Here is a 141,362-nt window from a genome sequence, read left to right on the forward strand (position 1 = left end):
ACTCGTCCTTGCTTCCGAGCATGCGTGTTTGTACTTTGGACTTTTGTCTGACGGACTTGTGTACACACACACTCGGAAAATCCGACAACACACATTTGTCCGCAGAGAATTTTAAATCCTGCCATCCAACATTTCTCTGTGGAAAATCCAACAATTGTCTGATTTAGCGTACACACGGTCGGATTTACCGCAAACAGCCTGTCATCGAACATTTCCCGTCAGAAAATCCGATCGTGTGTACGTGGCTTTGTATGTGTTTGTGATTAAAAATTGTAATAAAAAGATTTTCAAAAAATAAAATAAAATGTGTACTTTTTTTGAAAAAAAACTGCGTTTGAAAAACCGTTGCACAAATACCACGTGACATAAAAAATTGCAACGATCGCCATTTTATTTCCTATGGTCTCTGCTAGAAAAAAAATATATATTGATTTGGGGTTATAAGTAATTTTCTAGCAAAAAATACTGACAAAACAAAAGTACCGGAAAAGGCCTGGTCTTCAAGTGGATAAAATTATACTAAAGTCTTTTTTTTAGCTGAAATAAAAAAGGATGTTCTACATACCTTCTCTGAGAAATGATATTACACAAAGCGGTCCCTTCCCCCTCTTCTGTATCAACGATCGCCATTTTATTCCCTACTAAAAAAAATGTACAATGTTTGACCGTTATAAGTCATTTTCTGCTAAGATACTGATTTAACCACTTCATTTTTTGCGCTACGGCACTGCGTTACTTTAACTGACAATAGCGCGGTTGTGCGACGCTGTATCCAAATAAAATTTACTTTAAAAAGCCCCCCCCCCCCACAAATACAGCTTTCTTTTTGTGGTATTTGATCATCTCTGCGGTTTTTATTTTATTGCACTATAAACCAAAAAAGACTGACAATTTTGAAAAAAAAAAACAATATTTTTTACTTGATGCTATAAAACATACCTGAATTAAAATAAAAAAATCTATTATTATTATTATTATTATTCATTAATTTAGGCCGGTATGTATTCTAATACGTTTTTGGTACAAAAAAAATAAATCCCAATAAGTGTATATAGATTGGTTTGTGCAAAAGTATCTATATATATATATATATATATATATATATATATATATATATATATATATATAGATAGATAGATAGATAGATAGATAGATAGATAGATAGATAGATAGAGATATATATAGTATCTACAAACTATGGGATATATTTATGGAATTTTTATTTAAAAAATGTTTTTTCTAGTAGTGACGGCGATCAGTGATTTTTAGCAGGACTGCGATATTGCGAGGGACATATCGGACACTTGACACTTTTTGGGGATCAGTGACACTAATACAGCGATCAGTGCTAAAAAAACATATGCACTGTCACTGTACTAATGACACTGGCTGGGAAGGGGTTAACATCAGGGGCGATCAAAGGGTTGTGTCCCTTGCTTTGGTGAAATATCAGGGGTCTAAATTGACCTCAGAAGTCTCACTTTTGAGACAGAGAAAAGGAATGAGGATCCAGCCCTCAATCTTCATCTCTGCAGCCTCCGCTACACAGAATGAATGTGTCAGAAACCATGAAATCAGACTGAGACAGAAGTACCGTTAAATCACACTTGTTCAATAATAAAAGTAAAAAGAACAAACGTAGTCAAAACATAAGCAGAGTTCAGTAACCGGAACGGATAGTCAGCCAAGGCAGAAGTCAGGGATCAGTGTAGTGGAACAGCAAGCAGGATCTGGAGCCAGAAGGGATGTCAGCAAAGCCCGTCTTTAAACAGGAACGCAGACGATCTTCTCTGTGATGTTGACCAAGGTGAAGGCAGAGCTCCTCCAGACTTGACGGCTTAACTAGGCAGGACTGATGAGCAGGATATCATCAACAGCTGAGTACCTGTGGAGAGATAGGACCTGGCAATTAGCTGACAGCTGAGCGGCCGGCTCTGAGAAGGAAGGGCTGGGCCCAGCCCTGACCGAATGAACAGGAAGAGCTCCGCACAGCCTTCCTGTTCATTTCATATTACGAAGCTTAATTTATGAATGGACACAGTGACTGATTTGGGACCAATCATTCATTGTGTTCATTCAGAAAAGGAAGAGGCTGGTAAATGAAGACATTTACTGGCACCTTCCCTCTCTTTCCATCTTGAATATCCCCAGTTGCAGCCAGTTGGAATAAAGAAGAAAGAAGAAGAAATGGCTGCACATCGGTAGATTCCAAATGCCGTTTATTAGTCACCAAAGTGACACCAACACACAGTCTTGTAGACGCGTTTCACACAGTTGCTTAATTAAGCACAATTGTACTGTGTGAAACGCGTCTACAAGACTGTGTGTTGGTGTCACTTTGGTGACTAATAAACGGCATTTGGAATCTACCGATGTGCAGCCATTTCTTCTTTATTCCAATACACCTACGGAGGCGGGCCGGGGCTAGCACTCTATTGGATTTCCCATCAGGTATTATTAACTCACCTGGAGCAGCGAACCTTTCATTTCTATCATGCAGCCAGTAGGAGAGGTGGGGCGCCGGTAGCGCTGCGGGGAGGTGGGGGGAAGTTCAATACTTCACAGAAGGGGGTGATTGGTGTGGTGAGGTGGGGGGGAGGGGCAATAACAAGAACCGATCCCCTGCATGGCTCTCTATGGGAGGGAGAGGAGAAGAAGACGGGTTTCAGAACCTGTATGTAGAGCCATACAGGGGATCGATTATCATAACTGCACCCCCCTCCCAAAACCTCATACGACAGGGAGGCCGCACCGGTTCCCCCGGACCATAGGCAGTATTGCCATTCGGACCAATGCAACCCATGAAGCTCCGCCAGTGCTAATGCACACAGGGTGATTAGGAGGGCCCAGGCACACCCCAGGCACACCCCGTGCACACCCCAGGCACACCCCGTGCACACCCCGTGCACACCCCAGGCACACCCCAGGCACACCCCGTGCACACCCCAGGCACACCCCGTGCACACCCCGTGCACACCCCAGGCACACCCCAGGCACACCCCGTGCACACCCCAGGCACACCCCGTGCACACCCCAGGCACACCCCAGGCACACCCCGTGCACATGCCTATGATAACAATGATGATAATAATAATATGCAATGCAGAGTCTTCAAGTCTCTCGGGGGCCTCATTCACCACCTCAATGGGACATGATGAATCCGGAGGTAAGACCTTCATTGCTGGCAGAGATCTGAGTCCTGCAGTGTAGTGGAGGATGGGAGATGGAGTGGAGGACGCCACAGGCAAGGAAGACACTGAGGGGGGGAGGGGGTGGTTGGTGTGGTGAGGTGGGGGGGAGGGGGTGGTTGGGTTTTGGGGGGTGTACAGTTGGGGTGATGAGCTTGTCTGCCAGTTCCTTTATTCTCCTGCAGGTCTTGTGGTCAGCGATCTTCTCTCCTGAAACCTGTAGAGTAAAATCCAATACATTTTATTTTCTACACACACAGTATATACAGGATATATACACTCACCGGACACTTTATTAGATCCCCCTTGCTAGTAGCGGGTTGGACCCCCTTTGGCCTTCATTCTTGGTGGCATAAATACAACAAGGTGTTGGAAACGTTCCTCAGAGATTTTGCTCCATAGTGACATGATAGCATCACACAGTTGCTGCAGATTTGTCGGCTGCACATTCATGGTGCCAATCTCCAGTTCCACCACATCCCAAAGGTGCTCTATGGAAAGAGATGTGGTGAGTGTGGAGGCCATTGGAGGACAGGGACCTCATTGTCCAGTGGTGAGATGATTGGAGCTTTGTGACATGGTGCATTATCCTGCTGGAAGGAGCCATCAGAAGATGGGGACACTGTAGTCATAAAGGGATGGACATGGTCAGCAACAATACTCAGGTAGGCCGTGGTGATTAGACCAATTGGTACTAAGGGACCCAAAGTGTGCCAAGAAAATATCCCCCCCACCATTACACCCCCACCACCAGCCTGAACCGGTGATACCCCATCCCCCACATCATTACACCCCCATCACCAGCCTGAACCGGTGATACCCCATCCCCCACACCATTACACCCCCACCACCAGCCTGAACCGGTGATACCCCATCCCCCACATCATTACACCCCCACCACCAGCCTGAACCGGTGATACCCCATCCCCCACATCATTACACCCCCATCACCAGCCTGAACCGGTGATACCCCATCCCCCACATCATTACACCCCCACCACCAGCCTGAACCGGTGATATCCCATCCCCCACACCATTACACCCCCACCACCAGCCTGAACCAGTGATACCCCATCCCCCACACCATTACACCCCCACCACCAGCCCAAACCGGTGATACCCCATCCCCCACACCATTACACCCCCACCACCAGCCTGAACCGGAGATACCCCATCCCCCACACCATTACACCCCCACCACCAGCCTGAACCGGTGATACCCCATCCCCCACACCATCACACCCCCACCACCAGCCTGAACCGGTGATACCCCATCCCCCACACCATTACACCCCCACCACCAGCCTGAACCGGTGATACCCCATCCCCCACACCATTACACCCCCCACCACCAGCCTGAACCGGTGATACCCCATCCCCCACACCATTACACCCCCACCACCAGCCTGAACCGGAGATACCCCATCCCCCACACCATTACACCCCACCACCAGCCTGAACTGGTGATACCCCATCCCCCACACCATTACACCCCCCACCACCAGCCTGAACCGGTGATACCCCATCCCCCACACCATTACACCCCCCACCACCAGCCTGAACCGGTGATACCCCATCCCCCCCACCATTACACCCCCACCACCAGCCTGAACCGGAGATACCCCATCCCCCACACCATTACACCCCCACCACCAGCCTGAACCGGTGATACCCCATCCCCCACACCATCACACCCCCACCACCAGCCTGAACCGGTGACACCCCATCCCCCACACCATTACACCCTCACCACCAGCCTGAACCGGTGATACCCCATCCCCCACACCATCACACCCCCACCACCAGCCTGAACCGGTGATATCCCATCCCCCACACCATTACACCCCCACCACCAGCCTGAACCAGTGATACCCCATCCCCCACACCATAACACCCCCACCACCAGCCTGAACCGGAGATACCCCATCCCCCACACCATTACACCCCCACCACCAGCCTGAACCGGAGATACCCCATCCCCCACACCATTACACCCCACCACCAGCCTGAACTGGTGATACCCCATCCCCCACACCATTACACCCCCCACCACCAGCCTGAACCGGTGATACCCCATCCCCCACACCATTACACCCCCCACCACCAGCCTGAACCGGTGATACCCCATCCCCCACATCATTACACCCCCACCACCAGCCTGAACCAGTGATATCCCATCCCCCACGCCATTACACCCCCACCACCAGCCTGAACCGGTGATATCCCATCCCCCACACCATTACACCCCCACCACCAGCCTGAACCGGTGATACCCCATCCCCCACACCATTACACCCCCACCACCAGCCTGAACCGGTGATACCCCTTCCCCAATACCATTACACCCCCACCACCAGCCTGAACTGGAGATACCCCATCCCCCACACCATTACACCCCCACCACCAGCCTGAACCAGTGATACCCCATCCCCCACACCATTACACCCCCACCACCAGCCTGAACCGGTGATACCCCATCCCCCATACCATTACACCCCCACCACCAGCCTGAACTGGAGATACCCCATCCCCCACACCATTACACCCCCACCACCAGCCTGAACCGGTGATACCCCATCCCCCACACCATTACACCCCCACCACCAGCCTGAACTGGAGATACCCCATCCCCCACACCATTACACCCCCACCAACAGCCTGAACCGGTGATACCCCATCCCCCACACCATTACACCCCCACCACCAGCCTGAACTGGTGATACCCCATCCCCCACACCATTACACCCCCACCACCAGCCTGAACCGGTGATACCCCATCCCCCCCACCATTACACCCCCACCACCAGCCTGAACCGGTGATACCCCATCCCCCCACCATTACACCCCCACCACCAGCCTGAACCGGTGACACCCCATCCCCCACACCATTACACCCCCACCACCAGCCTGAACCGGTGATACCCCATCCCCCACATCATTACACCCCCACCACCAGCCTGAACCGGTGATACCCCATCCCCCACACCATTACACCCCCACCACCAGCCTGAACCGGAGATACCCCATCCCCCACACCATTACACCCCCACCACCAGCCTGAACCAGAGATACCCCATCCCCCACATCATTACACCCCCACCACCAGCCTGAACCGGTGATATCCCATCCCCCACACCATTACACCCCCACCACCAGCCTGAACCGGTGATACCCCATCCCGCACACCATTACACCCCCACCACCAGCCTGAACCGGTGACACCCCATCCCCCACACCATTACACCCCCACCACCAGCCTGAACCGGTGATACCCCATCCCCCACACCATTACACCCCCACCACCAGCCTGAACCGGAGATACCCCATCCCCCACACCATTACACCCCCACCACCAGCCTGAACCAGAGATACCCCATCCCCCACACCATTACACCCCCACCACCAGCCTGAACCGGTGATACCCCATCCCCCACAACATTACACCCCCACCACCAGCCTGAACCGGTGATATCCCATCCCCCACATCATTACACCCCCACCACCAGCCTGAACCGTTGATACCCCATCCCCCACACCATTACACCCCCCACCACCAGCCTGAACCAGTGATACCCCATCCCCCACACCATTACACCCCCACCACCAGCCTGAACCGGTGATACCCCATCCCCCACACCATTACACCCCCACCACCAGCCTGAACCGTTGATACAAGGCAGGATGGATCCATGCGCCAAATTCTGACCCCACCATCTGAATGTCGTAGCTGAAATCCAGACTCATCAGACCAGGCAACGTTTCTCCAATCTTCTATTGTCCAATTTTGGTGATCCTGTGCCAATTGTAGCCTCAGGCCGCGTACACACGCGGGGACTGTTCGCTCAACTTTGTCCGCTGAACAGTGTTTCAGTGGACAGTCCGCTCGTGTGTGGGCTTTCAGCGGACAGTTTCAGCGGACAGTTTGACGAACAAAGTTTTTCGGAAATCCCGAAAAACTGTCCGCTGAAACTTGGTTTGAGCGGACAGTCCGCCCGTGTGTGGGCCAGTCCGCTGTACTTTCGAAATGAGCGGACTGTTCCCGCCCGGAGAAAAGTCTGCTCATTTCGAGCGCGTCTCCAGGTAGGCAGGAATGGACTTAAAGGGGAACCCCAACGCCGAAAAAAATCGGCGTGGGGGTCCCCCCAAAGTCCACAACAGACCCTTGTCCGAGCACGCTACCCGGCTGGCCAGGAAAGGGGGGCGAGCGAGCCTCCTGAGCCGTACCAGGCCGCGTGCCCTCAACATGGGGGGTGCCTTGGGGAAGGGGGGGCCGCGCGGCCCCCCCACCCCAAAGCACCTTGTCCCCATGTTGATGAGGACAAGGGCCTCTTCCCGACAACCCTGGCCGTTGGTTGTCGGGGTCTGCGGGCGGGGGGCTTATCGGAATCCGGGAGCCCCCTTTAATAAGGGGGCCCCCGGATACCGGCCCCCCACCCTATGTGAATGAGTATGGGGTACAATGTACCCCTACCCATTCACCTGTAAAATAAAAGTACCCAAAAAAAACACAGCACACGAGATAAAATATTTTATTGCACAGCTCCGGGGGTCTTCCGTCTTCGGGGTCTTCTCGCCGGACTCCTCCGCTATCTTCTTGTAGCTCTTTTGCTAGCGAGGAGTCCGGCTTTCTTCCTCCCCGCCGCCGGCCTCTTCTCCCGACTTCGGGGGTCTTGTCCCCCTCTTCGGTTCTTCTGCCGGGCCACCGCGCCTTCTTATAGCTCTTTTAGAGGCGGTGGCCCGGTTTTCTGTCGCCACTGTCGCCGCCGCCGCCGCCGCCTTCCGTTCTTCTTCTTCTTCTTCTTCTTCTTCTTCTTCTCCAGGAGATGTTGACACGTCGCTCTCTCCGGCCGGAATGCCAGAGCCGCGCTGTGCGGCCACTTATATAGTGACAATGGGGCGGTGTCACATGGTATATGTCACATGGGTTGGTCACATGGGTTGATGTCACATGGGGACTATGACATCGTAAGGGGGCGGGGTCACCATGTGACCAACCCATGTGACATATACCATGTGACACCGCCCCATTGTCACTATATAAGTGGCCGCGCAGCGCGGCTCTGGCATTCCAGCGGGAGAGAGCGACGAGTCAACATCTCCTGGAGAAGAAGAAGAAGAAGAAGAAGAAGAAGAAGAAGAACGGGGCGGCGGCGACAGCGGCGTCAGAAGACCGGGCCACCGCCTCTAAAAGAGCTATAAGAAGGCGCGGTGGCCCGGCAGAAGAACCGAAGAGGGGGACAAGACCCCCGAAGTCGGGAGAAGAGGCCGGCGGCGGGGAGGAAGAAAGCCGGACTCCTCTGCTAACAAAAGAGCTACAAGAAGATAGCGGAGGAGTCCGGCGAGAAGACCCCCGAAGACGGAAGACCCCCGGAGCTGTGCAATAAAATATTTTATCTCGTGTGTTGTGTTTTTTTTTGGGTACTTTTATTTTACAGGTGAATGGGTAGGGGTACATTGTACCCCATACTCATTCACATAGGGTGGGGGGCCGGTATCCGGGGGCCCCCTTATTAAAGGGGGCTCCCGGATTCCGATAAGCCCCCCGCCCGCAGACCCCGACAACCAACGGCCAGGGTTGTCGGGAAGAGGCCCTTGTCCTCATCAACATGGGGACAAGGTGCTTTGGGGTGGGGGGGCCGCGCGGCCCCCCCTTCCCCAAGGCACCCCCCATGTTGAGGGCACGCGGCCTGGTACGGCTCAGGAGGGGGGGGCGCGCTCGCTCGCCCCCCTTTCCTGGCCGGCCGGGTAGCGTGCTCGGACAAGGGTCTGTTGTGCACTTTGGGGGGACCCCCACGCCGATTTTTTTCGGCGTTGGGTTTCCCCTTTAAGTTCATTCCAGGCGGCGGAGCCCGCGACGTCTCCGTCGCGGACCCCGCCTACCTTGACACGCGCTCGAAATGAGCGGACTGTTGCCTCGTGTGTGGGCGAGTCCGTTCATTTCAAAAGTTGCGCGGACTTAGTACGACGAACTTAGTTTGCCGTATTTGTCCGCTCAAAAAGTGCCGTGTGTGGGCAAGTTTGTTCATTCAAAAGTTTGAGCGGACTGTTTGACAAACTTAGTTTCGGCAGACAGTCCGCCCGTGTGTACGCCGCCTCAGTTTCCTGTTCTTAGCTGACAGGAGTGGCACCCGGTGTGGTCTTCTGCTGCTGTTGCCCATCTGCTTCAAGGTTGGATGTGTTGTGTGTTCAGAGATGGTATTCTGCATACCTTGGATGTAACGAGTGGTTATTGGAGTTACTGTTGTATTTCATCTCCAACCAGTCTCCCCGTTCTCCTCTGACCTCTGTCACATATGTATATATCACATATACCGGACCTGGACTGGAGACTTTATTCCTCCTAAAACTCTACACAGTCTTTGGACTCCAGGACATGTGTGGTGAACACTGTTAACATTTGCATATGCAACTTACGTATGTATTCACTTCTGCGCGCGAGCACAGAGGGATGGGGGATGGGGTGCTTGAATTTTTTTTTCTTATTTTTATTTTTTTATTTTTTTACATAGTCCCTTAAATTTTTTATTTTTTTTTGGATCACATTTATTCCTATATCAAGGAAAGTAAACTGGTAATAGAAATAAGGGATGACAGGTCCTCCTTATGGAGAGGTCTGGAATCAAAAAGACCCCAAATCTCTCCTTTAGCTTTAAAAGCAAAAATATATATATATCTTTTGCTTTAAAAAAAAAACAAGTTTACTTCCGCCCTAGACAGGAAGTGACATCATGACATCGCTCCGGTCCTCCAAGGCCATAGAGGCGACCAGAGACGATGTGGTCTCTGTTTGGCTCTGTGACTAGCCGGCCGCACCGTCGGTCCTTGGACACACCAGGAAGAACCTGAGGAACACCGGCGAGTAGTGGGGGTGGGGGGGTGGGGGGCCCCTCCCACTGCTTCTGAAAGTAATCCAGAGGCTAGTTAGCCGCTCTGATCTCTTTCATGAGAAAGCCAGCCGCCGGCTGAGAAAAACAATAGCGGGTTATGGCCGATATCTCCACCCATAACCGTGCAGAGCCCCGGTAAACCTCTTGTGTATTGTGGCCAGAAAGTGATTATGAACTTCAAAAAAGAACGTTTATTTTCTCCACATCAGACAGATTCACCCCAGATTCATTGACCCCAGAGACCCTCACCGTGTCTATGGGAGAAACCTCAGTGACCGCTATGCCCCACCAGCCAGTGCTTCACTCTATACACACTCTGTATGCAGGGTGAATGTAGGGTGAATGTGGGGCTAATGTCTGACGAATGCGGGGTAAATGAGGGGTGAATGTGGGATGAATGTGGGATAATTGTGGAATGAATGTTGGGGAAAAGTGGGATAAATATGCGGTGAATGTGGGATGAATGTAGGGTGAATGTTGGATGACCGTGGAGGGAATGCGGGATGAATGTGCGGCTAATGTGGGATGAAACTGGGGTGAATGTGGAATGAATGTGGAGGGGAATGTGGGATGAATGCGGGTTGAATGAGGGGAGGAACGTGGGATAAATGCGAGGTGAACGTAGAATGCATGCGGGGTGAATGTGGAGTGAATGCAGGCAAATATGGGGGGGAATGTGGGATAAGGGTGGGATGAATGTTGGGGGGAAAGTGGGATGAATCTGGGGTGAATATGGGATGCATGTTGAATGAATCTGGGGTGAATGTGCAATAAATGTGGGATGAATGCGGAGTGAATTGGGGCGAATGTTGGATGAATGTGGAGGGAATGTGGGATAAATGTGAGGTGAACATGGTGGAAATGTGGGATGAATGTCTGGCTAATGTGGGATGAATCTGGGGTGAATGTGGGGTAAATCTGGGATGAATGTGGGATAAATGTAGAATGAACTAGAATGAATGTGGAATGAATGCGGGGGTGAATGTGGGGGGAATGTGGGATGAATGTGTGGTGAACGTGGGGTGAATGCGGGACAAATGCAGGATAAACGCAGGGTGAATCTGGGATAAATGTGGGGCAAATGTCGGGTGAATCTGGGGTGAATGTGGGATGAATGTTGAATGAATGTGGGGGGAACATGGAATGAATGTAGGATGAATACGGGAGAATGTGGAGTGAATGCAGAGTGGATGTAGGATGAATCTGGGGCTAATATGGGATTAATGTAGGGTGAATCTGGAGCAAATGTGGGATGAACATAGAATAAATGTAGGGTGAATGTGGGGGGAATGTTGGATGAATGTAAGTTGAATGTGAGATGAATGTGGGGGGAATGTGGGATGAATGCGGGCTGAATGTGGGGGGAATGTGGGATGAATGCAGGGTGAATGTGTGGCGAATGTGGGATGCACGTGGCGTGAATGTGGGGTGAATGTGGGATGCACGTGGCGTGAATGTGGGATGAACATAGAATGAATGTAGGGGAATGTGGGGTTAATGTGGAATGAATGTAGGGTGAATGTGGGGGAATGTGGAATGAATGTGGGGTGAATGTGGGATGAATGGGGAGTGAATGTGGAATAAATGTAGGGTGAATGTGGGACCTATGCATGGTGAATGTGGGATGAATGTGAGGGGAATGTGAGATGCATGTGGGGTGAATGTGGGATGAATGCGGGGTGAATTTGGGATGAATCTGGGGCAAATGTGGGGTGAATGTGGAATAAATGTGCAATGAATGTGGGGTGAATGTAGAATGAACGTGGAATGAATGTGGGGGAATGGAGGGTAAACATGGAATGAATGTAGAGTGAATGTGAGGGGAATGTGGAATAAATGCAGGCTGAATATAGGGGGAATGTGGGATGAATGTGGAATAAATGTAGGGTGATTGTGGGATGAACGTGGGAGGAATGTGGGATGAATGTGGGGTGAATGTGTGGTGAACGTGGAATAAATGTAGGGTGAATGCGAGATGAATACGGGGTGAACGTGGGATAAAGGCAGGGTTAATGCAGGCTGAATGTGGGGAGAATGTGGAATGAAAGCGGGGTTAATGTGGGATGAATGTGGGAGGAATGCAACGTGGAATGAATGTGGGGGGAATGCGGGCTGAATGTGGTGGGAATGCGGGAGTAATGTGGGATGAATGCAGGGGGAATGGGGGATGAATGTAGAGGGAATATGGGATGAATGTGGGGGGAATGCAGGGTGAATGTGGAATGAATGTATGGTGAATGTGAGGGGAATGCGGGGGGGATGTGGGATGAATGCAGGGGGGATGTGGTGGGAAGGCAGGGGGAATGTGGGATGAATGTGGGATGAATGTAGAATGAATGTGGAATAAATGTAGAGTGAATGTGGGATGAACGTGGGGGGAATGTGGGATGAATGCGGGGTGAATGGGGCAAGTGTGGGATGAATGTGGAATGAATGTGGGGGGATTGCAGGTTGAATGTGGGGGGAATGTGGGATGAATGCAGGCTGAATGTGGAATAAATGTAAGGTTAATGTGGGATGAACATGGGATAAATGTGGGGGCAGTGTAGAATAAATTCGGGGGGGAATGTGGGATGAATGTGAGGTGAATATGGGATGAATGTGGAATAAATGTAGGATGAACGTGGGATGAATGTGTGTGTGGGGGGGGGGGTGGGATGAATGCAGGGTGAATGTGGGATGAATGTGGAATAAATGTAGGATGAACGTGGGATGAATGTGGGGGGGGGGATGTGGGATGAATGCAGGGTGAATGTGGGATGAATGTGGAATAAATGTAGGATGAACGTGGGATGAATGTAGGGGGGGGGGGTGTGTGGGATGAATGCAGGGTGAATGTGGGATGAATGTGGAATAAATGTAGTGTGAATGTAGGATGAACGTGGGATGAATGTGTGTGGGGGGGGGGGGGGGGATGTGGGATGAATGCAGGGTGAATGTGGGATGAATGTGGAATAAATGTAGGATGAACGTGGGATGAATGTGGGGGGGGGGGGGATGTGGGATGAATGCAGGGTGAATGTGGGGGGATTGTTGTGTGAATGTGGGGTAAAACCATTATTTAATCATTGCTCCTATGACTAGTTCTGGTCCTCCATGTGTTGGCGGAGTGAAGTCAGAATCTGGGGGACGCTCTCCATCAATGGGGGACTCCGGAGGGTCCATGGAGGGATCTCTAGACCATAAGAAGGAAGAGCAATCTGCAAAATCTGAGCCAATCCGGTGAGAATTTTATTTCAGGACACAAAATTGAAAAGTTGACATGTTTCGGGGGCTCAGGACTCCCCTTCATCAGAGACCCCAAAATAATCCAACCCATCGATAACTGGCTCTCCACAATGCAGCCTATTTCCTGACTTTAGCGCCACCTCTGGCCGAGAGCCGCCAATACAGACTGAGGGTGACAGCACGGGACAGACTAATGGAAAATCCTGACAGGGGTACTGACCTTCCATCCGCCACCCAAAACTAAAACATTCCATCTGGCTGAAGGTAAAACTTCCCTGATGAGTGAATCCTGGAGCTCAGAATACGTTCTGATGGATGGCACAGCGACGGCTGGGTGAATGTCACATGGGAGTCCTGGTGCTTTTGAAGTTCCTTGTGGTGTTCACAAATGTCTGACACAGATCAGCCTCATCATGGTATTCAGTGTATTCTTTCCCATCTTCTCGCTGGTCTTGGGATCGCCCCGGAGGCCTCATCACATTTATTTTTTGGGATTCGGGATCTCCGCTTTTCTTACCAGGTTTAGATGTGGGCATTTATATAACAAACCCAGCCCCCCCCCCCATCACCAAGACACAAACTTCCCGGAATGTATCAGCCGTTGTCTCTCACAAGCAGACGACATTCATCACACTCAGCGCAGAAAGAGTTAGAAAGTCGATTTTCTTGTTCTCAGTTATGAGCAAAGCGTTCGATTTCTGTGCAGAACATTACAATCGCTCTACGCCTCATTGAGACCATGTTACTGCTAAACCATCTGTGTCATTGTTTACCAGGAATGCCAAGAATCTCCGAACTTCACTGAATTCTGCTGCAGAATCATCCGCATTCTATATACAGAGAATAAATTACTACAATGTATATAATGAGAGCACCGAACAGCAGAAGAGCGACCCCCGGTGGTGGAGAGTGGTCACAACATCCACATTCTATATATACAGAGAATAAATTACTACAATGTATATAATGAGAGCACCGAACAGGAGAAGAGCGACCCCCGGTGGTGGAGAGAGCGGTCACAACATCCACATTCTATATACAAATCATATACATGGAGAATAAAATACTACAATGAATAGAATATGAGAACGCCAAACAGGACAAGAGCAGCCCCTGGTGGTGGGGAGTGGTCATAACATCCACATTCTATATATACATACGTTCTATATACACACAACAGGGCTCATAATTTCAAGTCCTGAGCTACTAGCCAGACCCCAAGGGTTATTTGCTACCAGTTGCCCCACCCAACTCCTACCCTGCCCCACCCCCCAATTCTGCCCCTAAACACGCCCTCATAAATTATCTCATGAAATTACACTTTATGCAGAATGAAGTAAGAAAAATAAACATTGACAACAACTTTATCAGTGCAGCCTACCTGTATATATCAATGCTGCTGCACCTGTGTCCATCACTGCCACCTACCTCTGCCCATCAATGCAGCCTACCTGTGTCCAACAATGCAGCCTACCTGTGCCCAACAATGCAGCCTTACCTTACCTGTGTCCATCAATGCAGCCTCACCTGTGCCCAACAACGCTGCCTACCTGTGCCCAACAATGCTGCCTACCTGTGCCCAATAATGCAGACTCACCTATGTCCATTAATGCAGCCTACCCGTGCCCAACAATGCCAATTTACCTGTGCCCAACAACGCTGCCTACCTGTGCCCAACAATGCCGTCTACCTGTGCCCAACAATTAAGCCTACCTGTGGCCAACAATGCCGTCTCATCTGTGCCCATTAATGCAGCCTCACCTGTGTACATCATGCAGCCTCATCTGTGTCCATCATGCAGCCTCACCTGTGTCCATCATGCAGCCTCACCTGTGTCCATCATGCAGCCTCACCTTATTTGCATTTTTATTTAATATTTTATTATTATTTTCATTTTTATTTGTTTCATTTATTTTATTTTTATTTTTGTTTATTTTTATTTTTGCATTTTTGCATTTTTGACTTTTATCTTTATTTTTATTATTTTTGTTTCTGTCATTATTTTGATTTCTATTCTTATTTTCATTCTTATTTTCATTTGTATTCATTTTTTCCTTATATTCTTTCCCTTTTTTTTTTTTTTTAAGTATTGATGTTCAGATAGATGTGCATAAAAACTGTGAAAAATAAAATTCATTCTTGGTGAAGTTTTTTAAAATTGACTGTTGTTTTAAATTATTGAATCAAAATGTTTTGGGGATCCAAAGTGTGGAAAGAATGAGTTTAAATAGATAGTTAGGGGAACGACAATTTATGGCTCCTAAAATATAGATATAATAGCGTGGGTCGGGATTGCGAGTAAGGAACAACGAGAGTAATGGGATGAGGTGGGTGCGTTTCTGTTACATGATTGGAATGGCCAGGGGTCAAGTCCTGGGGAAAAAAGTGTGGGAACTCCCACCCAAGATCCCCTCCCCCACCAAAAAAAAGGTACGCTCATATGCACATATATTTCACAGAAAATACAGTACAACATTTATTGTAAAGTGCCAGTTTACAAAAACAAAATAAGTTAACTTTTCAAACAGAATAATCAACACAATGGGTGATGATCTTTCCCTCGCAGGGAATTTCTAACACAAATACACCCTGTTCCAAATTCAAATACAGCAAATTAGAAAATATCCCACAAACTGGAATAATGTTGCCCTTGCCGTGCAAGATTATCGACAACGGATCAAAAAACTCACGGATCGGATCATTCCTTGGATCAGAGTCACGGATCGGATCATTTTTCGGATCAGCAAATAATAATTGAATTTGCAAAAACCTGTGAAAATGTCACCTCCATATAGTCCCCACTGCAATATACATCTCCCCCACTGCAATATACATCTCCCCCACTGTAATATCCACGTCATCTCTCCCAATAATATTTTGGCTGAGCATGGATGGGTATGGCTGGGTATTAGCAGAATATGTATTGGCAGGGTAAGTATTGGCAGGGTATTGCAGAATATTGGCAGGATAAGTATTGGCAGGGTATTGCAGAGTATTGGCAGGGTATGGCAGATTATTGGCAGGGTAAGTATTGTCAGGGTAAGTATCGGCAGGGTATGTATTGCAGAGTATTGGCAGGGTATTGCAGAATATTGGCAGGATAAGTATTGGCAGGGTATTGCAGAGTATTGGCAGGGTATGGCAGATTATTGGCAGGGTAAGTATTGTCAGGGTAAGTATCGGCAGGGTATGTATTGCAGAGTATTGGCAGGGTATTGCAGAGTATTGGCAGGGTAAGTATTGGCAGGGTATGTATTGCAGAGTATTGGCAGGGTATGTATTGCAGAGTATTGGCAGGGTATTGCAGAGTATTGGCAGGGTATTACAGAGTATTGGCAGGGTATGTATTGCAGAGTATTGCAGAGTATTGGCAGGGTATGTATTGCAGAGTATTGGCAGGGTATTGCAGAGTATTGGCAGGGTATGTATTGCAGAAGATTGCAGAGTATTGGCAGGTTATGTTTTGCAGAGTATTAGCAGGGTATTGCAGAGTATTGCAGAGTATTGGCAGGGTATGTATTGCAGAGTATTGGCAGGGTATGTATTGCAGAGTATTGGCAGGGTATTGCAGAGTATTACAGAGTATTGGCAGGGTATGTATTGCTGAGTATTTTCAGGGTATGTATTGCAGAGTATTGGCAGGGTATTGCAGAGTATTGCTGAGTATTGGCAGGGTATGTATTGCTGAGTATTGGCAGGGTATGCATTGCAGAGTATTGGCAGGGTATTGCAGAGTATTACAGAGTATTGGCAGGGTATGTATTGCTGAGTATTGGCAGGGTATTGCAGAGTATTACAGAGTATTGGCAGGGTATTGCATTGCAGAGTATTGGCAGGGTATTGCAGAGTATTGGCAGGGTATGTATTGCAGAGTATTGGCAGGGTATATATTGCAGAGTATTGGCAGGGTATTGCAGAGTATTGGCAGGGTATGTATTGCAGAGTATTGGCAGGGTATTGCAGAGTATTGGCAGAGTATTGCAGAGTGCAACTTAATAACACACTAGTGACTAACCTGGTATCCTCTTCCCTTCTCGGGAGAGAAGTAAACTGGTAGCAGTGCAGCGGCTGTGTCCCCAGGAGGCCAGGACTGTCTGGCACTGGGTAGAGGGGAGGGAGGGGACAGTCCAGATCCAAGCGGCGTGTGTCTGTCGCTGGCTGCGCTGGAGGCTGTATGTGCACTGCCCACTGACTCCTGCCAGTGCGTGACCGGTTGCTAGACGCGGAGCGGCCCTAGCCTAGCAACCAGTCACTTGGGCGGCAGAGGAGCGGCGGACTACGCGCTGAATAGCCTCAGGCGGCTAATGGGAACGGCGTTCCCGTTGTGGAAATAGTACGGGAACGCCGTTCCCATGCGTTCCCGCAGGACTCGAGCCCTGGGATTGGCCAAATAATTAACACCAAGGGCATGAATACCATTTAAAAGATGGCGCAACCAGCGTCCTGATGACGCATGCGTGTATGCGAAATGTGTAGAGGCTTCTGGGTAATTAAGGCCATCACTTCCTGTCGCTAACCCGAACCAAAACAAGGCTTGGAGCTCCCACCGGGAAGGAGGAACGAAACGGCGCAATAGAGCCCCATAACAGAACGCTGGATAGACTTAGTGCTGGTCTAAGGCACTATAAAATGCGAGTGAGCATTCTTTATGTTTTTTACTGGCTACAAATACATCTCTTCTATAAACATACTGCGCAATGATAAATATTTAATTCTTATGAGATACCAATATTGGGCATGGAGAATTAAGGAACGAGTGGCTAACTAACTGGAGGAACGCCAGGATAGTGGGATGTACTAAACTGCATATTGGGATGATGGGATGATTGGATTATTGGCTGCAATACTGAGAACTCTCACTAGATGTCAGTGTACTTTATACACAAAATATGTTATTCTTTCCTGCAGTACTTGATACAATGTTGCAAGAAGCATTTGCTAATGTTTAACTGCTCACTTGCTAATGGAAAAATTACATTTGACCTGTTATTGATGGGTAGAATTATTGTTTCTCATGGGGTTTAGGGGAGGAATATCTTGTTAACACCTGACAATGAACATATTTAACCCATTACTGATAATAATATGTACGTCCCTGGATAGTGGAGTGGTTATCGTTATATGAACCAAAGGCAAAACCTTTTCTAGGCTCTGGTGAGTGCCCATTTTAGAAGGTGGTGGTGGCACAAGAAGTGGTGAAAAGTCATGGTTATTCAGCCATGGATGAGAATTAAAGCACTTTGAACATATATGTTAAATGGCAATGGACATTGGGGATTAATACTATATGTCTTTGGTTTAAAATTGTTATTCGTTTTTTGACTGCACTTTATAATAACTGGCACTTTTATTTTCATGTTGCACTTTTAACAGTTAGGTTGGCACATAAAATCGAAACTTATAAACACCGTATTAGTGGTAATAGTATATAAGCATTTGTTTGGATTAGCGCAGTTACATCATTTGAATACACCCCTCCCTATACAAGGTATCGGATATTTTAACTGCAGCAGATCAACTTTGTAAATATATATATATTTTTTTAATCTTTTTATTTATATCATATTGTTTGGGCCGGTGATATTATTTCACATCATGTGGCCCTTAGTTGCATTATGTGACCCTCAGTTGACTTTATGGAGCCCTCAGGAGACATTAACCACTTCAGCCCCCGGACCATTTTGCTGGTCAAAGACCAGACCGCTTTTTGTGATTCGGCACTGCGCCGCTTTAACTGACGATTGCGCGGTCATGCGACGTGGCTCCCAAACAAAATTGACGTCCTTTTTTTTCCCGCAAATAGAGCTTTCTTTTGGTGGTATTTGATCACCCATGCGGTTTTTATTTTTTGCGCTATAAACAAAAGTAGAGCGACAATTTTGAAAAAAAAAAAAAAAAAAGCATTCTTTTTTACTTTTTGTTATAATAAATATCCCCCAAAAATATATAAAAAAACATTTCCCTAATCGTCTTTCAGGACAGCCACTATGAGAGATAGACTCCTCCTCTTCCTCTGGAAACACTGCGCCAGCCCATAAATTCTTACTTCCCCTGCCGGACCTCAGTTATTAGTGTTTCCTCCGGCGGGGAGACACTGTGCGAGGAACCAGGCCGATCAGTCGGGGAGGCTGTGGCTGTTTTGTCGTTAAAAGAACCCAGTTGAAAGAAGCAGGGGCTTCGTTTGGAGAAAGCTGGGTTCAAACCGTTCGAAACCAACGTCCGCGTGTCGGACAGGTCGAATGGTTTACTTACCTCACCAGGTACTGCCACCCCTTCCGAGTCGAGCGCGGCTTCAGGTCGTGGGGGACTCCTATCGCGTCTACAGGGACGCAGCTGGCAAGCCGTTCGGAAGATTTCCCTGTACATGGGTACAGTCCGCCCCTTTTTTTCTTTGAACCGAGCGGGCCGAACGACGGGCGACGTCGTATCCGGCGGAAACGAAGGCTTGACCTCGAATACGATCGACTTCCGGTTCCGGGTCGTGGAGCTGATAGGAGGGCCGGGCACAAGCTGGAGATGAGTTCAGAACGCGCACAGGCAGCGTGGAACTCTGTAGTAAGCAGCCACCTGCAGTCATGTCGGAAGCTGAGGCTCAAACGACAGACTCTATCTCCAGCATTCCTAAGGTAAGAGCACCCTGGGGAGGGGTACTCTCTATCTAGGTTCCCCCCACCCCAATGTATGGTTCTATCATGGGGGGGGGGACAGACCCCCTGGGTGGCCAGGGGGGAGGGGAGGCTCAGATCCCTTTGTTTAAAAAAAGGGTCTAGTGCACTCCCAGGGTTGTATCCCGAGCTTTTGATTGACTTTGTCTTTTTCTGTTTTTTCTTTTTTCCTTTTTTTTTTTTAGAAAGCTACGGAAAAAACTAGGTCTACGCATAGCTCTAAAAAGAAGTGTGCCTCCTGTAGGGACATTTTAGGGGAATCTTGGACCAAAGTGTTGTGCAAGGGGTGTATTGACTCCCTCGTTAGGGCTTGGGAGGACGGCGAGTTGACTCGATCGTCCAACTGGAAAGAATTAAGGGCAGTGGGACTAGCCCTCAAATTCTTCAAAAAAGAGCTAAAGAGCTCCGGGGTCACCACATTCAGGTGCGGTCGGACAACTCTTCCGTAGTGGCCTATTTGAACAAACAGGGTGGCACGAGAAGCGGAGCCCTGTTGTCTTTAGCGACAGAGATCCTGTCCTGGGCCGAAACCTACACCCTTTCGCTCTCAGCAGTTTTTCTGAGGGGAGAGAAAAACGTGGTAGCAGACTTTCTCAGCCGAAAGAGGCTGAGGGAGGGCGATTGGGTTCTCAACCAGGAGGTCTTCAATCTCATAATAAAGAGATGGGAGTCTCCGGAGGTGGACCTGTTCGCGTCCAGAAACAATGCAAAAACCCCCTGTTTTTTCTCCCTAAAAAGGGGAGAAGGAGCCTTAGGGTTGGACGCTTTGAGCCAGAATTGGCACTTCAGAACTTGCTATGCCTTCCCACCTCCAGCGTTGTTGCCAGCAGTTCTGAGAAAGTTTCAGATGGAAAGCACATCTCTGATTCTGGTGGCTCCACATTGGCTCAAGAGAGCATGGTTCTCAATGCTAAAGCAGTTGGCGGTAGAACCTCCCTTACTCTTGCCCCCTCGGGACGATCTCCTCTCTCAGGGGCCAGTCCTCTGCCCACAGGTACGCCAGTGGAAGTTAGCGGCCTGGCTACTGAGGAGGGTTTATTAAAATCTAAGGGATTTTCACAGAGACTAGTTTCTACCCTCCTGGACAGTAGGAAAAAGGAAACTCGCCAGATCTATGAAAAGGTCTGGTTGCGTTTCAACAAGTGGTGCGCAGAGAACTCTTTCCCAGTACGGAGCTCCTCCGCAGTGTTGGAATTTTTACAATGTGGGGCAGATAAGGGCTTATCCATTAGTACCCTTAGGGGTCAAGTATCAGCCCTCCGTGTTTATTTAGAAGATCATTTGGCTGCCAACCCATGGGTAGTCAGGTTCTTTAGGGCCCTGTCCAGACAGAGACCGGTCCAGGGTCTGTCCTTTCCCAGATGGGATTTATCTTTAGTTTTGCAGAGCTTAACTGGACCCCCCTTTGAGCCTTTAAAGGAGTGTTTTCTGAGAGAGCTTACTCTGAAGACAGTGTTTCTGGTAGCAGTAACAACGGCCAGGAGGGTCAGTGAGATGGAGGCCTTATCAGTCAGGGCTCCCTTTTGCGTTATTTTTCCGGATCGGATAGTTTTAAAGACCGATCCAGCCTTTTTGCCGAAAGTGGCATCCAGCTTTCATAGAAGCCAGGAAATTGTTTTGCCCTCTTTTTGTCCCAATCCCTCCGGTGAGAAGGAACTAAAATTCCATTATTTGGATGTTAGGAGATGTATCCTACACTATCTGGAACTGACCAAGTCATTTAGAAGGTCAGATTCCTTATTTTTTTTGTTTTCCGGGGCCAGGAAAGGTTGTAAGGCGTCCCGGCGCACTATTGCTAGGTGGCTCAGAGTAGCCATCGAGCAGGCTTATTTAGTTGCAGGGAAAGAAATCCCAGTGGGTATTAAAGCACACTCCACTAGAGCTATGGCAGCCTCCCAGGCAGAAAGAGCGGGAGCAACGCCAGAGCAGATTTGCAGAGCAGCAACATGGTCCAGCTATTCCACTTTTGTAAAACACTACAGAGTGGATCTGGTGTCGGCAGGTGAGCAGACCTTTGGGCGAAAGGTTTTGCAAGCTGTAGTCCCACCCTAACTGGTAAGTGCTCGCTTATCCTCTCATAGTGGCTGTCCTGAAAGACGATTAGGGAAAATTAGAGTTACGCTTACCGGTAACGTCTTTTCCAGTAGTCTTTCAGGACAGCCCTAGTTCCCACCCGAAAATTGGGGGGAGTCTTACAAAAGACCAGAGCGCAGCAAGATAATGGTATTTGATAAATATGTTATTAATGTGTTCTTGTGTCTCCCCAGCTGGCCGGAGGTATTCTCGATATAAACTGAGGTCCGGCAGGGGAAGTAAGAATTTATGGGCTGGCGCAGTGTTTCCAGAGGAAGAGGGGGAGTCTATCTCTCATAGTGGCTGTCCTGAAAGACTACTGGAAAAGACGTTACCGGTAAGCGTAACTCTAATTTTTTTTCCCTCAGTTTAGGCCGATACGTATTCTTCTACATATTTTTGGTAAAAAAAAACGCAATAAGCGATTATTGATTGGTTTTCGCAAAAGTTATAGCGTTTACAAAATAGGGGATAGTTTTATGGCATTTTTATTAATAATTATTTTTTTACTAGTAATGGCGGCGATCAGCGATTTTTATTGTGACTGCGACATTATGACGGACACATCGGACATTTTTGGGACCATTGTCATTTATACAGCAATCACTGCTATGTAAATGCACTGATTCCTGTGTAAATGACACTGGCAGTGAAGGGGTTAACCAGTGGGTGGCAGTGTAGGGGTTAAGTGTTCCTAGGGGTGTGTTACTAACTGTGGGGGGCTGGGCTTTAATTTATTGAACACTGATCTCTGCTCCAATCACACGGAGCAGAGATCAGCCTCACTAGTTGCTAGGCAGAACGAGGAAATGCTGTTTACAACGGCATTTCCTCGTTCAGCCGCCCCGTGAGACGATCGCGGGTATGCCCACGGCGATCGAGTCCACGGGACCCGTGACCAGACGCGCGCTCAGGTTGGCAGGGCGGCATTAAAGATTGGACGTACCTGTACGCCAATATGCTTGCCCGTGCCATTCTGCCGACGTACATTGGCGTGCGCTGGTCAGGAACCGGTTAATGGGTTTTTCGACCAGACTCTAGTCCATCAGAAAGATGTGAAGCAAGTTTTAATTCTAGGTCAGCCGGACTTTTGGGAAGAAAAAGTCCGCTGGAGCCCACACGCGATCGGACAATTAGATCGCTTGTGGGCTCCAGCGGACTTTTTCCTCCCCATAAGTCCGGCGGACCTAGAATTAAAACTTGCTTCAAATCTTTCCGACGGACTCGAGTCCGGTTGAAAAATCCGGTCGTCTGTGTGCCAGTCCGACCGGACTAAAACCAACACTATGGGCAGCTATTGGCTACTGGCTATGAACTTCCTTATTCTGCGTCATCACGTTCGAATCCATCGGACTTTTGGAGTGATCATGTGTGGCCAAGTCCATTCCTTTGAAAGTCCGGCGGACCTCCGCTGCAAAGTCCGTCGGATTGTCTGCCGGACCAATTCCCTTGAAAAGTCCGGTCGTGTGTAAAAGCATAAGAGGCCCTCAGTAGACATTAAGAGGCCCTCAGTAGACATTATGGGGCCCTCGGGAGACATTATGGGGCCCTCGGGAGACATTATGGGGCCCTCGGGAGACATTATGGGGCCCTCGGGAGACATTATGTGGCCCTCGGTAGACATTATGTGGCCCTCGGTAGACATTATGGGGTCCTCAGTAGACATTATGGGGCCCTCGGGAGACATTATGTGGCCCTCTGTAGACATTATGTGGCCCTCGGTAGACATTATGGGGTCCTCAGTAGACATTATGTGGCCCTCAGTAGACATTATGGGGCCCTCGGGAGACATTATGGGGCCCTCGGGAGACATTATGGGGCCCTCGGTAGACATTATGTGGCCCTCGGTAGACATTATGTGGCCCTCGGTAGACATTATGGGGTCCTCAGTAGACATTATGGGGCCCTCGGGAGACATTATGTGGCCCTCTGTAGACATTATGTGGCCCTCGGTAGACATTATGGGGTCCTCAGTAGACATTATGTGGCCCTCAGTAGACATTATGGGGTCCTCAGGAGACATTATGGGGCCCTCAGGAGACATTATGGGGCCCTCAGGAGACATTATGGGGCCCTCAGGAGACATTATGGGGCCCTCAGTAGATATTATGTGGCCCTCAGTAGACATTAAGGGGCCCTCAGGAGACATTTTATGGCACTTATTAGACATTATGGGACCCCATTCAGTTTTGCACAACTCCTGTATTGGGGGGGGGGGGCACCTCACTTCTATAGAACGCCCCACGATAGAAGATTGTGGTTTATGTAGAAATCTATAAAAAGAAGACACAACACACACATACAAACAGTTGTTTTTTATTAAAGAAGGAAAACTATTACATTTCCAGATACAGATTCGACTCCCGACGTTAACGCAGATCCTTCATCGCCACTAAAGCTGCGTTACGTCCTGACGCTCCCATGACTCCGCCCCCTAAAGTAAAAAAAAAACATAGTTCAATGTCTTTATAAAGTAGCACTCCGCAGTCAGGGAGATCGTATGGAGAAATGTTTGATCGGTTATTTTGTATTTTATTTTCTCCTTTTCTTATGCTTGTTGATCTGTAGAGGGGGTGGAGCTCCAGACATGGATGGTGATCATGTGATGGCACATCCTGCATTCTAAATGTCGGGGTCCGGATCCCTCTGACCACCAAAGTTCCTTTGTCTTAATTGTTTTTTATTTAATGTCAAAACTTGATTTCATTGTGTATGGGATAGGGGAGGGTTAGCAGCTCTGTCATGTTTTTATTGATGTCTGATTTGGGGGATTTCCTGCACTTCTGTCACTATGATGTCTATGTGTTCCTGCCCCAGTGACAAATGCCCTTCCCCCTTCCCAGTGGCGTAACTAGAACCTTCAGGGCCCCGATGCAAGAAACCATGAAGGGCCCCCCTGAACCCCAGCCAGGGCCCTTCCCTCCGAGTCCGGCGGTGGAACTCCAGGGCGTGGTCACAGGTATGACCTTTGTGAGCCCTGTAGTTCCACCACTGGTATCAGTATTTTTATTTTTATTATTTATTTTTTATTTTTAGGTGCCCCATTGGGGGATTGTCCCTAGGCAGGATGGGGTCCCCGTCCCCAGAAGAGATGAGGTCCTTTTCTCCAGGGCAGATGAAGTTACTGCCCCCAGGTGAGAAGGGGTCCCTGTTCCTAGGGGAGGTGGGGTTCCCTGTCCCCACGTGAGAAGGGGTCCCTGTCCCCAGGGGAGATGGAGGTGGTATGTAATGGTGTGTGGGGGATGGGGTCCTCTCACTCACCGTGACCAAGCTGTAGGCCGCGCACTCATCCATGTTGGCCTGGGCTCCATCCAGTGTGCTGGACGGGCGATCAGCATATCTCCCAGAAAGACCTTTTGACGAGGGAGGAGGGGGGCTGGCAGACAAGCCTGCAGTGTCCTCCGGGGAGCTCTCATAGGGCTGCACTGCATCTGTGTGCTTAAAGTTTGTTTACCCGGGAGAAGTATGAAGTGCAGTGTGGGCTGGACTCGGGGTGGGCGGGACTCTGGCTGGGGAGAACAGACATCGGACGGAGCGGAAATGCATGGAGCAGGAGAGGGGTACTCTGAGGAGTCGGCCGAGGACACAGGTCATGCGGGGAATGTACAACTAAAGAGCAGCCAGTGCGATAGTCGAGCATGGAGCTCTGCTAGTCACCCTCCACCTCCAGCCCCCCGTGTGCATGGTGCACTGGTACCCCTAGCTGCCTATGCTGCTGCCAGCCATATGTAGAGGGGGCTGCATGGGCCCCTTGCATCACAGGGCCCGGTTGCGGTCGCCCCTGCCCCTTCCATTTATTTCATAAACATTACAAGGGCAGGAAGTGAGAGGAAATCTCCCCTATTGGGGGGGGGGGGGGGGGTCACACATAGACATAGAGGCGTACCTAGGGCCTCCAGCGCCCTTGGCAGGAATCTTGTATCGGATCCTCCCTCAGCACCCCCCCCCCCCCCCCTTCATTAAAGTGTTAGAATTTCAGTTGTTTGTTTTTTTTACATCAATTTCCTTTCATTTTTAATTGTCTGCATATCCATTAACTACTTAAGGACCTCATGCCGATGTAGGTTGGTAGAATGGCACGGCTGGGCACAAGCACATACAGGTACGTTGCTCTTTAAGTGCCTAGCCGTGGGTCGCAAGCACGCTGCTGGTGGCGCACTCACGACCCGGTCCTGAGCTCTGTGACCGTGGCCAGCGGACCCAATCGCCACCGGCGTCTCGCGATCGGGTCACAGAGCTGAAGAACGAGGAGAGGTCTGTGTAAACAAACCTTCTCCCCGTGCTTCCTACTGTGCCTGTCACCGATCGTCTGTTCCCTGTTATAGAGAAAGACGATCAGTGACCTCAGACGTCAAGCCACGCCCCCCCTACAGTTAAAAAAAAACACACACAATTAACCCCCACACTGCCCCCTAGTGGTTATCCCCTTCACTGCCTGTGACATTTTTACAGTAATCAGTGCATTTTTAATTGCACTGATTGCTGTATTAAAGCGGGAGTCCACCGGGACTCCGCGTTTTTTTTTTTTTTAAAAGCCAGCAGCTACAAATACTGCAGCTGCTGACTTTTAAAATAGTGACACTTACCTGTCCAGCGCGCCTGCGATGTCGGCACCCGAAGCCGATCTCTAGGTCGCCTGTCGGGTCCTGCCGCCGCCATCTTGGGTATGGGAATCAGGAAATGGAGCCTTTTGGCTTCATTTCCCGGTTCCCTACTGCGCATGCGCGAATCGCGCTGCGCAATAAGGACGCTCCCCGCTGCCTCTGGGATCTGTGTGTTTCCCAGCAGGCAGCGGGGCACTTGCGGGAAGGGGCGGGCACTTGCGGAAAGGGGCGTACGTTATGCCCCTTTCCGCAGAGAGCTATCCCGGAAGTGGGTGCAGTTATCTGGATTATCCAGGTATCTGCACCCCCCTCCCCCCTGAAAGGTGCCGATTGTGGCACCGGAGGGGGGGGAGGGTTCCGATGAGCGGAAGGTCCACTTTAGGGTGGACCACCGCTTTAATGCCAACGGTCCCAAAAATATGTCAAAATTGTCCAACGTGTCCGCCAGAATGTCGCAGTCACAATAAAAATCGCTGATCGCCGCCATTACTAGTAAAAAAAAAAAAATGCGCAGTAGGGAACCAGGAAATGAAGCCGAAAGGCTCCACTTCCTGATTCCCATACCCAAGATGGCGGAGGCAGCACCTGAGAGACGATCTAGAGATCGGCTTCGGGTGCCGACATCGCGGGCGCGCTGGACAGGTAAGTGTCACTATTTTAAAAGTCAGCAGCTGCAGTATTTGTAGCTGCTGGCTTTTAAAAAAAATAAGAAAACGGCGGACTCCCGCTTTAAGTGGTTAAACATAATGTTTAGGATATACAGTCCCTTTTCAATGGTTTTGACTTTTGAAAAAAGATATTACATATAAATATAGTAGTCAGATGAGATTTAGGCTGGGTTCACACTGCTGCGGGGGGGAGATCCGGATGTGATTCGCACCGCAAATCACATCCGATCTCCGTAGCGATGCGAGTTCAGCCATACAGATAGTATGGCTGAATTCGCATCGGTCCCGCAGCAAACTCGCACGGGACCCTTTTTTTGGTCCGCAACAGAATCGGATCGCATGGGGGTTCACACCATGCGATCCGATTCCTGTGCGAGTCGGCAGATCGCACTGCGATATGCGGACGGATCTGGGGGTGTCATTAACATATCATTGACACTCCCAGCCGTCCGCATAGGGCAGTGTGAACTGCCGGCGGGAGTAATGCGATGCGGGAAAACGCCGCGGATTCGCGGCGTTCCCGCATCGCAGCGGTGTGAACCCGGCCTTAGGATAAACATGTGGTTTCACATTCAGAAGAATTAGAAAACCTTATAAACCTTAATAGGGTTTATATTTTTTCTAATATAACTCATTTTACATTTTTAAAGGTGCTAAATATAATAAAATATAATAATCTGTATTCATATTATGCTTATGCTTCATATTGTGCTTAGCTTGGCTATCCAAAATTTCAACGTGACCTCAGAAGAGGTCCCTGGTGTGCGCTGGGAAGGGAACACAGTGATGTGCTTATTACAATGCATCGCACTATTCAGCTTTTTCTTTTTTTGATTTTTGCAGCTTTTTGAAATGTCACAAACTGACATGTCATTCCTGTTTATGCCCCGCTGTACACAGTGTTGTAGTGCGCCAATAACAGTATAGTAATAAAGAACGTCCTACTTGTTTTCACTCCAGTGGTGTGAACTGAACACACGGCACCAGGGCCGTCTTTAATATTGATTGGACCCTGGCCAAAAATTTTCTTAGGGCCCCCCTCCCCCCATGCAATTTCCCTCTCCGCCTTCTCTGAGACATACAATAAATAGCAGCTAGACTTAAAATCAGTTTACTGTATCAGATCAGGCATCGATTGCAATTGGTTGCCAGAGGTTACAGCATATCATTACTGTTACTGACTGGTTGCTAGAGGTTACAGCACTCCTTAAGGCTCACTGATTAGTTGCTCGAGGTTACAGCACATTTCTGCTTGTTGATTGGCTGCTAGAGATTGCTGTACAGTAATACTGCTCACTGGTTGCTATAGGTTACAGCACATCTTCTCCTCACTGCAGGGGGGCATGATATACCTATGAATACCACCTTTATTTACATATCGATGCAGTTGGCCTCAACTATTTACATATGCATGTCAGTGCTATTTACATATGAATGCCAGTATTTACATGTAAACACAGGTCTGCAGGTGAGTCATCTGTACACAACAATAGGGCAGAGCTGGGCAGCATTAGTAGCAGCACAGGACTAAAACTTCAAGGGACAAGGGAATGTAAACCAGAATAGTTGGCAAGTATGAGGCAGCTGCTTTGGGCCCCACAACAATGACAGGGCCCAGGGCAGCTGCCCCTTTTGCCCTGCCTTAAAGACGGCCCTGCATGGCACACAAAGCAAATTGCCCCGTCTATCCGCTACACATCACAGCACAACGCAGGGTGGTGTGAATGGGCTTGGTTGGCACTATTGCTTGCATGGATGCCTCTCTGCATACTCTTGCGCATAGGACAGCCCATTCATTTTAACGCACTCCCCTACATGTGAAAAACACGGAAAACATGCTGCATAGAACCGCATTCTGCTGCAGCACCATTCAGTTTAGGATGTGTGTTTGCAGATACATGGGGGGGGTGCCATTGACAATTAGTGGCACCCCCACTCAAGTGCGGTGCTTGTGTTGGGAAAGCATGCAATTTTGTGGGCTTTCCCAGCACACGTAGATATGGATCTAGAATGAATTTTCTATTTAAACCAATAGGAATGTCCTGTGTTCTACACAATCAGCAGCACCATAAAAGCTGCCCCTGTTATCGAACCATCACCTGTTAATATTCTCCTGGCAGGGTATGAGTATTATTAGTGTCACGGTTGCCAAACAATCCAGAATAGGCTGATGGTAAAAAAAGAGAAAAAAAAAAACTGTAAAAAAAAATAAAAAATCGTATTTACCCAAATTAAATAAAAAGTGGAAAGCTCTTCTAAGTAGGGCCCTCCTAATGCTTTTGTATGTTATTGTATTATAACTGTATTGTCTCCCTTTTATTTTCTAAAGTGCTACAATATAAATTCTGTATAATAATAGCAATAATAATAATAATAAATGTTCTAGTTCAGGGGGAGGCAACGTTTTGAGCACAGTGTGCCAAAAAATGTTTTCAAAGAAATCGAGAGAGCTGATTTTATAACAAAAAAATGTTAACTTCACATTCTCATTTACTAAAAGGATTTTTTATAAAGTAAATGCTGTAAACTACTTTAGTAGTGAGAAATTAACATCCTGCACTCTCACACCTCAGATCAGCCCCAATTTCTGCAACTCCACACCTCAGATCACTGTACCCCCCTGCTCATCTGTACCACCACTGTACCCCCTGCTCATCTGTACCACCACTGTACCCCCCTGCTCATCTGTACCACCACTGTACCCCCTGCAAATCTGTACCACCACTGTACCCCCTGCTCATCTGTACCACCACTGTACCCCCCTGCTCATCTGTACCACCACTGTACCCCCTGCTCATCTGTACCACCACTGTACCCCCCTGCTCATCTGTACCACCACTGTAACCCCCCTGCAAATCTATACCACCACTGTACCCCCTGCAAATCTGTACCACCACTGTACCCCCCTGCTCATCTGTACCACCATTGTAACCCCCTGCAAATCTGTACCACCACTGTACCCCCTGCAAATCTGTACCACCACTGTACCCCCCTGCTCATCTGTACCACCACTGTACCCCCCTGCTCATCTGTACCACCACTGTACCCCCCTGCTCATCTGTACCACCACTGTAACCCCCCCTGCAAATCTATACCACCACTGTACCCCCTGCAAATCTGTACCACCACTGTACCCCCCTGCTCATCTGTACCACCATTGTAACCCCCTGCAAATCTGTACCACCACTGTACCCCCTGCAAATCTGTACCACCACTGTACCCCCCTGCTCATCTGTACCACCACTGTACCCCCCCTGCTCATCTGTACCACCACTGTACCCCCCTGCTCATCTGTACCACCACTGTAACCCCCCCCTGCAAATCTGTACCACCACTGTACCCCCTGCAAATCTGTACCACCACTGTACCCCCTGCTCATCTGTACCACCACTGTACCCCCTGCAAATCTGTACCACCACTGTACCCCCCTGCTCATCTGTACCACCACTGTACCCCCCTGCTCATCTGTACCACCACTGTACCCCCCTGCTCATCTGTACCACCACTGTACCCCCTGCAAATCTGTACCACCACTGTACCCCCTGCTCATCTGTACCACCACTGTACCCCCTGCAAATCTGTACCACCACTGTACCCCCCTGCTCATCTGTACCACCACTGTACCCCCCTGCTCATCTGTACCACCACTGTACCCCCCTGCTCATCTGTACCACCACTGTACCCCCTGCAAATCTGTACCACCACTGTACCCCCCTGCTCATCTGTACCACCACTGTACCCCCCTGCTCATCTGTACCACCACTGTACCCCCCTGCTCATCTGTACCACCACTGTTCCCCCCTGCTCATCTGTACCACCACTGTACCCCCTGCTCATCTGTACCACCACTGTACCCCCCTGCAAATCTGTACCACCACTGTACCCCCTGCAAATCTGTACCACCACTGTTCCCCCCTGCAAATCTGTACCACCACTGTTCCCCCCTGCTCATCTGTACCACCACTGTACCCCCCTGCAAATCTGTACCACCACTGTACCCCCTGCAAATCTGTACCACCACTGTACCCCCTGCAAATCTGTACCACCACTGTACCCCCTGCAAATCTGTACTACCACTGTACCCCCCTGCTCATCTGTACCACCACTGTACCCCCTGCAAATCTGTACCACCACTGTAACCCCCTGCTCATCTGTACCACCACTGTAACCCCCTGCTCATCTGTACCACCACTGTAACCCCCTGCTCATCTGTACCACCACTGTACCCCCCTGCTCATCTGTACCACCACTGTACCCCCCTGCTCATCTGTACCGCCACTGTACCCCCCTGCTCATCTGTACCACCACTGTACCCCCCTGCAAATCTGTACCACCACTGTACCCCCTGCAAATCTGTACTACCACTGTACCCCCCTGCTCATCTGTACCACCACTGTACCCCCTGCAAATCTGTACCACCACTGTAACCCCCTGCTCATCTGTACCACCACTGTAACCCCCTGCTCATCTGTACCACCACTGTAACCCCCTGCTCATCTGTACCACCACTGTACCCCCCTGCTCATCTGTACCACCACTGTACCCCCCTGCTCATCTGTACCGCCACTGTAGCCCCCTGCAAATCTGTACCACCACTGTACCCCCTGCAAAGCTGTACCACCACTGTACCCCCCTGCTCATCTGTACCACCACTGTACCCCCCTGCAAATCTGTACCACCACTGTACCCCCTGCAAATCTGTACCACCACTGTACCCCCTGCAAATCTGTACCACCACTGTACCCCCTGCAAATCTGTACTACCACTGTACCCCCCTGCTCATCTGTACCACCACTGTACCCCCCTGCTCATCTGTACCACCACTGTACCCCCCTGCTCATCTGTACCACCACTGTACCCCCCTGCTCATCTGTACCACCACTGTAACCCCCTGCTCATCTGTACCACCACTGTAACCCCCTGCTCATCTGTACCACCACTGTAACCCCCTGCTCATCTGTACCACCACTGTACCCCCCTGCAAATCTGTACCACCACTGTACCCCCCTGCTCATCTGTACCACCACTGTACCCCCCTGCTCATCTGTACCGCCACTGTAGCCCCCTGCAAATCTGTACCACCACTGTACCCCCCTGCTCATCTGTACCACCACTGTACCCCCCTGCAAATCTGTACCACCACTGTACGCCCCTGCAAATCTGTACCACCACTGTACCCCCCTGCTCATCTGCCCCACCACTGTACCCCCCCGCTCATCTGCCCCACCACTGTACCCCCCTGCTTATGTGTTCCACCGATGCACCTCCTTTCTCCTCTACCCCACCGCTGTACCCCCTGCTTTTCTGTTCCACCGCTAAACCCCCCTTCTCATCCCTTCTACCACTGTACCTACTGCACATCTGCCCTACCACTTTACCCCCCTGCTCATCTGCCCCACCGCTTTACCTCCCTGCACATCTGCCCCACTGCTTTACACCCTATGCTTTTCTTCCCCAACACTGTACCTCCTGCACTGTCTCACCTCTGTGCCCTCCCCAGTCTTCAGCCCCACCTCTGTACCCCCTGGTTTTCAGTCCCACTTCTGTACCCCCCCTTTTCTTCAGCCACACCTCTGTACCCCCCTTTTCTTCAGCCACACCTCTGTACCCCCTGTTCTTCAGCCCCACCTCTGTACCCCCCCTGGCCTTCAGCCCCACCTCTGTACCCCCCTGGCCTTCAGCCCCAACTCTGTACCCCCCTGGCCTTCAGCCCCAACTCTGTACCCCCCTGGCCTTCAGCCCCAACTCTGTACCCCCCTGGCCTTCAGCCCCACCTCTGTACCCCCTGGTCTTCAACCCCACCTCTGTACCCCCTTGGTTTTCAGCCCCACCTCTGTACCCCCTTGGTCTTCAGCTCCACCACTTTAAAGCATGCTGGGACTTGTAGCCCTGTCACAGGCTGTAATGCTCCTGCAGAGCATAGTGGGAATTTTAGTTCTATCGTAGGCTGCAATGAAAGTGCAGCACATGCTGACACTTGTAGTTCTATCACAGGCTGTAAGGGAGGTGCAGAGCATGCTGGGACATGCAATTCTATCATAGGCTGCAAGAGAGGTGCAGAGCATGCTGGGACTTGTGGACCCCCCCCCCCCCAGCAACAATAGACACCTCTCTTAACAGTAGATCCCCAGAGCAACAATAGATCCCCCCCATCAGCAACAACAAACCCTCTCAACTATAGACCCCCTCCCAGCAACAATAGACCCCCCCAGCAGCTTGAATCAATAAATCCTCCAGCAGATCCCTGAACCCCACTCCATTACATACATTCAATGCTAGTGGTGCCAGAACTGCGTTCCCGCTTGAAAAAAAATCCCTGCCCATAGGGGAGATTTCCCATCGACATCCAAGTGTATCCGCTCCAATCAGCATTCTCGCTTGCTATGAACACAGATTTCTCTTCTTCAGAAGGAAAGTTACACAAGAGGAAAAAGTCCTCAGACCGGCCGGGGTGTGGGGAGCAAGAAAAGTGACACTCAGAAGTTATAGACGCCAAATAAAGAAATGTGAACAGTGCGCCCCGCTCAGAGTGACGCTTCAGAGGCTTTCGTTTGGTGTTTATGTAGAGTTCTCCTTTAAAGCCTCGTTCTCATGGGAAGAATTGAGATAAGCTTTCTTATTTCTAGGTGTAACCTGGTTTGCAGGTTGCTCTTCAGAGGGCGATGTATGTGTAAACCTCTGAGATAAAAAGCTCTAAGGAGCAGGGCCCTCTGATTCCTACTCTATTAAGTTGTATTATAATTGCACTGTCTGCCTTCATGTTGTAAAGAGCTGCGTAAACTGTTGGCGCTATATGAATCCTGCATAATAATTATTATTATTATTAACAAGCCTTTGCATACAATGGGATTCTGCATGTGGAGTGTAGTCAGGTGAAGGGAGACTCGCTACCAATCACTGGAGCATCAATGGGAGCTTACTGGAGAATTCCCAGCCTTGACTATGGCGACATCTAGTGGACAATTTAAGAAATGACACCATGCACATTCATACCTGCCTACAGTGCCTGATTAGAACTCCTGATCGCTTGTTCAGGTCAGTGACACAGAAACTACAGAAAGAAAGGATCAGCAGGATAAACACACAACTAGTATTTAAGGGAAGCAATGGCGGCTTACATATTTTCTTCAAGTACCCAGATATAGAAGTGAGTGACCAGTACTGTGACAACACGGGGCGGCACGGTGGTGTAGTGACTGGTGAGCACTTTCACCACCCAGCAGCAAAAGAGTCGCTGGTTCGAATACCGACCACAACACTAGCCGCCTGGAGTTTGCATGCTCTCCCTGTGCCTGTGTGGGTTTCCTCTGGGTACGCCGGTTTCCTCCCACACTCCAAAGACATGCTGGTAGGTTAACCACATGCCGACCAGCGCACGCCGATATACGTCGGCACAATGGCACTGCTGGGCAAATGGGCGTACAGGTACGTCCCCTTTAAGAAGTGGCAATGTTGGGGTGTGCGGCAGACTCGATGTCCGCCGCTGGCCCGCGATCGTGTCACGGGGCGGCAGGACGGGGAGATTAGGGTTGCCACCTGTCCAGGATTCACCCGGACAGTCCGGGTTTTGAATCATGTGTCCGGGTTTCAGGCAGACTGAAACCCGGACACATTATTCAGACCGGGCTGTCGCTTGCTAAGTAAACAATATAGTCACACACAAATCTGTTGCTGTCTGGAAGCTGTGGACAGCTGTCTGGGGGCAAGTTCAGCATCACTCGGGGGCACGGCGATGATGTCGGCAAGGACATTTAGGCCACACCCACTGTTCGCTGTGACACTCTATGTGCATCGAATTACTACTCTCCTTGGGGTGTCCCAGGCCGCTAAAGTGTTCGGGTTTGGCTTGAAGAAAAGGTGGCAACCCTAGGGGAGATGCCTATGTAAACAAGACATGTCCCCGTTCTGCCTTGTGACATGACAGAGATCACTGCTCCCTGTCAGCGCCTAGAGGCGATTCAGTTCGCATTGTGCGCTATACAAGTATTTCATTCATTCATGTCCTAGGTAGCCTCATTAGTTAGAATCACTCCCTAGGACACACTTAACCCCTTGATCCCCCCCCCCCCCCTAGTGTTTAACCCCATTCCTTGCCAGTGTAATTTTCACATTAATCAGTGCATTTTTATAGCACTGATCGCTGTGTAACTGACAATGGTCCCAAAATAGTGTCAAAAGTGTCCGACATAATGTCGCAGTCACAATAAAAATCGCAGATCGTTACTAATGAAAAAAACAATTAATAATAAAAACGCTATAAAACTATCCCCTATTTCTGGGATATGCAATTAGCGGACCTCCAGCTGTTGCAGAACTACAAGTCCCATGAGGCATAGCAAGATTCTGACAGCCACAAGCATGACACCCAGAGGCAGAGGCATGATGGGACTTGTAGTTTTGCAACAGCTGGAGGTCCGCTAATTGCAGATCCCTGAAAGCAGAGGCGGCTCTCTAATTAGGCAAATTAGGCGATTGCCTAAGGCCCCGCAGTCTTAAGGGCCTCGCAATCGAGTAATTTGCCTGTAAATAATCCGGTGGCAGCAAGTGCGGGGAGCGGGACAGTAGAGTCCTCTAGGTGGCGCAGCGGCTGGATGACAGACTGCATGAGGGCTGCATATCCATGTGGGACCCTCACTTGAGCTTCTCTCTTGTACCGCTCACCAGACCTCTCCTCCGCACCTGCCTCCTATTTGGTTCTGGGCTGGGGGGTGTTTCTGAAAAACCGCCCAGCTGGATAGTCCCACCATGAGTGTGAAGAGGGAGGAACTCTTATGCTGCCGACCAGAGCAAAGGTGAGTGCCCGTGCCGTGCAGCCTTCCCTGTGTGCCTGAATAGGAGGAGCGGTGGGGAGACTGCACATAGATAGTGGAATTCATTTTTACATATTACTCCATACAGCCGCTGAATGTCTGCAGGGAGGAGAGGAGGAGAAGTGATCATTCAGCGGTTGCATGAAGGAATATGGAAAAATCAATTCCACTATCTATGTGCAGTCTCTCCACCGCACCGCTCTCCTATCTAACTTTTTCTGCATCCCCGTTCTCTCCGGCCCCTCCGCTCCCTGGCTCCGCCTCTCCGTGCGCTCCCTGGCTCCGCCCCTCCGCCCCTCCGTGCGCTCCCTGGCCCCGCCCCTCCTGCTCTCCAGCCCCCTTTGTGCTCCCTGGCTCCGCCCCTTCTTGTACTCCCTTTCTCCACGCCTCCTGCTCTTTAGCCCCTCCCTTTGCTCCCTGGCTCCGCCTCTCCTGCTCTCCAGCCAATTCTTGTCCTCCCTGGCTCCACCCCATTTCGCCAGCACCCCCTGCTCTCCAATTCTTTCTGCTTCCCCTCTCAAGCTCCCCCCAGCACTCTCCACCCCCCACCCTTAGCACTATCTGGCCCCCAGCACTCTCCACCCTACACCCCCTACTTCTCTCTCTTGCCCCCATCACTCTCCACCTTCCACCCCCAGCACTCTCCACCCCCAGCACTCTCTCTGGCCCCCAGCACTCTCCAGCCCCCACCCCCAGCACTCTCCACCCCCAGCACTCTCTGGCCCCCAGCACTCTCCAGCCCCCACCCCCAGCACTCTCCACCCCCAGCACTCTCTGGCCCCCAGCACTCTCCAGCCCCCACCCCCAGCACTCTCTGGCCCCCAGCACTCTCCAGCCCCCACCCCCAGCACTCTCCGCCCCCCAACCCCCAGCATTCTCTGGCCCCCAGCACCTTCCAGTCCCCACCCCCCGGCACTCTCTGGTCCCCACCCCCCAGCACTCTCTGGTCCCCCACCCCCAGCACACTCTGGTCCCCACCCCCCAGCACTCTCTGGTCCCCACCCCCCAGCACTCTCTGGTCCCCACCCCCAGCACTCTCTGGTCCCCACCCCGCAGCACTCTCTGGTCCCCACCCCCAGCACACTCTGGTCCCCACCCCCCAGCACTCTCTGGTCCCCACCCCCCAGCACTCTCTGGTCCCCAGCACTCTCCTGTCCCCACCCCCCAGCACTCTCCGTCCCCACCCCCCATCACTCTCCTGTCCCCACCCCCAGCACTCTACAGCTTCCTCCCTGCTCTTTTCCCCCAGGGACTGCAGACAGGGACAGATCTCTAGATCTCTCTCTCCCCCTTTTCCCTCACCCTCTCTTTCTCACCTCCCCCTCTCTCTCTCTTACCCCTCTTCCCCCTCTATCTTTCTCCCCCTCTCTCTTACCCCCTCTCTCCATCCCCCCTCTCCTCTTACCCCCCTCTCCCTCCCCCTCTCTCTCTCTCTCTCTCTCACCCCCTTCCCACCCCTTTCCTCTCCCTTTCCCTTCTCTCCATTCCTCCCTTCTCTCCCTTCCTCCCTTCTCTCCCTTCCCTCCCTCCCTCCCTTCTCTCCCTTCCCTCCTTCTCTCCCTTCCCTCCCTTCCCTCCCTTCTCTCCCTTCTCTCCCTTCCCTCCCTTCCCTCCCTTCTCCCATTCCCTCCCTTCTCTCCATTCCCTCCCTTCTCTCCCTTCTCTCCCTTCCCTCCCTTCTCTCCCCTTCTCTCCCTTCCCCCCTCTCTCCCTTCCCCCCTCTCTCCCTTCCCCCTCTCTCTCCCTTCCCCCCTCTCTCCCTTCCCCCCTCTCTCCCTTCCCTCTATCCCCCCTTCCTTCCCTTCCTCTCTCCCTCCCTCCCTTCCTCTCTCCCTCCTCCCTCTCTCCGTTCCCTCTATCCCCCCTTCCCTTCCTCCCTCCCTCTCTCCCTCCCTCCCTCTCCCTCTCTCCCTCCTCCTCTCCCTTGCTTCCCTCTCCCTTGCTTCCCTCTCTCCCTTGCTTCCCTCTCTCCTCCGCTTCCCTCTCTCCCTCCGCTTCCCTCCCTCTCTCCTCCCTCTCCCCTCCTCTCTCCCCCTCCCTTCCCTCCTTCTCTTCTCCCTTGCTTCCCTCTCTATCTCACTTCCTTCCCTCTCTATCTCACTTCCTTCCCTCTCTATCTCCCTTCCTTCCCTCCCTCTCTCCTCCCTTCCTTCCCTCTCTCCCTTCCTTCCTCTCTATCTCACTTCCTTCCCTCTCTATCTCCCTTCCTTCCCTCCCTCTCCTCCTCCCTTTCTTCCCTCCCTCTCTCCTCCCTCTCCCCTTCCCCTCTCTATCTCACTTCCTTCCCTCTCTATCTCACTTCCTTCCCTCCCTCTCTGCCTTCCTTCCTTTCCTCTCTCTCCCTTCCTTCCCTCCCTCTCCCTTCCCTCTCTCTCCCCTCCCTTCCTTCCCTCCCTCTCTCCCTCCCTTCCTTCCTCCCTCCCTTCCTTCCCTCTCTCCCTCCCTCCCTTCCTTCCCTCTCTCCCATACCTTCCTTCCCTTCCTTCCCTCCCTCTCTATCTCCCTCCCTTCCTTCCCTCCCTCTCTCCCCCTTCCTTCCCTCCCTCTCTCCCCTCCCTTCCTTCCCTCCCTCCCCTCCCCTCCCTTCCTTCCCTCCCCTCCCCTCCCTCCCTTCCCTCCCCTCTCCCCTCCCCCCTCCCTTCCCTCCCCCCCTCCTTCCCTCCCTCCCCTCCCTTTCCCTCCCTCCCCTCTCCCTCCTCCTCTCCCTCCCTCCCTCCCCTCCCTCCCTTCCCTCCCTCTCTCCCTCCCCTCCCCCCTCCCCTCCCTTCCCTCCCTCCCCTCCCCTCCCCTCCCTCCCTTCCCCTCCCTCCCTCCCTCCCTCTCTCCCTCCCTCCCTCCCTCCCTCCCTCCCTCCCTCTCTCCCCTCCCCTCCCTCCCTCTCTCCCCTCCCCTCCCTCCCTCTCTCCCCTCCCTCCCTCTCTCCCCTCCCTCCTTCCCTCCCTCTCTCCCCTCCCTCCCTTCCCTCCCTCTCTCCCCTCCCCTCCCCTCCTTCCCTCCCTCTCTCCCCTCCCCTCCCCTCCCTTCCCTCCCTCTCCCCCTCCCCTCTCTTCCCTCCCTCTCTCCCTCCCCTCTTTTCCCTCCCTCTTTCTTCTCCCTTCCCTCCCTCTTTCTTCTCCCTTCCTTCCCTCTCTCTCTTCTCCCTTCCTTCCCTCTCTCTCTTCTCCCTTCCTTCCCTCTCTCTCTTCTCCCTTCCTTCCTCCCTCTCTTCTCCCTTCCTTCCCTCCCCTTCTTCTCCCTTCCTTCCCTCCCTCTCTTCTCCCTTCCTTCCCTCCCTCTCTTCTCCCTTCCTTCACTCCCTCTCTCCTTCCCTCTCTCCTCCCTTACTTCCCTCCCTTTCTTCTCCCTTCCTTCCCTCCCTCTCTTCTCCCTTCCTTCCCTCCCTCTCTCCTTCCCTCTCTCCTCCCTTCCTTCCTCCCTCTCTCCTCCCTTCCTTCCCTCTCTCCCTTCCTTCCCCTTCCTTCCCCCTTCCTTCCCCCTTCCTTCCCCCTTCCTTCCCCCTTCCTTCCCTCTTCCTTCCCCCTTCCTTCCCTCTTCCTTCCTCTCCTCCCTCTCTCCTCCCTCTCTCTCCCCCACCCCTCCTCTCCTCTTTCACCTCTCTCTCCCACTTTTGTGCACCCTTTATCTACCCCCCTCTCTGCCTCCCTCTCGGTCACCACTCTCCCTCTCACTCACAATGTCTTTCTCCCTCCCCCTCTCTATCTTTCCCTCCCCCTATCTCTCACAATCTCTCGCTCCCCCTCCCCTCTCTCCACCCCTTCTCTCTGTCTCCCTTCCCTCTCTTGCTCCCCCTGCACTGTGCTGGGATCCCCCCACTCTACTTCCTCTGCGGATGTGGAATGGCTCAGTGACAGACCCTCCCCATTCTCCCAAGACACAGGAAATTCTTAGAGGGGTTGCCACCTTGGTGGGCCCCAGATGTTTTAATGGCTGCATATGTCTGATGGGTGAGGAGAGTGCCCTGGAAGTGGTGCAGATGAACTGTTTGCTAGATCGGTGCATCTTTTTTGCAGCCATTTTTATTGCTTGAATTTTTTTCCCATTATGGGCGTGATTGGGGCCTCATGTGTAAGTTTCGCCTAAGGCCTCACAAAATCCTAGAGCCGCCTCTGCCTGAAAGGGAATACAAAGCAAGGAGCTCATCATATTTGTATAGATTAGATCCCCCGCCCCCTCCCTCGGTGATCAATCACCGGTACTGTCCATAATACTTCCATAGACTCTGCAAGGACTGTTGTATGATTTGATCTTACACATACGGCAGGCTAAACTGGTCCAGTCTGGTTTGGCTCTTTTACAACCCTAACACTGCACTGTAATCAGGTCCATCTTTAATAATTGATTGGACCCTGGGCAAATATTTTCTTGGGCCCCCCCGAGTCCACTTATCAGCTATTTGCGGGCAGTGCAGGCTCAAGGGTAAGCTGCCTTGGGCCCCCACAACAATGACTGGTCCCGTGGGGGGTGGGGGTGGGGCAGTTGCCCCTTTTGCTACTTGTTAGACGGCCCTGACTGTACTGTTCTCCATTCCTATAGGTTCAGCTCAGGTCATCCATCATATCTCACCTGGATGAGCTCCACTGCCGCACAGGTACAGCCCTCGTATAGGAGATCTGTAATCGGAGAACCCGGGCCCCGGGCGTGCAAAATATAACTGATCCAGGGACATACTTCCATGGAAAATATTCTGTGCAGGAAACAAAGGAGAGAGAGAGAGGGGATCAGAGCCAAGCGGGATCCTCCGTTCAGGAGGAAGTCAGTCTCACAATATGCGTTTATACATGTGTGCCGACCCCGATATCCAATCAGCATTGAGAGATAAAGCGGTTGTAAACCTCAGGCATGAAATATGAACAAAGCAAATCCCTCTACAGTGTGTACTTATCTCAATCCAGAGCACTAAGTGTCGTTTCTGTCTGCTGCCTCCTTCCTCTGCTATCAGCATGAATCACTTCCGACAAGTTTTCCTGACAGATAAAAAGTGACAAGGGAGGAGCCCCAGCACACAGTCTGTGTTTGACAGTCTCAGCTCTGTTCCTGTGTGAAGGGGGGGGGGGGGGAAGGGGTGTCTCTGCCCCTCCAATCAGTTCTCACCGAGCTCTGCAGAGTGTAACTTCAGCTCCCCAGCTCAGAAAAACGGAATTCTGGACCTTAAAGTGTTGTTCCACACACAAAATAAAAATGGCTTAAAATGAATAAAAAAAAATAAATAAAAAAAAAATGAATAAAAAAAAAAATGATTAAAAAAAAAATTTGGAAAAAAAAAAATGTAACTCGCGTCTAAATGCCTGTTGCTAGGGGGTCCCTCGTAGTCTGCCTCCTTCAGTTCCTGGGCTCCTGACGTCACTTCCCCTCGGCGCAGGAAGGGCTCAGCTCCGCCCCCTCCCTCCTGTCAATCATCTGGGACACGTGACAGCGACCTCTGTCATTTCCCAGGCAGCCCATCCCCCCTACAGTTAGAACACACCCAGGGAACACAGTTAACCCCTTGATCACCCCCTAGTGTTAACCCCTTTCCCTGCCAGCGTCATTTTTACATTGATCGATGCATTTTTATAGCAATGTAATAATGTTACTGGTCCCCAAAAAGTGTAAATTGGGGTCAGATTTGTCCGCTGCAATGTCGCAGCCCCGCTAAAAATTGCAGATTGCTGCCATAACCAGTAGAAACAATAAAAATAAATAAAAGTCCTTAAAGTGGGAGTTCCGCTGTTTTTTTTTTTTTTTTGGTTAAGTCAGCAGCTACAAATACTGCAGCTGCTGACTTTTAAAATATGGACACTTACCTGTCCAGGGCGCCCGCAATGTCACCACCCGAAGCCAATCTGTTGCTCGGCCCGGATCCAGTTGCTCGGATGCTGCCGCCGCCATCTTCGGAATGGGAATCAGGAAGTGGAGCCTTGCGGCTTCACTTCCCGGTTCCCTACTGCGCATGCCCAAGTCGCGCTGCGCAATACGGATGGTCCCTGCTGTCTCTGGGATCCGTGTGTTTTCCAGCAGACAGCGGGGGTGGGAGGGGGACAGGAAGTGGCGTAAATACCCGCAGATTCTGCGGCTATCTATGGCCAGAAGTGGGTGCAAATACCTGTATATTACCTGTATGTAATACCTTTATACAGGTATCTGCACCCCCCTCCCCCCTGAGAGGTGCCAATTGTGGCACCGGAGGGGGGAGGGTTCCGATGAGTGGAAGTTCCACTTTAGGGTGGAGCTCCGCTTTAAATCTGTCCCATAGTTTGTAGACGCAAACCAATCAATCAATATACACTTATTGTGATTTTTTTTTTTTTTTTTTTACCAAAAATATGCAGAATACATATCAACCTAAACTGAGGAATAAATTATTTTTTTATATATTTTTTTGTATATTTATTATAGCAGAAAGTAAAAAAAAAAATAGTTTTTATTTTTTTTTCAAAATTGTTGCTCTTTTTTTGTTTATAGCGCAAAAAAATAAAAACCGCTGATATTACCAAAAATATGTAAAAGAATATATATCGGCCTAAACCGAGGAACAAATTCGTTTTTTTATATATTTTTTTTGTATATGTATTATAGCAAAAAGTTAAAAAATATATATATACATTTTTTTTTTTCAAAATTGTCTCTCTTTTTTTGTTTATAGCGCAAAAAAAATAAAAACTGCCGATATTACCAAAAATATGTAGAAGAATATATATTGGCCTAAACTGAGGAACATATTCGTTTTTTATATATTTTTTTGTATATGTATTATAGCAGAAAGTAAAAAAAAAATAGTTTTTTTTTTTTTTCAAAATTGGCACTCTTTTTTTGTTTATAGCGCAAAAAAAAAAAAAAAAACTGCTGATATTACCAAAAATATGTAGAACAATATATATCGGCCTAAACTGAGGAACATATTTTTTTTTTAATATATTTTTTTGTATATGTATTATAGCAAAAAGTAAAAAAAAAATATATATATTTTTTTTTATTTCAAAATTGTCGCTCTTTTTTTGTTTATATAGCGCAAAGAAATAAAAAATGCTGATATTACCAAAAATATGTAGAAGAATACATATCAGCCTACACTGAGGAACAAATTCGTTTTTTTATATTTTTTTTTGTATGTGTTTTATAGCAGAAAGTAAAAAAAAAAGAGTTTTTTTATTTCAAAATTGTCAGTCTTTTTTTGTTTATAGCGCAAAAAAATAAAAACCGCCGATATTACCAAAAATTACCAAAAATATGTAGAAGAATACATATCGGGCTAAACCGAGGAACAAATTCATTTTTTTATATATTTTTTTTGTATATGTATTATAGCAAAAAGTTAAAAAAAATATATATATATATTTTTTTTTTCAAAATTGTCTCTCTTTTTTTGTTTATAGCGCAAAAAAAATAAAAACTGCCGATATTACCAAAAATATGTAGAAGAATATATATTGGCCTAAACTGAGGAACATATTCGTTTTTTATATATTTTTTTGTATATGTATTATAGCAGAAAGTAAAAAAAAATTGTTTTTTTTTTTTTTCCAAAATTGTCGCTCTTTTTTTGTTTATATAGCGCAAAAAAATAAAAAATGCTGATATTACCAAAAATATGTAGAACAATATATATCGGCCTAAACTGAGGAACATATTTTTTTTTTAATATATTTTTTTGTATATGTATTATAGCAAAAAGTAAAAAAAAAATATATATATTTTTTTTTATTTCAAAATTGTCGCTCTTTTTTTGTTTATATAGCGCAAAAAAATAAAAAATGCTGATATTACCAAAAATATGTAGAAGAATACATATCAGTCTACACTGAGGAACAAATTCGTTTTTTTATATATTTTTTTGTATGTGTTTTATAGCAGAAAGTAAAAAAAAAAGAGTTTTTTTATTTCAAAATTGTCGGTCTTTTTTTCTTTATAGCGCAAAAAAATAAAAACCGCCGATATTACCAAAAATTACCAAAAATATGTAAAAGAATATATATCGGCCTAAACCGAGGAACAAGAATATATATCGGCCTAAACCGAGGAACAAATTCGTTTTTTTATATATTTTTTTTGTATATGTATTATAGCAAAATGTTAAAAAAAATATATATATAATTTTTTTTTCAAAATTGTCTCTCTTTTTTTGTTTATAGCGCAAAAAAAATAAAAACTGCCGATATTACCAAAAATATGTAGAAGAATATATATTGGCCTAAACTGAGGAACATATTCGTTTTTTATATATTTTTTTGTATATGTATTATAGCAGAAAGTAAAAAAAAATAGTTTTTTTTTTTTTTTTAATTGTCGGTCTTTTTTTGTTTATAGCGCAAAAAAATAAAAACCGCCGATATTACCAAAAATTACCAAAAATATGTAGAAGAATACATATCGGCCTAAACTGAGGAACAGATTTGTTTTTTTTATATATATTTTTTGTATATGTATTATAGCAGAAAGTAAAAAAAAAAAATGTTTTATTTTTTTTCAAAATTGTCACTCTTTTTTTTGTTTATAGCGCAAAAAAAAAAAAAACCCGCCAATATTACCAAAAATATGTAGAAGAATATATATCGGCCTAAACTGATAAAGAACTTTTTTATTTTTTATTTTGGGATATTTATTATAGCGAAAAGTAAAAAATATTGTTTTCTTTTTCAACATTGTCGGTCTTTTTTTCGTTTATAGCGCAAAAAAAGTAAAAACCGCCGAGGCGATCAAATACCACCAAAAGAAAGCTCTATTTGTGGGGGGGAAAAAAAGGACGTCAATTTTTGTTTGGGTGCAACGTCGCACGACCACGCAATTGTCAGTTAAAGCGACACAGTGCCGAATCGCCAAAAAAACGGCCTGGTCATTAAGAGGGTCAAATCCTTGCGGTCCTTAAGTGGTTGTACTTTTTGCATGTTCCAGCATGTTGGACGGCCCATTAACAATGGGCTGCCTAAAATGCGTAAAAAATGTCTATATGATGTGAATGGGCCACTAAAAGAACCTACAACCACCAGCCATTGATCCTGCCAGAAATTCTCAGTCCTGTGCACTGAACTGATAACGTTGTTTGAGTTATCGGCCTATCAGCTATCTTCTGAGATACAAAACACCTCCCCCTATGTAATAAGATAAGAAATGGGGGGGGGGCGGTGTTTGAAGTCCAAATCAGAAGAGCAGCCTACGGTGACAACGTTGCTCCTCCATAGATACAGTGAGTGAGCGTTGTCACTTGAGGACAGGAAGTGTGTTGCTGGCAGGATCACCAGGCCACAAATTTAGGGGAAAAAAGCCTGAAAAGTAAACTAACGGAGGCGCCTCATCTACAGAGGGGTCAGCCGCAATATATGACATTTGTGTTCTTTTGTCTTGCTATTAGGAAATGAGTGAAGACACAAGTATAAGACGCAGACGGTGCAATCCCTTTCTACATACTCCTCCAGGGAGGCCGAATATCCTCTCCAGGTCGGGCGGTGTCAGGACATCTCTGCCAATCACAGACGACTTGAACCCCGGAGCGTATTTCTCTATCCAGCCGAACACTGAAAAGAATGGAAGGAAATTATAAGGATGCAGGTTGTCGGTTCGGAGGGTTTCAGGAAAATTGGTGTGCGGCTCTACAACATCGCCCGCCGCTATCAGCCGGAGCCCAGCGGTCCGCAGCGCCCAACTTCTACAATAACGTGTTATTCATTTGATATGAAATTACAATTATCCACTTGCCGACCAGCTCACATACACTTACCTCTGCCAAGTGGCTCGTTCCCGTGAACCGCCGTACCTCTACGTCGGCCGTACCGGTACGTCAGCTTCTTTAACCGATTCAGCCCCCCGGAAGATTTTACCCCCCTTCCTGACCAGAGCACTTTTTGCGATTCGGCACTGCGTCGCTTTAACTGACAATTGCGCGGTCGTGCGACGTTGCACCCAAACAAAACTACGTCCTTTTTTTCCCACAAATAGAGCTTTCTTTTGGTGGGATTTGATCACCTCTGCGGTTTTAATTTTTTGCGCTATAAGCAAAAAAATAGCGACAATTTTGAAAAAAAAGCAATACTTTTAACTTTTTGCTATAATAAATATCCCCCAAAAATATATATAAAAAACATTTTTTCCTCAGTTTAGGCCGATACGTATTCTTCTACATATTTTTGGTGAAAAAAATAAATAAAAAAAATCGCAATAAGCGTATATTGATTGCTTTGTGCAAAAGTTATAGTGTCTACAAAATAGGGGATAGAGTTATGGACTTTTTATTATTAATTTTAATGGTGGCGATCTGCGATTTTTATTGCAACTGCGACATTATGGCGGACACTTTTGACACATTTTTGGGACCATTTTTTTTATACAGAGATCAGTGCTATCAAAATGCACCGATTACTGTGTAAATGACACTGTCAGGGAAGGGGTTAACCACTAGGGGGCGATCAAGGGGTTAAATGTGTCCTAGGGAGTGATTCTACGGTGGTGGGGGGGCTCCCGATGACAGGGAGCAGTGATCTCTGTCGTATCCAAAGGCAGAACGGGGAAATGCCTTGTTCACATAGGCACTTCCCTGTTCTGCAGCTCCGTGACACGATCGCCGGGAGACTGGCGAACATAGAGTCCGCGGGTCCCACGGGCACAGTCACGTTGTATGTGGCAGGCGCATGTGCACCTGCTAGCCCCACCAATTAAAAGGGACGTACAGGTAAGCCCATTTGGCCATTGTGCCAGCGTGTATATGGGTGTGCAGAGGTTGGAAAGTAGTTAAGAGCCATAGCAGGCGCACACGCGTCTGCTGCATGGCGGGGGGCCCCGGAGCACAATTCCAGCACAAGAGCCAGAACGGGGATTTGTGTGTGTAAACACACAAATCCCTGTTCTTACAGGAGAGGAGAGACAGATCTGCTGTTCCTACTAATTAGGAACAGCGATATGTCTCCTCCTCCAGTCAGCCCCCTACAGTTAGAAGCACACACGAGGAAACACATTTAACGCCTTGATCGCCCCCTAGTGTTAACCGCTTCCCTACAAGTGACATTTACACAGTAATCAGTGCATTTTTTATAGCTCTGATCGCTGTATAAATGTCAATGGTCCCAAAAAAAGTGTCAAAAGTGTCCGATCTGTACACCGCAATGTCGCAGTCCTGCTAAAAATTGAAGATCACCGCCATTATTAGTAAAAAAAAAAAAATAATAATAATAATGCCATAAATCTATCTCGTAGTTTGTAGACGCTATAACTTTTGCGCAAACCAATCAATATACGCATATTGTGATTTTTTTTTTAACAAAAATATGTAGAAGAATATATATCAGCCTAAACTGATAAAGGTTTTTTTTTATTTTGTGATATTTATTATAGCGAAAAGTAAAAAATATTGTTTTCTTTTTCAACATTGTCGGTCTTTTTTTGTTTATAGCGCAAAAAATAAAAACCGCCGAGGCGATCAAATACCACCAAAAGAAAGCTCTATTTGTGGGGGGGAAAAAAAGACGCCAATTTTGTTTGGGTACAGAGTCGCATGACCACGCAATTGTCAGTTAAATTAACGCAGTGCCTTATTGCAAAAAAATGGCCTGGTCATTAACTACTCGTTGCCTAAATGACGGCAGGGCAGTGCAGCTCTCGTTCTGGGATGGCGTCATATGACGGCATCCCAGAACGGGCACGCAGCGTAGCAATCACAGCAACACGGCACGACCCGATCTCTGTAAAGAGACGTGTCCGCGGCTCTTTAACCATGTGATCAGCTGTGGCCACAGCTAATCACATGGAACAGGGCTGTGGTTGGCCCTGCCTGTACCATGTGATCACATTGACCAATCACAGGTATTAACACAATTGTAACAATGAATGGAATGAATCAAGGCCATCCATTGTTTATAGCCAAGGTTTTACGTGGTTGATCAGAAGGATGGAGACAGCAGAATAGTCAGAAGCCAGGCCAGGAGAATCAGAGTCCTTAAACAAGCTGAAATCACAACCAGAGAAGTCAAGCATAAGGGTCGTGTGATCTGCTGTGATTGGTCACAGCAATCACATCGTACTTTCAGAGTGCCGCTACACTGTGATCACGGACAGATCACGTCCGTAGTGTGGCCACACGTGTCTCTTGTTCCAGGAGGACGTCTTATGATGTCCACCCACAACTAGGAAAGTCCCGTACAAACTACTATAGGCCCGGGCAGGAGCTGGTTAAGAAAAGTTTTCTATTCCGTTCCTCTGAATTTTTCTCTCACTTTGGTCAAAGAACATCAATTTGACACCACTAATGCTTAAATAAATCGAAAGAACGGTCGTAAAACAGAAATTTTTTAAAGAAAATCTATAGTAAGGCCAACATAAGGCTGGTGGTTCCTTCAAATTAATCTTGGACTAATAGTAAGGCCAACAAAAAGGCTGGTGGTTCCTTCAAATTAATCTTGGACTAATAGTAAGGCCAACAAAAAGGCTGGTGGTTCCTTCAAATTAATCTTGGACTAATAGTAAGGCCAACATAAGGCTGGTGGTTCCTTCAAATTAATCTTGGACTAATAGTAAGGCCAACATAAGGCTGGTGGTTCTTTCAAATTAATCTTGGACTAATAGTAAGGCCAACATAAGGCTGGTGGTTCCTTCAAATTAATCTTGGACTAATAGTAAGGCCAACATAAGGCTGGTGGTTCCTTCAAATTAATCTTGGACTAATAGTAAGGCCAACATAAGGCTGGTGGTTCCTTCAAATTAATCTTGGACTAATAGTAAGGCCAACATAAGGCTGGTGGTTCCTTCAAATTAATCTTGGACTAATAGTAAGGCCAGCATAAGGCTGGTGGATCCTTCAAATTAATCTTGGACTAATAGTAAGGCCAAAATAAGGCTGGTGGTTCCTTCATATTAATCTTGGACTAATAGTAAGGCCAAAATAAGGCTGGTGGTTCCTTCAAATTAATCTTGGACTAATAGTAAGGCCAGCATAAGGCTGGTGGTTCCTTCAAATTAATCTTAGACTAATAGTAAGGCCAGCATAAGGCTGGTGGTTCCTTCAAATTAATCTTGGACTAATAGTAAGGCCAAAATAAGGCTGGTGGTTCTTCAAATTAATCTTGGACTAATAGTAAGGCCAAAATAAGGCTGGTGGTTCCTTCAAATTAATCTTGGACTAATAGTAAGGCCAAAATAAGGCTGGTGGTTCCTTCATATTAATCTTGGACTAATAGTAAGGCCAAAATAAGGCTGGTGGTTCCTTCAAATTAATCTTCGACTAATAGTAAGGCCAAAATAAGGCTGGTGGTTCCTTCATATTAATCTTGGACTAATAGTAAGGCCAAAATAAGGCTGGTGGTTCTTTCATATTAATCTTGAACTCACCCAGGAGGTGATTTAATTCTTCTTCTAAGTCAAGTCAAGATTTTTGCAAATAAATGCTTTATCTCAAAGCCTTTGCAGAAGGAAAGGAGACATCGGTGGCATGTGGAGGAAAGAACCCTTCACCATCAGTGAAGGAAGGGGGTCTTTATGGTTACAGTGGTTTAGCAGTGGAATGTCCTACCATGTCCTACCATGGGATAGCAATGACAAGGACTAGATACTACTAAACCATGGTATGGTAATGGATTTGATTTGACTGTTTTTATGGTTCATGAAGAATATTGATCTCATTGAATGAGCGAATATTGTCATTACTTGGAGGGGGAATTGGTCTTCATCAGGACCAAAACTGATGGAGCCAGCAATGGGTTGAACTGGATGTGACATTTCCAGGCCCAGAGCACTCTGTCTACACTTATTGATGACTTCTTCTGCTAGAAGTAGACAATGAAAACCTAAATGTTTATAAGATAAGTGATGATACTCAATAGAAATTCATATGGAAATATAACACATTAAACATAATTCACCAGCAGAGCCATCACTTACCATTATCTGCATATCTATTCTTTTCTTCTTCGCCCCACTGCCGGCCTCCAGTCAGAGTGTATGGAGTGTATTGGGAGAAGATGGAAATGACATGACATCCAGGAGGAGCCAGAGTCGGGTCTAGTGATGAGGGGATACATAGCTCCATCATAGGCCTGTGAGAAGTACAAGACTAGAGTCACTTCCATGGCTGGCATGCACACAGCTACTTATACCGTGTAATAGATTTACTACTTCCGGTTCTGCTTACGCATTGTTATAATTTGTTCACAATCAGCTCAATATTGCCTTCAATTCACCTTCTCCTATCTGATCCCTCTCCTGGACCTGAGTAATGGGACATTTCTACAATTTACTGAAAGCCATTGTCACATACCTGGTTGGAGGCTGAAGTGAGGAGAGAACTTCCCTTGCGGCTGAGGTCTGAGCACCACTGGAGGCCATGACAGGGAGGAGTGCAAGGCTCAAAGGAGCAGGGGTGCCAATAGACTTGTTTACTTGTGGCTGTTGCAAGAAATGTCCAACTGATAGTTCTCAGGCAGACCTGCAGGAGCGTCAGCAGGAAGACCAGGAGCACCAGTGATAGAGCAGGTCAGGTTTCAGCAGGGAAGACATAACAATGAGGTCAGGAACCAGAGTGTAAGAGTTCAGGGCTTACTACGCAAGCACCAATGGCACGTTGCCGCAAGAGGAAATCCGTGCCAACTGAGCATGCGCCAAAGACCCCTCAGGGCACCAACCCGCACTTGAGCAGAAGACTTGATGGAAAAGGGCAGGAAAATGCTCAGGATGTGCACAGGAAGTGACCTCAACCTGATGGGAAAAGGTGGGAAAATACCCAGGAGGCGCACAGGAAATGACATTTACCTGATGGAAAAATGTGGGAAAATGCCCAGGAGGCGCATAGGAAGTGACCTCAAACTTCCCTATATAAGCCCAGCCCAAACACAACCAAATTATCTTCAGTCCCCCCTTGTTCCTGTGCTAGTGTGTGATCTGTCTGAACCTGTTGTAACCTGAAAACCTATTTGACTACTCTTAATTGCTGCTTGCCAATGACCTCGGATATGTACCTTAACCATTCTACTTCTTTGCCCCTTTTCTACTCAGCTGCCAGATTGGAACCGACCCCGGCTTGGATCTCAACCATTTTTCATAACCCCTTTATGCTTCGTTGCCCAACTGGTACCTTGACCTCGACTCAGATCTCGGACTAAGGCTTGCACGGTGCTCCGCACCCCTGGTACCCCTGCCACTTGGTGTCCACCAAGTCTCTGTCTCCATCTCCATTAAGGATCCGAGGTGCAAGGGAGGCCTCCCCACTACTTTGGTCTCACATCAGGTACGTGGCCCTTGTGACAGCGGCAAGAAAAGAGGTTGGAGGAGGTGTGGTCTGTGCTCTCTTTCTCCCCTTCTGTCTCATAGGCTTTCATATAATGAAGCGGGGGGAACAATTTTCCATTTTTGCCTTGGGCGCTGACTGATCTTGTCCCACCACTGGCCCTACCCTGCTTTTATACGTGGGGTTACTCTAAACCAAATAACCTCTCTACAATGGCCACAGCCGAACCTACTCACTTTAAGTGTACCTATGCTCTCCAGAGTACATAATGCATAGGCCACTGCACAGAATAACAAAAACCACCCTCTGTCAGTACAAATTGAACCCCCCCCCCAACCCATAGCCTCAATTCCCCCCCCCCCCAAGGTACATATCTTCCTGCCACAGCCTTGAATCCACCCCCCCCCCCCCCACCCAGGTCACCACCTCAGTACAGACCCCCTTCCCAGCTTAATCCCTCTATACAGACACCTCCATCCAATACAGACCTTCTCAGTACAGACCCTCTTCACAGCCTAATCCCTCTATACAGACACCCCCATCCAATACAGACCTTCTCAGTACAGGCCCTCTTCACAGCCTAATCCCTCTATACAGACACCCCCATCCAATACAGACCTTCTCAGTACAGGCCCTCTTCACAGCCTAATCCCTCTATACAGACACCCCCATCCAATACAGACCTTCTCAGTACAGGCCCTCTTCACAGCCTAATCCCTCTATACAGACACCCCCATCCAATACAGACCTTCTCAGTACAGGCCCTCTTCACAGCCTAATCCCTCTATACAGACACCCCCATCCAATACAGACCTTCTCAGTACAGACTCTCTTCACAGCCTAATCCCTCTATACAGACACCCCCATCCAACACAGACCTTCTCAGTACAGGCCCTCTTCTCAGCCTAACCCCTCTGGACAGATTCCCCCCCGAGTACAGACCTTCTCAGTTGAGTCCCCTTTCCCAGCCAAACTCTTCAGTCTAGACCCCATCCGTAAAGACTATCTCAATACACATTTCGCCCCTTGGAGCTTAATCATGGTGATTGTGGGATGATCCCCATGTTTAAGGGCCAAGGGGCGGAGCAAAATGCATTGGGGGCGTGGCCTGTCTGGAGCCTGTGCTGAGGCTGCCATTCACCTCACTTCATGCACATGGGTCTGTTTCATGATGGATCTTTTCCTTTGACATTGTTGCAGCTTGGAGCAAGGGCGAGCCCTGCCTGCACTCACAGCGGTCTAGTTGGGCTTTACTCTCTACCTGAGCACCACCTACATTTTGTCTTTTTGGATCTCAATATACACCCAGTCTCCAGTCCAGACCACTCTCCTAGCCTAAGGCTTTAGTCCAGACCCCCCTTAACTGCAGATCTTTTTACCAGATGCAACAACAGTTGAAAGTTTGGGAAGTTCTCCCCTTGGCTCTATCACGTGACCTGAGCCAAGGAGGAGCATTGCCTTGGCTCTGAACTGCCACTGACAGACAAGTAGATAGCTATGAAGCTGGCACTACAGCACCACCTCTTCCTGTCTGACAATGGCAGTTCTATAGTCTGAAAACATTACAGCACTTTTCATTGGTGTACAGTAAGTGTTGTCACCCTCCCCATACTACTTGTGCATACAGAGTATAAACAAGGAACACTGAGCACCGATAATGAAAAATAATAAGAGACTATGCAATAGAATAGAAATAAGAGATCATATATTAAATTTACCTTTTGGGGGTAACACTGAGAACCCAATCATTAAGCGTAGTTATCATTAACCACAACCCCTAACAATAAGTAAAATAAAATACTGAGTCATTGTAGAAGCCAGAGGAGGATAAGGATCACACAGACTTTCCACTCTCAGGAATATTTTATATTGCCCGTTAGACATGTGCAATTCAATTATTTCCGAATATTCTGAAAATTCGAAAATCTGAAATAACTAACTAATAATAACTATTAAATTGTAGGTATTGGAATTTCCTTTCAAATTTTTCTGTTAGTGAACGTAACGAGTACAAATTTATCCAAAGTTACGAATTATCTGAAATAACGAATGCCGTATCTAGAAGAATGGAACGTAACGATCTAATAATAATAAATAATAATAATAGGGCTGTGAAAATTAAAGATTAATTCCTCGATAAATCGTTAAAATTTTTGATCAAAATTTTTTTGATCGATCAAAATACTTACCTCTCCGCTGGCTTCCGGGTCTTCAGGGAGTTCCATCAGACATCCAGTGACGTCACGGACATCGACGTCACCGGGCTCCTCCCCCCTTCCTCAAGTGCCCCCGTCTGCTAATGAAGGGAAGGGGGGAGGAGTCCGGTGACGTAGACGTTCTGATTGAACGTAACACGTACGGGGGAGGAGCTACGCATGACGTTACCCGCTGCTGTCCTACGGAACTAATACGATTGCCGGCTTTACATGCTGTGTTTTTATCATCTTTATGTGAGTAGTTTGTGTTTGAACACAAAAATCTTATACTTAAGCGGTGAGCACTTTGATCTTTTCTTTCTACCCATGACCCGGCGTCCTTTCTGAGATCTAAGGAGACGTGAGAGAAGTTTATGGTCCGTGTTAACCCTTTTGATAACCGCTTGCATGACCACCTGTTTGCACAGGGGTCCATGCCATAAGGTGAGAGTGATTAGTTAGACTGGAGGTGGAGGGATTGTCGCGCTACTGTGGGGAAAAAAATTGACTTACGCCAGTACTACAGTTTGGATTTAAAACGTATTTGTGTGAACTGTGAAGTTAAGTCATGGATTGTGGAAACTAACTAATGTCAGGTGATTGTATATACTGTATACCACATTTACCACTGACTAATGCAGAGTTGCAATGCAAGGAGATCAGCTAAAAGTAGTTGGATCTGTAGGTGCGTTATAATTAATCGAAATTAGTCGATTAATCAATTTAAAAAAAAATTGATTAATCGAACAAGAAAATTTTAATCAGTAACAGCCCTAAATAATAATAATAAAACCTTTTTATTATTAATTTGTTCCATTCCATTTGTTTAGATGCAGCATAAGTTATTTTGGATACTTCGTAACTTCAGATAAATTTGGATTCGTTACCTTCACAAACAGCCAAATTTGAAAGGAAATTCTAATACCTATAATTTAATAGTTAGTATTATTATTAGTTAGTTATTATTTCAAATTTTATTGATTTTCTTATTTTTCAGTAGGGATGAGCCGAACACCCCCCTGGTTCGGTTCGCACCAGAACTTTCGAACGGACCGCAAATTCGTACGAACGTTAGAACCCCATTGAAGTCTATGGGACTCGAACGTTTGAAATAAAAAGTGCTAATTTTAATGGCTATTATGCAAGATAGTGTCCTAAAAAGGGTTTGGGGACCTGGCTCCGGCCTCAGGGGACATGGGTCAATGCCTAAAATGTTTTTAAAAATGGCCGTTTTAGCAGGAGCACTGATTTTAATGACGATTAAAGTGAAAAAAAATGTGAAATATTCCTTTAACCACTTGAGATCCGCGCTATAGCCAAATGACGGCTACAGCGCGGATCTCCTTTGCCGGGACTACGTCTATTGACGTCGTCCCGTGCACGAGCGGCCTGCGCGCCCCCTGAGGGGCGCGCGCGGCGCGCTCTTTGATCGGCGAGTCCATGAGACTCGCCTGATCACCGATCCGTGCAAGGGGTCGATCCCGACCCCTTATCACGTGATCAGCTGTCAGCCAATGACAGCTGATCATGTGATATAACGGAGCCGGTAATCGGCTATTATTCCTCCTCGCGCTGACAGCGCGAGGAGAAAAAAAAAAGCCGATCACGGCCAGCCCTGCTAGTGCCCACCTGCCCCCTGCCAGTGCCCACCTGCCCCCTGCAGTGCCAAATGTTTAAAAAGTAAGTGCCCCCCGTCAGTGCCACCCAGCAGTGCCCACAGTGCCACCCAGCAGTGCCCACAGTGCCACCCAGCAGTGCCCACAATCTGCCTCAAAGGTGCTGCACCCCAGTGCCACTTATCCGTGCCCATCAGTGTCATCTACCAGTGTCCAGCAGTGCCGCCCATCAGTGTCCAGCAGTGCCACCTATCAGAGCCACCTATCAGTGCCACCTATCAGTGCCCATCGGTCCCATCTATCAGTGGTACCTATCAGTGCCCATCCGTGCCACTCATCCGTGCCACCCATCCGTGCCCATCTTTGCCCATCAGTGCCGCCTTATCTGTGCCCATCGGTGACGCCTTATCTGTGCCTATTAGTGCCGCCTTAACTATGCCTATCAGTGCCCACCAGTGCAGCCTATCAGTGCCCACCAATGCAGCCTATCAGTGTCCACCAATGCAGCCCATCAGTGCCCACCAATGCAGCCCATCAGTGCCGCCTAATCAGCGCACTTCAATGAAGGAGAAAAATGACCCGTTTGCAAAATTTTATAACAAACTATTAAACATGATTTTTATTTTTTTTGCATCTTTTTTTGTTTGTTTAGCAAAAAATAAAACTCCGAGCTGTAACTAAATACCACCAAAAGAAAGCTCTATTTGTGGGAAAAAAATGATAAAAATGTAATTTGGGTACAGTGTTGTATGACCGCGCAATTGTCATTCAAAGTGCATCAGCGCTGAAAGCTGAAAATTGGTCTGGGACTGAGGGGGGTTTAAGTGCCCAGTAAGCAAGTGGTTAAATATGGTGCCTGGGGGGTGTCTGTAGTATGCCTGTGAAGTGCCACGTGTTTCCCGTGTTTACAACAGTCCCTGCACAAAATGACATTTAACAGAAAAAAAGTGATTTCAAACTGCTTGCGCTTTTAATGTTATATCTGGTTCCGGCAATATGGATGAAAATCATTGAGAAAAATGGCATGGGTAGCCCCCCCCTGCCCATTACCAGCCCCTTTGGGTCTTGTACGCATATTAAGGGGAACCCCGTACCCATATTAAAAAAAGGAAATGCGTGTGGCCCTCAGGCCCTATATACTCAGAACAGCAGTATACAGGCGGTGCAAACAAGACAACAGGCACAATCTCCTACAAACTGACTGCAAGCTCTATTACAAAAGAGCAATATAGCTAGCTATATAGGTGGATATAATGGTGTATACTGCGGTCAGGGCACGCATACAACACCCACAAACTCCTGCAGATTGCTAACAGCTCAATTGCAGAAGAGCAAGAACACAAAATCGGCCGATAATGAACGGTGTATACTGTGTTGAAGGTACACAGAGAACACCCACTAACTCCTACAGACGCCAACACACTACACAAGGCCACCGTGCTGGCGGCCTTATATAGTGTGGGGGCGTGTACTACACCGCCTGAGCTATGATTGGCCACAGGCATCCTGCCTGTGGCCAACCATGGCTCTCCTCGCTGCCGGCGCTGTGATTGGCCAAGCATGCGGGGTCACAGTCCATGCTTGGCCAATCATGAGCCAGCAATGCACTGCGATGGTGCAGTGCATTGTGGGCCGTGAGCGCCACACGAATTTGGCGCAAACGTACGGTATTCGCCGAACGGGCGAACAGCGGATGTTTGAGTCGAACGTATGTTCGACTCAAACACGAAGCTCATCCCTATTTTTGCAGATTCTCAGATTATTCAAATTTTTGAATTTCCGAATTTTCGAATCACCGAACTTTCAAATTTCCGAAAAAAGCACAAAAACTAATGAAACAAAAAACGAAACCGAACAAACTTTTTGTCAGTGCACATGTCTATTACCCGGTACTGATCTCCAGGCTGATTTATCATAATCAGCAATTTAACAGGTGTAACAAACCATAAAGGGTGAAGGATTTAGGAGGATACTTTCCATTCTGCGTTATAGACGTGATATCAGTGAGCGTCATCATTACCTTGTTGATGGGTTTCCCTGACAGGCCTCTTCATGGGCCTCATCCAGAAGGTTCATACGCTCAGTGTTCAGGAAGATGGAGCATTGGTGGTGGGGCATTGGTCTACCATCCGCTGTGTTTGGTATAGAGAGGAAGTTTGGTAACCGATCTACAGCCACTGTAGGGGAAGCACAACGTTCATTATTCATTATTACGTCATAACTGAGTTCCTGATAGATCAATAATTGTAGATACCTCTAAGCCCTTGTACACATTCCGACGGAAAATGTCCGATCGGACCGTGTTGTCGGATAATCCGACCGTGTGTGTGGGCTCCATCGGACTGTTTCTGTCGGAATATCCGACCGACAAAGTTTTAGAGCTGGGCTATAAAATTTTCCGACAACGTGATCCGATCGGACATTTTACGATCGTTTTGTAGAGAATTCCGATCGGACAAAATGCCACGCATGCTCAGATCAAATTCCTAGACCAAAGCTATTGGCTACTAGCCTGAACATAGTCCCGTCCTAATGAACGAACGTCATCACGTTACGAACAATCGGATTTTCCGACAACTTTGTACGACCGTGTGTATGCAACACAAGTTTTGGACAAAATCCGTCGGACAAAATCCAACGGATTTTATTGTCGGAATGTCCGACTGTGTGTACAAGGGCTAATGAGAAGACTTGTCACAGGCTACTTAGAAGATTTATTGAAAGCTTCCTTGCAAAATTTTCTAGGAGAGGCAGAAAGAAAATGGGGAGGTTGTAGAAAGAGAGCATTGCAAATACAGTGCCTTGAAAAAGTATTCATACCCCTTGAAATTTTCCACATTTTGTCATGTTACAACCTAACGTTAATGTATTTTATTGGGATTTTATGTGATAGACCAACACAAAGTGGTACATAATTGTGAAGTGGAAATGATAAATAGTTTTTCAAATGTTTTACAAATATCTGTGGGGGGTACATTTGTACGGCGCCCCCCGGAGTCAATACTTTGTAGAACCGCCTTTCTCTACAATTACAGCTGCAAGTCTTTTGGGGATGTCTCTACCAGATTTGCACATCTAGAGAGGGGCATTTCTGCCCATTCTTCTTCTTTGCAAAATATCTCGAGCTCTGTCAGATTGGATGGAGAGCGTCTGTGAACAGCAAATTTCAAGTCTTGCCACAGATTCTCAGTTGGATTTAGGTCTGGACTGTGACTGGGCCATTCTAACACATGAATATGCTTTGATCTAAACCATTCCATTGTAACTCTGCTTATGTTTCGGGTCGTTGTCCTGCTGAAAGGTGAACCTCCGCCCCGGTCTCAAGTCTTTTGCAGACTCTAATGCCCCATACACATTTGTATATAAAAACTGTTGTGATGCTGTGGCAGCCTAGTGTGCAAGCTGTGTTGCCTGTATTGCCTGGATGGAAGCAGGATGTGGCTGAACACCACCGTAACCAGCGTGGAGCCCAAGATGGCGCCAGCCCTGACATGATGTCACACAGAGGGCATGATGGGCGCGCTGACGTGGCGTTAGCGGCACTATATAAATGCCGGCAATAATTAACCAGTTCCTGCCCAGCCTTTAGCAAGTTGACGTCCTCCCGAAACAAGCCGTGTTGCAGGCGCGATTTGTCAATGACTGTGTCCAGAGGACACAGCCAAAGACTGATCAGTGTACTGGTCTGCTGCCAGTACCATGTAATCACTGTGACCAATCACAGAAGATCACATGACAGTTGTAAACAATTAGTACCTTTTTTTTCCCCATGACATTCATTGTTACAATTGTGTTGGTAAAAACCCAGTGGTGTTTAACTTCTTGAGATCCACGCTATAGCCAAATGACGGCTACAGCGTGGACCTGCTTTGCCTGGACTACGTCTATTGATGTCGTCCCGTGCACAAGTGGCCTGCGCGCCCCCCGAGGGGGGCGCGCGGCGTGCTCTGTGATCAGTGAGTCTATGAGACTCGCCTGATCACAGATCGGAGCAAGGGGTCGATCCCGACCCCTTACCACGTTATCAGCTGTCAGCCAATGACAGCTGATCATGTGATCACAACAGAGCCAGTAATCGGCTATTTTTCCTCCTCGTGCTGTCACCTGGGGACAGCTCATCAGTGCCCACCTGCCCCATGCCAGTGCCACCTAAAATGGCAAAAAGTGACACCCATCAGTGCCCTCAGTGCCACCCATCAGTGCCCACAGTGCCACCTATCAGTGCCCACAATCTGCCTCGCACACACAGTGCTGCACCACAGTGCCACATATCCATGCCCATCAGTGTCATGTACCAGTGCCATCAGTGCTCATCAGTGATGCCCATCAGTGCCCAGCAGTGCCACCTATCAGAGCCACCTATCAGTGCCACCTATCAGTGCCCATCAGTCCCATCTATCAGTGGTACCTATCAGTGCCACCCATCCGTGCCATATTATCTGTGCCCATCTTTGCCCATCAGTGCCACCTTATCTGTGCCCATCAGTACTGCCTTATTTGTGCCTATCGGTGGCACCTTATCTGTGCCTATTAGTGCCGACTCAACTGTGCCTATCAGTGCCCACCAGCGCCGCCTATCAGTGCCCACCAGCGCCGCCTATCAGTGCCCACCAGCGCCGCCTCAACAGCGCATTTCAATGAAGGAGAAAAATTACCTGTTTGCAAAATTTTATAACAAACTATTAACCGGTTCCCGACCAGCGCACGCCGATGTACGTTGGCAGAATGGCACGGGCAGGCATATTGGCGTACAGGTATGTCCATTCTTCAATGTCGCCCTGCCATCGCGAGCGCGCGCCGGTGGCGGCATGCTCGCGTGCCGGCGGCGGCGTGCTCGCGTGCCGGTCGGGACCCCCGGATCGTCTCACAGGACGGCTGAATGGAGGAAATGCCGTGTAAACAGCATTTCTCCATTCTGCCCAGCAACTAGTGACGCTGATCTCTGCTCCATGTGATTGGAGCAGAGATCAGCGTTCACTAAATGAAAGCCCAACCCCCCCACAGTTAGTAACACACCCCTAGGAACACTTAACCCCTACACTGCTACCCACTGGTTAACCCCTTCACTGCCAGTGTCATTTACACAGGAATCACTGCATTTATATAGCACTGATTGCTGTATAAATGACAATGGTCCCAAAAATGTGTCAAAAATGTCCAATGTGTCCGCCACAATGTCGCAGTCACAATAAAAATCGCTGATCGCCGCCATTACTAGTAAAAAAAAAAAAAAAAAATTATTAATAAAAATGCCATAAAACTATCCCTATTTTGTAAACGCTATAACTTTTGCGCAAACCAATCAATAATCGCTTATTGCGATTTTTTTTTCATACCAAAAATATGTAGAAGAATACGTATCGGCCTAAACTGAGGGAAAAAAATGTTTTTTTGTATATTTTTGGGGGATATTTATTATAACAAAAAGTAAAAAATAATGCGTTTTTTTTCTAAATTGTCGCTCTATTTTTGTTTATAGCGCAAAAAATAAAAACCGCAGAGGCGATCAAATACCACCAAAAGAAAGCTCTATTTGTGGGAAAAAAAGGACGTCAATTTTGTTTGGGAGCCACGTCGCACGACCGCGCAATTGTCAGTTAAAGCGACGCAGTGCCGAATCGCAAAAAGTGGTCTGGTCTTTGACCAGCAAAATGGTCCGGTCTGTAAGTGGTTAAACATGATTTTTTTTTATTTTTTATTTTGCATCTTTTTTTGTTTGTTTAGCAAAAAATAAAACTCCCAGCTGTGATTAAATACCACCAAAAGAAAGCTCTATTTGTGGGAAAAAAATTATAAAAATGTCATTTGGGTACGGTGTTGTATGGCCGCGCAATTGTCATTCAAAGTGTGACAGCCCTGAAAGCTGAAAATTGGCCTGGGCAGGAAGGGGGTAAAAATGCTTGGTATTGAAGTGGTTAAATAAAAGACCTGTATTGGGGAATCGCACAGCAGCCAAACTATTTCCATTATTATTATGAATGGATTTGCGGAGTTTACAGTTGCATTATCCCCCATGTCTCAGATTGGATCATTAACTAAAATGTAAATATATTTTCTTTCATCAGCTGATTGCTGTAATTGAGCTCAGAAAAAACCTACCATTTATTTTGGTAACTGGGGATTTGGCGTCAAACTGCGAGATCATTGTTATAAACTCCTCTGGCAATTGCTCCTACAAATTAAAAAAGAAAAAAAAAGAAAAAGGACATCGTCTTTCCTCCAGGAAATAACAAAATAATAAATAAATCACCTGTGCTAACTCGGGATGAATGTGGCTATTGCTGAGCGATTAACTATTTCCCATCCGGGCCAATTCTAACACTTCGCTCCTGTACATGTACAAATCATCTTTTATTTTTTTATTTTTTTGGTAGAAAATTACTCAGAACCCCCAAACATTATATATATAATTTTTATTTTTTTAGCAGACTGCCTAGGGAATAAAATGGCAGTCATGGCAACTTTTTAATGTCACATGGTATTTGCACAGCAATTTTTCAAACGCTTTTATTTGGAAAAAAAAAAGTTTAACGAATTTAAAAAAAAAAAAAAAAAAAACACTAAAGTTAGCCCTATTTTTTTAATATAATGTGAAAGATGGTGTTACGCTGAGTAAATAGATACCTAACATGTCACGCTTGAAAATTTGCGCTCAGTCGCGGAATGGCGTCAAACTTTGGTACTCAAAAATCTCCATAGGCAACGCTTTGAATTTTTTTTTTACAGGTTAACTGTTTAGAGTTACAGAGGTCTTGGTACAGAATTATTGTTCTCACTCTAACATTTGCGGCGATACCTCACATGCGTGGTTTAAATGCTGCTAACATATGTGGACACGACATACGTATGCGTTTGCTTCTGTGCGCGAGCTCGCGGGGACGGGGGTGTTTTAAAAAAAATATTATTTTTTTATTGTTTCTTTTATTTAAAATTTTTATTTATTTATTAATTTTTTTACACTTTCCCTTTAAAAAAAAAAAAAATGGTATCACATTTATTTCTATTACAAGCAATGTAAACTTCTGTTTGACGTATGACAGGTCCTCTTTATGGAGAGATGTGGGGTCTATAAGACATTGATGCAGTAATTTATGCAAAAAGCATACTATACTGTACATGGACATACTTTTCAGTAGGCCAACATTTCTGTCTTAAAAATCCTTTTTTTTTTTTTATTGGTCTTATGTAATATTCAAATTTTCAGAATTTTGGGTTTTCGTTAACTGTAAGCCATAATCATCAAATTAAAAGAAAGAAATGCCTGAAATATATATATATATATATATATATATATATATATATATATAAAATATATACACACACATACACATACATATATATATATACACACATACATACACATATATATATATATATATATACATGCACACACATACATATATATATATATATATATATATATATATATATATATATATATATATATATACTCTGTGTGTGTAAGGCCGCGTACACACGGGCGGACTGTATGGCCTACTTAGTCCGTCATACAATCCGACGGACAGTCCGTCATACTTTCGAATGAACGGACTTGACCACACACGGATGCACAAACAGTCCGTCGAAAGCTTGCGCGATGACGTGTACGGCACGTACGACGGGACTAGAAATAGGAAGTCCAATACACTGCAATGCAACCTTCCGCCGTGTAAATCCTTTGAGCATGCGCCATTCTTAGTCCATCGAACTAGCCTACTGACGAGCGGATTGTCCGCTGAAACCAAAGTATGACGGACAGAATTACGGAAAATCCGAAATACTTAGTCCGCCAGACTGCACGCTGAAAAAGTCCGCTGAAGCCCACACACGAGCGGACTGTCCGCTGAAATGTGTTTAGACGGACTAAGTAGGCCATACAGTCCGCCCGTGTGTACGCGGCCTAACACATCTATAAAATATGAGTTACACTTTTTGAATTAAATTACTGAAATAAAATAACTTTTTGACGGTATTCTAATTTTATGGGATGCACCTGTATATTGCACCCACTTGTCAGGAAGCTAATACTCATACAGCTATTGTTAATGCACATGTTCCAACGCCCAGACAGACTCTGGCCAGTAACCAGCCTGCACTGATATGTTGGCACGTCCGTGCGGATTGGTGCACACACCCATTCCAAAGAATGGCACCAAGCTGCCTGTTTAACCTCCCTGGCGGTACGATTATTTCGGATTTTAGGTGCTGAAAGCGGTACAATTATTTTGCATGGAAATTTGGCGTTTTATATTGTAGGCCTGCAATTCTTAGGATTCAGAATAACTCTTAAATCTGTTCAAACAAGAGTCTAGTAGACATCCTGGGTATGATAAAGTTTATAATATAATAAATAATGATAATAAATAATAATAAAAATTATTCGATAATGTAATCAAATCCAAAAACACTGAAAATTTGCTCATTTGCAGAATTGTCGCTGTCATTAGATTTATTGTTTCATGACGAATTTCCCCACAAATCGCTATCGATCAATTGTGCAAGTGATTCTAATTTATTATCGCAGTTTTCTAGTTGGTCTAAACTCACTTTTGACATAAAGGGACAGTTTTTGGTTGCTATGGACAATCTCCAAATTCCAGGCAAAAAAAAACAGTATTTATAATATAAAAGTGCATGCAGGACACTGCACAGACCACTAGGGACAAAGGGGGTGTGTAATTTTTTTTTTAATACAGTAATGTAATCTGTAAGATTACAGTGTACTGTATGTGTTTTGTGTATTTTTACTTTTTTGAATTTGGCGCCGATCTCCGCTCCCGAGCGTCGTAACGTCGCAGGGAACGGAGCTCGGTGGCACTCGGGCACTGTGTGAATCGAGCGGAGGACGGCTCGCACACACAGCGCGGAGGACATCGCTGGATCCAGGGGACAAGGTAAGTAAGTCTCCCTGTATCCAGCGATGCGATCTGGCTCGGGGTTACCGCTTGTGGTACTGAAATCCCAACCCGAGCCAGACTCAGGATTACCGCCAGGGAGGTAAAAGGAGGCCCTGATGTGTTCTGAATGCTGGTTGTTCTTCAGCTTCCCATTGGTACATTGGAGACAGTACAAGTATATGTACAGTATCTCGCAAAAGTGAGTACACCCCTCACATTTTTGTAAATATTTTCTTTTCTTTTTGGAGAAAAAAAAAAAAGGAAAAAAAGCCTCCACATAGAGCAGGTCACTCCGGTAAAAATATGTTTTAGTACCCATTACCTCTATTTCTGATGTCAGTTTGTCTCCTCTCTGCTGTATGTTGGAAGAGAAGTTCTATGCATCTTTAAAGCATCCCACACATTTGAGTTTAATTGTATGAAACAAATGTGATGCCTATGTGGAGGAATCTTTATTGTTTAACCGCTTAAAGCGGGATTCCACCCTAAAGTGGAACTTCCGCTGATCGGATCCCTCCCCCCCTCCGGTGTCACAATTGGCACCTTTCAGGGGGGAGGGGGGTGGAGATACCTGTCAAAGACAGGTATTTACACCCACTTCCGGGCATAGACTCCTGTGGGAGTCTACGCCATTTCCTGTCCTGCCGCGCTGTCTGCTGGGACACACACGGGTCCCAGAGACAGCGCGGAGATTTCCTATTGTGCTGTGTGACTCGCGCATGCGCAGTAGGGAACCGGGAAGTGAAGTCGATTCGCTTCACTTCCTGATTCCCTCACCTAGAATGGTGGCGGCAGCAGCCGAGAGCCGAGCGATCGATCGGTTTTTGCTGGAACCCGGTTCAGGTGAGTGTCCATTTATTAAAAGTCAGCAGCTGTAGTATTTATAGCTGCTGGCTTTTAATATTTTTTTTTTAGGTGGAATCCCTCTTTTAGGACCGCCTCACACCGATATACGTCGGCAGAATGGCACATCTGGGCACAAGCACGTACAGGTACGTTGCCCTTTAAGTGCCCAGCCGTGGGTCGCGAGCGCGTGCCGCCAGCGGCGCACTCGCGACTCGGTCCTGAGCTCCGTGACCCACAGACCCGATTGCCACTGGTGTCCCACGATCAGGTCACAGAGCTGAAGAACGGGGAGAGGTAAGTGTAAACAAACCTTCTCCCCGTGCTTCCCAGTGAGCCTGTCACTGATCGTCTGTTCCCAGTTATAGGGAAACACGATCAGTGACATCACACACTAAGACATGCCTCCCTACAGTAAAAAACACACACACACACACACACACACACACTTAACCCCTACACTGCCCCCTAGTGGTTAACCCCTTCACTGCCAAGTGACATTTTTACAGTAATCAGTGCATTTTTAATTGCACTGATCGCTGTATTAATGCCAATGGTCCCAAAATTGTGTAAAATTGTCCGACGTGTCCGCCACAATGTCGCAGTCACAATAAAAATCGCTGATCGCCGCTATTACTAGTAAAAAAAAAATGATTAACAAAAATGCCATTAAACTATCCCCTATTTTGTAGACGCTATAACTTTTGCGCAAACAATAAACGCTTATTGCAGATTTTTTTTTACCAAAAATATGTAGAAGAATACGTATCGGCCTAAACTGAGGAAAAAAAAATGTTTTTTTATATATTTTTTGGGGATATTTATTATAGCAAAAAGTAAAAAAACATTGCATTTTTTTCAAAATTGTCGCTCTATTTTTGTTTATAGCGCAAAAAATAAAAACCGCAGGGGTGATCAAATACAAGGAAAGAAAGCTCTATTTGTGGGGAAAAAAGGACGTCAATTTTGTTTGGGAGCCACGCTGCACAACCGCACAATTGTCAATTAAAATGGCGCAGTGCAGAATCGCAAAAAGGGGCCTGGTCCTTTAGCTGCAAAATGGTCCGGGGCTTTAAGTGGTTAACGAACGTTATCTGAACTATACAATTCTTCATCCATATTTTTGACACTCGGATGTCACCAATTTCCTTTTCCTATTATTTATTTACAACGAATATAAATTTTGTTTTTATGAAGTTAGTGGACACTTTTCACTTTCACAGCTGTTTCGTGGCTCATTTCTCATATTACTAATATTACTTCGCAATGGACACTTTTCATTTTCACAAGTGTTTTGCTGTTTCACGTTAATATAGGCATTGATAAGGTTTTCAATACCTGTGTGTGTGTATATATATATATATATATATATATATATATATATATATATATATATATATATTTTTTTTTTTTTTTTTTTTTTTTTCACAGGTTTACTAGATATATGCAATATATATGCCCTGATTGGATATATTACTTTCATTCGTTTGTTTTTACTAGCGCTGCATTTTAAATTTTTTTAATTTTATCTTCACAATTGGATCATTGTTGATGCTGGCTGCTATATTTCATTCTTGACCTATCAGTAGCGCAACTATATATTGTTATTATTTACTATTTTACATGTGTATTGTTTCTTTTTTTGCATCAATAAAATTATGCTTTTTAATCACCACAGGCTTGGAAAAGGAAAATACTCAAAAAATTCCAAATATGCTTCAAAGTACCTACCTGTGGAGTCAGTTTTAAAAATGTGTGATGAGGTGAGGCATTGGACAGGACCAACCTGCTGCGCACTTCTGTCCCATCTTGTAGAACAACACCATAAGCTTTTCTATTGTTATCCACCAAGATCTTCTCTACTACCTTTGAAAGATTGAAAAAGTTTTTAGAGTCAATGAAAAGCCTTCATCTTCTCTTACTTCTACAAGCTGACATGGTTGAAGCCGGCCTTTCATTTAGAACTAAAGCCAGGGGCGCACTGACCATTCGGCCACTCGAGCACCGCCCAAACCACTAAGGGGCCCCATCAGAGTTGCCAGCCTCAGTAAAACCAGGGACAGTATGTAAAAATCTGTGTTTTTTTTACATCTGTCTCTGAAATGTCCCTTACCGACATCCTTTTGGTCTAAAAATCCCGAGATTATAGCTGCCCCACCTCTCCAGTACCTTCTCAGCCAATAGAAACATGTCTGTGTATACTGTGTGATTGTATACTGTGTGTGTATACTGTGTGGCCCTATAATCTCCTATTGCCTGGGGGGCCCATAATCTCCTATTGCCCGGGGGCCCCATAATCTCCTATTGCCCGGGGGCCCCATAATCTCCTATTGCCCGGGGGCCCCATAATCTCCTATTGCCCGGGGGCCGCATAATCTCCTATTGCCCGGGGGCCGCATAATCTCCTGTTGCCTGGGGGCCCCATAATCTCCTCTTGCCTGGGGGCCCCATAATCTCCTATTGCCCGGGGGCCCCATAATCTCCTATTGTCCGGGGGCCCCATGAGTTCTCAGTCCGCCCCTGACTAAAGCCTCCCATTAAAGAAATGCATGCTGCAGCACTTAGTTATAAATGCATCTTCACTTACAGTTTTGCCCCCCCCCCCCCCCACAAACCCCTGAAAATATCTGTTGATCCTGCCAGTGAAGTCAACTTAATGCAGCTTCCTCTGATGGGGTGACAACAATGCTGCACTGCTCTTGAATTCAGAGCAGAGTTATCACCGTCATGTAGGCTGTGCCTGCTTCCACTCTCACTGCTGATTAACTCATAGGCATGTGCAGCCTATTGCATTAGGGTCTGTACCCCAAAGCTCATACACACATACATGTATATATACACATATACACACATACACACATAAGTCCGATGGTTTTGTGTACACACAATCGGACTTTGCTCCATCGGACTTATGTTGTCAAAAAGTTTGTCCGTTCGCATAGCCAACAAAAGTCAGATGAAACCGAAAAAGTTTGTCCGATGTAGCGTACACATTGTCGGATGTTGCCTTAAAGAGGAAGTAAACCCTGATGCGTTTTCTTCCTCTTTCATTCCCTGCAAATGCAAAGCATAATGGACTACTATGCATCACATCGCATCGCATAGTAGCCCATTATGTGTCACTTACCTGACACAGGAGCCAGCGAAGTCACCGCTGTTCCCTGTAGTTCCGAGCGTCCATCTTCTTGGTGAGTCTCCGTGGGTCTCGCTGCTCCGGCGCTGTGATTCGCCGGAACAGCGATGACGTTACTCCCGCGCATGCGCACGGGAGCTGAGACGCGAGGCATTGCGTGGCATCTTCGTCATCGACGATGCCCCGCTCAGTGCGCATTCGCGCCGCTGTCTACGGCGCATGCGCCGTAGATAGCGGTGCCCGTCTTCGGGCAAATATCTCCTAAACCGTATAGGTTTGGGAGATATTTCTTGGACCTACAGGTAAGCCTTAATCTAGGCTTACCTGTAGGTCAAAGTGGTTTGTAAGGGTTTACAACCACTTTAAAACAGCTAATTTGCATGTTTGTTGTGAAAAAGTCAGATCATGTGTATGGGCCTTTAAGTTGGCCATAGATAGATTGTTTTCTGATCAGCCAATGGATTTCCCCATCCACACAAGCGAGGTGTATGGAGGAATCTCCCGCCTTGTCCCCATTGTATTTTAACCGTGGGGACTGCATGTGCTAATCGAATTCAAGTTTTTCAACAGTCCAACCATTAGATCAATGTCTCTTGAATTAGAATGGCCATAGATGGATTTGGCCCGCCCCTGCTGAACCAGTCTAATTCCGATCCGTCTATGGTCAGCTTCAGAAGATTGGCTAGACGTACCTTGTCTGTGTATATCTCAGCTCCTGCTTCCGTCGCTGCTTTGGCAATTGCGTTGGACACCATGCCCATTCCTCCTTCTACATAACCCCACGAGCCTTTCCTTCCCTCTATATCTCCCATCACGTGATGTAGTAAAACATAGCTGTCATAGAGGAAACACAAGCTGCAGAAGTCTTTCCAGAACATTTTTTTTTTTTTCCAGAAGAAAAATTTTATTGTAAATAAACAATCAGCTTACAGTAGAACAAGGCCTTTACATTGCAATAATGATAGAATAGTCATGGTGCGATGTAAGAAAGCAATTAAGATATAAACATCGTTAGGCTAACATCATCACAGGTGATGAAGTTTTGAGTCATTAAGGCTAAGTCGATATGCTATCCAATCAAGTATAACATCAAACTACTAACAAAGGCAGAACATAGTAAATATAGGCATGCGCCATTTCTGTGAACATATTATAGATTCTGCCTGCAACCTTTACGAACAAAATCGCATAAAACAAAAACTAAAATAACTGAGAAAGTAAAAGTATCTCGTTATTACTTAGGCACTTTAGGATCAGCAGGAAAGATGGAGGGATGCGGTCACGGACCTCTAGCGATCCCTCTTTAAGAGACATCTTGAAAGAAAACAGTGACTCAGCCCATAAAGGGTGGAGGGGGTACAGGAAAAGCAAGGGAAAAAAAAAAAAAAAAACAGGCACAAAAAAAAAAAATTCCCATAAATGGGAGGAGTGGGGAGTGAGGAGTGTATGGGATATACCTACGATGGGGTGTGTTAGTCCTCACACACACATCTAAGTAATGTTAGCGTCTTCAACCAGAGAGAAGCTATAAGGATTTAATCCTGCCCAAAGAGGGTAAGGGGATTATGGTTTGCCTGTATTTTGGTTCTTGGGGCTACACCTCTCCATCTGTGAGTAAAAGTTTATATTCATTGGACAGTTTAAAGTGAGTCCAGCAGGACCAAACATTCCTATATTTGGTAGCTGTATCTTTAGCTTGATGAATGAGCTCCTCCATCTCAGCAATTCTGGAAATGCGCCGAAACCAATCTGCTGTCGTGGGAGTTTTCGTAGATTTCCAGAATGAGGGGATGCACATCTTTGCCGCATTGATTAGGTGCAAAGCAAGTGATCGGTGGTAGTGGCGAAAGGGAATGGAAGAATAATGTAGTAGCATTTGGGCTGGGGAGAAATCAATATGATAAGTCGTGACATTAGAAGTAATTCTGTGGACTGTTTTCCAGAAAGGTTGGATTCTAGGGCAGGACCACCATATGTATACTTTCACAGCATCTCCAACAGGTGGGTGGGATGGATGGGGAGATCTTGTTCAACTTAGTTGGGGTTTTGTACCATTTAGAGAAAATTTTGAAGCCGTTTTCTTGGGCTGTCACATTGATGGATCCCTTGTGAATAAGAGTATAAATGTTTTCCCAGTCTGCAGAGGAAAGATTGAGGGAGAGGTCCCTTTCCCAACTTTGGGTGGCTATGTTGGATTTAGGGTCATGGGTTGAGAATAGCAGAGGGTAAACGCTTGAGATTAAGTGCCTTTGCTGTTCCGTTTGCGAGCAGAAGATCTCAAATGGGGAAAGTGGTCTAGAAAAGTCTCCACGTTTGTGGGGGTCATTAAGAAAGTGTCTCAGTTGGAAATACGTCCATAAAGGGCAAGATAGATCCGGAGCCCGCGAGGGTATATCAGAAAGGTTCAGAAACTTCCCGTTAGCAAAAAAGTGTCGTGCCTGAATCTCGGCATAAGGCCAGAATTCATTCATAAAGAAAGCAGATAAACCTATCGGAAGTCTGGATTCTGCCTGATTGGGGTCAGGGGGCTCTGTATCGAGGAGAGATGATGAAGTCTGCATGCCTTCTGAAATGCTTTTAGAGTACTTCCTATGAGCGGGTGTTGCTTGCATGATTGGGGGGTATGATTTGGGGCAGTCCAAGGTAGCGAACCTAGCGGGAGTCGAGCAAATTCCTGTTCTATGCTAGTCCAGGCTTTCGAACGCCTATGTACATTCCAGTCTATGATACGTACTAGTTGGCAAGCCCAATGGTATTTGGCCACATCTGGCAATCCTATACCACCCTTCAATTTGGGTAGGGTGAGTCTATCAAGGCTGAGTCTGGGGCGTTGTCTACCCCACAGGAATTGACTGATAGCAGCCCTATAGGAGGCAAAAAATGTCGGGGGTACCTGAATGGGGATAGTCTGGAAAATGTAAAGCAGCCGTGGGAGAATGTTCATCTGAAGTATGGCAGCCCTTCCAAACCAGGAAAACATACCAGACGACCAAGCTTTAAGATCCTTCTGAATGTTTTGGAGCAGGGGGATGTAATTGGATGAATATAGATTGGACAGGCAAGTCGGGAGTCTGATTCCTAAATAAGTAATGGTGTAATTTACCCATCTAAAAGGGGAATTTGCTTTGCACCGCGAAAGAGCAACTGGGTGCAGGGAAACATTCAGGGCTTCTGACTTAGTGAAGTTAATTTGGAGGTTAGATAGGGTCTTGAAAGTGGCAAAATCTGCGAGTAGGTTAGGAAGTGACGTGTGGGGTTCTGTCAGGAAAAGGAGGATGTCGTCCGCAAAGGCGGCAAGTTTATATGTGGTGTCTGCTATTGTAACTCCTTTAATGTCAGGATTGGCTCGAAGTCGTTGAAGCATCGGTTCAAGAGTTAATACGAATATCAGGGGGGAGAGGGGACATCCTTGGCGCGTTCCATTTGACACGGAGAAGGCGTTCGACAGGGTGCCATTAACACGCACTTTCGCGGTTGGGACTGAGTAAAGGGCTAAGATATATCGGAGCATGCGATCGCGCAGTCCTATCTTTTTGAGAACTGCCGACATATAGTCCCAGGCTACCCTGTCAAACGCCTTCTCCGCATCAAGGGACAAAAAGAAACCTTGTTGTTGGGAATATGATAGCCAGTGGTGAATGTTGATAGCTTTGGTTGTATTGTCTCTTGCCTCTCTGCCCGGAATAAAACCTACCTGATCTAAGGAGACCAGGTTGGGCAGGAGAGGCAAGAGACGGTTAGCAAGTATTTTAGCGTAGATTTTAAGGTCCACGTTTAGCAAGGAAATGGGCCTATAATTAGTCACTAGGGAAGGGTCTTTATTTGGTTTGAGGATCACGGAAATGTGGGCTGTTAGTAGGTCTCTAGGAGGAGGGGAACCAGAAGCTAGAGAGTTGAAGGCTTTCAGAAAGTGTGGTTTAAGGGAATCTATGAAAGTCTTGTAGTACCCTGTCGTCAGTCCATCCGGACCTGGGCTTTTTCCAGGTTTTAATTGTTTGAGAACTGTATCCAGCTCCGTTGGTGACAAAGGTCGTTCCAAGTCCAATGCTGCGTCCTCTGATAGAGGGTCGGGGGCGTAAGAAGCAAGGAAGTCTTCAATCAAATGAAGGCGAGAATCATCATGTGTGGGGGGTGCGTTAGAGCGTGGATTATATAGTTGGGAATAGTAATGTACAAACTGGTTTGCAATTTGATCATTAGCCGATAGTTTCTTACCTTGAGGGTCAACTATAGAATGTATGGTCATGTCTGCTTTCTTCTTTCTAAGCGCCCTGGCTAGATATTTACCAGCCTTATTGCCATACTCGTAAAAGGTTTTATGTGCGAGGGTATAGTTTCGTCTTATCTGAATGTTTAGAGTTTCTAGAAGCTCTTTGCGGGCCCGAAGTAACTCTGGAAGGGCTGCCAATGCCAATGAATTTTTATGGGCGTTTTCCAAAACGTGTATCCGCTTCGACAGATTAGAGATGTGTGCAATTCTGTCTTTTTTCCTTTTGGCTGAAATTGCTATAAGTTCTCCCCTTATAGTACTCTTGTGTGCTTCCCATAACACCATGGGGGAGATCTCTGGTGAGGAATTTTCTAGAAAGTATAGATTCAGTCGTTGGGTTATGTTAGTAGTGACAGTTTCGTCCGTAAGAAGTGATGGATCCAGTCTCCAAATAGAAGATCTGTTGGGGAGAGAGTGTGCTATGTCTACAGTCAATGAGATCGGATTATGATCTGAAAGATACATGGGGTGGATCGAGGTGGCGCGTATTGATGGCAGGTCAGCTTGTGAAATGAACATGTAATCTAATCTGGAATACTTATTACGAGGAGGTGAATAAAACGTGAAGTCCTTGACATTGGGGTTTAACGTTCTCCAAGAATCATGCACTGCTAGTTCACGCAGTCGCTTCTTAATTGACTTAAGTGCATTGTAGGGTACAGATGAAGCACCATTAGAAGTGTCGAGGGAAGGGTTCAGAGGGACATTGAAGTCCCCTCCCAAGATTAATATACCCTCCTGAAACACGGCAAGTTCTCGTAGAGTCGCACTGAAAAACGGGACTTGACCAGTATTGGGTGCATAGATATTGGCAAAGGTGACAGGTTTGCCATAGAGCGTGCCTTTAACAAAAAGGAATCGCGCTTCCTTGTCAATACAAGTATCCTTGATTTGGAACAGGCAGTGTTTCGCTATCAAGATGGACACCCCTTTGGTTTTTGCCGAGTGGTTAGTGGCATGGAATGAGGTAGGAAAGCGGGAGTTAGAAAATTTCGGTGTGGACCCCGTTTTAAAGTGCGTCTCCTGGAGAAAGGCCACATCTGCTTTGTATCTGTGGAGCCCGAGTAGAACTTGGGAACGTTTCTCTGGCAGATTCAACCCTCTAACATTTATAGACACTATGGTAGTGAGTAATTTGGTAGAACTACAGTGGGGTTTCGTCATTGTTACAGGGTCAGAGTAGGTTACCTATTATCCTGAAGACGTTTTAACACTAGTGTAGAGGAGCAAGTGGAATTTGTGAGAGGAGCAGGCCCAGAACCAAAGGCAGGAAGCTGGACAGGTGCGTGAACCAGAAGGACTAAAAAAAAAAAAAAAAAAATAAAACAATAGCTGCAGAAAGGGAAAGGGGGAGGAAGGAACGGATGGGCTATGGCAGGTATCGGAAAATGGAAACCAATAAGAAGAACCGGTAAACACAACTTGCAAAGACTTCCACGATAAGTCAATGGTAAGGTAGTTGGCTATTAGCAAGAGCCTGCTTGCTAATCAGTTGGAAACAGATAGACTGATCCCAAACAAATATACCAAAATGAGGCAGTGGAGAGAATTAATACAACAATTGTAAAAACCCAAATGATAGGTCCACTTAGCGGGGTTGGCTAGAGTCAGCGGGGAGTGGTGAAGAGACAATAAAGGACAAGCGTTAGCCGACTAGAGAGAGGTCAGAAATTAGATTAAGGGAGGATAGTTGATCAGGAGTAGGGGCAGTCAATTGTAGGCTCGCCCATAAGCCAGGACCTAAACACAGCAGATAAGAGTGTTCGTCAGTGATTCGGCCACGTCAATACTGTTGGTGGGGCAGTGTGTATGCCTAGTGAGCAAAAACATGGACAAAAAGAGAGAAAAAAGAAAAAGAAAAAGAGGGGAAGCCCTCCTTCCCCTCCCCTCCCCCTCCCCTTTTTTTGAAGACCTCAGAAAGCTAAAGGGTTAACCTTTAGTTAGCAAGGGAGAGCCCAAGGGGGTCATGTCAAAAAGAACAACCTACCGCCGTGAAAGCTAAAACAGGACCTCCGTTGTCATGACTAGATCTAAAGCACCGTTCATAATAACCTAATGGCAGGGATTAAAGAGGGAAAGAGGGTGGGGCAGTAATAATTAGAGCCCCTGTGGGTCAAACCAGTTATATTACAAAACATTTCACCACGGGTATTGTCGTGTTAAAATGAACCTCTATTCCCTGAGTCTTGAGAGCACTAGAAGATCAGGCAGGCTGTCCCGGGGCATCAGGTGCGGGCGGACGTCAACCCATGCGTTATCTTTTAGGAAAATTGCAATTTTGTGCGGTGAAATAGAAGACACTGGGAGATTGAACTCCGTCAACTGCATAGGCTGTCTAGTTTGCTAGAGCTACAATCTGGTGAGAGTACACTGGTCTAAAGCTTTAGAGTGTGGTATTGCAATAATACCCTCAGGATAAATAAACAGGATATGTGCAGGAACGCATGGGGGGTGCCCTGACCTGGACCGACACCCCGAGACAGCATTATTCTAAGAAAGGAATATATAGAGTTCTACTATCAAAGAATAATTGATCAACATGTCATATGAAACAGAGAGCAGCTCCAAGTAAAACAGTGAACTATATAATGTCTTACCCAATTGACATTGAGAGGAGGGGGAAGGGGTGACAGAAGCAGGAAAGAAGGTCTAAGCAAAATCCATTAGTAGTTACCAAGGGAGAATGCAAAGGAAGGGAAGCCAGAGTAATGGGTCACAGATTAGGACTGAGATAGTTCAGAGCAAAGTCAGGCTCTAGTGACCACATAGCAGAGTTAGCGGGGCCGTTCAGCAGTGCAGGTAACTTATCTATCCGATGAGATTTTTTGACACCGCTCCTCAGCGGTCTCGGCATGCTCTCCTGGGGTGAGGAGCCTTGGTCGGGCTGAGTCCATGTTGCGGTCCAGCAGGAGCGGGGTGTTCTCGGGGATCTGAGGGGGATCTTCTCCTCCTGGAGCGAGAATCTTGGGCATCCATTCCTTCGTCGATCGGAACAGATCTCCTGAATGCCGCCGGTCTGAAATCCGCATACCAGTCGGGAACCGCGGTGAATGGTATTTCAAGTGTCTCGCAAAAGTAGCGCAGATCTTCCGGAACTCGGAGGAGAGCAGATCGGCCGTGTGCAGATGCTGATAGGCCGAACGGGAATTTCCAACGATAGGGAATTCCCTTGGCCCGTAATACTTCCAGGAGTGGGCGCAATTCCCTGCGACGCTGCAGAGTGATGTTCGACAGGTCCTGGAACATTTGTATAGTGGCCCCATTATGAGCAAGTGGGTTTGCTTCGCGAGCCCTCCTCAGAATTTCCTCCTTCAGCTGATAATCAATCACACAGCAAATGACATCTCGAAGAGGGTCGGATTCTTTACCCCTCAGGCGTAGAGCGCGGTGAATACGCTCCATACCTATCGGGGTAGATGAAGGCCTGTCCAATAAGTTATTAAAGAGGGATGTTACCTCCATTTGTAAATGCTCTGCATCGATGGTTTCAGGCATGCCACGTATGCGTAGGTTGTGCCTCCTGCCGCGGTTATCCAAGTCCTCGATGTGGCGGTTGAGGTCTCTCATCTGCAAGGTGTGCGTATCAATTGCCTGACAGGAGCGACGAAGCACTGTGGAATGAGTCGCCATTACTGTCTCCACCTCCTGCACTCTTCCAGCAATGGCTTGAATGTCCACTCTGAGGTCAGAGATTGCCGCCGTGAGGGCCGCGGTGAGGGTCTCTTTAATATCGGCAGCCACCGATCTAAGGTCGTGTAGGCTCGGTTGTTGCTGTGGCGTGAGGACAATGCCATCATCCTCCGGGGGGTTCCGCAAGCGAGCAGAATGAGATCTGCCTGAGGCTTGTGAGGCGCCTCGTGGCGCCGCCATGTTGCTGGCCTGGCTCCGGAACATTTCAGGAATGTTCTGACTCGTGCACCCGGTATGTTCTCTAGGAGACCTGGAGCGGGATGCCGACGAGCTGCGGGAAGACGTTCCCATGGTTCGTGAGCTGAATCGGGTATAAGAATCCTCCGTTAGAGGCTGATGAATCTCTCAGTCGGCCGGAGCTAAAGAGTTAGGCAGCCATTCTCCGCCGAGGTCAAGCCACGCCCCCCCCTTTCAAGAACATTTTTATTCCATCAAACCCTTATCATCGACACCTAAATCATTTTGTAACTATACAAAATACTAATAAAATGGAAAGCCCATCTGTACATGACGATCACTATATACAAAGCAGCGTATAGATCTACGCTGAGATTTGTGGTAGGTATCCCCCAAAATGGCAGTCATTGGTGGGAACTCCCTGGAGATGTGTCCAATAAGCGACTTTGCAACAGTTGAGGAAAAATGGTGAAGTGACAACAAAAAAACATGCCTCCCTTTTCAAACATGGAGATCTTAAAGCGGGAGTCCGCCGGGAGTTCCGTCGTTTTTTTTTTTTTTTTAAAAGCCAGCAGCTACAAATACTGCAGCTGCTGACTTTTAAAGTAAGGACACTTACCCACCCAGCGCGCCCGCGATGTCGGCACCCGAAGCCGATCTCTCGATCGTCTCTCGGGTGCTGCCGCCGCCATCTTGGGTATGGGGATCAGGAAGTGGAGCCTTTCGGGCTTCATTTCCCTGTTCCCTACTGCGCATGCGCGAGTCGCGCTGCGCAATAAGGATGGTCCCCACTGCCTCTGGGATCTGTGTGTTTCCCAGCAGGCAGCGGGGGACTTTCGGAAAGGGGCGTAATCTACGCCCCTTTCCGCAGAGAGCTATCCCGGAAGTGGGTGCAGATACCTGTACTGTAGAGGTACCTGCACCCCCCTCCCCCCTAAAAGGTGCCAATTGTGGCGCCGGAGGGGGGGGGATTCCGATGAGCGGAAGGTCCACTTTAAGGTGGACCTCCGCTTTAATGCATCAAATCTGGTTTCACATTTCATTTCATGCAAAGATTGAGGTGTTTGAAGCAGTATTTGGGGTAAACCTCCTTTTTCTAGGGTCCAAGCAGCAGTGATAGACAAGGGTAAAAAAGCGATAATTCATAGTTCAAAGGTTTTCCTCCTTTCTGGAGTATTTTCAAAATCCCATTTAAGAACCACACTATTCACGTCCTCCATTGAACGATCTCTTGAAGGCTACTTATGTGGCTGATTTTTATGGGTTGATGTGGCTGTACAGTTTGCAGCATTTGTTGTTGTATGGTTGTGTAGCACCCTGATGTTTAGGCCGGGTTGCTATTAAATTTATTTGCCAAGTGATATTTGCCTTGGCCAGTTGTCAGGAGGTCAATTGATTTCACCCTAATTCTGGAATTGCTGCTCTTCTCTCTTCTGCGGCTAGGTGGCCGGGTACTCAGTGGCATTAGATAAGACAAGGGCATTGTAAGGACAGAATAAGAATGATTGGGGTGTCTCAGGCAGGGATCTTCTTGGGTCCCTTGGCCTGCTGGGAGAGCCTATTAATTTAGGTGGAGTTAGGTGATCGGGGTTCTGTGCCACCTGAATGGCAGTCTGGGTAGACGCGTGTCGTTTTGCCCTGGGCTGCTAGGCTGTAAGCCTGAGGCCTATCCTGGGGACATCTGGCTGCTAGGCTGTCTGAGGGCCAATCCAAAAGCAAGAGAGCAACATAGGGTTGGGACTGCGGCTCGAGGTCCAACCAGAAGTAATGGTTCTGCCAGCCGAAGAACCAACTGTGGTTGGAGGTAGAGGGGAAGCTGGGGGGAGGGGATCATCCACCTTGCTACCGGGGACCACTGTGAATAGCTGAAGCAAGTACCTCAGCAGTATTCTCACCAACCAGGGACGACGGTTGCGTCCAAAGACACGAATGCCGGACTCGCCCCCTCCCAGAGTGGGGCCGAGTCTGGCATTCGTGTCTTTGGACTCAAATGCTGGACTCGGGAGCACAGCCGCAGGGTAACCCCTCAGAAGAGTGCTTCTCCTAGGCATTGCCGGGACAAGGTCATCCAGAGCCCAGGGCAAACACGCCAAACTGCTCCCCCTCGCCCCCAATGTGTATGAGCATTATGTGTCATCAAAAATCTCCCCCCCCCCCCCCCCAAAAACAAAAAACAAAAACTGAGCACTAATCTTTTTCACCCCCCTAAGCATAAATTCCCCCTCCTCCCAGTGCAAATCTGTTCCCCTGCTGAAATTCACCCTCCCAGCACAAATCTAACTCCCCCATATCCCTCCAATTCAAGTGCCCCCCCACAAAAAATAAAAATAACTCCTCCTAGCACATATTATCTACCCCTAAAATTGCCCCTCCCAATAACCCCACTGCAAATCCCTCCTTCCAGCACAAAGCGCCCCAATCATCCCTCCTAGCACAAAGCCCATAGCCCATTCCTTCTCCCCTTAAATTTTAGCATACCCCCCCAATTCCCCTCCTAGAACAATACTTACTCCCTGCTGCTCCCCCAAAATCCTCCTTTCCAACACAAATCCCCTCCCCCCAATTTCCTTGTGGTGGCCCCCCCCACCTCACATGATACCACAGTGCCCAGGGTAGCCACCCTTTCTGGCCACCCCTTGTCCCGGCCCTGCTCCTAGGGGTTATCTGAAGTGAGGAGGAGCAGCGAGATCCGCTGAGGGACCCCAGAAGTCGAAGATCGGGGCCACTCTGTGCAAAACGAGCTTCACGGTGGAGGTAAGTATCATATGTTTGTTATTTAAAGAAAAAAAAAAAGAGCCTTTAAAATCACTTTAAAGAAAATAATTCTGACTTCTGTGGCCAATAACATGCACTCCTTTGAATGAATCAGCCACTTGGTGTGTAATATTATAAAGCTAGGCAGGTAACGAACAGTCCTTACTGCGGAGATCTACAGATAAGTGACAATCAGCCAATCAGAAAGTGAAGTGTAGAAAAACAATAAAACTATACAAATACAGATGACATACCCACTTCCGGGTGTAGATGGACCGACCATTGCACCAATAACGGCATCTACAGCCAGAGTGCCTTTCAAAGGTTCAGACTCAAACCACCGATCCAGGATCTGGAAGACAAGTCACATCATCCTACATGTTATTTTAGGGAATTGGGTCATTCTGGAATAAGATGATTGGTGATACATGATCTGGGATGAGCGGCTTCTGTTGCAAAATGAAAATGTCTCTTCTTTACTGTTTCTATTCTTTACGCTTCCATTTCAGATCTAAATTTCTTCTAAAAATATAGGACAGTGCAGTGCTAGCCCCAGTGTACATAATGCATACATTCACATATATCATGAGAAATTCATAAATAAAATAGCAAAACAAAATAAAAAAAATGATCAATGTGTAAATCCAGTCCCAAAAGACCAAAAATAGCATAAAGCCTGTGCTACAGTCTTAGCCCTTGTACACACGGTCAGACATTCCGATGGACAATGTCCGATAGGACCGTGTTGTCGGATAATCCGACAGTGTGTGGGCTCCATTGGACTGTTTCCGTCGCGGACCAAGTTTTCCAGCTGGGCTATAAAATTTTCCAACAACATGATCCGATCGGACTTTGTCCGATCATGTGTAGAGAATTCCAATCGGACAAAGTGCCACGCATGCTCAGATCAAATTCCTAGACCAAAGCTATTGGCTACTAGCCTGAACGTAGTCCGTCCTAACGAAATAATGTCATCACGTTACGTACGATCGGATTTTCTGACAACTTTATCCGACTGTGTGTATGCAACAGTTTCGGACAAAATCCGTCGGACAAAATCCGACGGATTTGGTTGTCGGAATGTCCGACCGTGTGTACAAGGGCTTAGACCCTAAATATAAACAAGGATAAAAGAAAAGTCCAGCAAGATCAAAAGCATTGCTCCTCAAGAAGTCATGCAGTGCTCAGGAATCACCCAGTTTGTAGTCCACATTGACGTATTAACAGGTTAAAAAGTAAAAAGAACATCAGCAGCTTAAAAAATAATACTGTGTTTCCCCAAAAATAAGCCTTACCCCGAAAGTAAGACAAGATTTTCGGGGGAAGGCTGCAATATAAGCCCTACCTCAAAAATAAGCCCTAGTAAAGTCCATGTAAAAATACATAATCTAATTTTTATATAATGTCCACTGCGTCTCCTTTTATAACTTTATTGCTGAAAATACCTTATTTATAGCGCCGCTGGGCGCTCACCTGAGCCGCTGGAGATCTTCTTCTCTCTTTCCAGCTAACGTCAGCGTCCACTCCTTCGCCAATGCTCAGTAGCGAGGCTGATGTCAGCAGGCATCTTGGCCCCTCCCTCGGCAGTACTCAAAACAGGGGAATAAGAGCTCCGGCATTTAAAGAGGAAGTAAACCCTGATGGGTTTACTTCCTCTTTCATTCCCTGCAAAGGCAAAGCATAATGGACTACTATGCATCGCATAGTAGCCCATTATGTGTCACTTACCTGACACAGGAGCCAGCGAAGTCGCCGCTGTCCCCTGTAGTCCGCCGCATCCATCTTGCTGGTGGCGTCTCGCAGCTCCGCCGCTGTCATTCGGCGAAGCCGCGATGACGTCACTCCCGCGCATGCGCACGGGAGTCGACACTCACGGCAGCTCCATTCTTGGAAATGCTGCGCTCAGTGCGCCTGCATGCCGCTGTCTACGGCGCATGCGCCGTAGATAGCGGTGCCTGTTTTCGGGCAAATATCTCCTAAATCATATAGGTTTAGGAGATATTGCTTGGACCTACAGGTAAGCCTTAATCTAGGCTTACCTGTAGGTCAAAGTGGTTTGTAAGGGTTTACAACCACTTTAACATGAGCACCCAGCGGCGCTGCAAAAAAGATATCTTCGCCATTAAAGTTACAAAAGGAGACCAACTGGACATTATATATTATTTTTCCAAACGGATTACATATTCTTTTTTATTTTGTGGATAAATGATGTCATAATGATGACTCCTGTGATGTACAATTAAGAAATTAGGATTTTTGGTTCACCTGTAAAATCTTTTTTCGTAGTGTACATCACAGGGCATCTCGATTTTCATGACTATATGGGGTGTCCCAAAGTACCAAACATGAGGGGAGGGCAATACAGCAATCGTGGTGATAAGCCCAACCCCCCCCCCCCCCAAACAGAACAGAGAAACCCCCACTAGAAAGCCACCTGCAAGACCTTCTGCCCAAAACTTGTGTTTGAGATGTGAACATCTACATCAGTGATTCTCAACCAGGGTTCCTCCAGAGGTTGCTAGAGGTTCCTTCAGCATTGAGTAATTTCTGCCTCTCAGATAAGTTCCCACTCACACCATTGATCTTTTTAGCTATCTGTAAGGAGGTAATTTTTCCCAATGACCACAAGTGTAAGCCCTTGTACAAACGGCCGGACATTTCGACAACCAAATCCGCCGGATCTTGTCCGAAACTGTTGCATACACACGGTCGGACAAAGTTGTCGCAAAATCCGATCTTTCAGAACGTGATGGTGTAATTTCGTTACGACGGGACTACGTTCAGGCTAGCAGCCAATAGCTTTGATGTAGGAATCTGATCTGAGCATGCGTGGCACTTTGTCCGATCGAAATTCTCTACACATGATCGGAGTATGTCCTATCGGACCAGTTTGTCGGAAAATATTTCCAACATGTTGTAAAATTTGGTCCGACGGATATTCCGACGGAAACAGTCCGATGCATACCACACACAGTCGGAATATCCGACAACACGGTCCGATAGGACACATTCCGATGGATTCTCCGACCCTGTGTACAAGTGTAAGGACCATTCTTCCCACTGACCATCACACTAATGTATCATGAGTTGTAGATTTCAAATTTTCAGCAGGGGTTCCCCGAGACCGGAGAACTATTTCAAGGGTTCCTCTGTGTTGAAAAGGTTGAGAAAGGCTGATCTACATGGTGGAATTTAGTATATGTATGCAGAGAAGACCAGTTAGCAGCCTTACAAAACATGAAGAATAAAAGCTTAATGTTGAATCACCAAGGAAGCACTGACACTCCTGGTTATATAGGTCTAGACTGGAAAAGGAGGAACCTTACCCCTAAGGTCATAGGCCTGAGAGATGAGTTGACGAATCATTCCAGAAATAGTGGATGGAGAAGAAGCCTTGCCCTGTGATGACCCTCAGGCATAGTAAACAGAGTCAGACTACTGAAATGAAGCTGCAGAATTGTCACGTACCTAGTTGAAAGGGCGTCCCTTGCAGGTGAATGCATAGCACCCCTGAAGGTGGAGACAGGAAGCGCTATGCCCAAAGAAGCATGGGTTGCCAGCTGTGAACTTGCAAAGAATATGAGTTGATATGAGTAGATGAGGCACCAGAAGGAGACTTGGCCATGGGCAGTGACACTCTAGATGAGCAGGTGAAGTCTTGACTGTGCAGAGGTACCAGTAATGCCGCGTACACACAAGCAAATTGTCCGGCGTACTTAGTCCGGCAAACAATCCGGCGGATAGTCCGGTGGACTTTCTACCGAACGGACTTGGCCACACACGGACACATAGAAAGTCCAGCGTTTGCTAGCGCGATGACGTGCAGCACGTACGACGGGACTAGAAAAAGGAAGTTCAATAGCCAGTAGCCAATAGCTTCCTTTTTCGTACTTGCTTCTGAGCATGCGTCATTCTTAGTCCGCCGGACTAGCATACTGACGAACGTATTGTCCGCTGAAACCCAAGTCCGGCGGAAAGATTGGACTGCAAAAATACTTTCTAAGTCCGCCGGACTTTGCGCTGAAAAAGTCAGCTGAAGCCCACACACGATCGAATTGTCCGGTGAAATGCGTTTCGGTGGACTGAGTACGCCAGACAATTTGATCGTGTGTACGCGGCATAAGACAGGAGTAACTGTAGACACAGAGGAGGATCTTAACAGGTAAGAGATACCATACAGGTCAACATACTCCTGACCCTCTCCCCCTCGTACGGGGACATGCCACCTTTTACCGACAGCTAGGATTTATGCAGCATCCCTCCCCCCCCCCCATACACAAGAAGTCACACCTGCTTCTGATCACCCCCCCCTTCTCCCCCCCCCATGGTTATTCTATATTCCTTATATAGTATATTCTCTGTTATCCTGGAGCTCCCTGTTACGAAACATACCATGGTACCCTACGATTACCAGGTCCATCCAGTTGAGGCCTCCCCTTCTCCCTCCTTTGGGAGAATGGTAGGTCTCCCTTGATCACTGTACAGAATGTTTTGTTCCTATTAAAATCTAGGTCATATGACTGTTTTTCACTCGATCTGTACACTACAATGAGAAAATTCCTTGTCCTTGTAATTTTGTATTCTCTGTTATATACCCTTTTCAATAAAATTTTATTAAAAAAAAAAAACAGGTAAGAGATTTAGGAAGGAGAGAGAAAAACGATCCTGCACACAAGGTCAGTCAAGAACAGGAGTAGAAGCGTGGGCAAGATCAAGCTGAGGTCATACACAGGTGGCAGGTAATAAGCTAAGTCTGGGAAACAAGCTGGGTCAGCAACAGGGGATTCAAGAAAACAGCAACACAGAAGTACAGGAACAGGCCAGGGCTGACGATCATCCAGCAACTTGTGGACCAGACTGCTGGCTTTAAATAGGTCACTGGGCACCAAGATCTGTCACACTTTGCGTGGACGCATATTCACACGGGCATACGCTCAAGCACCCGCACACAATGTCTGTGTGCATTTCTGTGCAAATTAGCATGGCCATGTTGAGTGTTGGCATGATGACACCCTGAAACAGTAACTTTTCCAGTACTGCAAAGATAACCACTGTTTTTTGCGGCTCCAAAGAGACCTGTGAGTGCAAAAAGCAATCGTCTCCCTTGTCTAAGTGCTGGAAAACATGTCCACAATAAGTCCTGATAGCCAGGGCGTGCCCACCAGGATGCCCAGAAACAGTTCCACAGCCCCGGATGCATAAAATACATTACACCACTCATTTCTAAATGACCTACCCCAGATCCAGCTCAGATCCAGGTTACCAATTGGCATATCTTTAGCAGAAATAATATAAAAAGCTAATAGTATAAAGTTGGCAGTAGCCGGGGGGGGGGGGGGGGGGGGGTGGCAAATGCTTTATTATGCACCTCTCAAGTACCAGCCATGGCAAGATAAGAATTATGTCCAAGAAAGTTCCATATTCTGGCTGGTGAAGATACGTCTGCATGATCTGTCCGATACAATGTTCCCACGGATGCACCACTGTTCTGGGGACTTCCTGGTTGCATAATCCCGGTGGATACCCACAGGGCCGCTGATAAGGCAGTACAGCCAGCCCTCCAGTAGGGGGCCCGAGCCTCATCAGTCCAAAAGGGGGCCCGGACAAGTGCAGGAGAGGAGAGCTGGCTGTTCTGCCTTGTGACTCCTGTGCTTTATCCCTGTGTTCTACTTACTTGCCTACAGTGCCTTTGTTTAGCAAGCTGTCCCATGCTGGCTTTATTCTCGGGCTGCATCCTGATTTTAGAGCAGCAGGGACAGCTGCACACTGTCTCTCTGCTTCTGCCTTGAAATCATTACACTGCCCGTGTTCTGTGGGTCCTTAAACTCCCCCTCCCCTCCCCCTTTGCAGCGTTATCTTGCAAAGAAGAAAGATTGAAGCTAAGAAGTTCTCTGCCTGTTCCTCCCTGATGAGTCCTGAGCTCTGCTCTCCTGACCTCTACTCTGTGCTCTGTGTGAATTGTGGCTGTAGGGTTTGAATGTTGTAGTGCTTCTAATGGAAAGGGGTGACTGAGGAGGTGGGGTGTGAAGCTGCAGAAAGTTCAGAATTCCAGCTGACAAACATCTCCACCAGCCACAATGCACCAGCTATTTCTATATGCCACTCCTGAGGCCCCATTTACACTTAGCATAGCGAGAACACATGTTCCTGCATTTATTTTGAATTTTTTTTTTTTTTTTTTTTTTTAGATTGTTTATACATAGGGCAGCCCATTCACTTGAATGGGCACCCTATATTTGACAAACGCACCATAAAAGTTCTAGAACATTTTCAGGCTTGCAGCTTTGCAAGTTTGTCACATGACAAAATGCAAGCTGTTTTTGGGGTGCCATTAACAATTAACGGCACCACAAGCACTATGCGAGATTGCAGTGCATTTCTAAAATTAATGCAAAGCATGCGTTTCCCTTACCCTTTGTCACACGGTCAGGAAATACAAAGTGGAAATGCAGCCTAAGAGCCGGTTCACACAGCGGGCGATGCGAGGCGACAAGACTCGCCTCGCCTCGCTCTCGCAAGTCGCCCCCCGTTCTGTACAATGGAACCGTTCTGAGAGGAGCGACTCGAGTCGCTCCGACTCAGAAAAAAGGTTCTTGTACTACTTTTGGGCGACCTCGGGGCGACTTGCATTGACTTCTATACAGAAGTCATCTGCAAGTTGCCGCTGAAGTCGCGGCAGGTCGCGGCGAGGCAAGTCGGAGTCGCCTCGCCTGCAGTGTGAACCGGCCCTAAGAACTCTTTCACATGGTTGGCTGAGCCGTGGATTTATCATCACCCTAGCTGCACACCCAAATCCTAACAATACCGTCAGACAGGGCTGTACACATGATGTAGTTGCAATGTTTTACTACACAGCTGCGACATTTTAACACAGGCTGCAGAGTTTGACAGGCAGCACCACCTATCAAACTTCCCATTGAATTCAATGGGGCCACTTTGCAACTGCAAGCCAAACACTTGGCTCACAGTTGCAGCCAAGAGTTGCTCACAGTTGCAGCCAGTCTCGCAAAGAAAAATTACTATTCAGCAATTTAAAAAAATTATAAAAAAAATACAGATGTCAGGAGGCAGTAGTAGCAAAGATATCATTTCTGCCATGGCTGCAAAACGGCATTGCTACCATCGCATTTTAGCAAAAATTGTATTTGATATTTTTTTTTGGGGGGGGGGGCCCTGTCAGGTAGGCTGTATGGGGCCCTGTGATTTCTAACAGCAGCCCTGGATACCCATGCCCAGTCAAAGGGTTTCAGGATCTGGCTCTCCTCCATGCTCTGATCAGGAGAAGCAAAAAAAATCCCCAGTCTCCTCCATGGGCCATAATCAATGGGTAGAAGGCAAGTCTATAGTCCCCTTCAAAAGCTCCTGTCCAGGATGGGTCTGTCACAACTGGGTACTGTACCTCTTGGCCTCAGATCTTATCAAGATACAGAATTCCCCCCTACCTACTTCATAAATTCTTTCCCAATTCCACTGATCAGTGTTGGAGATGCCAGGAGGGAGAACGCTACTCCATATCTTTTGGTCTTGCCCTAAATTAAGATACTTTTGGAAAGAAGTCTGTAGAGTTCATCAAATTCACTGAATTCACTGAATTCTTAGGATCCACGATCCAGCCTTCTTCTTATTCAATATCTCGAGCATTCCAACAAAAATATATAAAAAAAATCAATCGTGCGTCATTTCTGGTTACTTACGTTTCAAGAACACCTATTAAAAATTGAGTGTCGGAAGCCTCATGGGCTCAATACACCTTTAGGCCGGGTTCACACCGCTGCGATGCGGGAACGCCGCGAATCCGCTGCGTTTTCCCGCATCGCACACCTCCCGCCGGCAGTTCACACTGCCCTATGCGGACGGCTGGGAGTGTCAATGTTATGTTAATGACACCCCCTGATCCGTCCGCATATCGCAGTGCGATCTGCCGACTCGCACAGGAATCGGATCGCATGGTGTGAACCACCATGCGATCCGATTCTGTTGCGGACCAAAAAAAGGGTCCCGTGCGAGTTTGCTGCGGGAGCGCTGCGAATTCAGCCATACTATCTGTATGGCTGAACTCGCATCGCTACGGAGATCGGATGTGATTTGCGGTGCGAATCACATCCGGATCTCCCCCCGCAGCAGTGTGAACCCAGCCTTAACGTGATCCCACCAAGTTTAAAATCCATATTTACATTTATTTGTTCAACAATTACTCTCTCTTTCCCGTTCCCCTTCTTCTTTCTCCCCCCCCTTTTTTTCCTTTGTGGAGAAATGGGTGTGTAAATAATCGTACCAACTTCCCTACTCTCCTTCGGAAATGGTGGTCTCTTCATCTGGGACACACGCTGTGAAGGAATGTAAGTATTGATGGCTTGATTTGATATTATAAGATATGAAATAGGAACGTTGTATCCGCCCCCACACTGTGGTCCTTTCAAACCCCTTCTTCCCCTTTCTCCCGTTTCCCCCCCCCCCCCTCCCTTTTTTTTTTTTTTTGGAACACCTCAGCATTTTGATAGGTGATATAATGAAATATGTTATGTATATTTGGATATATGTATTTTATATGTATGCTTATATATGTGTTTTTTTAGTATTTCATATATATATATGTTTTTTCCTTTTTTTTCATTCATTTTTTTCTCCTTACAATTTAGAACACTGTTATCAGCTCCTGAAGAAGCGTCATTACAGACGCGAAACATGTAAAGCACCAAAAATATATGTAATTGTTGACTGTATTGTATGGTTGATATCCTTGATTCTATATTTATATAGATATGTACTTTGTTTTTTCCCTTTTGGAAATTTGAAATGGACTTTACTACCTTTGATAGGATGTCAATTAGGTCTTAAATGTGTAGTTATAAGGAGAAAACATTTCTCTTTTTTGTAAAAAGGAAATTGAATTTTTTATTTATTTTCTGTTTTTACTTCTGTTCTAATAAATAGAAATAATTATTTTTGAATATATTGGTTGTGTTTACAACTTCTTTTATGCCTAAAAAGTCCAACTGAACCCACATTTTTTCGAGGTCTTTTATGTGAAGGTTCTTTTAATTTTTTTATTTTTCTCCCCAATTCCCCTTTTTCCTTGTCAATGTTTGCATTTACAATCGTGCGTCATCTCTTGACTGCAACCAAATCCTGTGCCCCCCCCCTTAATTGCAAAAGTACACAAATCACTGACTATTGGCTCCACAAAGTAGAGGAAATAAATAAGATGGAGGACTTAATCCTCACAGCACAACACAAACAGAAAAAGTATTCTCAAATGTAGAGAATATGTCCATCTCTTCTGAAGAGGGGGCAGCTCTTTTTTGAATATGAACCTACTATTAGGTAACAGCTTGGGCTTCTGATTCATTCCCCTCCCCCCTTTTTTTTCCTCTCGCTACTCCTCTCTTTTCTTTTTCTATCTCTCTTTCTTCTTTCCCTCTCTCCTGCTGGTCTATATTCTTCTTCACACTGATGCCGCGTACACACGACCGGACTTTCCGGCAGACTAGGTCAGACGGTCTTCCCGACGAACTTTCGGCTGCGTTCCAACGGACTTTCCGAATGAACGGACTAAGTCTGTTCGAAAGTCTGTTCATTTTGAGTGTGAAGACGTAAGATGGGAAGTTCAACGGCCAGTAGCCAATAGCTTCCCTTGCGTCGTATTTGGTCCGTCGGACCAGCACACAGACCAACAGTTTTCGCGATAGGAATTGAGTCCGTCGGACAGATTTGAAAAATTTTCTATTTCTAGGTCCGTCTGATTTTTTTTTACGAAAAACGACTGGATTAGCCCACACAAGATCGGATTGTCCGATGGACTGATTCGGTCGGACCTAGTCTGCCGGAAAGTCCAAGTCTTGTGTGCGCGGCATTAGTGTAAAAAAAGAAAGATGGATTGGGTAATCCCATATGTTCCCCCAAATGGCCATTACCTGGAGACCTTTTGGGTTTGCTCAAGAGTTTGGTACCTCTCTCATCAAAGAGTTTATTTTGCTGATTTATTTTTGAAATGCTCATTTTTCACTCACAGTTGACACATCTATACCAGGGGTCTCCAAACTTTCTAAACAAAAAGCCGGTTTACTGTCTTTCAAATTTTAGGGGGGGTGGGCTGTGGCCATTGGGAGTAGAAAAGGATCCCGACATCATTGAGAGAAAAATAATGCCCCATTGTGCCCCATCTATGGTGTCACTGGGAGAAATTGTGCCCTATCATTAGTGTCAGTGGGAGGAATTGTGCCCCATTGTTGGAATCACTTTGAGGAATTGTCCCCTATCATTGGTGTCAATGGACCCCATTAGTGGTGTCATTGGAAGAAATTGTTCCCCATTGTTAGTGTCATCGGGAGGAATTGTGCCCCATCATTTGTGTCACTGGGAGGAATTGTGCCCCATCATTTGTGTCATTGGGAGAAATTGTGCCCCATCATTAATTTCAGTGGGAGGAATTGTGCCCCATTGTTGGAATCACTTGGAGGAAGTGTTCCCTATCATTGGTGTCATTGGACCCCATTATTGGTGTCATTGGAAGAAATTGTTCCCCATTGTTGGTGTCATTGGGAGGAATTGTGCCCCATCATTGGCGTCATTGGGCCTCATTTTTGGTGTCCTTGGGAGAGAATGTGCCCCATCGTTGGTATCACTGGGGAGGGAATAGTGCCCCATCTTTGGTGTAATTGGGACAAATTGTGTCCCCTCATTGGTGTGAGAGGGGGATTATGTCCCATTGTTAGTATCAGTGGATGTAACGTTCCCCCAAGGGCCACATAAAAGCAAGCAAAGGGCCACGTCTGGCCCCCGGGCCACAGTTTGGAGAAGACCGATCTATACTATGTGGATTAATGTACCATTGTTTTTTGTATGAATGACTTGGTAATATGAAATTGCCTTTTTTTCCAGTTAAATTAAATATTTGAAAAGAGAAAAAGAAAAAGAAAAAGGTAAGTGGTAAAGGTAAAAAAGGCGAGCAGGCCACACAAGGCAACATGCAAATGCCACAGGAAAAAATCTTGAGACTTCACAGGCACATCGATCATGACATCCCTCAAAACTGGGAATGAGCTGTACCAGGGGGGTTATGCCGGTGCAGAGAAGCCTGACAATTCTTGGCTAGTGCTCATATACCTGGAGGTGGCAGCATAACCCAATAGTCATGAAAATGAAGATGCCCTGTGGCATACGATAAGAAATCGTAGTTTTGTACAGTGCAGTTATGTGGTTGCATTTGCTCCCTGCAATGACCTTCATGTACATTAACTCTACGATGACTTCATGCACAGTGTATATTTGATCTGAAACAGAATACAACAAGCATCTCATCTTGTTGGCCATAGCGGGGATCGGTTTCCTTCCTATCACACTACAATGAAACATGTAATCTTCTTACAAACCCCAAGTTTCTTGTTTGTGTAGCGGCCATAACTCATTGCAGGGCGGCCTTGACTTTATGGGCTTACCAGTTACCTTCTCTCGGCCTGCTCTTCCACTTCTCGGGGTTCCCAGGGTTGATACCCAACGATTTGTACACTGACACAGATGAAGTCCTTTTTCAAAATGTTTATTTTGCAATAAGAACTTTCAAATAACACAGTCTCTTTGGGAACAGAGGGTACGGGTGAAGAACTCAGGCACCTTGAACTGCAGGTCTAGCAAAGTCTCTATTTCCACCCAGAGAGTAGCCACTCGCAGCTGGGTACTTCAAGGCTGAACAGATCTCTAGCCAGAGATCATGGCAGTCAGCTAGTTGACTCAAAACTTGAACAATCAACTGAGGGTGAACAGGAACCTTTTTCCTCTGTACCTGGAACGTTTCCCGTCTTCTCTATGGTACTGGAAAAGTGTGAATTCGTCAATGTCCTTCCCAACTCAGTAACCAGGCACTTCCCAGGATGCCACTTGCCGGCCCTCCTCCAAAGAGTCCTCCCCCGGTCACTTCCACGAGCTGTGGTGTCCCTCCAACTTGAGAGCACACCCGGACACCTTGAATCCTCCCTCAGTTACTGCGCCTCGGACCAGCCGGTTCCAAGACTCGGGAACAGACAAATCCCTACCCCAGACCAGGCGGGTCTATCAGGGGCCACTGACAGGAACATGTTGCAGGATGTTGAACACCCCATGACCGGACCCCTCACGGGGCTACCCCAGTCCTGGAACCAGACCAGACCACACGGGTCTCACAAACAACTCCGGAACCTTGAACACGTGACCCACACCCCCTTTAAGTACCCCCTCCCAGACTCCTCAGTGGGCCCCAGCACTCCCACTGATTGGCTCAGAGAAGGTCGATACCCCAAACAACCAATCAGACCTGGTTCTGGCCTGTCATGTGCTCCTCACCGTCCACATGACCAGGCAGAACTTCCAAACACAGCCTGGCCAGACTGGTGTTAAGGCCTAACCTACACAATTACCCCTCAGAACCTTTATTGTCCTGAGACCAAAAACTAAATTTACAGGCGTGTGACATTTGGTCCCAAATGTCATCCGCTACATTTGCAAAATTTTACAATAAAAAAAGTTGGTTACCTTGGATACCGGACCAGTAAGAACTTCGTAATACTTAGGAAACTGACTTCCCAGTGTAATTCCTGGCATGTGAAGATAGAAGAAGGAGAAGTGTCAAGGTTACCAATAAATCGCTATTCATTTAATATATTACCTCTGAAAATCTTTCTCAGAACATGATAAACAACTACTATTAGCTTAAAAAAAACAAAAAGGTAGTATACTGTGCCAATCACACCAGGAATTCGTTTCTGCATCTTCTGCCAACTACCATCTCAAATAAAATGGAAAAGAAAAACCTACGACATTCCTACAGAAGTATAGAGTAGCAATCACCTGCTTTGATTAAAGGTTGTAGCGATCTAAGTGACTTCACTCTCTCTAGTAGTGACCCCTGAGTAATGGCCGCCATGTCTACTGGAGGAGCATCAAGAAGAGGATCTATTGCTGACACCAAGCGATCCATAAAGTCCAGATATTTTGGGTATGCCTATGGAGAAAGAAGGGGAAAAAAAGGGAAGCAAGCAACCAGTAAGGGCTCATATCAAAATCCTCCTATCAGTATTAACAACAAATTTTGGTCATTTGTCAACAAGGGTCTAATATATGTTTATATATATATATGGCGGAGCTGTGGTTGAGCTTTCTTGGGTTCAAACTTTCAAAAAGGGGGACTTCATGTCCATCAAACATACAGATAATGTTAATATTGAGCTCCTCACTAAAAAGTTTCTCAATAAATGTCAAGTGAAGTACAAGGGCAGTCATCAGTAGTCTGCACTTTAACTACCCTTGTACGTTGTGTATTATCTTCAGTTCGGTTGCATCAAATTGATCCAAATAGACTGCAAATGTATAAACTAGAAGAATCTGATTTATTCTCCCAAATGTTTGTTTTTTTCATTTTCCTTGCTGTGATTGGGTATTCTTTGCAATGTAATTGGGACACCATTCCTCCCACTGTCACCAACGATGGGAAACTATTCCTCCCACTGTCACCAACAGTGGGACATTTTTTCTCCATTGACACTAATGATGGAACACCATTTCATCCACTGACACCAAGGATGGAGCACTATTCTCCCCACTGACACCAAGGATGGAGCACTATTCCTCCCACTGATACCAATGATGGGACACTATTCCTCCCACTGATACCAATGATGGGACACTATTCCTCCCACTGACACCAATGCTAGGACACTATTCTCCCCACTGACACCAATGATAGGACACTATTCTCCCCACTGACACCAATGATGGAGCACTATTCTCCCCACTGACACCAATGATGGAGCACTATTCTCCCCACTGCCACCAAGGATGGAGCACTATTTTCTCCACTGACACCAATGATGGAGCACTATTCTCCCCACTGATGCCAGCGATGGGGCACTATTTCTCCCATTGACACTAATGATGGAACACCATTTCATCCCACTAACACCAATGATGGAGCACTGTTCCTCCCACTAACACCAATGATGGAGCACTATTCTCCCCACTGATGCCAGAGATGGGACACTTTTTCTCCTATTGACACTAATGTTGGAACACCATTCCTTCCCCTGACACCAATGATGGGGCACTATTCCTCCCACTGATGGCAATGAGACACTATTTCTCTCATTGACACTGTATGATGGAACACCTTTCCTCCCACTGACACCAAAAACGCGAAACTATTTCTTCCATTGACACTAATATTGGAACACCATTTCTCCAACTGACACCAACAATGGGACACTTTTTCTCCCATTGACACTAATGACAGAACACCATTCCTTCCACTGACACCAATGATGGAACACCATTCCTCCCACTGACACCAAAAATGGGACACTATTTCTTCCACTGACACCTTTTAAAAGGGGATATGATTACAACGTAGAAATACATATATGTTCCATATGGTGAATTTGGTGCAGTTATTCACCTCAAGGTCATTGCAGAGGACAAGGGCGGACTCTTCATGTCTGGAGGAAAAGAGATTTAATGATTGATTTACAAAAGGCAAAGAGACTGTGCACTTTGCAATTGCTTCAAAACGTAGTAAATGAGGGGAAGCTCTGCTGACATCCATCATCCAATCAAAAAAGCAAGCCAAAATTTAGTTATTTTTATTTTCCTAGCAATGGATTGGGTATTCTTTACAAAGTGAAGCTTTACCTCATTTACTAAGCTCTGGAGCAACTGCACTTGCAGAGTGCACAGTCTATTTGCCTTTATTAAATCAATCCCATAATCTCTAAACTGTAAGAGCCCTGAAAACAAGGCATAGACTCCCTCAAGAACCTGGTCTATCCAGCTCACTTTTAAAACCTTAATGTATTTCTAAATACCATGAATATAACTGGATAATAATATTTATTTAAGTATTAACACCAGAGATTGTTGATCCAGAAATTGCCTTACAGTAGTGGTCTCCAACCTGCGGCCCACGGGCCAGATGCAGACTTTTTCTTGCCTTTATCTGGCCCCTGGGGCACTATTCCTCCCACTGATGACAGTGATAGGACACCATTTCTTCCACTGACACCAATGGAGGGGCACTATTCCTACCACTGACACCAATGATAGGACATCATTCCTCCTACTGACACCAATGATGGGGAACTATTCCTCCAACTGATACCAATGATGGGACACTATTCCTCCTACTGACACCAATGATGGGACACTATTCCTCCTACTGACACCAATGATGGGGAACTATTCCTCCCACTGATACCAATGATGGGACACCATTCCTCCTACTGACACCAATGATGGGGAACTATTCCTCCCACTGATACCAATGATAGGACACCATTCCTCCTACTGACACCAATGATGGGCCACCATTCCTCTCACTGACACCAATGACAGGGCACTCTTCCTCCCACTGACACCACTGGGGCAAAGTCGCCTCCACAGTGTTAGCCCCTGTACCGCTATCTGGCGTTTCCCTGGAAGTCTGGTTTGTCATCCACAGTGAAAGCCCTCATTCATATGGTTCATAGAAAAAGGGAAATCCATAGTGCAGTATGTCTTTATAATATATTTATTACAAGAGGAAAAGTACTCACATATTACAACTGGTATGCTTGCAATGTATAAAAAACTCCCACCGCCGGCCGCTGCGGTTTACCAAAGAGAGGTCACATCCTTATGGTCACGCCCTACCGGTTTCGTCAAGCTGACGTCATCAGGAGCTCTTGTCCTCTTGTAATAAATATATTATAAAAACATACTGCACTATGGATTTCTCTATGGATTTCTCTCTTGATATACCCCCCCCCCCCCCCCCCAAGTTGGATGAGGCCTATTGAAATTTGAAAAGAAAATTGGGTAGAATTGGCGCTATACCTTTAAATCAATAATACATTTCAACATACAAAATCCTATAACCATTAGTGCTGTGAAATGGCTGCTAAGTGAATTATTTAAAAATGATTAATATATGCGTGCCCTTTATTGCAAGGGCCCCTTACTAATATGAATTTCAAGTGCACCTTCTAGAAAAAAAAAAATTGGTAAATAAAAAATATATATGTATGTGCAAATCTAAACGTTATAAGTCATTAATCAACATTTATAACCCGTGACAGTGATTGTGCCAAAAAAATAAAAATATATAATAGAAAAATTAACACAATCAGGTGAATTGTAATGTGCAAAGAGTTCAAAACTTCCAAATTCCTTTGCTATAAGTGAGGAAATATAGACAGATGCTTTAAATGATGCAAAACAATTCCCGGCCAAAGTTTCTATTTCCAAGTGGTGACATGTGCAAATTCCAGAACAACTTCCCGGTGCGCTTTGGTGAAATTAAGTTCTATTGCGCTCACCAGATCCTCAGCACTAGGGATGAGCTTCGTGTTCGAGTCGAACGTACGTTCGACTCGAACATTGGCTGTTCGGGCGTTCGGCGAAATCCGAACTCTTGGTCCGTTCGCGTCAAAATTCGTATAGCGCGCGCGGACCACAATGCACTGCGATGGCGCAGTGCATTGCTGGCTCATGATTGGCCAAGCATGCACTGTGACCCCGCATGCTTGGCCAATCGCAGCGCCAGCAGCGAGGAGAGCCATGATTGGCCACAGGCATCCTGCCTGTGGCCAATCATAGCTCAGGCTGTGTAGTGCACGCCCCACACTATATAAGGCCGCCTTTGAGGCGGCCTCGTGTAGTGTGTTGGCATCTGAAGCAGTGGGTGTTCTGTGTACCTTCAACACAGTTACACACCAATCGTTTTTGGCTGATTTCGTATCTTGCTCTTGTGTAGTGGTTATTGTCTGTGCCCTGACCGCAGTATACACCACTATATTCACCTCACCTATATAGCTAGTGATCTATCTTTAACCACTTAACAACCGCCCATTTCCGATTAACGGCTTCAGGGCGGTTGTTTAACTCTGAGAGGCCGTTAATTAACGGCCTCCCAGAATTCTGCTCTCGCGCGCCCCCTGGGGCGCGCACTCGAGAGCATCCGTGACCGCCGGGTCCACAGGACCCGGCGCATCACGGATCACGGTAAACAGCCGCTCGTCGCGGCCGTTTACTACGTGATCGCTCCGTCAAATGACGGAGTGATCACTTGTAAACAAACCGGCGTCATGTTATGACGCCGGTTCCTCCCTCCCCTCTCTGTACCGATCGGTACAGCGGAGGGGAAAGAGATCGTGTCAGCAGCGATGTGGGCTGCATCTGCAGTGCCCACATCGCTGCTCACCGAATTTAACCCCTCAATTCCCTGCCAATACTCTGCAATACCAGTGCATACTCTGCAGTACCCTGCCATTACTCTGCAGTACCCCGCCATTACTCTGCAGTACCCCGCCATTACTCTGCAGTGCAGTACCCTGCCATTACTCTGCAGTACCCCGCCATTACTCTGCAGTGCAGTACCCTGCCATTACTCTGCAGTACCCCCCATTACTCTGCAGTACCCCGCCATTACTCTGCAGTGCAGTACCCTGCCATTACTCTGCAGTACCCCCCATTACTCTGCAGTAACCCCCATTACTCTGCAGTACCCCCCAATACTCTGCAGTACCCGCCATTACTCTGCAGTACCCCGCCATTACTCTGCAGTGCAGTACCCTGCCATTACTCTGCAGTACCCCACCATTACTCTGCAGTGCAGTACCCTGCCATTACTCTGCAGTACCCTGCCATTACTCTGCAGTACCTTGCCATTACTCTGCAGTACCCTGCCTTTACTCTGCAGTACCCTGTCATTACTCTGTAGTACTCCCCAATACTCTGCAGTACCCTGCTATTACTCTGTAGTACCCCGCCAATACCCCGCCAATACTCTGCAATACCAGTGCATACTCTGCAGTACCCTGCCATTACTCTGCAGTACCCCCCATTACTCTGCAGTACCCTGCCATTACTCTGCAGTACCCTGCCTTTACTCTGCAGTACCCTGCCTTTACTCTGCAGTACCCTGCCTTTACTCTGTAGTACTCCCCAATACTCTGCAGTACCCTGCTATTACTCTGTAGTACCCCGCCAATACCCCGCCAATACTCTGCAATACCAGTGCATACTCTGCAGTACCCTGCCATTACTCTGCAGTACCCCCCATTACTCTGCAGTACCCTGCCTTTACTCTGCAGTACCCTGCCATTACTCTGTAGTACTCCCCAATACTCTGCAGTACCCTGCTATTACTCTGTAGTACCCCGCCAATACCCCGCCAATACTCTGCAATACCAGTGCATACTCTGAAGTACCCTGCCATTACTCTGCAGTACCCCCCATTACTCTGCAGTACCCTGCCTTTACTCTGCAGTACCCTGCCATTACTCTGTAGTACTCCCCAATACTCTGCAGTACCCTGCTATTACTCTGTAGTACCCCGCCAATACTCTGCAATACCCTGCCATAAATTGCCATACCCAGCCATACTCGGAGATACCCAGCCATACTCGGCGATACCCTGAAATACCCAGCCATAGACGCCCCCCACCCCTCACCGCCCTCCGATGCTTCTACCAACTCGCCAGTACGATCAAAGCCAGAATCTTTTTTTTTATTTTTTATTTCAGGCTTCCCAGCCTAGAGGTGAGATGTGGGGTCATATTGACCCCCAGATTTCACTGTAAAGAGGACCTGTCACCCCATATTCCTATTACAAGGGATGTTTACATTCCTTGTAATAGGAATAAAAGTGATCAAAAATATATTTTTTGGGAAAAAAATGTCAAACTAAAATAAATAAAGTAAAATGAACAATAAAAAAAAATAAATAAAAATTAAAGCGCCCATGTCCCCATGTGCTCGCATGCAGAAGCCAACGCATGCGTAAGCCCCGCCCACATATGAAAACGGTGTTCAAACCACACATGTGAGGTATCGCCGAGAACGTTAGAGCGAGAGCAATAATTCTAGTCCTAGACCTCCTCTGCAACTCAAAACATGTAACCAGTAAAAAAAAAATTATGAAGAAAAAATTACTAATCTGCTAAATTTTATAACAGAAACAAAGAAAAATTCATTTTTTCGCAGAATTTCCGGTATTTTTTCTTTTATAGCACAAAAAATAAAAAAAACTGAGAGGTAATTAAATACCACCAAAAGAAAGCTCTATTTGTGTGAAAAAAAGGACAAACATTTCCTATAGGTCCAGTGTTGCATGACTGAGTAATTGTCATTCAAAATGTGAGAGCACCAAAAGCTGAAAATTTGTCTGGTTATTAAGGGTGTTTAAGTGCCCAGTGGTCAAGTGGTTAATAATAGAGCTTGCAGTCAGTAGTGTTAGGAGATAGTGCGTGCTGTCTGCGTGCTCTGTACCCAGTACATACCGCTATAATATAGGGCAGGCCCCTACTTTCAAACATCCAACTTACAAACATCTCCTACTTGCAAACGGAAGGAGACAGCAGCAAGTGAGATGAAAAAAGATGGACGGCAAAACAAATTATACAGGGGTGATAACCCTTCCCTATGTTTTCCAAAAAGCTTAAAAATAGTTTTTTTTGACTGGAGCTACACTTTAAAAATGTACCGGTTGAAAATTACAAACAGATTCAACTTAACACAACAAACCTACACAGTCCCTGTCTTGTTTGCACCGCCTGTATACTGCTGTTCTGAGTATATAGGGCCTGGGGGCCACACGCATTTCCTTTTTTTAATATGGGTACGGGGTTCCCCTTAATATGCGTACAAGACCCAAATAGGCTGGTAATGGGCAGGGAGGGCTACCCATGCCATGTTTCTCAATGATTTTCAACCATATTGCAGGAACCAGATATAACATTAAAACCACAAGCAGTTTTAAATGGTGTTATTTCCGTTAAATGTCATTTTGTGCAGGGACTGTTCTAAACACGGGAAACACGTGGCACTTCACAGGCATACTACAGACACCCCCCAGGCACCATATTTAAAGGAATATTTAACTTTTTTTTTTCACTTTAATCGTCATTAAAATCAGTGCTCCCGCCAAAACGGCCGTTTTTAAAACTTTTTTTTGCATTGACCCATGTCCCCTGAGGCAGGAGTCAGGTCCCCAAACCCTTTTTAGGACAGTATCTTGCATATTAGCCGTTAAAATTAGCACTTTCCATTTCGAACGTTCGAGTCCCATAGACTTCAATGGGGTTCTAACGTTCGTAACGAACGCGGGGGCCGTTCGCAAGTTCTGGTGCGAACCGAACCGGGGGGTGTTCGGCTCATCCCTACTCAGCACATTATTCTGTTATAGGAAGCTATTAATTTACAATCCACAGGTACACTACACCATGAGTACACACTTACCTCATACCCCTCTCACCTGAAATGCCACTTACCTCTGAATCTTTCTTAGAAAACTGAGCAATCTGCTGCTGGTTCTTCACCATATCCGCCCATAGAAGAAGAGACCTTGGTGGACGTCCATCCACACTCTCCAACAATGGAGTAAATGAATAAGGATCTCGAAAGTAAATTTTTAACCCATGTCTCTGGAAAAATAAAACAACAATAGAAAGTACATGTTACAAAGTATATACATTAATACATGTTGTTAATATTTTATGAAGTACAGAGATGCACAAACAATGAGATGTAGTCATAACCATGAATATCACAATGCAAGAGAAGGCAAATTTCTGTGTTATTAATGACAAAGTTTAATAATTGCTCATTTTTTTATATTGGCATATACAGGTATATTGATATTATAGGTGTATGTTAAACAACATGCACTGTTTAATTGGGCCACTATGTGATAGAGGAGATTTAATGTTGAAAAATATAAAGTTATGCACTTGGGGCCAAGAACATGCATGCATCATACATACTAGGGGGAGTACAAATTGAGGACTCAATGGTGGAGAAGGATCTGGGCGTTTTGGTAGATCATAGGCTTGCAATGCCAAGCTGCAGTTTCCAAAGTCAGCAAAATCCTTTCTTGTATCAAGAGAGGTATGGATACCAGAAGGGGCGGACTGAGAACTCATGGGGCCCCTGGGCAATAGAAGATTATGGGGCCCCCAGGCAATAGGAGATTATGGGGCCCCCAGGCAATAGGAGATTATGGGGCCCCCAGGCAATAGGAGATTATGGGGCCCCACAGTATACACACACATACAGTATACACACACAGACACGCAATATACACACACACACTGAAAAGGTACTGGAGAGGCGGGGCAGCTATAATCTTGGGATTTTTAAAAAAACACAACTTTTCACATACTTTTCCTAGTTTTATTGAGGCTGGCAACTCTGATGGGGCCCCTTAGTGGCATGGGGCCCACAGGCAGTGCCCAAGTGCTCGAATGGTCAGTCCGCCCCTGGATACCAGAGATAGAGAGAGACATCATCTGTACGAATCATTGGTAAGACCTCATCTGGAATACGCAGTTCAGTTTTGGGCTTCAGAGAAGTGCAGAGAAGGGCAACCAAACTGATAAGAGGCATGGAGGAGCTCAGCTATGAGGAAAGAGGAACTTAAGAGGAGATTAAGGGGGGGGGGGGGGGTGTGATCACCATGTGTAAATACATACATCCATATAGTGAACTTGGTGTTGAGTTATTCACTTTTAAGGTCATCACAGAAGACAAGGGGGCACTCTTTAAGTCTAGAAAGGTTTCTTCACAGTAAGAGATGTGAAAATGTGGAATAGACTCCCTACAGAGGTGGTTCTGGCCAGCTCAGTAGATTGTTTTAAATAAAAGCCCTGGATTATTTCCTAAATCTACATAATATAACTGGGTACTGACATTTATAGGTAAAATTCATCCAGGGAATATCCAATTGCCTCTTGGGGGATCAGGAAGGAATTTGTTCCCCTGCTGCAGCAAATTGGATCATACTTTATTGGAGGTTTCTTGCCTTCCTCTAGATCAGCGGTTCTCAATTCCTGTCCTCAGGACCCACTAACAGGCCAGATTTGAAGTATTACCTTGGGGGAGATGCAGACTAGAATACGGCAATCACTGAAGAGCAAACAATATCACCTGTCATGTATTTCAGTTACCTTGCAAACCTGGCCTGTTAGTGGATCCGGAGGACAGGAGTTGGGAATCACTGCTTTAGATCAATTGTGGTTATAGGATTGTGTATATGGCATTCTATGATTTTTTTTCCCCTTTTATTGGTTGAACTAGATGGAATTGTGTCTGTGTCTTTTTTTCAAGACCAACTATGTAAAATAAAACAGCAACCAAACACCAATGGGGGGGGGGGGGGGTGACAGAAGGAAAGTCAGCGCATTTTGAGCTGTTCTAGTACTTAATCATGATCCCTATTGCAACAAGTACAAAAATACAATAACTCTCATCTCTTCACGTAACAAGAGGAGCATATAATCAGAGGGGAGTATATAACCAGAAAGAAGCATGTAACCCGAGAGCAATAATCGCTTATCTAAACTTTTTGATATAGGAACAAAGGACACCTATTTGCAAAAATATGTAGGCATAGGACCAGGGGCGTAACTAGAAATCACAGGGCCCCATAGCAAAATGTTGTATGGGGCCCCCCCTTCAAACAGCCCCCCCCCCCCCCCACAAAAAAATGGCGGGGCTTAAATTAAATAGTGGGCTTGGTTTAAAATGCGTGGCTCAAAGGGGGTGTGGTTCGAGTCTGAGATGAAGGAGGAAAGAAGGAAGGAAGCAAAGAAAAGGGATGGAGGGACAACAGGCCCAGATCCTACACCACAATAGCAATATACATATTCCAGAACGTTTAACAATCAACAGATAAAGATACTCCAAACAGCTGGTGTTAGCGCTTCAATAATCCTCACCTGTACCCAATGTGGCCTGCCTGTTCCCAATGCAGCGTGGCCTGCCCATGCCCAATACTGCCTCACCTGTGCCCACTTGTGCCCAATGCAGCCTGTCCAGTGCCCAATACAGCCTTACCTATGCCCAATGCAGTGTGGCCTGTGCCCAAAGCACCCTCCCCTGTGCCCAATGTAGCGTGACCTGCCTGTGCCCAATGCAGCCTCACCTGTGCCCAATGCAGCGTGGCCTGCCTGTGCCCAATACAGCCTCACCTGTGCCCAATGCAGCCTCCCCTATGCCCAATGCATCGTGACCCATGCCCAATACAGCCTCACCTGTGCCCAATGCAGCGTGACCCGAGCACAATGCAGCCTCACCTGTGCAGAGGGAGAGGCGAGCCAGTGGCGGAACTACCGGGGAGGATGAGGAATGCATACTGGAGCCCTCAAATGGCTGCTGGCAAGTGTGGGGCTGCCTCACAGTGGGGGGGCTCTGGCTCTACATCCAACTCCTGGCATGTCTCTTCCAGAGCTTTCCACTGTGATTTCCACTCACCGACACCTGGCCTGGATCCCTCCTGAATGACTTTAATCAGGACGTGCTGACCACGCTGGTCGGGACCCCCGTGAGTCCGGTCGCGGGACCCGCGGACTCGATCGCCGCGGGCATCCCCGCGATCGTCTCACGGAGCGGCCGAATGGAGGAAATGCTGTATAAACAACATTTTCCCATTCTGCCTAGCAACTAGTGACGCTGATCTCTGCTCCATGTGATTGGAGCAGAGATCAGTGTACACTAAATGAAAGCCCAACCCCCCCACAGTTAGTAACACACCCCTAGGAACACTTAACCCCTACACTGCCACCCACTGGTTAACCCTTTTTACTGCCAGTGTCATTTACACAGGAATCACTGCATTTATATAGCAGTGATTACTGTATAAATGACAATGGTCCCAAAAATGTGTCAAAAATGTCCGATGGGTCCCCGACAATGTCGCAGTCACAATAAAAATCGCAGATCGCCGCCATTACTAGTAAAAAAAAAAAATAATAAAAAATTAATAAAAATGCTATAAAACTATCCCTATTTTGTAAACGCTATAACTTTTGCGCAAACCAATCAATAATCGCTTATTGCGATTTTTTTTTTACCAAAAATATGTACAAGAATACGTATCGGCCTAAATTGAGGGAAAAAAATATATGTTTTTTTATATATTTTTGGGGGATATTTATTATAACAAAAAGTAAAAAATAATGCGTTTTTTTCAAAATTGTCACTCTATTTTTGTTTATAGCGCAAAAAATAAAAACCACAGGGGTGATCAAATACCACCAAAAGAAAGCTCTATTTGTGGGAAAAAAAAGGACGTCAATTTTGTTTGGGAGCCACCTCGCACGACCGCGCAATTGTCAGTTAAAGCGACGCAGTGCCGAATCGCAAAAAGTGGTCTGGTCTTTGACCAGCAAATTGGTCCGGTCTGAAAGTGGTTAAAAATGCAAACACTAATACTGTTAACTTTATAGCTGTAAAAAAAAAAAAAAAATCAGAAATATGTAGTAAAGAAAATTCCTACATGCAAAAATGCACTGTACATTACATGTTCTTTAGACATAAATTTTTTTTCAAACATTAGTTTCCTTTGCCAATTCAAATTCAAAAAATTACCATATAACACCAATTAAAAGATCAGCATTTGTAATTTTCCTTTATGTAACCAATGTAACCACAATTGCAGCCTCACCTGTGCAGAGCAAGAGGCGAGCCAGTGGCAGAACTACCGGGGAGGATGTGGAGTGCAGTCCAGTATGGAGCCCTCAAATGGCTGCGGGCAAGTGTGGGGCTGATTCAGAGTGGGGGGGGGGGGGGGCGAGCACCGTCCGCACGGTCCCCCAGCCAGGGGAAGCGAGGAGAGGAAGAGGCAAGCTGTCTGTACGAGCAGAGAGCTGTAATAGCTTTCATTTGAATGTCCCGTGTTCCCGGGGCTCACCGTCACATAGCCCCACCTCTTGGCCTGCAGCCTTTGATGATGTCACATGTCCCGCATTGGACCGGTGTTCTGTCTATCAAAGACGCCGGGCCAAGAGGTGGGGCTATGTGACGGTGAGCCCCGGGAACACGGGACATTCAAATGAAAGCTATTACAGCTCTCTGCTCGTACAGACAGCTTGCCTCTTCCTCTCCTCGCTTCCGCTGGCTGGGGGAACATGCGGGAGGTGATGCCCCCCTCCACAGTATGCATTCCTCATCCTTCCCACGGGCCCCTCTCAGCTGCGGGCCCCATAGCGGCTGCATGTGCTGCTATGGCGGTAGTTCCGCCACTGCATAGGACAGCCCCCCACCACGACCCATTAAAGAAGAACTAAAAAAATGAGTTAAACCCACAAGTGTTTTTTTTTTTTAACCACTACTATTCCTTTATATTGGCTTTTGAAATTTATAAATGCAGCAATTTAGAAATTAGATGAAAGGTTTCGCTCTGGGAAACACTTTTTGGAAGATAAAAAATGCATTTTATATACAACTTTCATGATCAGACCAAAATGAGGGACAAATGAGGAGGAAAGAGGGACAGAGGGACTTTGTTCCAAATCAGGGACAGTACCTCAAAATCTGGGACAGCTGGGAACTATGCAAGAGAAGCATGCACCCAAAGAGTGACCAGAGAGGAGCATGCAAAAAGAAAGGAGCATGTAACCAGAGAGGAGCATGCAAAAAGAAAGGAGCATGTAACCAGAGAGGAGAATGCAGCCAGACAGGAGGATGCAATCAAAGAGAATGCAACCAGAGAGAAGCATACAACCAGAGAGGAATATGTAACCAGAGAGGAGCATATACCCAAAGGGGAGAATGCAGCCAGAGAGGAGCACGCAACCAGAGAGGAGCACGCAACCAGAGAGGAGCGCGTTACCAAAGAAGAGAATGCAGCCAGGGAGGAGCATGCAACCAAGGAGGAGCACGCAACCAGAGAGGAGCACGCAACCAGAGAGGAGCATGCAACCAGAGAGAAGTATACAACCATTATGAGTATGCATCCAGAGAGGATCATGCATCCAGAGCAGAGACAAGCATGCAACCAGAGCAGAGACAAGCATGCAACCAGAGAGGAACATGCAACCAGAGATGAGTATGCAATCAGAAAGGAGCATGTAACCAGAGAGAAGAATGAAACCAGAGAGAAGCATGTAACCAGAGAGGAGCGTGCAACCAGAGAGGAGCGTGCAACTAGAGAGGAGCGTGCAACCAGAGAGGATCGTGTATCCAGAGAGGACCGTGTATCCAGAGAGGACTGTGTATCCAGAGAGGACCGTGCATCCAGAGAGGACCGTGCATCCAGAGAGGACCGTGTATCCAGAGAGGACCGTGTATCCAGAGAGGACCGTGTATCCAGAGAGGACCGTGCATCCAGAGAGGAGTATGGATTATTAAGGAGTGAGGCCCTGATGACAACCCCAGAGCATGCGCCTTCGGAATTAAATCAGCAATGGCTGGCAGCTCCCATATTTCTGTGCAGAGAGACTCCTCACCTTCAGCTCCAGGTCTTTATAAATCTGCGGTCTCAGGAGGCTGAGAAGATATGAGGCTCTGGAGAATTTAAAACCTAGAAGAAGCAAGACAACAGTCTATAAAGGAGACGTACTGCTGGTCCTGTATTAGTAATTAGACTTTGATTACAGAGTGTCTACATGGGAATCTACCTGGAATGATCTCTTCTGTCACCGCAGCTCCTCCAATCACGTGTCTTCTTTCAAGAACCGCAACACTCAGTCCAGATTTCTGAAGATAAGCCGCCTATAAAATAGGATCAGGACATTCTGGGGGTCATTTAGTACAGCATAGCTAATTAGCGCTAACTACAGCAAATTAGCGCTAAAATGGTATTTACTATAGTGCTGTTAAAAAAATACTCCCAAAATCGAATTTACTATAGATCCCTGAAACCAAATAGCGCTCAAACCCTTACCCTGCTAAAACCTGAAGAATTGCACATGGAAATAATGTTTAGAGCATGATATAATTGCCTAAATGGTACTGAAATGTGCAGTATATTATTTAAAGATAATCTGCTTTTAAACTGTGTGAAAAAGTGATTTCTACACTGAAATATTTTTAAAAGTCTGAGAAGAGATAAATTCCCCATCGGTACAACTAGGTGCCAATACAACTGAGCATGCTCAGACCCGCAAATAGCTCTCATTTTAGCTCCAATGTCTTTTTTACAGGGCTCTATAGTAAATACCAGAATGAGCGCTGAGTTAAAAAGCTCGTTTTGAGTGTGAAAATCGGCGCTATTAAAGTCCAATGCAAGTTTTAGCCATTGATTCTAATGGTACAATTGTAACTTCCCCAAATAAGTCCTTTTTATGTTGAAATGAAATGTATCTTTCTCTGAAATATATTTTCCTTTGCAACATTGTTGCTTCTACTTAAAGCGGAGGTCCACCCTAAAGTGGACCTTCCGCTCATCGGATCCTCCCCCCCTCCGGCACCACAATTGGCACCTTTCAGGGGGGAGGGGGGTGCAGATACCTGTACAGTACAGGTATCTGCACCCACTTCCGGGATAGCTCTCTGCGGAAAGGGGCGTAGATTAGGCCCCTTTCCGCAAGTGCCCGACCCTTTCCGCAAGTGCCCCGCTGCCTGCTGGGAAACACACAGATCCCAGAGGCAGCGGGACCGTCCTTATTGCGCAGCGCAACTCGCGCATGCGCATGAGGGAACCGGGAAATGAAGCCGAAAGGCTCCATTTCCTGATTCCCATACCCAAGATGGCGGCGGCAGGACCCGAGAGACGATCTAGAGATCGGCTTCGGGTGCCGACATCGCGGGCGCGCTGGACAGGTAAGTGTCACTATTTTAAAAGTCAGCAGCTGCAGTATTTGTAGCTGCTGGCTTTAAAAAAAAAAAAAAAACGCGGATTTCCGGCGGACTCCCGCTTTAAAATATTATTTTGTTTTTTTAAGAATGTGGAATGTTTTGATGTTATGGTAAAATATTTTTTTTCTCTGTCACTTTCACTTGTTACTCTCCATCTCACTACAATCTTTACCCAAACTCACACAGGTGTCTTTACAAAGCACAAACAATACCATTGCTGATGCAAATTTAAAATGAGTCACAATTTTTTGTGCTTTTTATTATTTCCAAATAATCATAATTTGAGCACAAAAATGTGATATGTGTACCAACATCAGAAATCAAAATGTTTTTGCCAAAACTATGAGGGTAATATCACTATTCTACACTCACCCACAAAGAGCCACCAAATATCACAGAATAAATCAAGAAGAATAACTCTTGAGTAATGTAATTCCATTACCTGTATGTTCAAAAAAATGCAGTATTTATATGTAGAAGGTTTTCACATGTTGGCAGCTCTGTGGCTTAGAGGTTATAACTTCTGCTGAGCGTCTGGGTTCAAATCCCAAACATGCCGTTTCATGTCTAACTATGTTTACATGTAGTATTTATGTGTAGGAGGGTTCCACCATCATAGTAAATCTTGCCAGATACACTATCTAGCCAAAATTATTGGGATGCCTGCCTTTACACACACATGAACTTTAATGGCAGCCCAGTCTTAGTTCATAGGGTCAAAAATTGATTTGGCCCACCCTTTTTTCAGCTAGAACAGCTTCTGGGAAGGCTAGGAAGGCTGTCCACAAGGCTTCCAGAAGTGCATTTGTGAGGCAAAGCACTGATGTTGGATGAGAAAGCCTTGCTCGCAGTCTCTGCCCTAATTCAGCCAAAAGGTGTTCTATTGGGTTGGGGTCAGGACTCTGTGCCAGTCAAGTCAAGCCCAGTCAAGTTCCTCTGCCCCAAACTCGCTCATCCATGTCTTTATGGACCTTGCTTTGTGCACTGGTGTGCAGTCATGTTGGAACAAGCAGGGGCCATCCCCAAAATGTTCCCACAAAGTTTATAGGGAGGAGGCCCTTGTCCCAATCAACATGGGGACAAGGTGTTTTGGGGGGAGCCCAAAGCACCTTCCTCGTGTTGAGGGCCTGTGGCCTGGTATGGTTCGGGGGGAGGGGCACTCGCTCGTCACCCTCCTTTCCTGACCTGCCAGGTTGCGTGCTCGGATAAGGGTGTGGTATGAATTTTGCGGGGGACCCTGCCCATTTTTGTAAAAAAAAATTGGCGTGAAGTTCCCCTTAATATCCATACCAGACTCAACAGACCTGGTATGGACTGGTGGGGGGAACCTACACTGTTTTTTTCTTAGATTTTTACTCTATATTGCCATGAAGCGTCAACTCATTACAGCTGTGAGCATTTTGTATAAAAAAAATTCCTTTAGAAATGTAATTTTGCTGCGGTACAGTAACGGGGTAGATGCGCTACTTTACAGGCATACTTAGGACACCCCAGGCACTATATTTAAAAGAATTGTTATTGTTTCACTTTTTAGCATTAATAAAATCACTTCTCCTGAAAAAAACATTTTTTCCAATTGATACATGTCCCCCTGGGACAGGACCCAGGTCCTCATACACTTTTTAATGGGAAAATTTTTTGCATATAAGCCTAGGCCTTCAGTGAGAACTTTGGATTTTGCAGGTTCGAGCCCCATTGACTTCCACTATTCCCGCATTTGTGATCTGACAGGCATGTTCACCGGCAATAGCGCTGTTTTCCATTTGCATTAGCTCCCAGTTTCTGAGAGTTGAAGTCTTAATTGGCCTTAATTGGCCTTAATTGGGGCGTTATTTTCCCGGGACTGCAGGATCAATTATTGACGCTATAGTAAATGACCCCCACTCTGTATGTTTATATACATACATACATATATAAATAAATATATTATCACTCACAAAACTGTATTTTGTTTATATTGTCTAAATATCCATGACCTTTCAGACTTTTTTCTTTTTTAATCTTTGCAGCATTGAGGAAAAAAAATGGTGGCTGATCAGTGTTTTAGAATATTTTTAGCAAATTTAGCAAATATTTCTCTGAATGCCCGACAGCCAATCCGTCATTTATAAGCAGCTCAACATCTGATTAAGCTAAAATGAACATTTCAAAGCACTTCAGGATTAAAACTTACCGCTACTAGACCATTGTGCCCTGTAATAGAAGAAAAGGAAAACATATGAATATTAAAGGAAAAATTACCCTCTCCCCAAATAGTTTGGTGTTTTTATAAAAGCTGCATTCATCTGAGAACAGCCCCCGCCCCAAGCACTGCAAGGGTAATTGCTTATTTTGTCCAGTGGGTAATGAATAAGGTGAAACACTTACATTATTCCTCGCTCTCCCAGCAGCTGGCGCTCTTCTCCGCCCTCTAATGCTCTTGGTATGGGGGTGTGTCCTCGGCACCCTCACTTTCAGTTGAGTGTTGAAATGGATTGTTTTGCAACCCGGTCATAGATCAGGAGAGGAAGCCTGCTGGAGTGATGAATAAGGTAAGTACCGGACTATATTCCTTACCCATGAGACAAAAAAGAACAATTACCCCGTACAATGGGGGAGGAACCCCTAATACAAGGTGGATTTTATTCAGATAGCTGGGGTTCAACTTTAAAAGGTTATTCAAGACAACAGATAAAAAGAAGTCAAAGGTCACTAAGCCCAAGATTTAGTATTTGCAGTAACCCTGTGATATTTGAACATTAATGCCGCGTACACGCGACCAGAGTTTTTGAGGGACTAGGTCCGACGGTCTTTCCGAAGGACTTTCGGCGGACTTCCGACTGACTTTCCGAATGAACGGACTTGGCCACACACAATCACACCAAAGTCCGACTGATTCTAAAGTGATGATGTACGACCGGACTAGAATAAGGAAGTTCATAGCCAGTATCCAATAGCTGCCCTAGTGTCGTTTTTTGTCCGTCGGACTAGCATACACACGAACGGATTTCTCGGTCCAGCGGAGTTCCGGTGGAAAAATGTAAAACATGTTCTATTTCTAAAGTCTGGCGGATTTTTGGCAAGCAAAGGTCCGATGGAGCCCCACAAACAATCGAATTGTCCGACGGACGTGTTTCGTCGGACCTTTGCAGTCAAAAAGTCCGGTCGGGTGTACGCGGCATTAGGCTAAAATCGTGGCCCCTTAGTAGTGCCTGAATACAAGCTGTGACGTTACCATGAAATGTTGTGCCCTCCTGACCGTGGTGCCTAAACTAAAAAAATAATTATTACCTCTTTTTCAGAAATACACTTACATAGACTACCTATTGTAATACAAGTGCCATTTAATGTAATAAAACTGGTCAGCGGTGTGCTAATTACTAACTGGAATGCAAATATAATTAGAGGATAATTCATAATTAGAACAATGCAATATTCTTCTTCTTAGTAATTTCCATGTAATTTCCCCTCCCCCCCCCCTCCTTCCCCAGGCTCCTGTTTCTGTACAATGACATTCCTGCTGTGATAGCGTTAGTAAGGCAAATATGGGTTCTGTACAGAGTAGATATAGGATCCAAGATCAACCAAACCATAGTCTCCTCTGAAGAACACACTAGGATGCTCCCACCCAGATAGCAAGGGTAACTTGCCACAAATTTGTGGCAGTGTTGAATTATAAGTCTGTTGACTCATGCCACGTACACCACACGGTCAGAATTTTGGCCAGCAAAAGACCAATGAGAGCTTTTCATCGGTAAATGCGACTGTTGCGTATGCTCCACCAGAATTTTGCTGTCTGAATTTCCACCAGCAAAAAATTGAGAGCAGGTTCTTTCTATCGAAAAATTCCGCTCGTGTGTAAATGCAATTCCGACATCCAAAAACACACGCATGCTCAGATTCAACTACGAGACGGAAGCAATTGGCTACTGGCTATTGAACTTCCTTTTTCTAGTCCCGTCGTACATGTTGTACATCACTGCGCTCTTGGCGGTCGGAATTTGGTGTGACCGTGTACAGAGCAGGACTTAAGGTGGTGGGGGGCCCTGGGCTTTAGTCACTTTCGGGCCCTACCTTCTATACATTATTGTATTTATCGGTGTATAACACGCGCCGGCGTATAACATGCACCCCAAGTTTAGGAGGGAATTTTAAGGACAAAAATTTTTAGGAGGGAAGTTTAAGGAAAAAAACTAACATTTAAATGCCCATCAATGCAGCCTTATCAGTGCCCATCTGCAGCCTTGTCCATCCATCTGCAGCCTTGTCAGTGTAGCCTTGTCATTTGCAGCCTTGCCCCAGTGTCATTGCAGTCTTGAAGTTTAAATATGGCGGCAGGTCCTCTCGCAGTCCTGAGCGGCGCTGAGAGTAGCCGTGTGTACTCAGCTTGGCTCACGGTCACGCCCAGTCCCTGTGTTATATCCATCAAAGGGCGGGACTTGCTGTGACTGTGAACGGAGCGGAGCCGAGTACACTCGGCTATGTATCTCGGTGGGGCCCCCTATTGGGTGGGGCCCATGGGCTTGAGCCCAGTCAAGCCCAATGGTAAGTCCTACCAAGACCGTGTATATGCAAGACAGCTTGAGCGAAATCCCGTTGGGAAAACCATCAGAGCTTTTTACAACCAAAATTCTGATCGTGTGTACGGGGCATTATGCACATTTTCACTGGCAAGTTGTACATTTGCAGAGCATTTAAAGCACAATTTCTAGTTGACACTTTTTCATTTTGTAGTAAATTTGCATGGCAAGTCTTTAGCAAGAGCGAAGTTGCAGTGGCGAGTCTACAGCATGAAAATTCAGCCACAGTGACCCCTTGTGGTGGGATGACTATTGCACAACAGATATGAACCAGAACTTGCAGCAGACTTGCAGAAAGAAGAAAAGAAAGTTCATTTGGAGTCATGCAATGAGGACTTGCTGCAATTGTGCAACAAACTTGTGAAGCCCGATAAGTCTAGCAATAGCTTAGCGAGTCATTTTCAAACATTCAGCTCAATTGCTTGCTATCTGGGCAGCAGTGTTCTATGATTAATGTCAAATTATATAAAAGACTATTAGAAGGAAGCTGTGTTACATCTTCACATCTCTGCTCCGAGGTCTTCCAAAAGAAAAAAACCCACCATAAATGACCTGGAGAAGACAACCTCATCATAACCCATATTGCCCATATAGTAGAATCAGTCACTTCTAAACTAAAGGGCCAGAACCCTAAACCAGAACATACACGCAATCAATGTGGAGTTCTGGAAATTTTATTTCAGTGAAATTTGTAATGTCTTCAGGGTCAATGTACAGCTCCCCCCCCCTTTTCCTGTTGGTATTTTGGCAGCCACTATAGACTTCTTTTAGTAAAGCTGACTATAGCCAAGAGATGTTTTTTCCTTGGAATAACTCTATAGATGACAACCATAAAATTAAGCCCGCTTGCCTTGCCTTAAAGGTCAAGTTCACTGTTAGTAAATGTGTCCTGATATAAATCCCCCCACCCACCTGCAGATCTCCGTATTAAATACGTGCTTTTCTTAAAATCCCAGTAATCTTTTCCACGTGGCCCTGTTGGCTCCTTTTCTTGCTGTGGGTGCTACAACCTCATTCATTCCTAGGAATGGGTTGTATTCAGCAGGGCATTTGCAATGCGGCTCTCCTATAGGAATGAATGGGATCTTGGCATGAAGAAAGGCTGTGCGGAGGAAGGCAGGGCCATCTAGTGAAGATCGCTACCAATAGGAGGAAGAATTTAACAAGGCATTCTGTACTTAGGGGGGTGGGGGGACTTGTGCTTTAAGGACACTTACTTGGTATTCGAATCTGTGACTGGAGCCCCAGAAATACCTGTGTAAGTGTGATATACAGAGAAACTTGCACAGGCCTAAACTAATTTTCCCAACCCCACATGGCAGTGCATGGACCTAGAAACATGCCACTCAGACAGGAGGCTCTGTAATAGGCTGACCACATGTGCCTCATACCTGGAAGTACTGGGCTATATGTTGCCATATATATTTTATGTTTTTACAGTATAAATATTACATTTTAGCTAACATCTAGAATTCATAAGCTGAACCTCCTCTATTCAAATATTAACTAACCTGATTAACTGGTTCATAAAGGCTAGATAAACAGGTGGTGATGTTGGCAGGAAATGGGTGAAGGCAGAAAATGAGGTAACGCAGCCATGTGTTGAACATAGGAGTGGAGTCTGGAAGAAGAGGCCCCATAAGAAGAAAAGGACCTGGATAGAAGGAAGAGGCTCCATAAGAAGAAGACCTGTGTAAAAGGAAGAGGTTCCATAAGAAGACCTGGATAGAAGGATGAAATTCCACAAGAAAACCTGGATAGAAGGATGAAATTCCACAAGAAGACCTGGATAGAAGGAAGAAAATCCATAAGAAGACCTAGGTAGAAGGAAGACACTCCAAAAAAGAGGAAGACCTGGGTAGAAGGAAGAAACTCCATTTGAAGACCTGGGTAGAAAGAAGAAACTCCATAAGAAGAAGACCTGGGTAGAAGGAAGAGGCTCCATAAGAAGAAGACCTGTGTAAAAGGAAGAGGTTCCATAAGAAGAAGACCTGGATAGAAGGATGAAATTCCACAAGAAGACCTGTATAGAAGGAAGAAAATCCATAAGAAGAACTAGGTAGAAGGAAGACACTCCAAAAAAGAGAAAGACCTGGGTAGAAGGAAGAAACTCCATTTGAAGACCTGGGTAGAAAGAAGAAACTCCATAAGAAGAAGACCTGGGTAGAAGGAAGAGGCTCCATAAGAAGAAGACCTGTGTAAAAGGAAGAGGTTCCATAAGAAGAAGACCTGGATAGAAGGATGAAATTCCATAATAAGACCTGGATAGAAGGAAGAGGCTCCATAAGAAGAAGAAGACATGGGGAGAAGGGAGAAGACCTAGGTAGAAGGAAGAGGCTCCAAAAAAGAGGAAGACCTGGGTAGAAGGAAGAAACTCCATAAGAAGACCTGGGTAGAAGGAGGAAACTCCATAAGAAGACCTGGGTATAAAGAAGAGGTCCCATAAGAGGAGGAAGACCTGGGTAGAAGGAAGAAACTCCATAAGAAGACCTGGATAGAAGGAAGAGGCTCCATAATTAGAAGAAGACATGGGTAGAAGGAAGAAACTCCATAAGAAGACCTAGGTAGAAGGAAGAGGCTCCAAAAAAGAGGAAGACCTGGGTAGAAGGAAGAAACTCCATAAGAAGACCTGGTTAGAAAGGAGAAAATTCCATAAGAAGACCTGGGTAGAAAGAAGAGGCCCCATAAGAGGAGGAAGACCTGGGTAGAAGGAAGAAACTCCATAAGAAGACCTGGGTAGAAAGAAGTGGCCCCTTGAGAAGAGGAAGACCTGGGTAGAAGCAAGAAACTCCATAAGAAGACCTTGGTTGAAAGAAGAAACTCCATAAGAAGAAGACCTGGGTAAAAGGAAGAAACTCTATAAGAAGAAGACCTGGGTAGAAGGAAGGTCTGTGCCAGAGGGGACATCATAAGACCAAAGAAGTAATTCACCTTGGGATGACTCTAAATCACAGTTTCTTACAATCACTTGAGTTTTGTATGTTAAAGAAACTGTGAACTATAACCCAAGCTAAGTGACTTTTTAGTGCATCTCTATCACATACAGACCATTGGTAATGTTCTTTTGTTAGGAAGGTTAGATAGTATGCATGTGTTTTCAGTGTCCTGATGATCAGTACCTCACCAACAGTGCCCAGCAGTGCCCAGCAGTGCTGCCTATCAGTGCCCAGCAGTGCTGCCTATCAGTGCCCATCAGTGCTGCCAATCAGAGTGCCATCAGTGCTTCCTCAACTGTACCGCTTATCAGTGCCAACTATCAGTGCCGCCTCTCAATGTCCATCAGTGTCGGATATCACTGTAGCTTCATTAGTGCCTCCTCCTCAGGCCCCACCAGTGCCGCCTCATCCTCTGCCCGCTGACCCTGTCCTATGTCCCGCTGACCCCCTCCTCTGCCCCATTGAGTACACCTGTTGCACTTGGAGGAATCATGTCTCGGGGTCTGATGAAGAAGCTGCAGCTGTTCACTGTGAATGGATGCAGCTTCCTCATCAGACCCCGAGACAAAAACGGGATACCGCGGCTGGGGTGGGACAAATTTAGATGGGGCGGTCACCCGATTTTAGTCTTGACTAGGGCAGCACAAAACCAAAATACACCACCGATTCATGGTGGCTCCAAATGGTCACTCAGAGTATGGCTTTCCCTTAGCCCTTGTACACACGGTTGGACATTTCCGACAACCAAATCCATCGGATTTTGTCCGACGGATTTTGTCTGAAACTGTTGCATACACACGGTCGGACAAAGTTGTTGGAAAATCCGATCGTTCAGAATGTGATGACGTTATTTCGTTAAGACGGGACTACGTTCAGGCCAGTAGCCAATAGCTTTGGTGTAGGAATTTGATCTGAGCATGCGTGGCACTTTGTCCGATCGGAATTCTCTACACATGATCAGACGAGGTCCGATCGGATCATGTTGTCGGAAAGTTTTATAGCCAAGCTGGAAAACTTGGTCCGTCGGATATTCAGACGGAAACAGTCCGATGAAGCCCACACACGGTCGGATTATCCGCCAACAAGGTCCGATCGGACATTTTCCATCGGAATGTCCGACCGTGTGTACAAGGGCTTAGGAATGAATGGGCTGCGGCATGCAAGTGCAGTATGAAGTGAACATTTTTTGAGGAACGGTTGTGCAGCTCCGAGTGGATAAAAAAAAGGCACCAAAAGAATTGTTGGCCTTTAAACCAGATAAGTCTGCAGTACAGTGCTTTGAAAAAGTATTCATACCCCTTGAAATTTTCAACGCTTTGTCATGTTACAACCAAAAACGTAAATGTATTTTATTGGGATTTTATGTGATAGACCAACACAAAGTGGCTCATAATTGGGATGTGGAAGGAAAATGATAAATGGTTTTCAAAACTTTTTACAAATAAATATGTGTAAAGTGTGGTGTAGGTTTGTATTCAGCCCCCCGGAGTCAATACTTTGTAGATTCATCTTTTGCTGCAATTACAGCTGCAAGTCTTTTTGGGGGTGTCTCTACCAGCTTTGCACATCTAGAGAGGGACATTTCTGCCCATTCTTCTTCTTTGCAAAATATCTCAAGCTCTGTCAGATTGGATGGAGAGCGTCTGTGATCAGCAATTTTCAAGTCTTGCCACAGATTCTCAATTGGATTTATGTCTGGACTGTGACTGGGCCATTCTAACACATGATTATACTTTGATCAAAACCATTCCATTGTAGCTCTGGCTGTATGTTTAGGTTGTTGTCCTAAATCTTAGAAGAAACAGGTTTTCTTCTGAGATTGCCCTGTATTTGGCTCCATCCAACTTCCCATCAACTCTGACCAGCTTCCCTGTCCCTGCTGAAGAAAAGCATCCCCACCACATGATGCTGCCACCACCATGTTTCACGGTGGGGATGGGGTGTTCAGGGTGATGTGCGTTTTGCACTTAGGCCAAAAAGTTCAATTTTGGTCTCATCTGACCAGATCACCTTCTTCCACATCTTTGCTGTGTTCCCCACATGGCTTCTCGCAAACTGCAATGGGGACTTCTTATGGATTTCTTTCACCAATGTCTTTCTTCTTGTCACTCTTCCATAAAGGTCAGATTTGTGGAGAGACGACTAATAGTTGTCCTGTGGACAGATTCTCCCACCTGAGCTGTGGATCTCTGCAGCTCCTCCAGAGTTACCATGGGCCTCTTGGCTGCTTCTCTGATGAATACTCTCCTTGCCCGGCCGGTCAGTTTAGGTGGACGGCCATATCTTGGTAGGTTTGCAGTTGTGCCATACTCTTTCCATTTTCCGATGATGGATTGAACAGAGCTCCGTGAGATTTTCAAAGCTTGGGAGATTTTTTTAATATAACGTAACCCTGCTTTATACTTCTCCACAACTTCATCCCTGACCTGTCTGGTGTGTTCCTTGGCCCTCATGATGCTGTTTGTTCACTAAGATTAAACAAACCCCTGGAGACTTCACAGAACAGCTGTATTTATATTGAGATTAAATCACACACAGGTGGACTCTATTTACTAATTGGATGACTTTTGAAGGCAATTGGTTTCACTATTTTATTTTAGTTAGGGGTATCAGAGTAAAGGGGGCTGAATACAAATGCCTCCCCCCCCCACACTTTTCAGATATTTATTTGTAAAAAATGTTGAAAACCCATTTATCATTTTCCTTCTACTTCACAATTATGAGCCACTTTGTGTTGGTCTATCACATAAAATCCCAATAAAATACATTTACGTTTTTTGGTTGTAACATGACAACATGTGGAAACTTTCAAGGGGTATGAATACTTTTTCAAGGCACTGTATGTGGCCATTGCAAACAATGAGGAATCCTGAAGCACATTTTATCTGCTGTAAAAAAGTCTCATGTTGCTGGATAACATCCAACTAGGAGAATCTTTACCACCATCACCATGGCAATGTTTCTTATTCAGTGCAGAAAAAAAAAAAAATCCCAAATCAATGCTGAAAAAGGAAACTCCTGTGAACTTGAGGCCCAAGAAAGGGGATTCAGCTGCGGTAAAAGAAGTTCAATCTCTATTCTTTTATCGCTATGCCGCGTGCACACGACCGGACATTCCGGCAGACTAGTTCCGACGAAATCAGTCCGATCGTGCGTGGGCTAATCCGATCGTTTTTCGTTTAAAAAAAAATCCATCAGACCTAGAAATAGAACATGTTTCAAATCTGTCCGACGGACTCAAATCCTATCGGGAAAACCGTTCGTCTGTGTGCTGGTCCGATGGACCAAATACCACGCAAGGGCAGCTATTGCCTACTGGCTGTTGAACTTCCTTTTTTAGTCCCGTCTTACGTCATCACGTTCAAAACTAACGGACTTATGCCCTGTGCACACGGTCGGACTTTCCGATGGAGAACATGCGATCGGATCGTGTTGTTGGAAAAAATCCGATCTTGTGTGGGCTCCATCTGACTTTTTCTGTCAGGATTTCCACCACACAAAGTTTGAGAGCAGGACCTAAAATTTTCCAACAACAAAATCTGATCGTTTAAATTCCAATCGTGTGTAGACAATTCTGACGGACAAAGTGCCACGCATGCTCAGAATAAATTACGAGACAAAAGCTATTGGCTACTGGCCCTCTTTATAGTACCGCCGTACGTGTTCTACGTCACCGCGTTCTGAACGATTGGATTTTCCGACAACTTTAGGCGACCGTGTATATGCAAGACAAGTTTGGGCCAAAATCTGTCAGAAAAAAATCTGATGGATTTTGTAGTCGGAATGTCCGAACCCGTGTGTACAGAGCATATGTCCGTTCGTTGTGTCGCCAAGTGCGTTCGTTAGGAAAGTCCGTCGGAACTCTGCCGAAAGTCAGTTTGGGAAGACCGTCGGGCCTAGTCTCCTGGAAAGTCCGGTGGTGTGTACACGGCTTTAGTGATTTATGGAGCGCTCACGTTCCGCAATGTACAGAGACAGGACCTACGGGACTAGAGCAACATTACAATGTGCACAAATACATGAAATGATAATAATATATATATATATATATATATATATATATAAAAGAATTATTGCAGATCTCACACTACATCCTCATAGCTTAAAGTGGTTGTAAAGGGAATTAAAAAAAATAAAATAAAAAAATAACAAACATGTTATACTTACCTCCACTGTGCAGCTCGTTTTGCACAGAGTGGCCCCGAACCTGCTCTTCTGGGGTCCCTCGGCGGCTGTCTTGGCTTCCCCCCGCAAGTACTTCTCATGTTCAATGCGAGCTCCCTTCGCATTGGTGAGAAGTACTTGCGGGCGCGCTCCCGTGATACAGCCGGCGGCTATAGCCGCTCACTGTATCACTTGGCCCCGCCCCTCGGCGCACCGCGTCATTGGATGTGATGACAATGGCTGTGCTGCTTTCAATCCATCCACTCCAGCCAATCAGCGGCCAGGCTGAGCGTCGAAGAGGATGTCGGAGGCGAGCGCGGGACTTTCGAGGGGTCAGGTAAGTAAAATGTGGGGGGGGGGGGGAGCTGGGGGAGCCGGCACTGTCAGATGTTTTTTCACCTTAATGCATAGAATGCATTAAGTTAAAAAAATGTTTACCTTTACAACCCCTTTAATACTAAAAATACTTTTCAACGTACAATCCACACTCTGGACTCTGGACACACTACTTTGGATAGATAAAGTCGCAATGACAAGTGGCAGCCCATTGTTTTCAATGGCGCCCGTTTGCATCTAAGTGACTTAAAGTTGCAGCGACTTTGAAAAGTTTCCTCCACTACTTTGATGCAACTCTAGCTCCGGAAAGTGTAATCAAAACCAATCAAATCCTCAAATCAAAAGTCGCACTCTAAAGTTGCACTGGAAATCAAGTGACTTTTGAGTGGCACAAAGTGTGAACGTACCCAGGGGCGGACTGACCATTTGGCCACTCGGGCACTGCCCGAAGGCCCCCCGGGCCACTAGGGGGCCCCATCAGGGTTGCCAGCCTCAGTAAAACCAGGGACATTATGGTCTAAAAATCCTGAGATTATAGCTGCCCCACCTCTCCAGTACCTTCTCAGCCAATAGAAACATGTCTGTGTATACTGTGTGATTGTATACTGTGTGTGTATAATATGTGTGTATACTGTGTGATTGTATACTGTGTGTGTGTGTGTATACTGTGTGATTGTATAATGTGTGTGTGTATACTGTGTGATTGTATAATGTGTGTGTGTGTGTATACTGTGTGATTGTATACTGTGTGTGTCTATACTGTGTGTGTTTGTGTATACTGTGTGATTATATACTGTGTGTGTGTGTGTGTGTATACTGTGTGATTGTATACTGTGTGTGTATACTGTGTGTGTGATTGTATACTGTGTGTGTGTATACTGTGTGATTGTATACTGTGTGTGTGTATACTGTGTGATTGTATACTGTGTGTGTGTGTATACTGTGTGATTGTATACTGTGTGTGTGTGTGTGTGTATACTGTGTGATTGTATACTGTGTGTGTGTGTGTATACTGTGTGATTGTATAATGTGTGTGTGTGTGTATACTGTGTGATTGTATACTGTGTGTGTGTGTGTGTGTATACTGTGTGATTGTATAATGTGTGTGTGTATACTGTGTGATTGTATACTGTGTGTGTGTGTATACTGTGTGATTGTATAATGTGTGTGTGTGTGTGTATACTGTGTGATTGTATACTGTGTGTGTGTGTGTATACTGTGTGATTGTATATTGTGTGTGTCTATACTGTGTGTGTTTGTGTATACTGTGTGATTATATACTGTGTGTGTGTGTGTGTGTGTGTGTGTGTGTGTGTATACTGTGTGATTGTATACTGTGTGTGTGTGTGTATCTTGTGTGATTGTATACTGTGTGTGTGTGTGTGTGTATACTGTGTGATTGTATACTGTGTGTGTCTATTCTGTGTGTGTTTGTGTATACTGTGTGATTATATACTGTGTGTGTGTGTGTGTGTGTGTGTGTGTGTGTGTGTGTATACTGTGTGATTGTATACTGTGTGTGTGTGTGTATCTTGTGTGATTGTATACTGTGTGTGTGTGTGTGTGTATACTGTGTGATTGTATACTGTGTGTGTCTATTCTGTGTGTGTTTGTGTATACTGTGTGTGTCTATTCTGTGTGTGTTTGTGTATACTGTGTGATTATATACTGTGTGTGTGTGTGTATCTTGTGTGATTGTATACTGTGTGTGTGTGTGTGTGTGTGTGTGTATCTTGTGTGATTGTATACTGTGTGTGTGTGTGTGTGTGTATACTGTGTGGCCCCATAATCTCTGATTGCCCGGGGGCTCCATAATCTCCTATTGCCCGGGGGCCCCATGAGTTGTCAGTCCGCCCCTGAACGTAGCCTAAAGGATTCCAGTAGTTCCATGTGGTCTGCAAGGAAGACACGAGCAGCTGAACGTTTCCCAGCTCTCTACACACCAATCTAGGAGAGGAGATCCAGAAACATTCCACAAACGTTCTTACCTCCTCCGATGATCACAGCGTCATATTTCAGCTTCAGCTGTCCTGTGGTTTTGGAGTAAGCTCTTGGGCCGAGGAATCGGGTTTGCTTCATACATTGCATGCCCACACCGGTCATCTTCACACGAGAAGGAAACGTGCCGCTGTTTCCAGATGACTTCCCTTCTGCTCCGACTGGGAAGTGGACTTTGTTACTAACCTGAAATGTTCCAGTAGTAGAGTTTATGTACAGTACAGGAGTCAGGACATGTAATCATTACATAAGCAGATCTAGAATCAGAATCAGAAGCGAAAGTGGAACGCGAGGTTTGAATTATCTCAGGCTCCGCCCATGTTACGTTCTTGGGAAAGCTCGCACACCAACAAAGAAAAGCTCAATAGGAGACTCGTGAAACCTCCGATGAAAAGATTTCTACTGCCAAACTGGGAGAGATCCAAGAAAATAGAGAGCAGAGGAAAGGGGTTTTTTTGTTAGCATATTGAATCACATTGAATCATTCTCACACACTGATTTATTTTTATTTTTGTCATTTAACGTTTTATTAAATTAACCCCTTCGCACCTAAGGGTAAAACAAATCGAAATGCCTGAGCACAATTTTGCAATTTTGACATGTGTTAGTAAAACTGTATATCTCATCCAGGGGCAGACTGACAACTCATGGGGCCCCCGGGCAATAGGAGATTATGGGGCCTCCAAGCAATCAGGGATTATGGGGCCACACAGTATACACACACACACCAGGGGCGGATCCAGAGTCTAATCTCGGGAGGGGCACTGCTATAAAATATGTTTTTTGGGGGGCAATTTATATGGGAAATGGCTGGTATTGGCGCTTCAATCATTACGGCACCATGGTTGTTATGGTGTCAGGATGATTGAAGCGCATTATTTCTATTAATACATTGTAATATAAAATTAAATGGTTCAACTCACCATAATGCAGAATCAGTGGGAGCCCTGAGGATGTCACTTGCCATGTCGCCTGCCACCAAATGTGGATTGTCACTTGTCACCAAATGCGGATTGTTACTTGCCACGTCACCTGCCACACATTGCGGATTGTCACTTGCCACGTAGCCTGCCACACATTGCAGATTGCCACTTGCCATGTCACCTGCCACACATTGCGGATTGTCACTTGCCACGTCGCCTGCCACCAGATGCGGATTGCCACGTGGCCTGCCACACATTGCGGATTGCCACTTGCCACGTCACCTGCCACACATTGCGGATTGTCACTTGCCAAGTTGCCTGACCCACATTGCGGATTGCCACTTGCCACGTCACCTGCCACACATTGGGGATTGTCACTTGCCACGTCACCTGCCACACATTGCGGATTGTGACTTGCCACGTCACCTGCCACACATTGCGGATTGTCACTTGCCACGTCGCCTGCCACCAGATGCGGATTGCCACGTAGCCTGCCACACATTGTGGATTGCCACTTGCCACGTCACCTGCCACACATTGCGGATTGTCACTTGCCAAGTTGCCTGACCCACATTGCGGATTGCCACTTGCCACGTCACCTGCCACACATTGCGGATTGTCACTTGCCACGTCACCTGCCACACATTGCGGATTGCCACTTGCCACGTAGTCTGCCACACATTGCGGATTGCCACTTGCCACGTAGCCTGCCACACATTGCGGATTGTCACCTACTGGTGGTCTTTTGTTGGGTCCCAGAGTGAACATAGGCAGCAGAGAGATGATGCAATCTCTCTGCTGCACACAGCTTCCTACACAGTGAGGGCGGAACTGGAGGGACGCAGGGCAGTGAGAGATGATGTCATCTCCCTGCTCCCCTGCCTGCTGGCTTCCTGATTGGCCAGCAGCCCTCCTAAGCCGCCCAGCTGCCCCCCTCTCACCCGTCCACTCAGCGCGGTACTCGCGGAACCGGCCGCGCGGGTACCCGCGGAACCGGCCGCGATTGGACCCGCGGAACCGGCCGCGATTGGACCCGCGGAACCGGCCCGCGGGTACCCGCGGAACCGGCCGCGATTGGACCCGTGGAACCGGCCGCGATTGGACCCGCGGAACCGGCCTGCGGGTACCCGCGGAACCGGCCGCGATTGGACCCGCGGAACTGGCCGTTCTGTCATCAGCTGGCGGTATTCTCGGAGGGGGCAATTGACCCGTTGCCCCCCCCCCTGGATCCGCCCCTGACACACACAGTATACAATCACATAGGTTACACATACATGTACACACAGTAGTATACACTAGGGTTGCCACCTTTTCTTCAAGTCAAACCCGAACACTACGGTGTCGCACAGCAATTTTTTTTCATAGTATGCATAGATAAACAATGCATAGATGTTGCTATTAAAGTGGAGGGCCACCCTGAAAAACAAAAATACATTAAAATTTTGAAAAAAATCAGAAAAAAAAAATGTTTTTTTTTTTTAAAGTGGGGTACCCCCTAAAAAAAAAAAATTTTAAGTCAGCAGCTACAAATACTGCAGCTGCTGGCTTTTAATAACCGGACACTTACCTGCCCCAGGGTCCAGCGATGCGGGGGAACGAAGCCCCCCCTCGCTCCCCGCTCCGCTCGCGGCGCCGTCATGCATACTGCGGGCACCCGGCTGTGGCTTCACAGCCGGGCACCCACTGCGCATGCGCGAGCGGCGCAGGGCCCCCGTGATACGCCGTACAGTCACCTGGGACACATGACAGGTCCCAGGTGAATGTGCGGCGCGAGGGGAAGTGATGTCACCAGCCCGGGCAATGAAGAAGGCAGATTACGAGGGACCCCTTAGCAACCGGTATTTAGAGGTGAGTAAAAAAAATTTTTTTTTGCCAGTTTTTTTTTTTTACGAATTTTAAGCAGCTTTAATTTTTTGGTGGCAACACCACTTTAACTTACCAGAAATGCCTGTTGCTAGGCACATCGTCCTAATCTGCCTCTTCCTCCTCCGCGGTGATCTTCGGTCTTCTCTCCTCCGTGCGGCATCTTCTGGGAAATATGTTGCGCTGTGTTCGGGGAACTGTGTGTCCCAGATCACAGCGCGCCCCATTCACAAAGCGCTGCACGACTCGCGCATGCGCAGTAGGAAACGGGCAGTGAAGCCGCAAGGCTCCACTGCCTGTTTCCCTTAGTTAAAGCTGGCGGCGCCGGGACCCGAGAGCCGAGGGACGGGTCAGCCTCAGGCGGCCGACATCGCGGGCGCCCTGGACAGGTAAGTCTGCTTATTAAAAGTCAGCAGCTACAGTGTTTGCAGCTGCTGACTTTTAAAAAAAACTTTTAAAACTGGCTCTCCTCTTTAAATAACATTTCTAATCATATGAAGTTAATCACAAGAGTCCCCCTTTACATCAGAGTCCCCCTTTTACATCTGAATCTGAAGAGCTCCCCTTTTACATATGAACTCGCAGAGTTCCTTTTCACTGTAAGGGGGGGGACTCTGCAGACTCTGATGTAAGGGAGAACTCTAGGGACTCTCACATAAGGGACGCTCTGGTGTACGAAGAGGACACTGAAGTAAAGGGGAGCTCTGTGGCCTCTGGTGTAAAGGGAAGCTCTGATGTAATGAGTGCACTGAGAACCCTAATTTACCTTAGCGTACTAACTTAAAGGCAGGAGATAGAAGGGGGGAGGGGGGAGACTTAGTCTGGTCTGAATAATGTGTCCGGGTCTCAGACAGTCTGAAAACCCGGACGCATGATTCCAAACCCAAACTTTACGGGTGAATCCCGATTAGGTGACAACCCTAGTATACACAGATACACCAAAAGGATGTCGGTAAGGGACATTTCAGAGGCAGATGTAAAAAAAAAAACCACAGATTTTTACATACTTTCCCTGGTTTTACTTAGGCTGGTAACCCTGATGGGGCCCCCTAGCGGCGCATCCATCTTCTCGGTGGGGTCTCGCAGCTCCGCCGCTGTCATTCGGCGGAGCCGCGATGACGTCACTCCCGCGCATGCGCACGGGAGCCGACACGCGCGGCAGCTCCATTATTGGAAATGCCGCGCTCAGTGCGCCTGCGCGCCGCTGTCTACGGCGCATGCGCCGTACACAGCGGTGCCTGTCTTCGGGCAAATATCTCCTAAACCGTGTAGGTTTAGGAGATATTTCTTGGACCTACAGGTAAGCCTTAATCTAGGCTTACCTGTAGGTCAAAGTGGTTTGTAAGGGTTTACAACCACTTTAAATCACCCAGGGGGAACACCCATTCACGGGTGTCTCAGTTTATGCCGTCTTTTACTCTATTTTGGGTTTGTCGGTGAGTCACATAAATATTCAAATACTCCAAACATTTTCTGTTATGATTTTCCTTGTAAATTGTGTAATTCTGTGTTATTATAATTTTGTATTGTGTTTTTTCTAGATGTTCATAGGTTGACGCCTCCTGAGGAAGCTGCAAAAGCCGCGAAACTAGACAAGGTTACGTTCATACCAACATCACACCCCCAGCTTTTTATGGGGGACACTACCCAGCATTTTTAACGTATTTGTGTTGTAAAATACTGTGTTGATCTTTGTATTGTGAAAGCCTCTTTTCTGAGATGTGTTGTTTTTAAATCAATAATTTTTATTGATGTTCAACAATGTTTACATGTAATGAAGCAAGATACATGGATAATTAGTATGCAAGAACAAAACAGAAAGAAAAAAATAAAATAAAATAAAAACAAATAAGACATATCATTAAATACGCATTGGTACACACAGTATGCTTTCCACAGCAGTTTCAAGAACATTCATATGCAGATCAGTACAATATGATTCTCCAACCTAAGGCTGGTAAAGTAATCAAGGTCTTACTCTACGAGTGAGGTTTAAAGCTCTTGCACCAGGTTTCCCAAGTTTTATCAAATTTGCGGCAATTTAGGTTGTTGATGGCTAGGAGGCGTTCAAATGTGTGGTATCTATTAACTAAGGTGTGTACGTCAGAAACATTAATGGCTTGGGTGTTTTTCCAATGTTGTAGGATGAGATTCCTAGTAGCCAGTAGGATATGGGTAACAACTGGTCTGTCTCCCGGGGGGAAATTATTGATACCTATGTGCAGTAAAGCCAGGGCAGGATTGGGGGATGTTAGAATACCTGTGAGGGATGAGAGAAGGCGGAATACATTATTCCACAAGCTAGTTAGGCTGGGGCATTCCCATAACATATGTAGTAGATTGCCAGTTTGACCACAATTTCTCCAACACAGTGGTGATGAACCTGGAAAGAAAGTGGCGATTCTAACTGGTGTATAATGCCATCTATTGAGAATTTTTAGGGTCATTTCCCAATGTGAAACACAGTGAGAAGCCTGGTGAATAGACTGGAAAGCTTGAGACCATTGTTCGTTAGTGAAATTGGTGGATAAATCTCTCTCCCAGCGTTTAAGGTTCGGTGTTTTATGGAAAGATGTTTTATCCTGGAAGAGATTATAGAAGAGATTGATGCCTTTAATAGAGTGTTGGGCAGTAGAGTAGAAATGCCATACTTTAGGGGGTAGGAATAACTCAGGGAGTGGATGTGTCCTCAAATAGTGGGAGATGCGGAGACAGGAGAACCATAATGTGGTCGGAAGCTTAAATTCCTTCATAATGCTGTCAGCAGATTTTGGTTGGCCATTGGCAAACAGTGTTGACATGGAAATGGCTCCTCCCGCCTTCAACTGTACCGTCGAAAGCAGGGGGAGTTTTGCCTCCAGTATTTCAATGGGGAAATCATAAGGAACAATTTGCGAGGCAGTACAGTCAAGTTGGAGGAGGAGTCTCCATGCTTGAAGAGAGACTTGCACCGAAGGCAACATGTGTCCCAAAGGCCAGTGTTCCCACATATCACTCAGTAGAAATAGGCGGACGTCAGTAGTCTGCAGTAGTGCTTTTTCTAGGTCTACCCATAACGGTTGGTCTACTGGGAGAAACCAATGGCGGAGTTGGTCGAGTCTAGTGGCCCATAGGTAATCTAATAAGTCCGGGTATCCCATTCCCCCAACTCTTTTGTGCGGATGGAGGTTGGGACGAGAACATCTAGCTCTCCTACCTCCCCAGGTGAATTTCCATAATGTTGTGGACATTTCACGAATAAAGCGCAACGGAATTGGGATAGGCAATGAACGAAATAAGTAAAGGATCTGTGGTAATATGGCCATCTTAAAGGCTGCTATTTTGCCTAACCAGGACAGTTCCTTTTTTGCTATCTCATTGAGTTGGTGGGATATTTTGGTTATAAGAGGACCAAAATTTGCCGCAGCTAATGTGGAGGTGGTATTGGTTATATTAATGCCTAAGTATTTAATGGAACCCTTACTCCAAGTGTATGGTAGAGTGTTTTGGAGAGTAAGTTTTGTAGAGTGAGACACCCCTAGGTCTAAGACTAGAGATTTAGTAAAGTTCACTTTGTAGTATGATATTTCCCCAAAAGTGGATAACACCTTATGAGCCTGAGGGAGAGAGGTGCCTGGGTCCGTCAACATAAGTATAACATCATCGGCAAATAAGTTGATGACATGTTTTTGATGTCCCAACGTAAACCCTGTAATATGAGAGTGTGCTCGAATAGTTTCTGCTAGAGGTTCCATCATAAGATTGAAGATTGTAGGAGACAAAGGGCAGCCTTGGCGTGTGCCGTTAGAAATATTAAATGGCTTGGATAATATGCCCGAGGAGTATACCTGTGCTGACGGACATGAATATAGAGCCATTATCGCAGTCACTATGGGGCCTCGGAAACCAAAAGTAGTCAATACCGCTTCCATATATTTCCAGTGAACACGGTCGAACGCCTTCTCTGCATCTATTGAAAGAAGCAGAGAAGGCGTTCTAGATTTAACAGCATGATGGACAATATCTATAATACGACGTGTAGCGTCAGAGGTTTGCCTCCCCCTCACAAAACCCATCTGGTCGCGCTTAACAATATGTGGAATTATGTGCATCAAACGTTTGGCTAATAATTTAGCATAGGTTTTTATATCTGAGTTGAGTAACGATATGGGTCTAAAATTGGCGGGTGTATTGGGGTCTTTACCGGGTTTGGGAAGGGTCACAATATGAGCTCTCAGCATCTCAGGAGGAAAGTGTGATCCATGTTTTGCTTTTTCGAAGGTTTCTAACATGTATGGGGCTATAGTCTCCTTGAAGACCTTGTAATATTCATTGCTAAACCCATCTGGGCCCGGGGATTTACCATTAGGAGTGGACATTATAATTTGGGAAATTTCCCGAATCGAGAATGGATCATTAAGCAAGGATAATTGATCTTCCGTCAACGAAGGGAGGTTAATCCGTGCAAGGAAATTAGTGATATCTGACATCATGGGTTGGGGAACTGTGGTATCTTTATGTAAGTTGTATAAGGATTCATAGTAGTCAGCAAATTGGTTCGCAATTTCTTGTGGGTTGGTAATTTTGTACTGCTTGGTAGGGTGTAGGATATGCGCAATTCTAGTTTTCACACGAGCCTGTTTAATTCTATTAGCCAAGTATTTCCCTGCTCTATTGGCATTTGCATAAGTGTGAAGTTGCAATCTCCGTAGATGTTTATCATATTGGTGTGTTAGCAATTCCCTCAAAGTTTCCCTAATCTTGGATATTTCTGTAGCCAGAGATGGCGACGGAGACTGTTTGTTTTGAGCTTCCATTTTGTGAAGAGTATCCAATGCGTGTTTTAATTTTTGTGTATGTTTCTTTTTTTCCCTGGCTCCCAATTGGATTAGAATGCCCCTCATGTATGCTTTATGAGCATTCCAGAGTGTAAAAGGGTTTGTATCAGGAGAATTGTTTATTTGAAAAAATTCTGTGAGGTGCTGAGAGATCACTGGAAGTAGTGTTGGTTCCTGAATAGTTCTAACATTACAGCGCCAGATGGGGGAGGAGGGGGGGACACCCTGTTCTTGAATAGACATTGTAATGACTGCATGGTCAGACCAAGTGATATCATGTATTCGAGCATCTGATATGCGTTGTAATAACCATTTGTCCGTCAAAAAAAGGTCTATGCGTGAGTACGAACAATGTCTCTTAGAGAAAAAGGAGTAATTTTTTTCATTTGCATGTAAACACCTCCAGGTGTCGAACAATTCATAGGTATGTAGAAGAGGTTGTAGAACGATAGGTCTTTTGAGAACGGTAGATGTAGTGTCGAGGTTAGGATCGGCAATTAGATTGAAGTCCCCACCAATAATGACCTGGCCGTACAGCATTGAGTGAGTCTTTTTGAATACTTTCTTTATAAAGCGAGTCTGATGTGAATTCGGTGCATAAAGAGTCACAATGGTATATGGCTGGGAGTTGATATCACCGGTGACGATGAGGTATCTCCCCCCGTCATCTATGAAGGACTCCTTCAATTGAAATGTGATAGTGTTCCTTATTGCTAATAATACTCCACCTTTTTTGCCATTCGGGTTACAAGCCAAGAAAACATGCGGATAGTCTCTATGACTGCAAGCAGGGGTTTTGTGTGTTTGAAAATGGGTTTCCTGCACGCAAAGTATGTCAGCCTTATGTGTGTTTGCTTCTTTCCATAAGGAGAATCTTTTGGCAGGGTGGTTAAGCCCCCGAGCATTCAGTGACATGCAGTTAATGGTCATTTATACCGAGAAGGTGGATGCAAATGAGAGGCAATGCGGTGTTATCTACTATACCATGCGTAGTCCGTTGGAGACAGGCTTCTGTGGAAAACTCGAGAGACGTCAGGAAATCATACAGGTGAAGGCAAGGTCGACTGCTGTATGTAAAAAACAAGAGATAAAAACAAGACAGAACAAGAAAAAAAGAACGTAAAGTCATCATAAAAATGGGATCTCAAACTGATCCACGTGCAGTCGTAGCTGCTAACTGATGAACGGGGGTGAAAGGAGACTCAAAAGGCTCCTAGTCGCCGGAGAGAATGAATGACTTCAGAAATAAGCTTATGAGCTGCCACCGGTGTGTTTCTTGCTATGGCGTTTGTGGGACACCACTTGCCATTCTGCTGGAATAGACCTGGGGTCTTGTGTAGGAGGTAGTTGTGTAAGTTGTTCAGGCAAAATCCCCCATTCCCTGAGCATAGCTATACCTTCATCCAGTGTTATGATGGTTTTTGAAACACCGTTGTGTGTCACAATCAAAGAGGCAGGGTACTTCCACTTGTGGAGAATTTTGTGGTTCCTCAGGGCTTTAGTTATAGTAGCCAGATTGCGCCGTCTTTCCAGTGTGTGTCTAGATAAGTCAGGCAATAATTGCATGTCAGCATATTGTGATGGCAGAGTAGCAGCACTGCGTGCAGTGTGGAGAATGCGTTCTTTAACTTGGAAGAAGTGAATCCTCATTAGTATGTCCCGTGGGGTGCCTTCAGGGAGATAAGAAGGCTTAGGGATCCTATGGATTCTATCAATTATCAGGTCTTGTACAGACAGATCAGGTATCAATGTGGAGAATAGTGTTTGGGCATACTGTAGAAGTTGAGATGGAGAGATTGATTCAGGGACACCCCTCAATTTCAAATTGTTCCTTCTAGATCTGTCCTCAAGGTCTGCGACCTTGTCCTTGAGCCATGCGATTTCTTCCCCATGGGCCCTATGCGCTTCCACCATGACATTGTGAGAGGCTGCATGTTCTTCCAATTGCTGTTCTATTCTATCCACCCTGCAACCCACAGCTTGCACTTCAGAGCGACATTGGTTAATTGCCTGCACCATATCAGTATGCAAAGCTGATCTAAGAGAAAGCAACATCTCCTTCAGCACAGTATCTGACACAGGCCTGTCCTCTGTGGGAAACTCTGCTATGGGGTCCGGCAGTCGTGAGGCCTGTGGTGTATGAGTGCCTTGCTGTCCGCTTACCTCCATGTCCAGGCTTGGAGCTGGGGAGCTCATCCGCGGCTTGGACTTAACCGGACTCCGGGTGGTAGGGCTGGAGGAGCCTGAAGTGGAGCTGCTGTGCCCTCCGGGCCATGTAGCAGCCGCTACCTGTCCTTCCTGGTCCGTGTGGCGCCTTGCGGCCTGGTGCGGATGGTGTGGCAGTTTCGCGCCGCCGCCATCTTGTGGCAGATCGCGCGGCCTGTTCATGAAGAAAGCTTGTAATTTCTGGGGTTGCGGCGTAGTTTTCCTTCGCCGGGACATCCCCTCGGTGTTAAGGCACTACGATCGCTGCTGGTCGGTGTGGATGATTGCCGGTGCGCTCCGTACACAGCGAATCTCTCCGGTGGACGAGCGGAGCTGTAGACTCAGGCGTCCATCACAGCGCTCGGTCGGCCACGCCCCCCTCTGAGATGTGTTGTTTAGAGTTAAAGCTGTTTTTTGCTATAAAATTACTTACCGGTACAAACATTATACATTTTTTTTTCTAACACCCTCGAGAATAAAATGGCGGTCGTTGCAATACTTTCTGTCACACCGTATTTTCACAGCGGTCTTGCAAGCGTCCTTTTTTTGGAAAAAAAATGCACTTTTTTAAATAAAAAAATAAGACAACAGTAAAGTTAGCCCAATATTTGTTCATATTGTGAAAGATAATGTTACGCCGAGTAATGCCGCGTACACGCGATCAGACTATCCGGCGGACTGAGTCTGGCGGAAAAACTTTTCCAGCGGAGGTCCGCCGGACTTTCCGAACGAGCGGACTTGCCCACACGCGACACGGACTTTTCAAGCGGACTATGGAGGAGGTCCACCGGACTTTTGAAATGAACAGACTTGCCCACAAACGGAGTAAAGTGCGTTCATTTTGAACGTCAACGTCGTTCAAGTCAACGTTGCCGCCTCCATCAGCGAGATTGACACCTAGCGAGCCCCGTCGTCTGGTATAGATTTAAAGGGGAACCCCTACGCCGAAAAAACGGCGTGGGGGTCCCCCCCCAAAGTCCATAGCAGACCCTTACCCGAGGACGCAGCCTGGCCGGTCAGGAAAGGGGGTGGGGACGAGTGAGCGCCCCCCCCGAGCCATACCAGGCCGCGTGCCCTCAGCATGGGGGGATGCTTTGGGGAAGGGGGGCCCTGCAGCCCCCCCCACTCCAAAGCACCTTGTCCCCATGTTGATGAGGACAAGGGCCTCTTCCCGACAACCCTGGCCATTGGTTGTCGGGGGGGCTTGTGATAATAAAAAAATACAACACCGGTTTTTAAAATACTTTATTAGACAGCTCCAGGGTTCTTCTTCCTTCTTCGGGGGTCTTCTCTCCAGGCTCCTCCGCTATGTTCTGCTCTTTTACTAGTGGAGGAGCCCCTTCCCCTTTCCCCACAACGCTCTCTCCGGCCGTAATGGCAGGGATGCGTTGTGTGGCAACCTATATAGGCATAAGGGGCGGGGTCACTGGGTGATGTCACATGGTGACCCCACCCCTTATGATGTCACAGTCAAAGAAGAAGGTGGTGACACGACCGGGCCAACGCTAGTAAAAGAGCTGAAAGAAGATAGCGGAGGCAAGAAGAACCGAAGAGCGGGACAATACCCCGAAGTCGGAAGAAGACCCCCGGATGGCGGTGGCGACGAAGGAGAAAGCCGGGCTCCTCCACTAGTAAAAGAGCTAGCGGTAAAAGAGCAGAAGATAGTGGAGGAGTCTGGCGAGAAGACCCCTGAAGACGGAAGAAGACCCCCAGAGCTGTCTAATAAAGTATTTTTTCCTTTTTTTTCCACGATTTGAGAATCGAATCACAATTTTTTGCAACTTGGAAGTCGCATTTTACCCTATACACTTAATTTCACATGATTATTTTGTTTATATATATATATATATATATATATATAAAACATATTTTGTTTGTACATATCAATTTGATGGTTACATCACTGCTTTCATACTCAGATTTATTCCTGAGATGTTTTTCTGAATATCACCAGCGCTACACTTTTTTTTTTTATTTGCATTAAAAGCGCATCAAATCCTTCAGCTGCAAACATTTTTTTTTTACTGCACCAAAAAGAAACACATCAAAAAACGCACCTCTCCATTGAAATGAATAAAAAAAAAAAAAAAAAAAAAACATCGCAAAAAATGGCCTGGTCAGGAAGGGAGGGTAAAAAATTTTTTATTTAGGTCTGAAGATTACATAAAACCCTCAAAACATATTTTCTGTAAGCAGACACCCTAGAAAATAAAGAAAGTGTCAGTTCCAATTTTTTGTCACATGATATTACCGCAAAGGTGTCAGTAAAAAAAAACAAAAACACATTTAGGGACAGTTCACACCACATGCAGTCTAGTGCAATTTTATTGCATCAAAAACACATGGATAGTAGTTTACAGTGACATAGTTCCCACTAATGCGGTCCAGAAAAAAGTAGAACATTCTGCCTTTTTCCTGCACTGGATTGTACTGTAACGCGGTAAAACACATCAAAACGTACCGGACCCCAGTAAAGTGAAAAAAAAAAAAAAAAGCATCTGGAATACATCCAGAAATGCATCAAAAACGCACTGGAACGCTTCAAAAATAGCCGCATCTGGAGTGCGTTTTTGTGGTGTGAACCAGCCTTAAAAGTCAATTTTAGAGCAGGGCTCGACAAAACCCAGGTGGCAGGTTGCAATGGCAACTGGAAATTGCATCCTGGCACCTGAGCTTCCTCCCACATGCCTCCCCACGTGCATGGGCTTAGCTCAGGCAGACCAAAATCATGGCTTTGTGGCCTGCTGGAACAGGTAACACACTCCTTTCTGCAAACCAGTGCTCTCCACTGGTGGGCGGTGCTGTGATGAGCGCGGCTTGTTCTCACTGCCCGCCCACCTCAGATTTCCTCTTGTTGGTTTGACAGGTGTGGGTGCAGGTTGCGGGCTTGATTGGTTGCCATTTCCTTACCGCCGATGTGAACTTGGAGTGCCACCTCATCAGCGTTTATGAGTGCCACCTATCCGTGCCTCTCAGTGCAACCTGTTAGTGCCACCTCAGCAGCGGTTATCAGTGTTGCATATCAGTGCCCATCAGTGCAGCCTATCAGTGCCACCTCATCAGTGGTTATCAGTGCCGCCTATGAGTGCCTGTCATTGCCACCTAAACAGTGCTTATAGTGCTGCCTATTAGTTCCTGTCAGTACCCATCACTGCAGCCTCATCAGTGCTACCTATTAGTACCACCTCATCAGTGCCCGTCAGTGCAACCTGTCAGTGCCACCTCATCGGTGCCTATCAGCAGTTATCAGCATTGCCTATGATTGCCCATCAGTGCAGCCTATCAGTACCACCTCATAAGTGGTTATCAGTGCCTCCTATGAGTGCCCGTCAGTGCCACCTCATCAGTGCCACCTAGGAGTGCCTGTCATTGCCACCTAAACAGTGCTTATAGTGCTGCCTATTAGTCCCTGTCAGTACCCATCACTGCAGCCTCATCAGTGCTGCCTATTAGTACCACCTCATCGGTGCCCATTGTCAGTGCCCATCAGTGCAACCTGTCAGTGCCACCTCATCATTGCCTATCAGCAGTTATCAGTGTTGCCTATGATTGCCCATCAGTGCAGCCTATCAGTGCCACCTCATAAGTGGTTATCAGTGCCTCCTAATAGTGCCCGTCAGTGCCACCTCATCAGTGGTTTTCAGTGTCGCCTATGAGTGCCTGTCATTGCCACCTAATCAGTCCTTATATTGCTGCCTATCAGTACCCATCACTGCAGCTTCATCAGCGCACATCAGTAAAAGAGAAAAATTACTTTTTTTTTTATTTTTTGTTTTGCTTGGCATCAGGCGTGAGCAAATCTTATTGCTCGAGGTCCCGGACACTCAGTTTTGAGCGCTGGACAGCTGATTTAAAAATCTGGCTCCCAACTTTTTTTTTTTTTTTTTTAGCTGGCTCCTAGATTCTAAGCAAATGTGTCAGGTCCTGTTTTAGGGGGCACAAAAAAATGCAATAAATTACTCAATTTAGGGGTAAAATAGAACCTCAAATAGATACCCAACATACCAAACTTTAAATGTGAGTGCGCCCATGAAATGGCGACAAACTTCAATACCCTATATTTTCTATAGGCGACACTTCAAAAATCCCCCCTAGAGATCCTCAGTTTAGTGTTATGGAGAAGGTCTGGTGTTAGAATTATTGCTCTCACTCCGACGTGCACTGCGACATGTAGCGTGCGTATCGCAATCGACTTTTCAGGTGTGGTCGCCCCGCCACACACATTTACGTTTGTATGTGCATATATGGGGGGGGGGGGGGGGGTGGCAAGTCATGTCTCCATTTTTGGGGGGTGGTTATGTGCTTGGGTGAAACTTTATTTTTTTTACAATTAAAAAGAAAAGCATAACTAAGGTCAAGGGTTTGGGGATTTTGAAGGTGCAAAAGTACAATGACAAAACTAGAGAAAATATACAATTTTATTTGAAAAGCATTTAAAGACATAAAAACATGTCCGATATGATCATACAATACACAGGCAGGTGCAGACTGATTAGATCTCTACATGTTTCGCCCAACCAATGGCTTCTTCAGGAGAATGATTATCCGACACTGTACATATGATCACTAGAGAGTCAAAAAAATAAAAAAAAATATATATTTTTTTTTTAGGAGACAAACTATACAACACAGATATCAAATATGAAAATATATCAAAATGGTAATTTCCTAGATTAGGCAAAGAGATCGAACAGCAAACCTGGATCAATTAATTACCTGTATGTTCAATAACTGGGTCTAAAAGGATTATATAGGCTCCGGAGACATAGGGATGAATCAACTGGTGTAACCAGAGAGAGATTATATATATATATATATATATATATATATATATATATATGGATAGAAGTAGAGCTGCGCGATTAATCGTTAAGAATTAAAATCGCAATCTTTTTCTCTTCCCGATCTTCAAAACAGCATGGCATGATCTTTCTAACAAGTGCAGAGAGTTCTCACTGCTGGGAAAAAAACAAACAAACAAACAACAACCCAGGCAGCCTGCCAAGTTCAATCACAACATGTGAATAAGTAGAAACTAATTATCTTTTTGTTCTTTTATCAAAGGTAAGAACTCCCGCGTGTAAATGAAGGAAGTTTAACCATTTAAAGTGGTTGTAAACCCTTACAAACCACTTTGACCTGCAGGTAAGCCTAGATTAAAGAGGAAGTAAACCCTGATGGGTTTACTTCCTCTTTTTTTCCCTGCAAAGGTAAAGCATAATGGACTACTATGCATCGCATAGTAGCTCATTATGTGTCACTTACCTGACACAGGAGCCAGCGAAGTCGCCGCTGATCCCTGTAGTCCGCCGCGTCCATCTTGCTGGTGGCGTCTCGCAGCTCCGACCAATGACAGCGGCGAAGCCGCGATGACGTCACTCCCGCGCATGCGCACGGGAGTCGCGCCTCGCAGCTCCGCCGCTGTCATACAGCGAGGCCGCGATGACGTCACTCCCGCGCATGCGCACGGGAGTCGACAAATTTGGCAAATCCATTCTTGGACTTGCCGCATTTAGTGCGCATGCGCGCCGCTGTCTACGGCGCATGCGCCGTAGACAGCGGTGCCCATTTTCGGGCAAATATCTCCTAAACCATATAGGTTTAGGAGATATTGCTTGGACCTAAAGGTAAGCCTTAATCTAGGCTTACCTATAGGTCCAAGTTGTTTGGAAGGGTTTACTTCCTCTTTAAGGCTCCCCTGTAGGTCCAAGAAATATCTCCTAAACCTACATGGTTTAGGAGATATTTACTAAAAGACGTAGACATCGGCGCGCAGGCGCATTATCGCCATTAGCAGCATGCCGATGCTAACGGCAATATGCCGTTAGTGGCGGCTCCCGTACGCATCGCTGCTCCGGTGCTGTGAGTGGCCGGAGCAGCGATACCCGGAAGAAGATGGATGCGCCGGACTACAGGGGACAGCGGTGACATCGCTGGCTCCTGTGTCAGGTAAGTGACACATAATGGGGTAGTATGCGATGCATAGTAGCTCATTATGCTTTACATTTGCAGGGAGACAAAGACCTCTTTAAAAACCAAACCTTTTCTGACATTTGTTGATTACAAGTAAAAATCATTATTTTCTGCTAGAACATTACTTGGAACACCCAAACATGATATTTTTTTTTTTTTTTTTTTTTTTAGCAGAGACCCTACAGAATAAAATGGTGGTTGTTGCAATATTTTATGTCACACTGTATTTGTGCAGCGGTCTTTCAAATGCAATAATAAAAAAAAAAAAATACACTTTAACAAATAAAAAAACAACAACAAAAAAACACTAAACAGTAAAGTTAGCTGAATTTTTTGTATAACGTGAAAGATGTTACACAGAGAGTTTTAGCCAAAATCGTGCAGCTCTAAATAGATGCCAATTAATGGTCCATCTATGGCAGGCATGTCCAAAGTCCGGCCCGCGGTCCGGTTTTGAACGGCCCGCCTGGTTGTTTAAACATATATATCTTTTGTGGCCCCCGGCGATCTCCCAGCGCCGGGGCCACAAAAGATGTATAGTCCAGCTGCCTCGGAGGGAGGAGGCGGGACGAGTGCCGTGCACACAGGAGGAGAACTTCCTGTTTACACGGCAGCTGTAATAGGAAGTCCCGTCTCTGCCATTGGACGACTGTGCTGTCCATCAAAGGAGGCGGGACTTTCTCTTAAAGAGGCCGTTGTGTAAACAGGAGATTCTCCTGTAAGATGTCTTTGGCGCTCGTCCTGCCCTCCATGGCTGCACTGATGGTAATGGTGGCTGCATTCCTGGCAATTGCAATTGTGGAGCTGCATTCGTGGCAATGGTGAGTGAATTACTAGCAATGGTGGCTGCATTCCTGGCAATGGTGGGTGAAATTCCTGGCAATGGTGGCTGCATTCCTGGCAATGGTGGGTGAAATTCCTGGCAATGGTGGGTGAAATGCCTGGCAATGGTGGGTGAAATGCCTGGCAATGGTGGCTGCATTTCTGGCATTGGTGGATGCATTCCTGGCAATGGTGGCAGCATTCCCGGCAATGGTGGCAGCATTCCCGACAATGGTGAGTGAATTCCTGGCATTGGCGGGTGAATCCCTGGCAATGGTGGGTGCATTCCTGGCAATGGTGGGTGCATTCCTATCAATGGTGGGTGCATTCCCTGCAATGGTGCCTGCATTCCTGGCAATGGTGGCTGCATTCCCGGCAATGGCGGGTGAATCCCTGGCAATGGTGGGTGCATTCCCGGCAATGGTGGCTGCATTCCCGGCAATGGTGGCTGCATTCCCGGCAATGGTGGCTGCATTCCCGGCAATGGTGAGTGAATCCCTGGCAATGGTGGCTGCATTCCCGGCAATGGTGGCTGCATTCCCGGCAATGGTGGCAGCATTCCCGGCAATGGTGAGTGAATTCTCTGGCAATGGTGGCTGCATTCCTGGCAATGGTGGCTGCATTCCTGGCAATGGTGGCAGCATTCCTGGCAATGGTGACTGTATTCCCGGCAATGGTGACTGAATCCCTGGCAATGGCGGGTGAATCCCTGGCAATGGTGGCAGCATTCCCGGCAATGGTGAGTGAATTCCCGGCAATGATGAGTGAATTCCCGGCAATGGTGGCTGAATTCCCTGGCAATGGTGGCCGCTGCATTCCTAGCAATGGTGAGCGCTGCATTCCTAGCAATTGTGGGTCTGCAGATAGACACTGATCCTTGTTTTGCTTCACAGTTCTTTATTTAAAATGTTAAGTTTTTTTTTCCTGAAGTTTTCTTAAAGTGAAGGTGCGTGTTATACGTCAATAAATATGGTGTATCCAAATAATACACTTGAGCTCATCTATTCACCACACACAGCCACAAATCAAGAGAATTCTTGTGGGGAAGTGTATTAGTGCTCGGATGGACACACTTAGACCGAATTTTAATGGTTCAAAGAATGTCAGGCAAAATGGTCGGCCCTTGCACATGTTCAGTTCATCAAATCTGGCCCTCTTTGAAAAAAGTTTGGACATCCCTGATCTATGGGGAAGATAATGGATAATCAATATCACTTGGATAAAGATCAAACAAAGATATGACAGAGAGGACTACCTGAGGCTAACCATTAGTGACAAATTCTTGATTATAATTCCCAGTATCCAAGTTCATATTTCCATCCATGGGCATCCGCAGAACATTTTTCGGGGGGGGGGGGGGCATCATTTTAACCACTTCTGGACGTCCCTATTTTGAAGGAGGATATCATTGTTATGGCAGCAGCTAGCTGGTATCCCCGTGTTCGACCGGCGTTCTGCTACAAGATAAAAGTGGTCTCTGCGGCGGATTCACCACAAGATCACTTTTATCGGCAGTGTGAGAGGGGCCCCCCCCCCTCCCGCCGTGATCCGGTGCCCTCCACAGCTTACCGGAGGCAATCAGGTCCATTCCCTAACTGTGCAAGGAGACAAGTGAGGGGAAGATGGGCGCCACCCATCTCCATGACACTGCAGGGCGGAAGCGACATCAAAACTTCACTTCCGCCCATAGCTCTTAAAAAGGGAACATTTTTTTTTTAATGACAAAATGTATTATTTTTTTATTGTATTTTAGTGTAAATATGAGATATGCGGTCTTTTTGACCCCAGATCTCATATGTAAGAGGTCCTGTCATGCTTTTTTGCTATTACAAGGGATGTTTACATTCCTTGTAGTAGGAATAAAAATGACACAATTTTTTTTAAAACAGTGTAAAAATAAAAGGCAAAATTAAAAAAGGAAATGTTTTAAACGCGCCCCGTCCCGACAAACTTGCGTGCAGAAGTGAACTCATACGCGAGTAGCGCCCGCATATGAAAACGGTGTTCAAACCACACATGAGGTATCGCCGCAATCGGTAGAGCGAGAGCAATAATTTTAGCCCTAAACCTCCTCTGTAACTCAAAACATGCAATCTGTAGAGTTTTTTAAATGTCGCCTATGGAGATTTTTAAGGGTAAAAGTTTGTCGGCATTCCACGTGCGGGCGCAATTTTGAAGCGTGACATGTTGGGTATCAATTTACTCGACGTAATATTATCTTTCACAATATAAAAAAAATTGGGCTAACTTTACTGTCGTCTTATTTTTTAATGAAAAAAAATGTATTTTTTTTTCAAAAAAAAGGTGCGCTTGTAAGACCGCTGCGCAAATTCAATGTCACAGAAAGCATTGCAATCACCGCCATTTTATTCTGTAGGGTGTTAGAATTTTTTTTTTAATAATGTGGGGGGGGGGGGGGGGGGGGGAGGTTCTAAGTAACTTTCTAGCAAAAAAAAAAAACAGTTTTTAACTTGTAAACACATCTAAAAAAGAAGCCTGGTCTTAAAGTGGTTAAGGTCACCCATTCTTTGACCCTTTTCGACAATGTCATTATCACGGTCAGAGACTGCAGACGTAGTACAAGAGATGGTCAGAGACTGCATACATGGCTCAAGAGACTATAAGAGACTGCGGACATGGCTCAAGATACTCTTATGCCGCGTACATGCGACCGGACTTTGACAGACTTGGTCCGGCGGACAATCCAACGAACTTTGCAGCTGAGGTCCGTCGGACTTTCAAACGAACGGACTTGGCCACACACGATCACTCCAAAAGTCAGACGGATTCGAACGTGATGACGTAGAATAAGGAAGTTCATGGGCAGTAGCCAATAGTTGCCCTAACGTCGGTTTTGGTTCGGCGGAGTAGCACACAGATGACCGGATTTTTCGACCGGACTCGAATCCGTCGGAAAGATTTGAAGCAGGTTTTATTTCCAGGTCCGCCGGACTTTTGGGAAGAAAAAGTCAGCTGGAGCCCACACACGATCGAATTGTCCGCTGGACCAAGTTCGTTGAAAAGTCTGGTCGTGTGTACGTGGCATCAGAGACTGCATACATGTGGGCGGGGGTGACAAGAGAGACAGGGGGGTGACAGAGAGGGGTGATGGGGGGGGTCAGAGAGGACCCCCTAGCCCTGTCTGCAGTCCCTCCAGTGCCCCTATGTCCCAGTGGCATGTGTAATGCTCAGTACAGTACCGTGCATGCCAATAAGATGTCCATGATGGCCAGCAGCTGGCAAGACACGTTTTTATTCTGGGTGAGGACAGGAGGTGCTCTGTTTCTTCCATCGGATCTATGATGTGACATGAAGCGGTCCCTGGTTGCTTGCATTTCCTGCATTGTCCTTGATCTCTGAACCCCCCCCCCAGTCAATCTGTCCCCCAGGCCTGGGAGCAGTGAGGAGGTTTAAGGAGTCCAGGGGTTCCAGGCTCTGGGTGGCCCTGGGGACGCTGTGCCCGCTGTTTCCTGCCATCTTGCTGCTCTCCTTTCCCGCGGCTTCCATCTCCTGGGTTGCTCGCTCGCACTATGTAGACCAGGCGATGTCATCCTGCCCCACCCCTTGAGGCCCTTGCTGTCCGGCTCCTCGCACCAGCCCCGCTAAACTGTGTACAGGTGCGAGCGGGGCTGGCTGCCGGCACTAGGAAAAAGACCAAGTGGGAAACTTCTGATCGGATCCCTGATTCCAGGGAGGGGGGGGGGGCCTTGCCCCGCCTGGCCCCTACCTGCAGACGCCTATATTTCCATCTCGGGTGAATGTAAAAACCAAAAGGGGTAGAGGAAGGGACAAAGAGCTTGCATGCCATAGAGCTCAAATTCCTTTTTTGAATCTAAAACAAATAGCCAAATCAATATAAATAAATCTCCCTATAACCGGGGAATAAGACCAGATGAAAATTGTCTACAAGATTGCCGAATTAACCTGCCGTAAAAAAGGGGTCACCGAGGTATCCTCTCCCCCTCCTATGCCAGACCGTAGCTGCTGTTTGAGGCTGGCATCCTTCTATAACCCTCCTCCGCCTTCCACGGTGAGGAATGGAGGGCACGGACGCCTCCATACGGTGAAAAGGAAAATAATTCTGGCAGCAGCCCAGGCGCCAGGACAAGAATTCTGGTACATTAACAAATTAAACCCAGACTCCACCCCTCATCCTTTATAACCAGTTACAGTTTCCTTTAGGGATGAAGGTTTTTCCCTGGATACAGAGAACTGGAAGCTGCTCATTATAGCCCAGGACAACACGTGTTCAGCGGATTTATCACTGCTTGGAAAGGGGTGTGGCCGCGCAGCTGATAGGACAGCAGGCTTGTG

General features: G+C 46.5%; 1 protein-coding gene across 3 annotated transcripts; it reads right to left on the reverse strand.

Moving 5' to 3' along the window:
- Window positions 1-24,342: 24,342 nt before the first annotated feature.
- LOC143930954 (pyridine nucleotide-disulfide oxidoreductase domain-containing protein 2-like) lies at window positions 24,343-120,758 on the reverse strand. Of its 3 annotated transcripts, XM_077455655.1 has the most exons (17): window positions 120,436-120,758; window positions 108,626-108,645; window positions 105,273-105,366; window positions 105,102-105,175; window positions 99,147-99,299; window positions 91,699-91,852; window positions 91,384-91,445; window positions 79,131-79,228; window positions 68,678-68,819; window positions 66,584-66,718; window positions 61,212-61,284; window positions 57,133-57,289; window positions 49,960-50,114; window positions 45,505-45,611; window positions 40,687-40,807; window positions 29,413-29,480; window positions 24,365-24,475 (listed from the first exon to the last, which is right to left on the reverse strand). In XM_077455655.1, exons 1-16 carry the CDS (start codon window positions 120,548-120,550, stop codon window positions 29,416-29,418), a joined length of 1,725 nt encoding a protein of 574 aa, XP_077311781.1. In that variant the 5' UTR covers window positions 120,551-120,758; the 3' UTR covers window positions 24,365-24,475; window positions 29,413-29,415. The 3 variants fall into 3 exon arrangements, with proteins under 3 accessions (XP_077311780.1, XP_077311782.1, XP_077311781.1); XM_077455654.1 differs by lacking the exon at window positions 29,413-29,480 and having other exon boundaries at window positions 24,343-24,475; window positions 120,436-120,756; XM_077455656.1 differs by lacking the exons at window positions 29,413-29,480; window positions 40,687-40,807 and having other exon boundaries at window positions 24,356-24,475.
- Between the last annotated feature and the right edge of the window lie 20,604 nt (window positions 120,759-141,362).

This window comes from Lithobates pipiens, unplaced genomic scaffold (genome assembly GCF_037356315.1).
Source record: "Lithobates pipiens isolate NorthernLeopardFrog02 unplaced genomic scaffold, aLitPip1_a1.2 Scaffold_25, whole genome shotgun sequence".
In the NCBI taxonomy this organism is placed as follows: domain Eukaryota; kingdom Metazoa; phylum Chordata; class Amphibia; order Anura; family Ranidae; genus Lithobates; species Lithobates pipiens.

Bases quoted from the DNA above. Each gene is read 5' to 3' on its own strand.
- LOC143930954 (XM_077455654.1), bottom strand. From the start codon at position 120,550: ATGACCGGTGTGGGCATGCAATGTATGAAGCAAACCCGATTCCTCGGC. The intron at 105,176-105,272 runs GTAGATTCCCAT...TGCTTCTTCTAG, and splicing joins GACAGAAGAGATCATTCCAG to GTTTTAAATTCTCCAGAGCC. The intron at 57,290-61,211 runs GTAGGTTTTTTC...CTTCCCCTACAG, and splicing joins CCCAGTTACCAAAATAAATG to TGGCTGTAGATCGGTTACCA.